The 110,342-nt window shown below is 39.1% G+C and overlaps 2 protein-coding genes across 3 annotated transcripts; both read left to right on the top strand.

Annotated features, from left to right (window-relative positions):
- The first annotated feature begins 12,353 nt into the window (after positions 1 to 12,353).
- Positions 12,354 to 71,258, top strand: MRC1 (mannose receptor C-type 1). 2 transcript variants are annotated; one of them, XM_065666513.1, is made up of 30 exons: positions 12,354 to 12,612; positions 16,359 to 16,760; positions 18,175 to 18,348; positions 25,213 to 25,377; positions 28,868 to 28,981; positions 31,323 to 31,469; positions 37,077 to 37,259; positions 40,462 to 40,619; positions 41,575 to 41,688; positions 42,979 to 43,094; positions 44,302 to 44,450; positions 45,924 to 46,123; positions 46,631 to 46,755; positions 47,909 to 47,996; positions 48,845 to 48,989; positions 50,526 to 50,567; positions 50,688 to 50,851; positions 52,656 to 52,723; positions 53,954 to 54,054; positions 54,533 to 54,675; positions 55,385 to 55,499; positions 57,401 to 57,570; positions 59,260 to 59,362; positions 60,235 to 60,464; positions 61,534 to 61,699; positions 62,639 to 62,791; positions 65,954 to 66,070; positions 67,963 to 68,130; positions 70,289 to 70,342; positions 70,677 to 71,258. In XM_065666513.1, the coding sequence occupies exons 1-30, from the start codon at positions 12,552 to 12,554 to the stop codon at positions 70,925 to 70,927; spliced, it is 4,386 nt and encodes a 1,461-aa protein (XP_065522585.1). In that variant the 5' UTR covers positions 12,354 to 12,551; the 3' UTR covers positions 70,928 to 71,258. The 2 variants fall into 2 exon arrangements, with proteins under 2 accessions (XP_065522585.1, XP_065522586.1); XM_065666514.1 differs by lacking the exon at positions 12,354 to 12,612 and having other exon boundaries at positions 16,377 to 16,473.
- Positions 71,259 to 76,189: 4,931 nt separating this feature from the next.
- LOC136007954 (macrophage mannose receptor 1-like) lies at positions 76,190 to 106,050 on the top strand. The gene is made up of 30 exons (XM_065666515.1): positions 76,190 to 76,371; positions 78,071 to 78,469; positions 79,493 to 79,666; positions 80,729 to 80,893; positions 81,210 to 81,326; positions 81,868 to 82,011; positions 83,307 to 83,489; positions 83,652 to 83,806; positions 84,655 to 84,768; positions 85,500 to 85,615; positions 86,385 to 86,533; positions 87,380 to 87,579; positions 87,962 to 88,083; positions 88,815 to 88,902; positions 89,560 to 89,704; positions 90,007 to 90,042; positions 90,131 to 90,300; positions 90,777 to 90,844; positions 92,511 to 92,611; positions 93,072 to 93,214; positions 94,387 to 94,501; positions 95,674 to 95,822; positions 96,754 to 96,856; positions 97,547 to 97,779; positions 99,359 to 99,524; positions 100,441 to 100,593; positions 100,852 to 100,968; positions 102,237 to 102,404; positions 104,269 to 104,310; positions 104,725 to 106,050. Exons 1-30 carry the CDS (start codon positions 76,311 to 76,313, stop codon positions 104,967 to 104,969), a joined length of 4,341 nt encoding a protein of 1,446 aa, XP_065522587.1. The 5' UTR covers positions 76,190 to 76,310; the 3' UTR covers positions 104,970 to 106,050.
- Positions 106,051 to 110,342: the final 4,292 nt, after the last annotated feature.

Genomic DNA, 110,342 nt, shown 5'->3' on the forward strand with positions numbered 1-110,342 from the left:
GACCTCCTACATGTCCAATTGTAAATTTCAAATGTTCCCCTACTTCCCTAAGGACTATGACCTCCTGCTTCATTACTGCCAGACTGGTTTTTATCAGCAGCCCTGCTGCACGTTCCACAACAGTAAGTCCTGTAGGCTGAAGACTCTTTGTTATCAAGAAAGTCTGCGAAAAAGTCTCTTTCTCATGATTCCCTCCTAAGCCTTGGGATCCTACAGGATAGCTGTAGCAATGTCCACAGAGTATTTAAGCCTGCATAAGATCTATATCAGCAGTTTAAGCCTAAAGAGTTTGTATTTCATTTGAGAAGGGTGGTAATGGAGGGTCGTTAGCTTAAGAGCAGATATTGATAAAGATGTCACTTCTAACATATGCTTTGCATGGATGGCAATCTTTGCTTCACTGATTCTTTGAGTGTTCATTGATTGTGACTCCCAGGGCAAAACTGTAAAGGATGTTGTGCCATAAAATGGATCTTCACTGCACATCCAACCTGTCATGTTTACCCAGAAATGCTTTGAGTTTCTCAGCCAAAGCAGACTTGTTATCCATAGGTCACTACAGGTATATGGGCTATTTCATTTTTTATTTTTAATACTTGTTTGTGTTACAGAACAGTATGGGCCGCTGTGGTAAACCACAAAATATGGTAGTGAATCTTTCTGAGTAATGTTGTCCTTTGGAACACCAATGACAAGCAAGAGACCGTGATGAAATTAATTTAATCTCTTTTCTTAGCACTTCACTGCCAAACTCATCAAGTGTTGGCTTCACTCGAGTTGGGTATGACATGTGGGGTAGGGTCTCAAGGACTTAAAGAGTGGTGGAGAGAATGAAGGAAAAAAGCAAATTAACACTCAAGGTGGATGGTGCAACCAGGAGAGACGAAGAAGGAAGACGACTTTGCACAAATAAATGAATCTGCAATAATAAAGCTTTATTTCTAGAAGGACAGGCATACTTTCTATAAGGAGGATTCACCCACAGAAACCCTCAGTTGTCTGTAAACCAAGCAGTATTTTAAGTCTGTATAAAAAGTAACCTCTTTGGTTTATAAGAGGTGTGAAGTAAGCCAGTGAAATCTGAATTACGGCGTTTGCTGTAATGTCAAGAGACTTTCAGACGTTTCCTGATTTGCGTGCAGCAGTTAAGTACCTCACCCAGGAGAACTATTAAAACAAACAAAAATTAAGGAGATGTATAGGCAAGTCTCTTTGGACAGTGTTCCGACTCCTATGGCATGCAATGTCCTGAGCACTTCAGTGTTCATCTTCATTGCTTACGTCTCACTGAGTAGTTTGCAGGGAAAATCAGTGTTTATGATTTATGAAGCCCGTCAGCTTTCTTTCCCCACTACACCTACATTTGCTGTTTGCCACTTGAGTCTCAGCTTTAAGAACGTAAAGGAAGCATGGGATGAATATATATGGAGCATGGTTTGCTATATCCTGCTTTGCTGCCTGTGTGATATTTGCTGATTTGGTTTCCTGTAAAAACTGATACATCAGCTCACTTCTGGTCATAGATAACGGGCAGGAAGAGCTGCCAGGACTCCCATGATGAATAGCCTGTATAAATCCTCCATGCAGCACAGGGGTGAAGTGAGTATTTTTATTTTAGGAAGAAACAGCAAATAGCACGTTTTGAACCTGCAGAAGGAAGCTGTACTCAGAAAATACAGATATTTTAAGTTGCTGATGATTTCAAACCCAGTGCTCTACAGAAAGCTTAGATAAGATGACAATGTCAGCATGAAATTAGAGGGAATGAAGGGGCCGTATCGTTGCTGTCTTGATTGCTTGGCAGGCTGTCACAACAGGCCTGCCTGAGCAGTTACGTGCTGTACAGGCTGAAATAACAAATGGCACAGTTGCTGTGTGCCTTCAGAAACAGGCTGTGAGCACCTCTTGTGCTGACTGAATGCTGCAGAGATCTAATTTCTGGAATTGCAAGCGGAGGTAAAACAAGTGGTTTAAATGCAGATAGCACAGCAACTACCAGGCAGTAAAAGGGCAGTATGTTTTACCTAAGGACTCTCAACAGTGCTTGAAATGACAGAAGTGCTTTGAAATATTAAGAAGTTTCTTCTGTGAAATGGTGGAGATGGCAAATCACAGAAAAGACAATGGTCTTAACAAAAAGAGTGTCCAAAAAAGGGGAGACCCTAATCTACCACAAAACAATCCTTAACCTATCACTGTAACTGTTTCCATCTGAATTTGTCTGATTTAACTACCATTTAATCAGTTCTGAGACTTCACACTAATGACTAAATAACAGCAGGCATTAACATTTTCAAAGTAATTTGGATGCTTAGCTCCCACTGAAATAGGGCATCAAAATAATCCAGCCACAACTGTGGCTGATCTCTTGCTTGTAACCAGGGCGGCAGGAAAGACAAATAACTAATCCTAAACCCTCTCTGCATTTGGATTGTTCTGTCTTTCCTCTAAGCATCTTGACTGGATGTTCTTCACCACGTGTGGTTTGGGGATTTTGTTTAGTTTTGGTTTTGATTTACATAAGGAATGTCTTGTCCATCTATGGAAATACCTACAGAAGTTGGAGTCCAGGTCACCCATAAATAACCTGTATCTGCATGAAAACAGGAGGTAACAGCAGCTGGTAACAGCACCATTGCTGTCTGGCCAGGGAGGAGGCACAGGACTATTTTGCAGGAGAGAAAGGGAGAGTGCATGAGGCTCCTTAGCCCTATGGTGCTGACAATGTCCACACGGATGAAGGCTGATGCCCACTGCTGGTGCTAGAAAGGATTTAGTAATCACAGAAAATAGTCCTGTACTCGGAATTGTTTTGAGGGGAAGGACATTTTTCAGGAAGGGCCTCGACTGGCTGCTGTCATTTGGTCTTTTGGTCTTTTCAGAACCATGTAGGAATTTGGCTTCCTGCTGTTCTGAGGAAAGCTTTCATGGCTGTACTTTATTGTTCATTCTGCAACAAGTTTTATTATGAGGAACACTACAATCTTGCTTATGAGTGGTCATCGTCTTAGAAGTATTGATCAACCTACATGTCAGCATACCTTAACCTGGTAAAATGAGAAACATGCTGAAAACTGGTAGCTGAGGCTAAATTCCACGAGTCTGGGTTTTAGCCCTGTTTGCACATCGTGAGAGTGCTGCTTCCCTGGATTCAAAATCTCTTGGCAGAGATCCCGGAAATCTGGACTACTTCCCTTTCAGATTTGACAAAGTCAATATTCATAAATATTCTCAAGGAAATGCCTGTTGAATCTGTTACACAGTGGTACGAGACATTTCACTTAAATCTCAAGATTTTTAAATATAATGGGAAACCAGCTGCACAAGTAACAGTGAAACTGGCTGTTTTCCTTTTGTGTACAACAGGTACAGCTTGGCTTTGAGGCACTGTGAGATTTTCTGACTCTTTGTAACTCTTCCCAGCAGGACAGAAAGAGGTGGTTCAGTCTCTCTGCTTTTTCATGCCAGGGTATTTCTGCTGATAATGCTACCCAGGGAAGAGCTGAAGCGATGCCTTACTTGAGGACGCTTCTGGCCAGAGTCGATGATTTCACTCCTGGTTCACTGAGCAGTTTTCACTGAGCAGGTGAAAGTGCTGCCCAACAGCACTTGGGGCAGTCTAGTGCTGTTTGTGATGTAACACGTTGCTACAGTTCTCTGGAGCTCTTGCTAAACTTCTCAAAACTCAAGACAAGGCTGTTGAATTTTGCAGAAACGGTGATTTGCAGACGTAGGCACACCCCTCAAGTTACCAAAACTCTGTAAGAAGAAGAGGGCAGCTTACGCTTCCGTCTTCTCTTTATCTTTCTCCCCCTAATACCCAGTGCAGGAGACATTGCATTGAGAGGAGGTGGTAAGGTGTTTATCTCTTGCAGCAGTGCTGCTCCGAAGTTCAGCTGTGGAGGAGCAGACAGATAAAAGTGGGGTTGGTTACTGCAACTCCAGCAGCCTTCTGAGATCCAGGTAAAAATTAAGCCCCGAAATCTCTTTTACACCAGTCCCAGCCTCTTGTTTCAGCATGCGATTTCTCACAGCAGCAGCCAGCATCATCCTTACCCCTATTCACCCCCTGGCAGGTGTGCTCCCTCCATCACAGCTACTCCAGCTACCAGCCTGCCTCCCTCCCTCTATCCCTGTCTTGCAGGTCATCCTCCTTCACACCTCTTCAGACCACAATCTAAAAACTTGTTACACGGGTTTTATTTCATTGGAAATAGGGTGGAAAGCAAAATAGCTTTGAGACTGCCTCAGCCACTTTCTGTATCATAAATTCCATCATATTCAATACTCAATGTACACATCGCTACATTTGCTCCTCTGTTAAGTCGAGGGAAGTAGTAAGTATCTCATTGTAAAGGCAAGGGAGTGAAGGCAGGAATAAAGTGAAACACGGGATCACTAAATTAGGTGCTTGGGAGCGGCTTGATGCAGAACCGTGTGTTCATTAGGACTGCAGTGTTCCTGGACGATGCTGCAGTTACAGGACATGTGCTGTACAGATCTGAAATCCACTGTGGGAGGCATCCGTCGCTGTACACGTGCCCAGATCTAACGCACCCTGCTGCGGTCTAATGAGTCACCCTGTCTTGTGAATCCAGCATGACAATCACTTTTCAAGCAAACTTGGCGAGCCTGAATGAGCAAATAGTTTTGGACTAATCAAAATGACATTATTTGGTGACTAAACAATGTCAAGTGAAAACATCATTATCAAACTTGGTCATTCTCAGGGAGGACAAACCCAGCTGATTAATGAGCAAAACACAAGGAGGCAGAGGGTCACCTTACGGTTCTGGTGCTGGTCTGAAGGGAAGACACTGGGAGAGAAGCTTGGTCTGCTCTGGCAAAGACGAAACTGAGGCGTGGAAATTTTATTCTGTTCTGCAGGAAATATTACCAAAAAAAACCCCAAAATCTTGTTGTTGAAATTAGAATGAAATTGAATGATTTGTGAAATAAAATTTCATCTTTCCCCCTACTACACTGAAAATGCAATCATATGTACTCAGTGACTGCTTAGCTTACATAATAATATTTCAATTTCACTGGGTTCATTTGCTGGTGAAAAAAAGATATTTAAATTCTACAAAAATGGTGAAAGAAATCCCAGCCAGCACAGGCTTAAGGACTGCACTGAATAAGACAGGAGGTTTGAACACGATATCGTAGATGTGACTGCAACTCTCAGTGCATTTGGTGAAATCAGGTATATTTTCTTCCAAAAATCTAATATTCTGCCCATGGAGAAACCCTATACCATGGATAACACTTCTGAAACTTGAGGTCAGCATATGCTTAAACTCCTGTAATAATAATCTGACTAATATTAGGGGTAGTATCGATTTTTTATAAAAATATGTGCCTTTCTTTTTACTCGTGTTTCTGCTTCATTTCATAGTTCTTTGGGAAATTTAACTGAAAACTGTTTCCCTTTTTCAAATACAACTCCTCTGTCACATCTGTGCAGTACTTTGCTTCTGTAGCCATCACGGACTAATACTCATGATGGCACAGACTTACTGTGATACTGATCATAGATGTAGACTTTTACTTATAATAAAGAATACTGCTGTGTTGCTCAACTACTATCCAACAGAAGAGTTGCCAAAAGAATAGTACCCTCCTTAATACTTGTAGGAATGCCATAGTATTCCTGTTCCTGTGAGACAGGGTCAAAGCTGTGGTTAAGGAGTTAAGGAGTGTGGCCTATAATTTCAGCCAAAATTATATTATTTGAAGTAAAGTTAAAACAAAGAAACCCCAAAATAACCCTCTTCTCTGCTTTTGCCTTTCATTCCTAAAACCCCTTATTTCCTGGTAAGAAAATACCTTAATTCCTTATTAAACACTATTTCACCTGTGAACTGCCACATTTCTGCTGTGTCTCTTTTTAACTATGACAAATAACTAGAACTGAGTATACAGCTCAAGGGTAGTAACAGTTATCCATATGTTATGGCATTACCTTAATTCCAAGGTGTGCTCTGCTCAGCTCCCACTGAGTTACAAATTCTGCTGACCTTGGACTCTGCAACAATATCCACACAGTTGGTTATTATTACACATGAAGAAAACTTAAGAGATCGCTGGTGTACTTCTAAAGTTATGAGGGGGATTAAGCCGTGTATTCATTTTGTTAATTGAGAAGTAGACTTACAGTCCCTGGAAACAGCAGCCCAGAGCTTTAGAATCATTTGTGGTGCAGATAACAGCATCATGGGTCGCACTGCTCTGGTTGTGTACAGCTCCTTGCCATGCAGAGCATTGTAATTACAACAAAATTCCTGCAATTATCACTTAGGAGTGCTTTGATATTACAAAATGGGAGTGAAAGCTGAATAGACTGTGAAGAGCAACCGACGATTACTCCAGTGGCATTCCTTTTCTGCATCCTGGCTGGAGGGGAATTGTAACATGGATTTCATGTTTGAGAACAATTCTGTTCTGGGAGTGAACTGAGGTACTTGCCTCCCAAATCAGTGGTGAGCAATTTTCTTCCTGTACTACACATACCTGACATAGCTTGTAGGCAGATGACAGAAAAATTAAGTTAATCACATTTGCTTTATGCTGGACAACTGAAGGGTAAAGAAGCAATTAAAAAAAAAGTTTTATTTTTTTAAGAAGAAAAGCATGTAGGGCTTCACGACAAAGGCTTGAGCTGCTGCCTTGAGAAAACCAAAATGGCTATTCACATTTAGTATTTATTTAATTGCTTTTCTTAGCATAATGATATATGTATCCCAGTGACTACTGCAGTCCCACGCTCAAGTTAGGTAAGAAGGGACATCGGAAAGTATGAGATCCAAATTGTTCTCTATTTCTCTCCACTGACAGCGAAGGGAGGGTAGGATGATTAAGAGTTTTGTAGGTGAGCTGAACACATTTAGGTATTTAGAGGAGATTTTTTGGTGGGATTTAAAGCAAACGTTTTTGGTAGTGCTCTAGGTTGTGTGGTTTTTTCCCTCACCAGTGGTCAAAATTTCTTGATTGTGGTGGTATTGTGATGCTGGTGTTGTAAAACCAGTTTTGAACTGGATTCTTACGCACTGCTCAGTTCACTCTTCCTATTGTCATTTCTGTGTGCCTGCAGAAGTCAACAGGATGAGCTTAAGCCTTGCAAAGCAAGAGAGGAGATGAAAAAGTGCTGAAAGTTTTCATAACCCTTCTCCACACAGCTCCTGTATGGAGGAAAGATGCCTGTTTCAGCCTTAGCTACATTTGAAATCAGGTCTGGTGACTGTTGGTCAGTACCCATAGGCTTGTGTCTTGCTTTTTTTTAGTTCATACACAACAGCACTATAATTTTTCCTCAGTTTTATAGTTACATTTAGTTAGTATGACATTGAAAATTTCTTGGAGAAGATTCATGATTTCTGTGTTTTTTCCTCTTAGCCTTTAATTCTTTTTGATCCCTGAAAGATTATGGTTTAAATAAAGCTAAATTCTCCAATTCCTATATACTAGTTAGAATGTATAGAATAGTAAAGTTCTTGAAATGATCATCATAAATAATGTTTTAGCCTATGTCGTGGTTTAACCCCAGCCAACTGCAAAGCCCCATGCAGCTGCTTACTCACTTCCCTGCAGCGAGATGGGGGAGAGAATCAGAACAATAAAAGTAAGAAAGTTTGTGGATTGAGATAAAGACAGTTAAATAGGTAAAGCAAAAAGCTGCATGTGCAAGGAAAGCAAAATAAGGACTTAATTAACTACTTCCCACCAAAAGGAAGGTGTTCAGCTGCTTCCCAAGGTAAGCAGGGCCTTGGGAAGACAGACACCATAACTTCAAACATCACCTCTCACTCCTCCTTTCCTCAGCCTTTATTGCTGAGCATGACACCATAAAGTGTGGAACAGCCCTTTGGAACAGCCTTGTGTTATCAACACAGGGATGTTTCATGTAGTAGGTTTTGGTCCTAAATCCAAAACATAGACCCATCTGAGCTGCCAGGAAGTAAATTAACAGCATCCCAGCCAAAACCAGTACAGTGTCTAACTTTAATTATTTCTTTACAACAATACAATCTTCTAGAAAGCTAACTCTCCAAAATCATGCAACAGTGTGACAATGTTGTTTAAATACTCTAGGATCTAATGAAACACTGTAATGTTTATAGGCTTCCATTATGGGTAACTCATTCCAGCATCAAAACTCCCTTGCTTGTTGCATATAAACTACCTCAGTGTTCACAGAATAAGAGTGTAATATCTATATCAAGACAGAAAGCATTTACAACTTGACATCTCACAAGCAGTTTGGGATGTCAAGCATCAAGGAGAAGTCCTTTCATTCAAAGAAAGTAAGTCTTGGCTGTGTTCACCAAGTAGCCCCTAACAAAATATGCTGATTTAAAATGTGAATACCTTATAATTAAGGACTTTTGTATGCATTCTATATGGAACAGTCCCCACCCCACAATCCAATACCTAGCTGTATTTCTGAAACATGATGTAGTAGAATACCATGGAAAAATCAAATTAGAACTGATAAAAGGCAAGTGACAGGATATGTATAGGCACACTGGGTGTTCTACAGCCACAATCTTCTATCCTTTGCCATTTGAGTCTCCTCTATCGTACAGAAAGCAGAAATGTAGAATTTCTTTATTTGTCCTGAGCACCTGAAAACTTTGGGCTATATTTACCATGGCTTTAACTATGCAGGTGACACTCATTGTAGCTGTAAGCAACGAGAAATGCAAGGGTGTGGACATTTTTCTTTATTTTCACAGTGTAGTTTGAGCATGAGCTGAACTTGAAATGTTAGAAATTATGTACGTATATGTGCATTCCAATAGCTATGTATAGTCATGAAGCAGTTACAGTATATGCAAGGACCAAAAACGTACTTGCTTTGTAATAAAGGCAGAATGCTGGAATTTAATTTTTTTTTAATTATTATTATTTTTATTTAAAGCACAAATTGAAGACTGCATTAGTTGGATTTAAAGTGAATATTGTGCGTGATATTAATGGTATCCTCAAGGGACTTTGGCTAGGTAAAGGTTTTCTGGTGACAGATATTGAAGCCTTGCTTGATTTCCTTCCTAAAACATTCCATTATATTTGGTTTTTAGAAATTAGAAACTTCGAAATATTTCTTGAATAACATTTCACAGGAATCTGATTTGCATAAAAAGGAAATACTCACTTTGCCAATTCCCCAATTCATTTTTTTCCCTGCTCAGTGTCTTGTTTACGGAGCTTCTTAACAGTATAGGTATTGTGATAATAGTGAGGATGCAAACGATGCACATTTTGTTCTTGAGTCTGTGTTTATAATGTATGACCATGCAAGCATTACAAATGTATAGAAAACTCTAGAATGCCTTCTGAAAGATACAGGTTCCCATAGAAAAACACCAAAACCCATCTTCAATGCAAATGTGAAAGAACCAATCCAGTTGTTTTACTTCAACACAAACAAGTCAGGCATATTACGTTTCAGGCTGGGATATGATTTCATTTAGACAGAGCTTTGCATCCTTCTGTTCACTATCAAAGTCAAGGGCCACTGTGACTTCAGGATTTCAGGGTATTTTGCTAGGAAGAGTCACCACTTGCAAGTACTGGATGTGCCAGAAGCAGAGAGGGTCTGACCTGTTTCAAAGGAATTTAGGCCTTCCTGTCCCAAAAGTAAATGGCAGTTGGCTTGCTATCCAGGGAGAGATGAAAACATATGTCTAAATAGGGCATGTATCCTGCCATTAGTTATTTAGCTAATTGGACTTATGGTAACTATTTGCCTACAATTCTCTGTAGCCTGAGAATTTGCTGCACCCTTTTGTCTCAAAAGAGCAAAAATCTGTTGGACTGGATCAGATCAGAATTAGATTCATGTATTTGTGTGATGATTCCCAAACAGCAAGCTAGATCCAGGCACAATTGTTGAGGAGTATGCTGCAGATGAGATGTGAAGGATATGGGAACAAGCTTATCGATACCTGTGCTGCTTTAGGCAGGTGTGCACATATCAAAATGGTTTTGAAGAGCCAGTATCTCTAGTATGTGCGAAGGACAACGCAAAAATGGCAGTTTTCAGATCAGGAAGGGAGCTAATTTGAGGAGGCACAGATCCCAAGAAAGGCTGGAATGCTTGCCTTGGATGTAGCTCCTCTGATGTCTCATTTTTGTTGAAAGGCACCTCTGGAAGTCATCTAGTATGGCCCCCTCCCCAAAGCAGGGCTAACCTGAAATTTAGATCAGGTTGCTCAGCTCCTTGTCCAGTTCAGTTTTGAGACTCTCCAAGAATGGCCTAATACAGCTGCTTCTGTTACTTCAGAGTATGGTTCATTCCTGGTACAGCCACTGACTGCCAAATAGGTATAACTACTCATCTACTTTCTTCTGTTTCTCTGCCTATTTGTGTGACATGCATATGCACTTAAGTTACGTGCAGCCCTCTTTGCCTTTTGAATCATCTGGGTTTAATCTAAAGACTTTTGTAGCAATTGTACTTACATTCAGACTGAACTTCATACAGTGTCTCCCTTCTGTTTATCTTGGGTCAAAAGAATACCATGAATTCCCAAACTTTCAGTGACCATCTTTCTTACAAACAGAAGTATTCTGTTGGGAGAGCAAAATTATTCTCTATCTATCTTCTGACTTGCTCCTTACAGCAGTAGATGCTTTCCTGAGCTTCCAGCTGTTAACTGCTAGTAAAATAAATATGTAAACAAATATTAAGGTGACTTAGGAAAATACTTTTTTCTTCCACGTCTAAAACCACTTTTCATACACGATTTGAATGCCAGAATCTTTTGAAGGGGGTAGTGCTAGGATATGGAGGAATTCTTAATTTCTGAATTGTACAATGACTGTTAGCTGTAATTACCCCAGTGTGGGTGCTTGGATCTTTTAGTTGTTCAGCATAAGGGCCATTGCAAATAGTGAATAATAAATATCTACCATATCCTGCAGCAAGAGGTAAAGTTTCCCAGATGAGAATTCATCAACATAACTATACAGAACATTGCCGATTGTGGCTGAAATACTTCCCACCTCCTGTCCCCGGGCCAGGCTGTTCCTGACCTTTACATGGGTCCACAGATGTCAGGAGAAATTACGAAGCACTTCCTCTTCACTCCCTGCACGTAGGCTACAGGAGGGCCTAGCACAGCTGAAGTGCCTGGCTGGAATCCCTTCTGATGTTAATGTGACTCTCATAATTGACTTCAAACAAGCTTGGACTTTATCAGTTCTTCTCCTGTAATAATAAATACTGTTGAAGTACCTTCTCAATCCTTCCATACTAATCTCACCTAGGTGTTTCCCTGGATGTGTTCTACTTTTCCACGCAGAACTTCCAGCAGGGAGGCTTTTGGAGATTATTAACACTTACCAGAGATTTCTGAGTGCATGACAGTACAGGGAGAGCTGCTGTTATGACACGCTTTATTGTTTATTTATTATTACAAATGGTAAGTTTGATGCTTTGCATATTCAGGTATGGTGTATCACTATGCTCAAGTCCCATATATTACAAAAGCCTCTATAGGTAAAACAGCAGTACGACGGACGATTTAAATCCATCTGGGACTCTTTGGACTGTATATTGGTAACAGCCTCTAAGCAGTAAGTTACTGCTCCCCACAAAAAAAGCACACAGGAAGGTCCCCTACCCAGCACAGCAAAAAGCTGCAAAAAACTCACGGCAGATTGTGCTCTGCAGGCACCTTTTCATAAAGATTATTTAATCCCACCCACCTAGGTGCCTCAGTTTGTGAAGACCCAGCGAGCAAGCAAGGTTCTGCTTGTTCTCACACCGATTCACAAGCAAGATTTGTATCCTGTTAACAGCAGATACAGCTACCACAGCCGCGAGAATAAATCATAAATAAATAAAAAAAAAATCCGTTTGATTTCGTTTATTTGAGCTCAGAAAACGCCTCGTTAAGAGATTTCAAGCCCGTGCATTCCCCCCCACCCCGGCTCTCGCTTAGCCCCGCTGCCCCGAGCACAGGCTGCGACCCCCGCGCTCCCTCCCGGCCCCGGCCGCCTCCGTGTTCTGGAGCCACCTGCTCGCCAGTGTGGTGGGGGAGCTGATGGAGGAAGCAAAGTCCCGGGTTCCCAAAAGTAGGTCTCTGCTACTTCTGCAGCCCTCGCCCTCGGGAGAAACCCGGTCGTTCGAGCAGGGGTTCCGTTTGAGACTTGGCTTCCCCTCAGGAGGAAAGGAGGGAGATGTCCTGCTCACTTGGCACGGGTTCTTGGAAAACAAACCACTGACCCACGTGAAACGCTGGCAGGGTCGCAAAGGGGATAGAAAACCCCAAACCACCAACGGCAACAACGAGAAAAACAGCCCTCCTCACAGCTATCACCACTTTATCACCTGCATGTTCCTGGAAGGAGGCTCTTCCCTCCGCTGAGGGGGGAAAAAATCAGCTTAGGAAAGCAAAGTTTGAACAGCGAATTCCTGTTATTTCAAAACACCCCATGTGACAGGATATTTCCTTATCATTTCGAGCCCAGAGCTTTCCCCTGATCCACCAGCCCTTCACAAGTGCGGAGGACCTGCCCGGCGGGAAGCCCTCTGCTCAGCGGCGATGGCTGCCTCCCTGCTCCTGCTTCTCCTCGCACTTCTCCCCCGGGTTTTTCCGCTGCTGGGTAAGTGCCCGCAGGGGCTGTGCGGGAGGAGACGTGCCGAGAACAGAACGGGGTCGCGGCAGGCACTTAGCCCAGCCTGACCTGGGGGATGAGGGTGGTGGAAGGGGAAGAGTCCGTGCAGGTGGAGAAGCCGCGGCCATTTTAACCCCCTCGGTGCTGCATGAGGGGAGCCTCCCCTCGAGCCCTCCCTAAGTTGCCTGCCTCTCTTCCCCTGCACCCTGAGGTGCCCGGTGAGCAAAGGTGCCCAAGGAGGTGGCCATTTGGGTGCCCATGGCATTGTGATCGCCAAACAGGGCTGTCACTAGCAGTGCCTCAATTTACCCCACTGCTCTGGGGTCTCAGTCCCTGAGCAACTTAACACCATCACCTAGCTTTCCCCCAGGTAGTTTCTCACCACTGAGGTTGTGGAAGGGCTTGGTGTTGGGAATTCCCTTTCCTCCAGTCCTCTGGTCCTCTGTGGGTGTGGGGACCTCGTTTTGGCAGATGGCTTTCCTGAGGTGATGTTAAGGTAGCTGAGGAACTGGTATATTTAGAGCTGTGAAGACAGGTGAAAGCTGTGTTTCTTGGTGAAACCTGGAGCTTGTGCTTGCTCGCTCTGCAATTGCCATCATTTCCAGCACACAGCTATTTTTTCAGTGGAAGTTTTGCATTTACCCTTACAAAAACTCTCACTCAAAACATCATCCACTCCCCAGTTTGAGATCTACTGAAACAAAACTTCATGACACTGCCTTCCTTGCTTTGTGTAATTAGCAGCAATTGTTGTAGGCCATTCTCCATTTCTCCATGGAGAAGACACTCAACCTACCTGCTTGCTGCCTTATTGCTCCCCCCCTCTCTTGTTTCTGGCTTTTGGTGTGCTCTTCTGGTGCTCTCCATTAGTGTTTAACACTGATAATGCTTCAGCCGCGTCATGAGTTACTGCTTGATTTACACTTACACAATCTGTGATAGTTTGCACATGTTGCAGGATGTGAAGCTACCTTGGCATACTGAAAATATATGGGAAAGATACTTGGCCAGACAGATTTTACAGTACTTGGCACAATTCTTCAGATATAAGATGGGGCCAAAGACATGCGAATAGTCACATTGTGGTGGGTGGAGAATAGTGAAAGCCTGCGAGAAAAATTCTCACAAGACCTGCTTGGGACACTTGAGGGAAGAGATTCTAGATGTCCCTGAATGGCTTATAATGGTGAGGTAAATTGGCTCCTATGCCTGGCATGTGCCTTTGCATTTTAAAGAACCTCCTTACCAGGGTAGGTTTCACTGATCACGCTGTGGTGGACCTTTGAGTGTACCACTTACAGCTCATCTGCAGAGAGGAATGACGCCTTGCTATGGGAGTTCTATGAAAAATGCTGCTACATAACAGTGAAACACAGTCGATGGTTATATGAGTAATTCTGCTCAGCCTGTTTTACAGATACAGCTCATCATGTTGACAGGAGTGATAGATATTTACAGAGAAGAGATGGCAGGGCATAGGAAGTGTTGCACAAATACCTGGCTTGTTTCATATTCTTCTAGACTACCTAGTAACTCACACAGAAAGTGTTGTATGGGAGTCCCCTTTTGTGTCCAAGCAGGCAAAGCAAACATGGAAATGAAGCTCTAAACAGGAGGAATAGAGGACCATGCTACAAGTCTGCTGTATGGTCATGGATGAGACAGGAGTAACTCTGAGGGGAAGGAAATCCTGCAATTATATTCTCAGCCACAGCTGCTCCTGCAGCCTGCTGCCTCCTGTTCTGTTATGTTTTAGTGCCAACTTACTCTCAATGCCTGCTTGGCTATGTTGCCCCTTTAGCTGCTTACCTTTATAGTAGTGCCTGTCAGAGCCCTGTGTGTGCTGAGGCCCTTGTATAAGAATCCATGTTGTGTTTCCACGTTGCTAACACTTAGTAAACAGGCAGTCACAGTAGCAGAGGGCTAAAGGTTCGTCTTCACCCCACACCTGCAGTGACTTTTTTTTTCCCCACCTTTCTAATCTTGTTTCTGAAGCCAAAACTCTACTCCTTTTCAGGCTTGAGTGTAGCAATCCAGGCTTTTGACTTTGGGTTACCTTTCTCACATGCATAGCATCCTCTCCTTAACACTATAAGCTGCATAAAATAAGGAATGTTATTTTAGGCGACAAATACAATTTTAGGAGTTTGAAAGATCAGGCAGTGTTTTCTACACACGCCTGATGTCTCTTTTACCCAGGAACTTTAAATAAGATTTCAGGAAAAGGAGAATTGCAAGCATTGCATATATCAGTTCACAGCAACATTGTGCTCAATGCTAGTAGAAAAGAGGAATAAAAAAAATATCACCAGGAATAATGATTATACATTTCCTTTTATTGTCTGTGAGTAAAGCAGATTGGCAAAAGGAAGCAATTTCTGTCCCCGGTGCTCATCAGTTTTGCACTACCTCCCAGTGGGTTGGAAGCCAAAGGACAGGAGAAGGAAACTGAACCATGGATGAGATAAGTCTAGGTCAGCTCATTCTGTGAGAGAGAGGTTATTTATTCCCAGGTGGTTGTTCTTCTGCATAAAAGTATGATTATTTCCACACTGGAGCCTCAGCAGAGAACATTTTCTATGGTTAACCTGTTTTCTCTTTACATATTTCACTATTATATAATTTGTTTAATTTGGTAATCATACACCAAAATATTTCTTCATTAACTTCAATCCCCCGAGTCATATAAACTAGTATTCCTCTTTCCTAGCTTGTAGCCCAGTTAAAATATAGTTTTAAGACCTTGGGCATCCTGTGACATCCTGCGAACCAGTATCAGAGAGAACTGTTAAGTTAGTGTGCTAAAATGTGTCTCAGGGGGATCAGAGAGTAGAAATTCTCAGTCTTTGGGCAAGGCCAGCTCAGAAATGTTGCACTCCATAGCACATCCAAGTGTAACAGATGCTGAAAATTTTTCTAATGTTTACAATTTTGAAATAAACCTTGAATACATGAAAATGTGTGCTGTGAAGCATGGGGGGAGGAACAACCTTGGAAGCTATGAAGAGCCTTGGAGATTTTTGTAAGTTATTAAGAGGCATACCTGATAATGGCAAATCCCATTATTGTCAATTGTTTCATTCAAACTGGAGAAATGGAAGAAAGGAAAAAGAAATCACTGGCAACTGCAGCAGAGTGAAAAATGAATATGCTGTTCTAGCCCTACAGGTAGCTTGTGTATAAGGTTTAAAAAATTATCCTTCCCGTCAGTTAAGACTTCGAGGATTTTAGCAGAACGCATGGGAACAGAACTCCTCAAGGTGAGGAAATGGAGCCTGGAGAGAACTTAGTGGCTGCTGTCATCTCCTCATGTCTGGGAGCCAGGAACAAGGAGCCAGGGCTGCTTGGAGTGCTCATAGTCAGTATCTGCAGTGCATGGTGTATGCACTCCCCTGTTTCAGTAACTCCCATGGGTACAGCTTGGAATAATACCATGAGTGCATTTTTTCTCTTCACTTTAAGCTGTGCTTTAGTGCTACTGGAGGCACTAGATCTGCATCTCTGCTGCCTTGCACTTTTGAGTGTGGATACTTCCACTGAAGCAAAGTATTTGAAATGGCCTCACATCTGAGCTAGGTGCATTCTATGGTTAATTTAAAAGGTGTAGGCCACAGGGCTACCATATCTCCTTTTGCTGAATGGATTTTAACCCCATGAGTAATGTCCAGGTTCATATTTCATTTAGATAGTAGGCAAGATTACTTCAAATGATTTCTGTGGTTTTTGTCTTGCAGATACTAGCATCTTTCTAATATATAACGAAGAACACAAGCGCTGTGTACTAGCTCTAAGTTCTAATTCAGTGACTACTGCTCCTTGCGTTCAAGAAAATGAGTCACAAAAATTCAGGTGGGTCTCAGATCACCAGCTTATGAGCATAGCATTCAAATTGTGCTTGGGAGTGCCTTCGAAGAAAGACTGGGTTCCGGTCACTCTGTATCCCTGTGACAAGGCTAGTGAACTTCAGCGATGGGAATGCAGAAATGAGACTCTCTTTGCAATCCAAGGGGAAGATTTGTTTTTCAACTATGGAAACAGACAGGAAAGGAATATTATGCTGTACAAGGGATCTGGTTTATGGAGTAGGTGGAAAGTCTACGGAACCACAGACGATCTGTGTTCTCGAGGCTATGAAGGTAAAGTTCTGTGAATTAATTTCTGTATTTCAAACTTATTTCTCTGTGTATCTATTTAAAAATATCTAGAAGTGTAGGGGAATTTGCTTCATCTCATTAATGATCAGTGAATGTGTCTTCTGGTGAAATCAGCAATACCTGAGTGTGTGTGAGGGGTTCATTTTGCTTTCTTGTCGAAGTTCTCCAAGGTCCGATAGATAATTAACCATTCATGGTAGTTATTCACTTGGAGAGGGTAAAAAAGTCTGTGGTTATTTAGAACATGCGTATTTATTATTTTATGGCACAACAGTTAATGATAGCTTTTAATACTCATGTACAGAAAGATGTAGTGTAAGTGTATAGTCTGTGATTATGGTATTTTTTCCTTGGGGAGCAAATATTAATAATGCTGTGAGGATTCAGTTAACTCTTGGCATCTTCAGCTCCAGCATATAAAAGATGCCTTCCTAAGTGAGTCTCAGAGTTGGTGCTGAAATGTTAAAGGGATCATATACTTTAAGTAGTTAAATTTGAAAAAGTTATGTGTGAGATACATACATATATACATATATTCATGATAAGTATGTGGGAATACATTTGGCTTCACATTTATTATTCTTTGATAAACAGAAATGGTCACAGGGGGATGAATGGATTGGATGCATTTTCTGTGGTTTACACAATGGCTGATTACAGTACTATCCTTGGTCTAAATCCAGAATAAAAGAACCATAGCCAAGCAAACCATGTGAAAGGAGGCAGGGGGGGATGGAGTGATGGTCTGCCATTCCTTCCTCCTTTGTTTTCCAGCAGGTCTGTGAGGCACTGACCTTGATATGTCACCTTTCTAGTAGTCCCTGTCAAGTAGTGTTCTCTGTATGTTCTCTCATGAATGCGTGTACATATGTGCACACACAGAAAACTGCTTTAGTTACTTTGATAAGTTTCATCAAGTCATATTTCTGCCAAAGCAAAAAATTGACATTTTATTTGGGTATAGTATAGCGCTTAGTGGTATGTATCTTTCAAGTTTATGTGTATGTGCTCTTCCCTGTCTACAGTGGCCAGCAACTGAGGCAGTTATTAATAAAAATATTAGCAGTTGTTTGTGCTCAAAAAGAAAATTGCTTAACTGTGTGGATTTTATACTTTTGATTGTTATGCATACAAAATTTAGCATGGGAATGTACTTGGCTCACTCAGTTCCAGTCCAGTTCAGGTTTCCTTAAGCAGTAAAAAGTTGTCTCATTGTGGACATGGGTATCGACTTAAACCTAGAGAGTATAGTTGTCAAAGTCCCATTTCTAGTACAGTTTGTATACTAAGCTAGCAAGCTCTGCTTGCTATGATATGCTATGATCATAAAGCTGAACTGATATATGTCATATGCTTATTACTGCTCATACATTTTTAAATTGCTATGTCTCCTTAGATACCTACACAGTGAAAGGAAATGCCAACGGAGCACCTTGTGTATTCCCTTTTAAATTTGGTGATAAATGGTATGCTGACTGCACAAATGCTGGCAGATCAGATGGCTGGTTCTGGTGTGGAACCACTTCAGACTTTGATATTGACAAGATGTATGGATTTTGCCCATTGAAATGTAAGTTTTGCATGTTCATAATTTTGCTGTGCTGTTATTCATTGGTGTTCTTATGTGCTTTAGTGTACAAAATAAATACAGTTTGAAATGGTGCAGTTTTCTGTCTCCTGTCAGCCTGTTATCCTATTAGGAACTACTTAAATATGCAAATACAGGGCTCAGCATAAAAGGAATAACCAAATACATCTCTGTGTGTGTTAACTGTATGCTGGAATCTGTAATTACACCATTTACTTAAATAGTTAATTAGATGTAAAGATGTGACATTAGCATAGGCAAAAGCAATGCAGAAATTTGTGCAGCAGTATTGGAAGCTAGAACATAGCTTAACTGAAAATGAAGACTACTTTGTGAAATAACTTGCCTTTTAAACACGAAGGAGCTTACATGAATTTTTTTCTTATCGCAGTTTTTCCCAAATCTCTGTGCTTCATTGTAGTTCTGTATTTAAAATCAATGAGAAGTATTTATATTCTAAATTGCCAGGTTTGAATATAAAATACAGTTTCTCTGAACTTCTGTAAGATACGCACTAAGCATTTTGCCTGCAAGCTGATGCTTCTTCTGTCATGCTGTGAGAGGTAGCACTTCTCCCTCCCTTCTTTCTTATTACTATGTTTTGCGGTAAAGCTCCAGCTGACCAAAGTCAGAGCTAAGGAGAAAAATATGTCTGTCCTTTGATGTGAGGAAAACAGTTCATGTTGATCTTAACTGGTTTGATGATGAAGGATTAGTGTCCTGATTTCCATGGATGTTGCATTTTTTTATTTTACACAAATAAAAACTGCATGGCTGGGTTTGGGTTTTTTTGTTTGTTTGTTTTGTTTTTTGTTTTTAATCTGCTAGTATTACTTTCAAGATATTAAACTCATGTTGGGAGTACCGATCCCATTTATAGAACACATGCAAGATTAACTTAAGCATGCTACCTGTCTGGTGTTCGTTGAGTATAGCAAATAGGAGGCATAATTAAAATGTTGTTTAATTCTTTGGCATAATTCAAGGAAATCCATTCAGATGGCTGTGATTGTTTTTGGAAAAAGCTGCTTTATGCTGATTGTCTGCATGTTTCCTTCCTGATTCTTCAGTACTGGCTATAAAATATTCAGGTTTGAGTCATATATTTTAATGAGAGACAGGCTGTGGTAACAGAAATTTTAGTCAGCCCTATGAAAGAAGAGTACACTGCATTTTGTGGTCAATGGCGCAGAATCTAGCTGGAGGTCTGTGACTAGTGGAGTTCCTCAGGGGTCGGTGCTGGGACCGGTGCTGTTTAATATTTTCATCAATGACCTGGATGAGGGAACTGAGTGCACCCTCAGCAAGTTTGCTGATGACACAAAACTGGGAGGAGTGGCTGACACACCAGAGGACTGTGCTGCCATTCAGCGAGACCTGGACAGGCTGGAGAGTTGGGCGGGGAGAAACTTGATGAAATTTAACAAGGGCAAGTGTAGAGTCTTGCATCTGGGGAAGAACAACCCCATGTACCAGTACAGGTTGGGGGTTGACCTGCTGGAAAGTAGCGAAGGGGAAAGGGACCTGGGGGTCCTGGTGGATAGGAGGATGACCATGAGCCAGCAATGTGCTCTTGTGGCCAAGAAGGCAAATGGCATCTTAGGGTGCATTAGAAAGGGAGTGGTTAGTAAGTCAAGAGAGGTTCTCCTCCCCCTCTACTCAGCCTTGGTGAGGCCGCATCTGGAATATTGCGTCCAGTTCTGGGCCCCTCTGTTCAAGAAGGACAGGGAATTGCTTGAAGGAGTCCAGCGCAGAGCCACAAAGATGATTAAGGGAGTGGAACATCTCCCTTATGAGGAGAGGCTGAGGGAGCTGGGTCTCTTTAGCTTGGAGAAGAGGAGACTGAGGGGTGACCTCATCAATGTTTACAAATATGTAAAGGGTAGGTGTCAGGATGATGGAGCTAGGCTTTTTTCAGTGATATCCAGTGATAGGACAAGGGGCAATGGGTGTAAACTGGAGCATAGGAAGTTCCACGTTAACATCAGGAAGAACTTCTTTACTGTAAGAGTGACAGAGCACTGGAACAGGTTGCCCAGGGGGGTTGTGGAGTCTCCTACACTGGAGATATTCAAGGCCCGCCTGGACAAGTTCCTGTGTGATGTACTGTAGGTTACCCTGCTCTTGCAGGGGGGTTGGACTAGATGATCTTTTGAGGTCCCTTCCAACCCTTGGGATTCTGTGATTCTGTGATTCATGAGAGAGTGATAAATTAATAAACCTTAACAGCACCTTTAAACATAGAATGCTTAAGTCTTTGTATGTAAGGTTCCTTAATAAGATTGAAGTTTTTGCTGTTTCTTAAACTGTCTAGGGGAGCAAAGGTGCTGATATGAAAATCATCTATGTGTTGCAAGGTGTTCATCCCAGAGCCTGGACATACAGTGAAATTATCATAATTGAACCAGTTGCTTTTTTTTTTTTTCATTCTCAAATGTTTTCTGAAATAAAGAATCATAGAATTATAGAATCATAGAATAGTTAGGGTTGGAAAGGACCTCAAGATCATCTAGTTCCAACGCCCCCACCATGGGCAGGGACACCTCACACTAAACCATGTCACCCAAGGCTTCGTCCAACCTGGCCTTGAACACTGACAGGGATGGAGCACTCACAGCCTCCCTGGGCAACCGATTCCAGGGCCTCACCACCCTAACAGGAAAGAATTTCCTCCTTATATCCAATCTAAACTTCCCCTGTTTAAGTTTTAACCCATTACCCCTTGTCCTGTCACTACAGTCCCTGATGAAGAGGCCCCCTTCAGGTACTGGAAGGCTGCTATGAGGTCTCCACGCAGCCTTCTCTTCTCCAGGCTGAACACCCCCAACTTTCTCAGCCTATCTTCACACAGGAGGTGCTCCAGTCCCCTGATCATCCTCGTGGCCCTCCTCTGGACTTGTTCCAACAGTTCCATGTCCTTTTTATGTTGAGGACACCAGAACTGTGCACAATACTCCAAGTGAGGTCTCACAAGAGCAGAGTAGAGGGGCAGGATCACCTCCTTTGACCTGCTGGTCACGCTCCTTTTGATGCAGCCCAGGATACGGTTGGCTTTCTGGGCTGCGAGCGCACACTGAAGCCGGCTCATGTTCATTTTCTCATCAACCAGCACCCCCAAGTCCTTCTCTGCAGGGCCGCTCTGAATCTCTTCTTTGCCCAATCTGTAGCTGTGCCTGGGATTGCTCCGACCCAGGTGTAGGACCTTGCACTTGTCACAGTGAAACTTCATGAGGTTGGCATCAGCCCACCTCACAAGAGTGTCGAGGTCCCTCTGGATGGCATCCCTTCCTTCCAGGGTATTAACCGGACCACACAGCTTGGTGTCATCAGCAAACTTGCTGAGGGTGCACTCAATCCCACTGTCCATGTCAGCGATGAAGATGTTAAGCAAGACCGGTCCCGACACTGATCCCTGAGGGACACCACTCGTTACTGGTCTAAGAAGGCATAAGACTATACTTACAACAGTTATTATACTCAGTAGAGGTGAAGAAATCTGAACAGTGGAGGTAACATAATCGTGAGTCTGATCTTTTATTCAGTGCTTTAAAAAGAGATGCTGACACAATGACAGTAGAAACGTAAATCCCACTGGAACAAACTGAGAAATGTTGCTACATCAGACAATTTTTAGTAGCCTAGGAAGTACTTTTTTTTTGCAGGTTACACTGTCTCTTTTTGAGCTGTATGTTGCACTGCAGTACCAAACAGGGTGATGCAGAAGAAAACAGGTTGCACATTGTAATACCTTCAGGAGTGTGAGTGTGCCTATAGATGTATTCAAGTGGGCAAAAGGCCATTAAGGCCTTTTTCTTGACAAATGAAAGAGCTAGAATTTCTGTGAAGAATTTAGAAAGCCTTATAAGTTATGCATAAATCTTGCATAAAACTAGGAAGGAAAAAAGAAGTGCAGAGAATGTGGAAATATTTAAATAGTCTTAGCCTGGTATGTTAATTATTGTAAAAATCTACATACAATCATAGAATCATAGATTGTTTAGATTGGAAAGGACCTTAAGATCACCTAGTCCCAGCCCCCTTGCAAAGGGCAGGGACACCTCACCCTAGACCATGTTGCCCAAGGCTCTGTCCAGCCTGGCCTTGAACACTGCCAGGGACGGAGCATTTACCACTTACATCTTTGTATTAATTCAAAAACACTGAATTTATTTGTTTATGACAGGATTTTCCCCCATGCTTCTGTTTCAAGATGTTTTTAAGGGGTTTTTGTGTGGTTTTATGTCTGGTTCTAATGCCTGGTGAACTGATCAACTAAGTTATATGGGGTTAATTTTGTTCATTTCTTCTGATTTGTCTGGAGCGCATAACCTGACTTTGGATGTCACAAACTTTTCTAGGAAAAATAAAGGAGCACTTTGAGAAAAGATATCGAAGTGAAAATAAGCATGTGAAGGAAATTTAGTATAATTTGGGCTTTTTTACCATTGGCAGCATTATATACAGTTGTAAAGACTGTATATAATAAACTGTAATGTGTCTATAATGAGATTCCTTCCGTACTGTATGCTCAAAGAGGAAGCAATGGCAGTTATTGTATACACTACTTAACAAGATTTAGATTCAGTTTTTGTTTGCCATGATTCTATTCATGCAGTTTCTGAGGATATTGGACTGGGAGTCCAGCTTGCGTTGGATGGATAACTAAACAAACAAGAACACTTTATTGTCACTGCTAGTCAAAGGCCAGATTTCAGCTTGTGTTTTTGAAATGAAAATCTCTCAAGAACTTTCCATTTGCCAATTCAGGAGAAATAATATATTTTTATATGATAATCATGTTGTCATTATAATTTGAAAAATTATAAATGTCAGAAATATCTGTATTGGTCAGCACTTTGTGCTTTTCCTGTAAGCTTGAACTTGTCTGTCAAGGGCTATACCTGAAATTCAAAGCATTTTTGCCTTGCTTTGCTTTAAAGATGGAGAAGTTTCAAAGACATGGGTGAATTTTTTTAATTTACTATGTTTACTTCTGGGATTTTGATAGTAATTGTAGTGGAAATAGCTAGTTCTCACTAATTTGAGTGACTACAAAGAATGTGTACTGAATTCATCTGTGTAAGGATAAAGTTCAGCTTTTATTTCTATCTCCAGTCATGTACTAAGGACAGGTGTAGTTTAACATTAATTTAGATACTAAAATATATTGTTCCAGAAAAGTGATTTATCTTCTGGCTTCATTTGGGATACTAAGTTTTAAACAATATAATATAGGTTTTCCAAAATCCTGCCCCGTGAAGGCATTTGATCTCATAAAACTCAAATATCTTTAAACCAAATTTTCCAAGGTTTAGAAAGACCAAATTTCTACAGGAGAGCACCATATGCAAGTCAGCTGTAAATTATGAGACTGGGGGAGTGAGGTGGAAGGTTGGATGAATGCCTGAGACTTGTATTAACATACAAGATTTCTAAAACCCTTTATTTCAAGTCAGAAGCAGTTTTCTTTATTGAATTATAGATTGTACTATTTTTGCAATCTCCTTTTCATCCCAGGCTGTGCTTGTCTACAGGAATTTATGGTCTTATAGAACATAGAGTAGCAAAGAAATTTTGCCTTCTGATAGTCATAAAACATTTTGGACAGAAGTTGGTTTGTGGATAATGATAATGGGATGAAAGTACCCATTTTTAGTCAAATGTCATTATTACAGTAGGTTATATTTGATTTTTTTGTCATAGGAGTAATTAGAAAAGAAGCACTGCATATTATCTATACACTATCAGAATTAATACAGGAAAAAGTGGAACTGGTCACTGACCTGCTGACATTTAACATGCATCATCCTTTGTCTTGAGTTTTGTTTATTATAGTGTTTTCCTCTTATTTGCACACTCAAGTTTTCTGAGCTCTCTGAATTCGGAAAAGGAAAAGACCTCTTTCTCTCAATTTTTTCACAGCTTGCAACTTGAAAAACTCTGATACAGGCTGCAGGAATTTGTTGTTTTCCTATTGTCAGCAGACATACAGTGACCTCTGCTATATTCTGCTTTTGTCATGCAACTTTAATCTCTTTATATGATATTTAGCTCACTCCTGGGGCCTCCTGTAGGTTCCATATTTGGCAGAGCAAGGTCACACTGTTTTCTGCTGCTTGTTGTGGGGATTCAATTGAGATGAGCCAGGAGAGGTTACAGCAAGTGTAAAGGAGTGTGGTATCTTCTGAAGCTGCTTCTAATGCTGCATAATGTTTCCACTGGTTTGGCATTGCCTAAATGTGCTAAGGTCAGGTAATCCTGGAGATCACTCTTAGGTCCTTAGGTCACATGGCAGAGAAGAAAGCATGATGTTATGGCAGATACATGCATAAGACAAATTGGGAACTGCATGAAAGTGTGAGATGGATGCTGATAATGCAAGTGTTGCATTCCGTGCCTGGGTCTGATTACCTCTAGTAAGAAGATCTATAACCACTTTAAATAGTACCTCAAATCAGTAAAAAAACTGGGGGAAAAAAGAAAAGTTGTTTGCTTGATCTATATCTTAGCTGGCATGAGTCTTGAAGTTTTTAGTCTTTTTCTCCACAGGGACAAATCAACTTTTTTAGTGTGACTTTAGCTGCTTATCTTCTACCTTAAACAGCAGCTTTGTTACACGAGAGAAAACGGTGACCTTGTTTCATTACCTTTGTACTGTCCAACAGGGCTGTCATGGTTTAGCTCTGCCCTGCATTTACTAATATATTAGAGAGCCTCAGGGCTCCTTTCAAACCAGTTGTCTATAGCAGTGTTTAGGTTTTGTATATTTTTGCTATGCAATTCATTCTATATTTTTTCTGGCTCCATCTTCATGATCACTTACAGCATTTCTTTTTCTCTCTACAGTTAACAGTGTTGATTTATTGTGGAATACAGATCCTTTAACAAATGTCCAGTACCAGATAAACTCTGAGGCAGCTCTGAAATGGCACCAGGCAAGAAAAAGTTGTCAACAACAGAAGGCGGAGTTATTAAGCATCACAGAGTTGCATGAACAAACATACCTGACAGGTAGGGTAATATGACCCATCATTTTTTTGTTTTAAAGAAGTGCATTCATGTAAAAGTGACACTTATATGACATGTTCCATCTTGAAAATTGATATTTATTCAGTTCTGGTAATACGTAGATTTAAGTTGTTATCTTGAATGATTCAGCTATGAAAATTGGACAGATAATGATTATTTTATCCTGATTATGTACTGCCAGAAAGTTACAGTTACACAACCCGCACAGCAATTAAGTAATGTAAGAATAAAAAATGCATGTTGGAATGCAGGAAAATGCAGAAGTTTGTAAACCAAAAATGCAGATACCAAGATTTTGCTCTACATATTTTGTGTACTAGTCAGCATATTTGGCCCACCGCATTAAAACCATTGTATCATCGGTATGTGCTATAATATGAAAGGAAAGAAAAAGAACTAATAGACAAAAGGACTCACAAATAGCTTTTCTTCTCTTCAGTCTCTGTCAGTGTTTTTTTAAGTGATTTCCAAACTTCTCCTCAGAGGAAATTCTTTCCTGAATTTGTACTTGAATAAAACTAGATTCTACAATGAGGTGGTCCCCTCTTCAGCACCTTCTTAATCTGTGTACAGATGAAATAGTCCACTAATTCGTCTATTAAACAGATTAGAAAATGTTTTGGATATGATATACCAGTTGGACGATGTAATGTGTTCAATTCAAAACTGTTTATGTCATAAGCTATATGATGTACATTGTAAGTTCATAGAATCGGAGAATTAGAGGATGGTTTGAGTTGGAAGGGACATTTAAAGATTATCTAATCCACCCTCCCTGCCATAAGGAGGGACATCTTGCACTAGAACAGATGACTCAAAGCCCGTTCCAGCTTGGCCTTCAGCACTTCCAGTGGTGGGAATCCACAACCTCTCTGAGTAACTTGTTCCAGTGTCTCACCACCCTCACAGGAAAGAATTTATTCCGTATGTCCAATCTAAATCTACCCTCCTTCAGTTTAAAATCGTTGCCCCTTGTCCTGTCACTACAGGCATTGCTAAAAAGTCTTAAAGTCTTTTTGTAAGTCCCCTGTAGATACTGAAAGGCCATGATAACATTTTGATGGAGCCATTTCTTCTCCAGCTGAACAACCCCAACTCTCTCAGCCATTCTTCACAGGAGGGATGTTCTAGCCCTCTGATGATATTTTTCTTTCCCCTCCTCTGGACCTGCTTTAACAGGTCTGTATCTTTCTTGTACTGGGAACCTCAGGACTGGACACAGTACTACAGGTGAGGTCTCCAAAGTGGAGTAAAGGGGGAGAATTGGGAAGTTTAGATTGGATGTAAGGAGGAAGTTCTTTACTGTAAGGGTGGTGAGGCACTGGAATGGGTTGCCCGGGGCAGTTGTGAATGCTCCGTCCCTGGCGGTGTTCAAGGCCAGGTTGGACAGAGCCTTGGGTGACATGGTTTAGTGTGAGGTGTTCATGCCCATGGCAGGGGAGCTGGAACTAAATGATCTTAAGGTCCTTTCCAACTCTAACTGGTCTATGATTCCAGTACCTTCCTTTGGTCTGCTCGTCAGGCTTCTTCCATGCAGTCCATGCTACTATGCCTGTCTTTCAGGACTATAGGCACACATTGATGGCTCATGTTCAGCTTTTCATCCACCAGTACCCCGAGGTCATGAGCTGCAGGGCTGCTCTCAATCTATTCATCCCCCAGTCCATATTGATATTGGGGATTGCCTGGGCCATGTGCAGGACCTTGCACTTGGCCTTGTTGAATTTCATAAGGTTGACATGTGTCCACATCTAAAGTCTGTTAAAAGACCCTCTGAATGCCATCCCTTGCCTCAAGCGAATCAATCACAGAATCATAGAATAGTTAGGGTTGGAAAGGACCTTAAGATCATCCAGTTCCAATCCCCCTGCCATGGGCAGGGACGCCTCCCACTAAACCATGTCACCCAAGGCTCTGTCCAGCCCGGCCTTGATCACTGCCAGGGATGGAGCAAACCATCAGCTCAGTGTCATCTGCAAACTTGCCGAGGGTGCACTCCATCCCACTATGTCAATGATTAAGATATTTAATACTATCAGCTCCAATACGGGACCCTAGAGTTATACAACTAGTTTCCATTTGGACACTGAGCCGTTGGTTGTGACTCTTTGGATGATGCAGACATCCAGCCAATTCCTTATCCATCTAGTAGTCCATCCATCAAATCCATATTTCTTCAATTTAGATGAACTATAAATGAATTTTTAATGCTATGAACAGTCTGTTATGTCTAAACTTTTGTTTTCAATTTAAGGATTTGGTCAAAGCATTTTACTGAGTGTGATAAAATTATTGGTGAAATTAATGCTCAAGGAAGAAATCTGGCACTAACATATAGAAGTGAGGTATTAATAGGTGTGTTTTAATTGAAAACTATTAGATATAGCTGCCAAATGCATGTGAAAATCAGTTTTTCATTCTACAGCTACCCTGGCAGTACCAAGATTTCTTGTCATGCTCAGTTTTTGATTGTCTTAACCACAACTTGTTTGTATGGAAGAAGTACTGGAACACATTCATGTTTTGGGGCCAAATCAGGCTCCGGTATGACATTCCAGTCCTTTGCGGTGCTTAACTACCTTTCTTTTAGCCTTTGTATCCTTCAAGTACTGTTTATTAACATGGTGCCAAACTAAAATATATAGAGCAAAACGACATACTGGTATGATGTCATCAGTAGAAGCAGAAATAAATGATACACATTGCGCAGTGATTTTCTTTGAGCTATGCAGAAATACATTCAATTAAAAAAAATCAGCAGTCAGGCAGCTGGGCTTCCAAGTCTTAAACGAAAGGCAGAGATAGACAATGGGTTAATAATGACTAGAGGTAGTGCAGCAGGACCATACATAAGCATGGTATTTCTAGGTGCTTTTCATAATTAGAGCATTAAGTTGGAACTGGTTTTGGAAGCCTGACTTATCATTGGCTGAAGAAGTGAAATCCTGAGTCTGAAAAATGTACAAGATGTGTTTGGTGTTTGGAATTATTACATTTTATTGTAGTTTGGTAAAATGCGAACAGTTTTTTTACTTTGTTCTATGTAAAGTTGAAACTCACTTGTTAATTTTATTGGAAGAGAAAATACACAATAGGAAACTTTTCATGCTTCATATTATAAAGCTGATTTTTGTTTTTGAGACCTTTGTTCAACTTTATCTATTTTATAAGTATGGAAGAAAAATATTTGTTTTGTATCTATGATCACTAGTTTAGAAAGAGTATGCAGAAATGTTTGGTTTTGATTGTAACAAAATTCTCTATACCTAAAAACATGAAAACTGTAAAGCTAGAGTGACCCATGTAAAATGATGTGCTTTGCAGGTTTAGCGTAGCCACCTTAACTAAAAGGCTAAAACCTGTACTAGGAAAAAAGGAGAAGCAGACGGTTTAGGCAGAATTCAGCTCTCAAGTTTGAAGAAGGTGTTTGCTCTTGCTGTGTTCTTGCAGTATCTTTTTTTGTCTCTGTTAGGTTTGACTGGCAGACTGAGTTCCGCTCTCTGGTTTGGTCTTAACAGTTTGAATTTCAACAGTGGATGGCAATGGGTTGGTGGTGCCCCTTTCCGATACTTAAATTGGGTTCCAGGTAAGGTTAAATATGTTGCTACTCAGTTTAAAAGACAAAGATTTGGTCATTGGGTAGCATATTTCTTTTCTAGTACTGTATTCTCCTGCAATTATCAAGTTTGTCTTGAAGTTTAAAGATTCTGAGTGTGGCTGTTACCACTGTGAGTAACAGTGCCCTTATGCTGAGGATACACACTAGGGTTAATTTATTATTCACAATGCAAATTGTAGCCTCAAAATGCAGAGGAAAGTCTTAGAAGTCATCTATTTACACTTCATTTGTATATCTTAATTTATTTCTATATGAATAAATCTGATGCTGTAGGTGTCTTGATCTGTGAGATTATCTTTTTTTTCAATTGCTTTCCCATTTGTTTTGATTATTTGCTTAAAGGTTATATTTTCATTTTAATTTGGGATTTACCTAGCCATGGCAATATCATATATCAAACTGAACATGTTAGGCTAGTCTACTTCGAAGCAAGCCCACACACAGCACACCTGTAGTCGCAGTGTTGCACTCTGGTGCCATTTTTTAAAAGCTAGTCTCTATGCCATCTGTGTACACAGTAAAGAGCTGTTTTTCTGGTTTACTATTCAGAGTACCTGTGATAAGGTGTCTTTTTGCAGGACCTTTGTTCCCTTGCGTTTGCTATTCAGGAAACCTTTGGATACTAGTTTACGGTAGACTTCTGAAGTTGTGCAACGTAACTACTCTTGTTTCTCTTCATTGAGCATGCCACATGTATTTAATATGCAATAACTATAAATATATGCTTCATCGTATCTCCCAGTGGCTTCCTTGTGTAGATAAGGACAAAAGCGTGCTTTAGGTGGACAAACTTCTTGAACAGGTAAGCTCTGAAGAGTGAATCAAGCTACTGTATAAATAGCTCTCCAATGGAGTGAGCACATGAAGCAAATGGGCTGAACTGCAAGTTGCTGTGAAGGTATTTGTAGGTCTGTCATACAATTGCACTGATAGGGATCTGCATCTAATAAAGAGCAGGGGAAAACTGTGAGGTGAAGTGAAAGTAGTAAGGGGAGCTCTTAATGGTTGTTAAAACTGCAGACAGCTCTCTGTTGTCCTGTAAAGAATTAGATGGGCTTTGATGTAACTAAGATGGGCTCCATTTATCTTTAACTCCTCATGTTCCTTAATTTCGTTCAAAGGTAATATACTTATAACCCTGTAACCTATTTTCTATTTGTGCTATCTCCTTCATGACTATTTTTGTCAGCCTACCTCTATCTCATTCTCATTACCCTGGATGTTCAAGAGCTGGCTGATCTTCTACTAGTATATTTTAAAAGAATTTGTGGAAGCTTCATATTCTTCCATCTCATTAGCCCCAGATAAATAGCAGAAAAACATGGGAATTAAGCTTTCAACATTTAAACTAAAATTATGCTGGTTAGGCATTTTGGATAGCTAACTCCTAACAGTTTAACATTTGTTGTGCATTAAAACAATTTAAATCTCTATTTTTGAAGTAAGCATAGCTTTTTCTCCTATGGGAAGAAGATATGACTGCAAATATAGGACTAACTAATCATAATGTAATCATAATGAAATGGTACCGATACAAGATGATTTTCAGTGAACAATCTTGCACACTATAAAAGATACTGTTTTGCTGTGTTTATTGCTGAGCTTCCATATTGCTTACTCCATAATGCTGGTTACAGAGTAAAGTGTGGCGCATGTTGAGAAATGAAAGAAAATCCGTGTTAAGTTCAGTCACGTTAGACCAGATCTTGAAATGTTCATCCACTTTATTGCAGGAATATATTCTGCTCTACAGCTTCTTCTACATTTCTTCTAGATGTTTCTTTAGTTCTAATGCTAATCTTCAACTGTAAATATCCAAATATCCTGTCATGCTACTGTCATATTGTTTAAACAAGTGGATGAGACATTCATATTAGCAAAATAATTATTTTTCTGCCTTTACTGTCTTATTGCGTACAGAATTTTATGAGCTTACTGAACAGCTTTTTCACCTAAAGACTGTGCTCTGGAGTTTAGGCAGTCTTCTTTTAATGAGGAAACCAAACAAAGCAAAGTAAATAGGTGCACTGTAACACCGTCCATCAAGACTTTGAATCTGTGAAGAGGCTGTTAAACTGTGAGCCTGAAAAATATCTCAACTTATGGAAAAGTATCTCTTAAGGGAATGAACTGCACTGTTCAGTCTAGGGGACTGTGGCGAATCACAGTTACCTATATGTTAATGTATGTTAAAACTAAAGCATGGAACAGATTAGAGAGTAATTAGGAGGATAACTGTGATGTGCTTACACTTTGTTGTTGTGGAAGCTTTGCTTGTTTTGTTTGTTTTTTTTTTTTCTTTTTTAAGGACATCCTTCTCCAGAACCTGGAAAAATTTGTGCAGCACTAAATCCTGGCAAAGGCGCTAAGTGGGAGAATCGGGAATGTGATCAGAAGCTTGGCTATATTTGTAAACGAGGAAATGCTACTTTAGAATCTTTCATAATTCCTACAGGTAGGTTTGGTAATAAATCCCCACCAAATGATGAATGACCAGTGGTTTTTATTTATAATTCTAATAAGTTTTTGTTCTTATATGTGGTAAAACTAACTAAAGGTCTCTGTAGACTATGGCTTGACTAAAGTTCCTTGTAAAAGTGAGCATTGTATACTTCCTTTTTGTTCTGGCCTCCCTACTTCCTGTGTATCAGTCTTTCTTCAGTAGCTTTGAGTTCTAAGTTGCAGAAATGGTGGAGTTCTCATTTCCAAAAACAAGTATATCTTTTAGACTTTGTATGTAAAATCAAAAGAGCAATAATTTAATGTTTTCTATAAATAAAGTGTAATTATCTAAAGCCCCATGTACTCAGTGAAACTGATCTGTTTCTTCTTTCTGTCATTTTTACTGCTTATGAAATAGAGAAAGTTTGCCAGTGCAAGTTGGTAGTGATTAGGAGAATTAAAAAAAATTCTTTTGAGAGCTAATAATGTTATACATCTATTTTACAAATAGACGTATTTATATGGAGATACATAAAATTATTTATTTGTATATATAAAAAACTAATTTATGAAATTATTTAAATTATATATATATGCAGACTTTTTCAGAAGAAATATAATTCTGCACTTGCCTAATATAAATAGGAAAGACAAAACAGGGATAAGTTTTTATAGTTTTATTTAGACCTGCATCCTTGTTATCTCTCTGTGTACTATAAAAACCTTGTAACTTATTCTTTTGTTTCATCACCTCTTCTTTTTCTTCTTTCCGAGCTTCTTTTTCTTGCCAGGACATAAAAGTATCTTTTAAATTCACTGACATTATTTTCTATAGGTTTTGGAAGCAGAAAAATAAACTATTGCTGGATTTCTAGTTCAAATACTAATATGCATTATTTGCAAACCAACTATTTTGGAAACTCAGTGTTCAACATTGGCTTGAAAAACATGTTTTCTAATCTTTTCTCTGCTTTTGCCAGTATGTAACCAATCCAATCAAAAACATTTAGGACAGAGACTTCTGCGTATTTCATTTTGCTAACAGAAAAAAAAAGTCCCAAACAAAACCAAACCACACAAGAACGTGCTATTATACCATTAATTAAATATTTGAATAAATATTTAAAAATCAAATTAAGACTTTACTCTTGGAATCAAGCGTATTTGTTGCCTAGCTGAGAAGGACTTTAAAGCATATTCTAATTATTTCCTAAATTAAGATGTAAACTTTTATTAGTATCTCCATACAGTTGACAACAACCAGATACTTTAATTTATATAGGTAGTTTTAGATTGTTCAGTTTGCTAAAGCTCAGCTTTTCAGGTATCAAACATCAGTTCTTAGACACTGGTGCCTATAAATATGCTATCGATTCAATACTAGCTGCTGTCTTATTTGGATTTAATTTCAACTTGGTTCTTTCATTTGCAGCACGCTTTTTATTCTCTCCCCTTTCTCCACTCCCCAGTTTACCAGTAATTTGGAGGACAAACAGAAACGAAACAAAAGTTTTCAATTATACAGAAATTGCTGAGTAATCATGGTGACAGATTAACCAGAGTTTGGAAGTGATTCACTTCATAAAATATTTTCCAAAATGTCCCATGGGGGGAAGTCATAAAAGGAATAAGCATGTGATCACACAAGGTGTTAAGTGCCCTCAGCTTCTAATGATGTAAAGGAAACTCATGGCAGATGATGTTTTCCTGACTAGGGCTCCTGAGTCAAGAAATAAATTAATCACAAATCCATATGTGCACTTAGTTGTGCACTTAACATTGAACACGGAGGCAATCCTTTGAAATTGTAACCCTGGAAGTTACAATTTAGTGTAACATGGCAGTAAGTATGTGAGGGCTGTGAGACAGGAATGTGTATTTTACGATAGAATATAATCGTGGTTGTGTCCAAAACAAAGTAGACAAAAATCTCTACAGGATATTTATTTCTGTTGCAGTTGAAGATTTCCACAAAGCCAGCAGCTGTACAGGGTTTTCTCTTAGTAGCAGAAGTGCTTTTTCCAGCAGGGGGCCACATCATTGTACACATCCAAGTGATGTGGAGCCACAGGGCTTCAAAGCATTGGCCCTGCAATACATCAGGGTGGATTAATAGGAGCCTGTTATTTTAACCTGCAAAACTAGCTTATTTTTTAGCTTAATTTTCTAAGGAAAGGCTGTCTGTCGTTATACCTCCACCAAGTCACTACCAAAATAGATTTCATCCCAGTCCAACCAGGTGTAGTGATCTCAAAGTATTGTTTCAAAACACTTCATAAAACATTCAATTAGAAGAAGTAAGTGCTCTTAGTGTCACTGCTGTGACTCCTGTGTGAGCTCTCATGAGACCACAAAGGGTGGGTATGAGAGAGAGAAGTCTGAATGGCAATCCAAATGCCTGAATCATGATGAAAACTTCAACTAGTGCTTTCACCCATTTAGACACCCAAGTCAATCACTGTGAGATCTTCAGTATTCAGGAAGCCATGCTTATAGTTTACAAAAGTATTTGCTTGCTATTTGAAGAATAACCATTTTATGCTTCCAAATTTCATTTCTGTATCTTGATCTATTCCACAGTAAATTCATCAGCTTGACATTTGGGATAAATGTTTTTGCACATTAATATGATTTTGTTTGTTACATCTTATTTTTTGTAATTCATATTGATTCTTTTGCTTAAGGCAAATGAAGCTCAGGGAATAGTACTCGTTTCCATTAGGATAAAAGAGATAGATTGTATATATGGCTTTGTGTTATCAAATATTTTCTTTAAAAGGCAAATGGGTAAGCACAGAGTTAATTCTTTGCTGAGTACTGGAAACGAAGAGCTGAAGACTTTCTCTTACTGAGAAATCACCAGCTATGTTGTTTGGTAAGACCTGCACCAAAGAAACTAGGCTGTCAACTGCTTTTCTTGCTAGCCTGCAACAAACTCCCTGGTGTTAGTGGACTTAGCAAAAGATTCTCCAGCCCTGCCATAGCTGCTTTAGTGTTTACAGTAGTAGTCTTACAGTCTCCTTTGGTCCAAAAAAGTCTCATGGACTCCCTGGGGAATAAATACCTCTGGGGAATAAATACCTCTGTGACTGTCTTTGTAGCAATGTCTGCACTGCTGATGTCTGTTCTGTTCAGTGTCTACAGTCTGCAGAAGGGTGAACTATGTGTATTGGAGGTGCAGATATGCCTAGCTCTGAGCATATGCATGTTCAGAGCTGAGACCAGTCACAGGACGAGTTAGGCAGGTGGCTGAAACATTGGACTAACCTCTAACAGCATTTGCCACCTCTGCCCTCTCCTGTTTCTCTCAATACCTCTACATACATTCGGATTGTTTTTCTGGGATTCCCCCACTCTCTATTCCAGTTCTTACTCTCCTGTGGCAAGAGTAATATGGCTCTGACAAGGCTCTGAGCCCCCTTATCCTGGGGAAGTAAAGTTCAGTTTTACTTAATCTTTTGTGACAACATGCTAGCACTTTTTTGAGGCAGGTCTGCAGGCAACAGACGCTGTTTACAGCTGTGCCAGGAATCTGTATCGTGACACTAAGTAACTACTAATCATAGAATAGTTAGGGTTGGAAAGGACCCTAAGATCATCTAGTTCCAGCCCCTCTGCGGTGGGCAGGGGCATCTCACACTAAACCCTGTCACCCAAGGCTCTGTCCAACCTGGCCTTGAACTCCGCCAGGGATGGAGCATTCACAACTTCCCTGGGCAGCCCATTCCAGTGCCTCACCACCGTTACAGTAAAGAACTGCCTCCTTATATCCAATCTAAACTTCCCCTGTTTAAGTTTTAACCCATGACCCCTTGTCCTATCACTACAGTCCTTAATGAAGAGTCTCTCCCCAGCATCCTTATAGGCCCCCTTCAGGTACTGGAAGCCTGCTATGAGGTCTCCACGCAGCCTTCTCGTCTCCAGGCTGAACAGCCCCATCTTTCTCAGCCTGTCTTCATACGGGAGGTGCTCCAGTCCCCTGATGATCCTCATGGCCCTCCTCTGGACTTGTTCCAACAGTTCCATGTCCTTTTTATGTTGAGGACACCAGAACTGTGCACAATACTCCAGGTGAGGTCTCATGAGAGCAGAATAGAGGGGCATCATCAGCATACTTCAGCTGAAAGAGGATATGTGCTTGCAACCTGGGCCTGACTGATCGTAGCTTTGGATTCATACTTAATTATTTCTACAGGATATATCCCACTGTTATGCACAAATGCATTGCTTCTCTTTCCCTGCCATACACAAGTACTTTTGCCAAAGGACTTTTTAGCAAACCTGCTACCCTGTTCTACTCTGTATACTGGTGTTTGCTAAACCCATTGCTGATTTTAAATAAAGTGCTGCAAGAATCATAATTTGTTTCTACACCAGCAATATTCTGTTTATCATCTATTCTGGTGGCACTCCTCCCAAAGCTGAATTGTTTGCTGAACAGCAGTGTGGTGTGGTTGCTGGCAGTATACTGGTGCTGTTCTGTTGAACTTTTAAAAGTGAGTTTTAAGCATAAATCATTTACTTAGTATAATTTTCTCAATGAAACTTTTAAAAATGATTCTTAAAAGCAGTATTCTAACTTGTATTCCCCCATAATTCTGTAGAACCATTTATTTTTATTTTGCTAGTCTAGTAAATGGGGCTAATCCATAAAATGCCCAAGGTTTGGGGGAAAAAATACCCTCAGAAATATGTTTTGTAAGTCCAGGTTCTTAACATACAGCTGTACAGCAAGAAAGAAGAAGAGAAATGCTAACATGAGTGGAGGAAAATGGTAAAGCACTGCTCTGCAAACTACATTTTAGCATTTATGTATGCATCTAAAGGTCAAACCTGTGTTTTAAGGTAATTTTTAATTCTGACTTTTCACAAAGTCGTCCTGGGTTAAGCAGTAGCAGTCATTTTTCTCCTTCTTAGTAGCTGGTGCAGTGCTCTGTTTTTTGACTTTTGGCCTGGGAGCAGCGCTGATAACACCGATGTTTTTAATTCTTGCTAAGTAATGTTTAGTCTGATCAAGGACTTTGAGTCTCATGCTCTGCCAGGGAGGAGGGGAAGCCGGGAGGAAGCAGAGACAGGGCACCTGACCCAAACTGACCAAAGAGGTATTCCATACCACAGCATGTTGTGCCCAGGATGTAGAACTGGGGGCAGTTACCCAGAAGGGCTAGATCACTGCTCGGTCAGGCTGGGTATTGGTCAGTGGGTGGTGGTGTATTCTCTTCCCTTGTTATTTCCCTTATCATTATTATTATTGGTGGCAGCAGCAGTGGTTTGTGTTATACCTTAGTTACTGTACCATTCTTCTCTCAACCCGTGGAGTTGCATTCTTTCGATTCTCCTCCCCATCCCTCCGTGAGTGGGGGGTGGGGAAATGGGGGGGAGTGAGACAGAGACTGCGGGGTCTGATTTACGGCTTGGCTTAAACCATGACAAAGGTGCAAGCATTTGCTACTGTAGTGTGTAAAAGAAATCTGTAAGTTTCACAAGTTTTACTTATGCAATCAGATTATTATCCCTGTATGTATTTTTCAGCTATGCTGCTAAATCTTTCCTTATGTGGTTTTAAGTCTTTAGTTAAGAATAGAATTCTGAAACTCTTAATGGTAATTTTTCTTTTCAGAGACTAATGTGCCTATTAGATGTCCTGATCAATGGATATCATATGCTGGTCACTGTTACATAATTCACAGGGACCCCAAAATATGGAAAGATGCCTTAACATCTTGCAGGAAAGAGGATGGGGATCTGGCAAGCATCCATAATGTTGAAGAGTACAGCTTTGTTATTTCGCAGCTTGGGTACCGTGAGTATTTTGTTACAATAACATATGTATGTTTACACTGAGAAAATAAAGAGTTTTCAATGTATTTTGCCTTTTAATAAAAGGAAGAGACTGTTAAAAAATATATAAAAAAAGGTGTCCTGATCACTGATTGCAGGAGAAGTTAAATTTTAAATTAAAAAGAATCTTTGAAAGAAAAAACATACAATAAGATCACAAAAACTGAGCAAACTCTACTGACACAGAAAATCTGTGGTCACTGTTGTGAATTGCATCAAACCCAATCTTCTATTTTTTAGGGATTTAAAACAATTTTCAACTTTTTCAGAAGCTTGGGGGATTTTTACTATTGGTCTGCAGAGATAGATGAGGGGAAGAAAAGTCTGTTGGTCAAAGACAGTTTGGGAAGATCTAGGTCCTATTACCAGCACTGCCATGCCCTTATTCTCCAAGTCACACTGCTTGTGTTTCTTCTGAAAAAGGAAGCCATCTGTCGCAGTATGTGGATTCAGATGTGCCACAAATTAAATATGGTATTTAGGTGTTTAGATTCTGAGCACATGATCCAGTTTTTGCAAGGCAAGTTAGGCTGTGGATACTGTGTGTTCATTCCAGGAGGTGAAACCATGCTGACACTGAGACAGTTTTGTGGTTGCTATTGCTGTACATGAACCTGATTTTGCATGCAGGATCAGTTCCTGCTTTTTGATGCGAGCAGCATGTTCGCACCTATGTATTCATCTTTGCGGTAACTGATCTTATATATGTGCTTTTAGTGCCAGGTAAGTGTGATTTAGAGAAAGAAGCTGCTTTGAGCTTCAGTGTTAACAGCAGTCTTGGCATGGAAAACATAAAATAGCTGATATGTTTTAGTTTTGTATCCTAGCCAACTCCACAGCAACTTGTGCTTGTCTTCACATTCCTGAAAGAGTGATTTGTTGTTTTTTCATGAACATGAAACTTTTACTCTTTCAAAGGAGATTGTTAAGAACGGTGAGACCTCCTGATGAGATAGTAGGACATTTGAAAAAAGTTAGGCTCTTCCTTCATTTTGTAAAGGAAATAAGTTGCATTTTCGCCTTAGTTCTTGGAAACAGATTTTTTCATAAATTCCTTCTCCAAAGACCTTTTCTGAGCTGACTGTGCTGCACTGTTTTCGTAAAAGTGAATGTTTCTGAAGCACAAATAGTCCTGAAGGAAACCAGGCTTCTCACATATGGAATACTCACCGCAATGGCCTATTTTGAAAGCATTCTTTTCTGAGGAGTAAAACTGGAACAACTAAAGGAGCCTTTTAAGGCAGTTTATGACAGTATCAGATTACCCTTTTTCACCACTGAGATGAGAACACCATGTATTGCAGTGCCTAGAAAATCTTGTTTGCATCAGAACTCTTCCTTACAGAAGAAACAAAAGCCTATCTTTGTGCCAAACATTTCACAGTCCCATGATAAAACAATGGAAGAAGGGGTACAATGAGATGAGTATTGTCATAGTAGTCGAACTTTCATTGTTGTTACCCACAAAGGAGAACTTTAGAGAGGAACATGAAGAAGAATAAAGAAGTGCATTCTGGATGTTTACACAGAAGTCCAGCATGTGATATGGCACAATTGTGGCTCATAGCATGTCTGAGAGAGTAAAAACAGCTTATTTACAAGTGGCTGGGGGAAAAAAATTCTTAGTGTTTAGTATTAGTATTTAGTCTCAGCTTTAGAGGTGACTGCAAAATGCCATTACAGCATTTCTTCTTTAGGGAGATAATGTTATGTAGGAAGGGGCTTCACAGAGCCAGAAATGGCTCTTGGCCATTTCTGATTTGCATGGATTATGTGGAAGACTTTGATGTAATAACCTTGTTGAAGAAAGCTGTTTATTGCTCATATTACCATGGTGTGAGCCCATTAAAGTAGGTTCTGGCTATGGATGAGGCCTTTGCTTTGTTAAGTGCTCAATAAACACAGACAGCAAGATATTAACATATCAAATAAACAAAAAAAAAACCAACAACAAAAAAAAAAGAAAATAGCATGGATGGAGGTAGCTAAGGAAGGAATGAGAGCATGGTGGGCAGTGGAACTGGAACAGGTTTCAATTTTGCTTGCAGAGGAGATTTTAAAGGGGGGGTACTGAGATGTGATGTTGCGGGACTTCTGAGCATGAAGAGCAGTCTGGAGGAAGAGATGAAGGTGTCTGTTTGAAAATGGAGCTTGGTGTCCTGTGAATCTGAGCTCTTCTTATTAAGGGAGAGATGGTAGGAACAGTATGTATGAGCTATGAGGGCTGATCATACTTAGGTATAGTAAAGATGGGAGAGAAGGAAAGGAAAGAGGAGAGAGAGTTGACTCCCTTAAAGTGTCGGGTTGGCAGGGTGATTTTTGCAGCAGCTTGGTTGGTCAAAATGGGAAGCCTCCATATTCCTGTAACTAGCAGATGGGAGAAATGTCACAGGAGAGTTTGAAGTTATGGGGGTATCTAGGAAAACTTATCTGAAATGTGGTAATCAGAAAGGATTGCCTCAGGGTTATGTCTTTTAAGTCTTTTACAAGCACTTCTGTTGCTCGTCACAACAGCAACGGAAGATAAGATGTTCCAGTTCCGTTAAGAGACCCATTCCTGCGCCTGAAGTTTTTTGGGTGGGCTCACAATCCTATTTTTCATTTCCGTGAGTGATTTCATTGTCAGGTTGACTGTGGTCAGTCTGGATAGAGGATGTTAGAGGAAGACTTACAGAAGAAGGCAAGAACTATGATAATAAGCCGAACAGGAAAAAGCTCTGAGTGCTGTAGATGGGTTGTAAAAATGCAAGGTAGTAAGCATTGGAAAAAGCCCTCTTAGAAAGTAGTTTCCTTGTCAGTGAAAAATAATCATAATGAGTAAATTCTATTAACCAAACAGTTCATACTCTGCTTGGATAGACTGCTGTCTAAGGAAAGGACTGTGCATGTAGCTGGTCAGTGTGATCTAAGTCATAGTGCAGTGGACAAAAGGAAACACCTGCTGCCTTTACAATAGGCTGGATAGCAGACTAGAAATAAATAATTTATAATACTGACTGGAGTGTGTATATGAGGAATGATCTGCCCTCTTTTTGAAACGGGGAGCCTTAATTTCCTGACTGCCTTTTAAACTTCCTGAGAATAAATTATTTTGTGTTCTATAAAGATAAAAATTCACATTGTGTAAAACAACTGCTGTCAGCCTTGTTGACTGTACATCTTAGAGCCATCTGATGAGCTGTGGATTGGGCTGAATGACCTAAAGGTTCAGATGTACTTTGAATGGAGCGATGGGACACCTGTCACCTATACCAAGTGGCTTCGTGGAGAACCCACTCATGCAAACAACAGGCAAGAGGACTGTGTTGTTATGAAAGGAAAGGTAAAGTCATGTAGTTATTGAATTAATTACCTTATAATTCTGTTTATCAGTTGGGCTTTTTTCTATGCAAGAGCAACAAAATAGGGGATATTACTGTTTGAAGCAGCCTATTTTAGAGTCTTATAGGTTATTTTTTTGAGGAAGGATCTCCATTGTTTTTGTTGTCTTCCCTGGGAAGCAGGCAAGTGGTGGCTTTCCTTGCCCCCCACTACCCATATTTCTGGATTTCAGTTTGTGCATGTGGGCATTTTTGAAAAGACTTTTAATTTCATTGTTAAGTACATGGACATGCAAATGCTTTTCTTCAGTAAGCTACCGAGGCATTTTGGGTATGTTTGAATTTTTTCTGCTGTGACTGAATATGAGGTATACACCTAGCTTTAAAAATTGCACTAATAGTTTTTAATGTGTTGGAGAGAGATAATCATGTTTATATTATCTTTAGAAGAAAACAGAAGCCTTAATTTTCTTTTTCTAGGCAAAGTTATAAATCTCAGGTCTAGGTGGATTAGATGTTGTGCTTGAATTTGCACTGCTCATGCAAAGCTCTGAGAAAATTAGTTGGCAGTGGCATCAGTAGAAGCCTTTACTGAGTGACTGTATGCCTACAATTAAAAGGCTGCTTTGAAAAGACTGCCTTTTGGAATGTGGCAATGATTGCTGACCAGGTGTACTACAGAAACTGAGATAATAGCGGGTGTGAAAGTAAGTCTGTGTGTGATGTTGCAAAATGCTATTTTTCCTCTTTGTGATAACTAAAAATATCAAAGGTGTAAGTCATTGGCAAATCAGCCAGTAAAAACAGGTTGGAATGAAGTTGGAATTAAGTACTGAACTTCGATGTAGGTTTTGCTTCTTTTAAAGCTAGCAAAAAAATCATTAAATACTTAAAAGCATAAAGCACCTTTTTTGAAGATTAGATCCCACTTGACTAATGTTCTGTTCTTATGTTCAGGATGGATTTTGGGCAGACCATTCTTGCGAAAAGAGAATTGGCTACATCTGTAAAAGGAAACCCATGTCAGAAGGTCCTGCAGAAGAGGAAATTATTGACATGGGCTGCCAGAGGGTAAGTGAAGAAAAAGTAGCCTGATCTGAATAGGCTGCTAGGAATGGTTAAGAGGTGAAAATGACACCTACGTCACAGATTAAACAGGAAAAATGGTTCTGTGTTATTATCAGAACATCTGGCCTACTAATTTCTAGGGCAGGTGGGATAGGCATTCATTAATGTGAATAAATCTAGCCTGTGACTGTAATTTGGCTCTTGTTGCTCCCTTACTTTTTTCAAAACTTAAGCCAAAACTCAAACCTGTAGCTGGCCATTTTTGCTTGGCTGACACTCAAGCCTTCCTATGGAATTGACCTGTACCAGCAGTTGCTCTTCAGCTCTGCCTACAATTTTATTTAGAATTATTCGTAGCAGGAAGGGTGTGCTTGCCTACATACTATTCTCTAGACTTTGCTGTGGTCTCTGGCAGTGCTCTGTACTTTGAAGAATTTGTTATGAGTGCCTGAACAAAATTAATCCATTGTGCTCCTTCTAAACTGCCAGTGGATCTATTGTTTTTTTCAGTAATGTTTGCCTTCTGGTAACATAACACTCAGTAATTCCGAAAAACCTACTGTAATTTCTTATGTCATAGGGAATCTTACTGGCTTTTTGTCTTCCATGAAGAAATTTCCTTTTCTCCCAAGTCTGCTTTACACAGCTGCAGAGGAAGTCTTTGATATTTATTCCTAGTATTTGTAAGAGTATCTGGGAAGCTTGCAAATATTCAACTGCTGAAAAAGATAGAGAGCTCCTAATGCTTTTGGATGCTATCGTTGCCTGGAGAACTAAGTACATGCTCATAGACAAAAGTCTCTCATAGGTGAGAAATTGAAAACCATAAGAAGGCAATTTGTGTGAATTGTGGCTGGTCACAGCAAACTTCAGAGCATATTTCAGAATTAATGACATTTGAATGACAAAATATTAGAAGAGTGTTTTAATGTTAGTTAGTAATAAACAAACTTGTTTGAGGTGTCATTCCCTTTCTGAAAAGCAAAGCTGAAATTTGCTTCTCGAGACTATTCTCATGATTGCACAATGCCTATGTGCTAGTTATAATCCTATACTGAGCACCAAAGGTACAAGCAAAGCCTCTTCTGCCTTTGTAAATGGAATGCACTGATTAAAGATCATAATATGTGAAAAATAATATGTTAAAAAGCTTTGATCCTGCTTGTTTCCAGTCTGTCTGTTTCAGTTGTTCCTTTGTCTGATTGTTAGCTGACAGTGGCGTATTTTACTTTTTATTTCAAGAAGTTTAGGAAAGCTGCAACTTATGTGATCATTTAATGTTGATTTTGACAGGGTTGGAAAAGACATGGTTTTTATTGTTACTTCATTGGAAATACATTTGTATCATTTTCTCAAGCGAATCAAACTTGTGGGAGGCATCAGGCTTTTTTAGCAACTATTGAAGACAGGTATGTAAAAGGCTACTTGCATTAGGGGATCACATGAGGATTTAACATCTGACATCATCTGAATATCGTACTCTGATCTGGACAAACATCTCGCTTGAAAGGACAGCTATCTGTAGATACAGAGCTTCTAACAGTTTTTGCATGTAATTCAAATCCAGGAATTCAGTTTATAGTAAAAATAGGTGATGACTGTGAAATCAGTATTGGTGTAGATGGTTATGTGAAGGGAAAAGATAGAATTATATTTCCTATTTTGTTAATTGTAGTGGCTTGAAGATAGGTTTTAGTTGAGTGAGAGATGCAGAATTCAATTTTGATTATTATATTAAGAGATATGGCTCTGAATTCCTTTCAAAAGGTACCCGAAAATCCATCATAATTCGGCCAGGGTTCTGTGTGTGCTAAATCCACTGGTTCACATGGAGTGTTGAGAAAATGAAAGGGATAAGAACAGCTTATTTTGCTTGCAGTTAGCTCAGTGCTTTTCCATTTCTCTAATTTTTTTCTATGTAATCAAAATAGATATTTTTGACTTTGAAAACTCTAGCTGTCAGGAATGGTAGCTCTCTAAATATGGCTAGCAATGCAGCTGTCATAAAAATGGTTTAACATTAATGTGGTCTTCAGACTATACATTGTTAAGGGGAGACTTATTTTGATTTCTTAAGAGCTGCTTGTTTAAACACCATAATGAACTGTGACAGGTGTTACCTCTACGTAGGTTTGTTTCCTAAACATAACTTTTCTTGAATGATCATTGGATCTAATTTGTAGTGATCCTTAGTTTGATAATTTAGTATTATACTACTCTAGCCTCAGTTATTGTATATTTCAACAATAATGCGGAGATTCCTTTTCCAGTTTTGGATTTGGCTGTAGCAAGAAGTTGGTAAAACACAAGGCTACTAGAAAATCTCAAAAAAAATACAGTGATATAACACATAGGTCATGTCAGGTTTCTTCTTTCCCACCAATTTCATTTCAATCTGATTATGTCACTTTCTTTACTGGACATCTGAAGAGAAGGCAAAATACTCTGTTATTGAGGCTTACAAAATATCTGTTATATAATGTTTTGTTATGTGCTTTATTGAAGTAAATCCATCCAAGCTGTGCTTGGTACAGCAGTAGTCCTGTGAAAATAACAAGCCTTTAGCAATTTTAAAAATTAATTTAACAGTATTAACAGCTGTGTTCTGTGGAACAGGTATGAACAAGCCTATCTGACTAGCCTGGTTGGGCTGAGAACAGAAAGATACTTTTGGATTGGACTTTCAGATGTAGAAGAAAAGGGAACTTTCAAGTGGGCTAATGGTGAATCTGTTTTATTTACACACTGGAATTCTGAAATGCCAGGTAGGTATGGTTCTGTACTGTTTAATGAGTTCAGTGCCCAAAATACACTGCTCACTACTTGAAATTTTTTACTTCATTCCGTAGTTCTCACTTGGTGGTATAATGACTAATTGTTCTCAAATATACCTGGCTGCTTTCTCAAGCATGAAGTCCTGTCACTGACTTCGTGTTTAGTGCTGAAATTAGTTTTTAACATGAGCCTGGGAAGAAACCTTAAACTGAGACAAAGTTTCTGATTTGTTTCTGTTCTGGGAAAGTTTGTGTCTGTACTACTCCGGAAGTGCAATCTCTGCTGGCATACGGCACCCTGCTTGCAAGTGCTGCCTATTCAGTCATATTTCATAGTGCACTTGATCACTGCATGGTCTGAGGTGTGTGAGATCACAGCATGCATGAAGCATCTAGTTTCTGGTCCTAGAGAAAATGGGATTGTGGGGAAGGATAAGAGGGCCAAGACAAGATTTGTGCTTAATTATTTTTTTAAATTAATATCTTTGCTAGATTGATTCTAATTTCTTTCTTTACTGAGTTTTGTTGATGAAAACATTGCTTTATCTTTTTCTGTTCTAAGGTAAGGCTATGTAGACCACCAAGCCATTAATAAGCTAATATATAGCAAGTTCAGTTTTTGAAAACCCTAGTCAGATTAGACAAATTTGAGAAACTAGCTCTAACTGCATCTTCAGTTTTAGGGGAGGATTTGTTGGATCGAAGGTTATGATGTTGCTGGAGTCAGCCACTGGAGATGATTTTTTGTGAGGCACAATTCAGTATCTCAAATGTGGATGAACCCCAGAACTGTTTTGGTTTTGGTTTTTTTTTTTTTTTTTTTTTTAATACTGGGTTTTGTTTTGGTTTTTTTTTTTCTTTCTTTATGAATTGGAATCATAAAATCACAGAATGTTTTGGGTTGGAAGAAGCATGTAAAGGTCTAGTGTTCATTCCCAAACCACCATGGGCAGGGACATCTTGAACTAGATCAGATGGCTCAAAGTCCTGTCCAACCTGACCTTGAGCATTTCTGATGATGAGACATCCAAAGCTTCTCTGGGCAACCTGTTCCAGTGTCTCACCATACTCATAGTAAAAAAAAATTTCTTCCTTATGTCTGATTGAAACCTTCTGTCTTTTATTTTAAAACCATTGCCCTTTGTTCTGTCACTACAGGTCCTGCCAAAAAGTCTTTCTCTGTCTTCCTTGTAAGCCCCCATTATATATTGAATAGCCATGGTAATGTCTCACCAGAGCTTTCTCTTCTCCAGGCTAAACAACCCCATGCGCTCAGCTTTCTTTACAGGAGAGGTGTTACAGCCCTCTGATGATTTTTATGGCTCTCTTCTGGACATGCTCTAACATTAGCAACATTTTTGACACTACAAAGACTTAATTTCTGTCAGGATAGAATATGAAGTTTTCTAAATTCTTAAGTCTCCCTAAAATATGTTGCTTTTGTGCATTCCTGTTTACAACCAGGCAGAAAGCCAGGTTGTGTTGCCATGAGGACTGGAATTGCAGGTGGATTATGGGATGTAATAAAATGTGAAGAAAAGGCAAAGTTCCTGTGCAAAGTGTGGGCAGAGGGAGTGACACTTCCACCTGTTCCTACAACAACTCCTGTTCCCAGGTGTCCAGAAGGTTGGGACTCAAACAGTCGTATTAGCTTCTGTTTCAAAGTAAGTATATTGCTTATTTCTGCACTAAGGTAGTTTCTATTTGCTGCACATACATGCAATAAAAATTGATATACGTGTATCTGATTGCTTCCTAAGCTTATTTACGGATTATACGTAAAAGTCTTTTTCCCTTCTAATAAAATTCACATGGTTTTGCTTATTAAGTTAAAATCTGATCTTCGGGTTTGATCTTCTGGTATTAATTTCCCATCCTTTGAAGACTGAATTTCCCATTCTTTTAAGAGTCAAAGGGCCTTTCTCGTAGCTGTTGTCTTGCAGCAGATACTTGTGTCAGCAATGCTAACTTGTGTCAGTTTGCTAACTTGGCTTAAACATACTCATACTAAATGAGTGTTTCACAGATGTGAATGCTTATAAACCCTGTATTCAGTTTCTCTAATCCCCACAGGACAAGTTAACTGTAAATGAATTGCTTTTGGGTAGCTGATGTTTCTTGATCTTGTGATCTGTATGGTCTATTTTGTCTGATTCCAAAATGCTCTCTAGTCTTTTTCAAGACCAGAGGAAAAGAAAACATGGCTTGAATCTCAAGAGTTTTGTCGAGCTGTAGGAGGAGACCTAGCCTCCATTAACGGTAAAGAAGAACAGTATGTGATATGGCGTTCTATTGCGTAAGTACCTGCAGTCCATTCACTTTAATTAGCCTTTTGATCTTTCTGGAATATTTAGCGTTAGGTGTGTTTTCTTCAGTATAAGCCAGTCTGGATACATTATCTGCATTGTATAAACACATCAAAAAACCAGAGCTGGTGAAATAGCAAGAGTTGTATGACTAGCAACAATCATCCCAGAAGCTAATGCTAAAATGAGACTGTTGAGATATCTAGTTGAGGCAACATTTATCATCTGATGTAAAATTACTTACTGTGGATCTGGGCATACTGTAAAATTACCACAGATACTAGTTTCACATAGCAAGTGCACAAACAGGTGTGATATAATTTTGGTCAATACGTTGATTGTCTGTCACTTTTATGAACTCACCAGAAAGCAAAAAGAGCAACTTCAGATTCACTTTTTCCTACACAGGGAATATAAATAAGGTTAGTAAGTCCCTGAACTGTAAAAAGCAGGCATGAGATTTCTGAATGAGATCAAATACTTTTTAAAAGGTAACACTTGGAATATGGTCTGAATAGACTGGGCTCAATGAACCTCTACATCCCTGTCTTAACTAGGAAGCAAGACTGAAATATAGCAGCCTTGCAAAATGCTACAACCATACTAGAATCCCATATAAGCTCCATACTTATAGCAAGGAAGAAGTCTCAGATGCTGCATTATCACAAAGTGACTTAATAATTTCAGATAAATCAGTAAAATGTGTCTGCTTGCAGACAAGAATTAGTTTAAGGTGCTATTTTTTTAATGTGATTCAACTGCAGCAAGTAACTGTGTTTGGAAACTGTGAGTGCCTGTACAGAGAAAATGGAGAGTTGATAAATGGAGCCACAGTAGCTAGTGTACCATTATACAACAATGTTAGGCCACATTATTTTCAGGAGTTGGATTAGATCAGGATATTTTCTTGGTCAGTATTTCAATCTGTTTGAATTAACATATACTGATAACAGCTAGAAGTGGTTCATTTTAATTAATTTCTATCCTGATTCTTATTGTTTCTAACAGCTTTAGGCATTATTACAGTTACTGTTATGAATGATAGATTATGAAAAATATTGCAATGCCTTTATTAATTTGGGGTTTATGTTTAAACTTATAACAAATGGGACATTTGTCATTACTTTTTGTGGTTATTTTTAGGAACAATGGCTATTACCACCAGCATTTCTGGATGGGTTTACATTACTTGAATCCTGATGATGGCTTTGTTTGGAGTGATGGATCTCCAGTGAGTGATTTAATTTTCCATAGCTGTTATTTTGAATTCCATGTGCTCCTCCAATGTGTGTGGTATATGTGTTCCTTGTAATTTTCTGCTTAATCATAACCCTGCACTGCATCATGCAGTCTTTAGGAAAGTTTATGAGCAACAGTTTCTTGGCTTGATTTTTTTTTCTTGCTAAAACATACTATTTTTTTCTAAGAAAATATACATTGAATTGACAAGAAATTAAATCCATGTAGGCCAAAAGGATGTTCTTGTAAATACAAGGATTTTTTTTGGACTGAAGTAGTCTTATCTTTAGTATTTCTCTTCTTTGCTAATTAGATCTTTATCTGAAATGGCCTGCATTCCATAGAGCTGAAGGCAGTTGTTTTATGCCAGTGTGATTTGACTATAGACTAAGATACAAAACTGTAGAAGCAAAGGAGGTTTTGGAGATGTGGGTGTATTTCATGAAAGGCTGGACAAAATATATTGATGGAAGTTTATCATACAGAAAACTGAAATTTGAATTAAATTAGAAAAATTAGAATAGCAGCAATATTTTTCTGAGAAAAATGCTAACATTTATGTTGTCTTAATTATGTACTACTCTGACTCATAGAATATTTATTTAATTTAATATCAACATGTGGCATGCCCCATCATTGTTAAACTGCAGTCCAGTTGTAATCTGAGAAAAAGTCTGAAATGTCAGCATTTGCATGGGGAGATTCTGGTTTCCTCTTATCTAGGTTTTTAAACTGACAGTAGGAACAACCTGAAGATCTGTGGTTTGATGCTGTGTCCTCTCTCCGTCCATTATTTTCTTCCTATATAACAGAATCTTCACAAAACCTTTTCTGTCATAGGTGAGGTATGAAAACTGGGGCTTTGGAGAGCCCAATAATTATCAAGGAATTGAACTCTGTGCGGAGATCAGTGGTGATTCCAGCATGCTATGGAATGACAGGCACTGTGATTATCTATATGGATGGATTTGCCAGATAAGAAAAGGTATGGATATATGTGTTAGTATGATAAGAAAAGATTCTCAGTGATTTTTTCCTTAACTTTAAGAAATAAAAAATCTGAAAACCTGTTTATCATCTGAATGTTTTCCTGTGGAATGTGAAATATGAAAGCGGAATAAAGATTTCTGTGTCTTCAGTGCATTTAAAGATACACAGCCTTTGGTGACCTGCTGGGGCTTCTCACTGACCCTTCTCTATGAATTCAGAAGAGGAAATGTGCTATTTGAAAGCTAGGAAATATTACTTTGAATATTCACATTCACTTTTGACATTTCATTTTCCAGCAAATCCTGTTATGGAGGTTTTTTTTCTTTTCTGCATTGAGTTTCAAATTATTAGAAAATAGTTTGCAAATCAGTTCACATACCTGAATTTTTATGTGTGGAAACTCCCTCCTTCACCTGGTTCAGGTGCTGTCAGCTGTTGTCAGCTAATTGTATCTGTAGTTGCAAGATGGAGCCTGGTTTCGAGATACTTTGCTTTGATCGGGTTTATATTCACATGTTGTTTTCTTGCTAAATTCTCTTGAGATCTGAGTTTGGATGCTTTTCTTTTCTAAAGACATCAACATAAAGTTTATAATTTAGGGAAATCTTGGGTTCCACAAGCAGTGCATCTACCTAAGTTTGAGTAATTTATAAAGTGCTCATTTAAGCATTTCGCCACATTCTTACATTGGGAGGGGAGCAAAGTAAAAATGGTGCATTAGGTAGTTGACAATGAAGTACCACTTCTGCTTTACACTGGTAACAGAATTTCTTAGGCAGAGAATTCCTCATTAAATGCCAGTAGCTGTGAGATAATATTTTAGCACAAAATAAATTGGTAAACCTATAAAGAGAGATCTCCTGTATTAGAAATTATTTTCCTGAGATGCTAATGATGCCATCCAGGATGCCATCTTCATGGTGCCATAGCAAAAACAAACAGGGGAATCCTTTAGCCTGAAGTCTTCAGAAATGACCAGTTAATTTCTTGGGATCTTTTTCAGCGAGTTTTTACCTAGAAAAATATTTAAGATCCAGATACAAGTTCTTCTCAACCAGAGAAAGATAAAAAGAACTTCCCTCTGTGGTAGCTATGGCACCATGGAAGAAGCCTGCATTCCTGCTGCCTCTGGTTTAAGCCAGAATTCATGTAGAAATGACCTGGGGAAAGGAAGGAGAAGGAGATACAGGACTGTCTTAATAGAGTTAGTGCATTGGGATATAAGATTTTCTGCATCCAGTGAATACCAAAATTAATTATTTAATTTGGGTAAATTTCAAGGTATTTTATAATACATAACACATAAAGTACAGGGAACATAATTATACAGGGAACAAAAACATATATTTAAAATCAAATAGTGTACCAAACATAGGACATTTAGGCTAGTTAGTTTATTCTACTTTTTGATGTTAAATCCATTGCTAACCATAACATTCAATGTTAGTGCAAAACATGCCTATCAATCACAGTAAATATTTTCTCTTACAGCAGAAAGTTTACAATTGTAATAAATATCTTGTTCTTCCAGGAGCAAGTATAAAGCCTGAACCAACAGAATCTCCTGCACCCAGTAAGTGTTACTGCTGTTTACTATTTATGTGTTTATGTTTAAAAGCAGTTTTTATAATTTTACTAATAAGAGTGTCAGTATCTCAGGAACAGTATATTTGGATTACAATGTATTTTACAGAATACAAGACTACAGAGGATGGATGGATTATACATGAAGACAAACAATATTATTTCAGCACGGAGAGTGTTCCTATGGAAAAAGGTCGGGAATTCTGCAAAAGGAATTTCGGAGACCTTGCTGTCATTGAGAGTGAAAGTGAAAGAAAGTTCCTCTGGCGATATGTAAGAAAAATCATTAATACTATGGAATAAATCATCCAAAACAAGTGAGCATGGGCACAAATCCTTTTCACCCTGGTGTTCTCCCTACAAGATGTACGATAGTGAAATTGCAGTAGCATTAAGCCAGATTAAAATGAAGAACAAACTCAAGTCTTTTTTCAGATTGTTTCATAGCTGAGATGAGGACAGGTTTAGTTTGGTATTTTGTATAGATATAAGCACAGTAAGCATTAAACATCATTATCTGCTTTTCCTCATCATTATCTGCTTTTCCTGTTCAGTATGGCAGTTACACCACTTTATATCTATCTGCAATTTGTAGTGTGCTAAGGAAAATCTTAATGCTTACTTTCAACTGATCCATGGCTTCATTTTAGCAAGAGGTATTGTAATTGTGAGCTATGATTCTGTAGGTGGGATGAGTTAACTGAAAATAAAGTTTATCAACAGATGAACTCAAGATACCTTCAGTAGTGGATCAAAACATATAGTGGCTTATGTGTAATACTTAGAATATTGGTTTTTGATCTTGTCAGTGTATTTGGGATGTAGTTTACCTAGCAGCCTATTTTTGGTTCTTATGTGTGCTCCTTCACCTCCTTCTTCTGGTGGTGAAAATATAATTATGCAGGAAGAACAACCTGAGGCATGGATTATGCCATAAGAGCTTTTAAATAATATTTCCTAGGTGGCTGGAGTTGATTGCCTGTTTAAATTGTCTAGAAACCAACTTCTTTTTATCAGGAACGTGCTTAAAAAGTGCATTTGAACTACATAGAACTTTTCCTGAGCTGGCTGGAGAATGGCAGTGAGACAACACAAGGGCCTGTATCAGTTTATCTCCAAATTGTAGGAATGTTTGGCACTTATAAGAAACTTGTCAATGATACCCACTGCAGAGACTGTGCAAGAGGTGCTGATTTCAGTGACTTTCAAGTAAGACTGCGAAGTGTTGGTGTAGTGACCACACACCTTTTGGCCAGCAGTGAAGTTTGACTGTGGACTGTCATCTGTGAGCTGCTTTAACTTAAATGTTGTAGTTAGAGAATATAGCTGTTCATATCCTTTGTCTGTTAGACGTATATTACTCACTATTGACGTAATAGTTAATATTTCTTAACATAATATTTAATATTAACATAACAGTTACATGATAATTATATTAGCATAATGATTTAACATAATACTAGGAGAACAATATTTAATATTAATAATTATCATAATATGAGACCCCACTTGGAGTACTGTGTGCAGTTCTGGTGTCTTGAGCATAAGAAGGATGTGAAACTGTTGGAGCAAGTTCAGAGGAGGGCCATGAGGATGATCAGGGGGCTTGAGCACCTTCCATACAATGACAGGCTGAGAAAACTGAGGCTGTTCAGCCTGGAGAAGAGCAGCTGCATGGAGACCTCATAGCAGCCTTCCAGTATCTGATGGGGGTCTACAAGGTTTCCAGAGAAGGACTCTTCATTAGGGACTGTAGCGATAGGACAAGGGGTAATGGGTTTAAACAGGGGAAGTTCAGGTTAGATTTAAGGAAGATGGTTTTTACTGTGAGGGTGGTGAGGCACTGGAACAGGTTGCTCAAAGAAGTGGCAAATGCTCCGTCCCTGGCAGTGTTCAAGGCCAGGTTGGACAGAGTCTTGGGTAACATAGTCTAGTGGGAAGTGTCCCTGCCTGTGGCAGGGGGGGTGGAACTTGATGATCTTAAGGTCCTTTCCAACCCAAACCATTCTATGATTCTGTGATTCTATTTCTATGATAAAAAGAGGACATTTATACAGTTTTAATCTCTACATTCTAGATCTTAAAAAATGGCAAAGAGGATGCATATTTCATTGGTTTGCAACTCAGTGTTGACCAGCGGACAAGGTAGGCCAACTAGAACCGGTAAGCTTGTATTGTGCTTTAAAATAAAGAAATCTATTGAGTGGAGCAAAAATAATGAAGTCCTTAAAAAATTACACTACAGAGCATGTATTTTGAATATTTATTCATGAATTCTAGTTTCCTTTTTTCTATGATTTATATTAAAGAGATGCCCAACTCAAAATTGTAGGTAAAAGCATTCTTATTCCCCATCCTTAACTGTTGGGAAGAGACTGTAATAAACAAAAAAATGCAACTTATTTTCTTTTTGTAGAATAAAGATAGCTGTTGCCATTGTAACTTCAGGTGTACTGGTTTTCTTCAAGCCTTTTTGGATGTCAGTATCCAGCACCATTTTGATTTTTACATGTGATGTTAATTTAGGCCTGGATTCAGTTCAGTCTGGGTCTTGAAGTGTCTGAATAGATGCCTAGTAGTTCTTGGTTCTCCTTATAGTCCACAGTGGTAATGAGGAACCTGCAGATTATAATTAGGATGTTAAGCGAGCCATATCACCTTCTGAAAATGAGGTGTCTCTGCTATTCCATTGGCTTTATAAGGACACTAAGATGAATATGCTTTTAAGTGAAGTACCTTCTGTATGTGCTTGGAGGGTGAGCCTGAGCTCCTCTGTCACTTGCAGCCCAATAGGAATATGTCTCCTAATAAGTATTTGGTTACCTGGTTATGACTTAATTCTTTTGCTTTAATCTGTGTGGATGTACAACTTTTTTAAGGTTTGTATGGAAAGGCACATTGTCACAGGAATTTCCTTGTGGGTACTTTGACAAGCCATTTTCCTCTGCACGATGGAAAGAGGAAAAAGATGGAAAAAGATGATGCATTTTACCAGTGCTATGAATAAAATTGCTTATCTCTGCAATAGAAACAAGGAATGTATAACTTGGGGGAAATGCTGAGCATTTGGGCTGTCTCATCCTGAAATGATGTCTGGCTTTCACACTGGTTATTTTGAGTATTGTCATATCAGTTGCAAAAGCGTCAGCGTACTGCTTAAATGAAGAGTAAACACAACTTGAACATACACACACCTATGTCTTTGTGCAGAGAGTAAGTTTAGTGCAATTAAGAAAGAGGCAAACTGACCAAAAACCCTGTACACCTTAAACTATGAACTGCTATTTTAAATGTATTGCAAAATTACCTTGTGTAACATGGAATCAATTCTATTTGTATGTTAAAGAAGTGTTTTGTTGGATTGTTTTTCTTAAGCTGGATGGATGGCACTCCAGTGAATTATTTGGCATGGGCACCACATGAACCTAACTTTGCAAATAATGATGAAAACTGTGTAGTTATGTATAAGAATTTAGGTGAGTTTTGTATGTTTGTTCCTGAATTTCATTATTTGTGTTTGTGTCACAGATTTCTTATGAGAGGCACCTCTTTCCCCCCTTCTTTTTGCTCTTTTGTAAAATGTTACAGTAGACCACAGTATTATTTTCAGGACCTAATATTTTTGTTCTCCTAAGTTTACCTGAAGCCTAGCATGGGGAAGCTCTGATGGAGGTTTGTGGTTGTGTTGTTATACAACTGCTTTGTATTTTTTTCTTAAAATTGGCCTAATGTTTTACTATAACAGTGGTATTTCTAGTACTTGGTTCTATGGTACTTTTAACAGTTTGTAATCACGGTGTGTATAAAGTGTATTTAACGTAAATGCTGAGATAGAATAATAATAAACTGAGAGACTGAGTATTTGGCACTTTGTGTAAGAATGAATGAAACTGATTCCTGTTTAACCAGTTCTGGATGTGGTGTCATACAGTTCCCCATTTATCTTACATTCAGGATTTTGGAACGATATAAACTGCGGTTATCCAAATCCCTACATATGTGAAAGGCACAACAGCTCCATTAATTCAACTGTTCCTCCAACAACATTTTCAACTCCAAGAGGATGTCATCCAGCTTGGCTTTCTTTTCATAACAAGGTACCATACCAAATACAGTGCATGTTGGATGCTTGGCAAAGCATTAAACATGAAACAAGGCAATTATTTAATAATATTTTTTCTTTATTAGAATATGATTTTTTTTTTTTTTTGTGGGGAGCTGGTTTGCTTGCCCATCCACTGTTTTGCAGGAAAGGTGCTTTTTTGATGCTTCTAATTGAGCATATTCAGTTGCAGCAGACAAGTTATACTCTAGTTATCTCTTCAAAAGTTTTGATATGCGTTTTTTAAAGAGTTTAGACAGAGTTCCTGAAGTACTGATGCTTTGATCTTGATGTTTTTTTAACCAATCATAATTCTTTCTCTGTACTGAATGTATTTTGTCTTCCTTAACTTTACTAACATGGTATGCTTCATAGAGTCAAATAAACAGGCAGACTATCAGTCATGCATAACTTACTACTGTTAGCTGGCTGTCTATAAAAGCTCAGGTTTTGCTTATTTTCTAGGGATTTCAGACCAAATGTAGTATGTGTCTTGTTGAGCAAAACACTTTCTTGAGACATTTAATTTTATACAAAACAAGGACCAGTACAAAAATCTCATTTTAAGCTAAATGCGTTTTTTTTCAGATAAATGTATTATTTTATTGCCTTTTCTCCATCCTGCTTTGCTGAAAGCAGTGGTTTTCAGTCTGTGAGGGATATTGGAGGAAAGTTAATACATAGAGAATCTGTTCATGTTTTAGTGCTATAAAATATTTGGATCTACGGAAGATGAACGTGTCACTTGGCATGCCGCAAGAACAGCTTGCATGAATTTAGGAGGAAACCTGGCCACTATCCCTAATGACCAAGTGCAAGGTACTGTATGTAATTTTGTAGCAATTAGTTGGGATGACATTTCATTTTTACAGGGTGGCTGTTGTGTGAATATGGACAGGGTTTGAATAATGATTGTGCATCAGATTTTCCTTCCAAAATGTCAAATTTTTAGAAATTTACAATGAAGTTTTCACCTGAATCTATCAAATTTTAATGTTGTCTTAGATATACATATACATGTATATTGTCCTGGCAGCCAAAGTACTGCTTTTTCTGCTTACATTTGATGCCAGCCAGACCCAGCAAGTTTCATTCCAAATGATGCAGTTTCACTAGGTGGCATTAACTTGCTGCATAGCTTTTCTATTAACTCAAGGAGAACACTAGGGTCAGAACTGTCTGTCTTTGGGCAGCTTAGGGCAGAGGTTTGACTGCATGTACATCTACCCGCAACTCACCACTTAGATGTACCATTCTTTTCATTAGATGCGCTTATTTTAGTGAACCTAAGAGCTGCATTCATGGCTATGTGGGATGAGCAGAGGGAAATTACCTCATGCATGAATAAACATGGCACAAATTCAAATTAAAAATTAGGGAAGATTTTGATGGATGTTGATAACACCCTAATTTTAGAAATATTGTTATATACTACAGTGTTGAGAAACCAGTGTTGCACAACACATACTGTTTATGAACTCAAAAGAGCATACTGAAAAATCAGCCATTGTAAAACAGGTCTGTGTTGTAGTCTGAGCAGTTAAGTAGTTTAAATTTAGATTGCTGACATGAACTTATGTTTTCCACATGTGAATAAATGAAGAATCAAACTTTCACTTTTGAAACAGTTAAATTCTCATCCAGCATCATTTCTGCAGTGTGGATTTCATGTGGTTGGTTCATGCACAGGGCTTGAATTCCAGCTAAAAGAGAAATGAGTAATAAAGCTATTAGCACAAAACTGTTGTTACTGCTGGCAATGTAGGTATAAAGGCTTGAGTGCCTGCTACAGTCTATGGTGGAACAGCAGTGCTGAAATTTGGCAAACAAATCCACAGGTTTCCTGAAGTGTAAATTGCATTCATTTTAAAAGACTAAAGAAGGTGAACGATTGATAAAGCATCCAGAAATTAATCTTTTTGTAGGGAAAAGTAAGCTCATCACAATGATTGCAGCAGTTGGCAAAAGCCGTGGTGCATTCATTTTATCATAGTGTTTGATGTATTGTGGATTAGTGGGTTGATGAATGCCAGCTGACCTAGCCTGCTCTGTCTGTGGGATAGCCATGCTAGCTAAGGAACATACACACCTTCCTGAACCGTGCAAATCTGTGGTAATTGATTTGCTTGTGCTGAACAGTTCTGTTGAGACTCATTTTAAGCAATCTGCTTGTGCCTTCTGCTTCTTGCTAAGACAGTGCAGGCTATTGACAGGTGTTACAGGGAGAGAGGAAACACTCTTGCAGTTCTGTAACAGCACTGTTTGTGCACAGGCACAAGTGGTAGGTGCTCAGTGGTGTTGTCTGATGCCATTGCGGGCTAACCACTCTGGTAGGATTATCAAAAATGTATGTGATCTACATGGCTGTGTATTTCTAAGTCAATGATTTTGTGAGACTAGAATTCAAAAATGTCCTAAGACATTATAAAAAGCATTTCTATCATGCTTTTGGGACTCATCCCAGTACCGGATTAGGTACTTAGCTGAAGTATTTTGCCCAAAGCCAGTTATACATCTACTTCCCAGTTCATTAAACTCAAAAGATAGATACCCCCTTTTCACCTTACCTGCTTGTGTTCTCAAAAAGGAAGTGTTCTGTATTTCAGAAAAAAATATTTAGTATCACCAAGCTTGGTGAGGTCAGACATTTCATCTGTCCTTCACTAAAAGTATTTCTCTTTTTCTTTGCCCTTTTTTTTTTTTTTTTTTTTTGACTCTAGCTTTCCTCACCTTCCATATGAAAGATTTTGTTACTGATACATGGATTGGATTAAATGATATAAATCATGAAATGAAGTTCCTCTGGACAGATGGAACAGGAGTTTACTTTACAAACTGGGCCAAAGGCTTCCCATCAGGACATATGGATTTATACTCATATGATGGCCAGGTAAATAGAAGTCACAAATTTTTCACTGAAATTTGACTTTAGATTGCATTTACACATTTGCTGGGATTTGAGACGTGTTACTGCTTCACTTCTTACTTTCATACTTTTATACATATCATATATAAATCCAAACAGAGTGAATGGTTTTGAGCCATTGGGCAGTTGCTGTATTAGCTGGTGACAGGATCTGCGGAGTGTTCATAGAAAGATTGGTTTCAGATTTTAGTTCTCTGTGCCTGTAAAAGCTACAATGCTTCTGTGTTCACCCTGCATTCTCTCAGAGGCTGTGGCAAAGAGGACAGTAGGATTCTTGCCTCATTGCATTTGCCCCAAAAGCACACTGAATGAGCGCATCCTCCTAGTCCTCTGACCACAGCTGTGCCTGAACTTAGCAGGTTTCTCAGTTGTATGTAGCTTGCCATGTACACTTAAAACATTCCCCTCTGTGTCTTACACTGAAGGAAATTCTGTCAGTCACAGCTGTGGAAGGGACATGAAAAGAGAGCCATTCAGTTTTTACAGGAAAAAAAATAAAAGGAAAATCACTTCCCCTATTTCTCTGTCGAACGAACTGATCTGCTAGGTCACAGAGTTCTGCAGAGCTCTGATCTTACGTGTTACATTGTTCCGTGGTATGGAACTACAGCACATTATAGGACTAGTTATGTTTCTCTTGAATGCCATTTTTGGTGTAGATATCTTATTTTCCTGTATAATGTCCTTTTTCCTGTTTTTGAAAGTAGCACCTCTGAGCTTATCTCTTGTGGAAGGAGAAAACCTGGGAGAATTCAGAGTTTAAAAGAGAAAGCATCTTTAAAATGTTGCTTCTGAGAGGAATATATATTTTTATCTTTTTATGAAAAGTAGTAGGTTTTCTATGAAGTTGTCTGTGAAAACTTATAAAGTCCTTATTTTATAGATTTGAGATTTATTTTTAAGTTTATTTGATTTTAGGAAAATATAAGTTATCGTATAGGTTAATACAAATACCATGCAACTGTTCAGTTTGAAAGATTTAAATCTTAATGTATTTCACTCACAAAGAAATTGTTTCTCTCTGCATCTCCCCCAAAATGGGTATATAGAATAGAATAAAATAAATACGGATGCTTCACTGTGCAAACCCGTTTGTTCCCATGCAGCTTTTTGCATTCATCATTGTTTGTTCAATATGTGCCAACATAGGTTCTAGCTATCGTGTCCATGTCAGAGAAATTGAAATGTGAGTGGTACTGACAGATCAATGGCTGACTCTGGGCAGGACCAGTTCTAATTTTGTTGTGTGCACTATTGCAATTTGCAACAATAAGAGACTGATATGTCAGAAATGTTGCATTGCTCATTGAAGGTCCAGGGTTTTTTCTGGTGCAAAGTTAACTGGTCTTTTCTACAGTAGTTGCTATCACTTATCTTTGTCTGTGGCTTTCCTTCTCTCCATGCTGTATGCCTGGAAGTATAAGAATACCAGAATTGCTCTGGTCTGCTTATCCACCCTAGTGTTGTGCAAAAGAGGAACATTAAGTAATCTGTGCAAGAGGTACAGAACCTCCACATCATAAAACTCATGCTCTGAAATGTTACAAGAGTATGAGAGTAAACTACAACATACTTGTATCTGAAGGGGTACAAAAGTTTTTTCTTTGCTTCTTCTAGCTATTTGTAACTGATCTTATATCTTTTTGCCTCGAGGCTGATTGTGTTGTCATGAGAAACAATCCTGTTAAGGAAGCAGGGAAGTGGGCTGATGAGAGTTGTGATAACAACAGAGGATATATATGCCAAATTAATGCAGGTACTCGTCTTTTCAGTTCAATCAAACTTTACTTTTTCTCAGGGAATGGCTTGAGTGTGTGGATTTCAGCATTATTTTGCTTCCAATAAAGATACCTCCACAAATTGTTATTCAGGCAGGAACACAAAGTTATGTGTGTCAGAGGTCTGGTTAGAGTCACTACTCTTAGCTCTTCCCAGTAATGGCCATGTTCTTACCTTCCTGAGGTGGAATTTGCATCTACATCTTTGTCTGTACTATGACCCTTGACATGATATTTGTACTATGATTTTGTCTGTTACTCTCTGAACACGTTGGCTTTCAAAATATGTTCTGGAAAGTACTGGCTTGTAAACATAGCATGAAATGTCTGGAGAGTGACTATAACTCACCCACACCAAACTTGAGCTAATTCACCTCCAAAAAGGAAATTAAAAAGCAGTGAAAACCTGGATTTAATTGTCTGATTGAAGGACTGATCTGTTGTGGAGTTCTTCTTTTCTCTGACCAAAAAAACCCAACCCAAAATCCTTGGAAAACAACACAGTCTCTGCAAAACATTTCTTTTGATGAAAAGATATTTTATTAAAGAACTTGTGACCTAATCTAACCCTAATTCATTTCAGTAATACTACTGGAGGATTATACAAAATGCTTCTTTACTCCTTGTCAAAGGTTGCTTTAAGATGCTCTTTGCCTTTCTACAGATTTGCAATTGACTTTTACTAGTGATGCTGGCTTAAATAATAGTGTATCTAACTCATGCTGATTAAAGATTAGAGAACATGGAATCAAGAAAAAAGGCTTTTTGTTAACTCTATTTGCAACCACAGTGAAATCACAATCTGATTTTGAACAACTATACGAGTCTTTTTTTATCTTTTATTTTACAGATGCTGAGTTTCTGCCTTCTACAACTTCATCCCCATCCAGCATTATGCGTTATGACAACAGTAGTTATTTGTTCATCCATACCAAAATGAACTGGGAGGATGCACGGGAAACCTGCAAACGTGAACAGTTTGACCTTTCCAGCATCTTAGACCCCTACAGTCATTCATTCCTGTGGCTAAAGATGTTAAAGTACGGGGTGCCTATGTGGATTGGTCTTAACAGTAATGTGGTAAGAATATCAAACTAATTGAACATGATGCTGCTTCTCTTACTGAGAAATCAGGAGCTGAAAAGTCTTATTATATCTCATTACTTTAGCTTATTATGTCTTGTCATAAATATTTTAGTGTACTGTCAGATTTACAGGTAGGAATCTGACCTTTCGATTACTCTGATTAAATTGTATATATTACACATATTTTTACACTTTTTCTGTGATATTACACTCTGTGCACTTCCAAACAAGATATTTTAGGCTAGCATCTTGAGCTAGCTCTTTATATATATAGTGTATTTGAGAGAAAATTCACATATTTTAAGAGGTACAGTAGAAACTATTTATTCTAAATAACAAATAATTTTCAGAAACAGAATAAGGTGCTGTTGCTATGACTCTCACAACATTTTTGAGGATAGTTAGCCAAATAATTTACTTGTTTACCTCATTTCATTTTATTTGTCTCCCCTTTCCCAATTCTTTGATATTTTGATACTTTCTGGATGCTAAAATATACTACCCTTTCTCCTTGACACAGACACTTGTCCCTCATTCACTCCATTTGGCTGACCATATGACAGAAATACAAATGAGTGAACGTAACACACCACTTCCTAAACCCCAAAAGATTCCCCTAATCTAATCAACACTACAATTCACTGAGTTCACCAGCTTTGATGTGAAATGATTAAGCTTTTGAATATACTGCAAGTTAAAATAATATACATTACTTGAAATTTTTGGGGAAATAGTACAAGAAGTAATCAGACTTTTGGTCCTACAAATTATTTTAAATGAAATTTTTATTAGTCCAAAATTAACATTTTGTTACATTCAGAATTAATTCAATGTCACTTACTCTGCATTTCCTTTTGCTGAAAAGTATTTTTTTCACTGCTGTATTTTTGGATGAGTAGTTGCTTGTCACAACAAGAGTTGAAAAGTTACAGCCATTTGTATTTGTTATTGATTTCTTAAAAAAACCTTCTAGCACAAGGTGCTGCATAGACAGACATTTGACCAGTGAAGGAATGGTTAATGCTTACATTTAATAATTTCTGCTGGTTTGTTTTGTTCTCAGACCAATGGGCGTTATGAATGGATTGATAACTGGAGAATGAAGTATACTAAATGGGCTGAAGGGGAGCCAAAACAGAAGATAGGCTGTGTCTATCTAGACATTGCTGGAACCTGGAAGACAGGATCATGCAATGAAAGTTACTTCTCTGTTTGCAAAAAAGCTGATGGTAAGAACTTGAATTTAGCCATTGTAATTGCAATGATTATCTCAATAGAGTTCGTTGTGCTGTGTTATATTTCTTCTGATATAAACTTAGATGCTGGGTTTTAGGTCTAGAGCTAAATTAATAAAATCATTAAAATTTATTTGAGTCAAATGGGGGTGTTTTAAAATGAGGGCAAACACATACTAAGAAAGAGCTGAGATGACTGAATGGCCATCACTTTGCATCAATAATCTCTGATGTATTTTGCAAGGCTTAGACTCACATTACTCTGCTATTTATTTTGATATTGAGCAAGCATGCAAGACCAAAACCTTTAGAAATCAAAAGGCAGTGAATGCTAGGTAGTAGTCACACAAGTACAATGTTGAAAGGAGAAGAGCTTAATGACCAAGCCGTAAGTTGACACAAGCAGTATTTACCTATAACAGCTTTTCAGCTTTTCCTTTTATAATTGAGGACAAACTAGAGGTGGTATCGAAATCTTTAAGGATACTTCTTCAGGATGCCTTCTCTTTTGTTTTTGACCTCAAACTTCTGTTAATATCATCTGATAATGCCTTCTGCATTCCCTGATATTAGGTCACAGCCCATATGGCCAAGTTCATATGGGCCTTAATTCAGCATGAAAATATATTTGTGAGTAAAGAGTTGAGCTGAGTTTAATCATGTTAAAAGATCAAAGTATGCTGGAATTCTAAGCTAGATTAGATTTTTTAAGACTACAGTTGCAGTACTTTTTATTCATAGATTTAGGATTTTCACGTTATTGTCTTATAGTAAGCAGTATGGACTACAAAGATTACTTTTTTTTTTTTTTAAGACCTGAGTGAGTTTTCACACATTCAGTTAGAATAATCTGTTAATGATAGAAGATGCATAAGAAGCTGTTTCTTTAAATTTTGTGCTTTCTTCTTTCTAAAAAATATATTTTTTAAACAGTTCAAGCTCCCACTGAGCCCCCTCAGCTTCCAGGAAAGTGCCCTGAATCAGAAGCACACAAGTCTTGGATACCTTTCCGAGGTCATTGCTACTACATTGAATCTTCATCTACAAGAAATTGGGCCCAGGCTTCTTTAGAATGCCTTCGACTTGGTAAGTATTCCCCTTAACCAAAGAACACATCTTTCTGAATTGTTTTTCCTCTCTATGAAAAGCTGAACTTATGCCATGTATTTTTGTGATTTCAAGGATGGTCCAAGTGTTGGATAGGATAGCTGCATCCAGTTATTGCCTTAATCTGGGAGGATATGGAAAATAGCTGGCTACCTATTGACACACACTGTCTTTCATGTGTGTGGGACCAGGCATTAAAGGAGCTCTGTGGCCTGGAGCAGAGGTCATAAAAGTGGAAACTTTGTCCTTTGACAGGACAGGAGGTAGTCAGCCTCATCCACAGCAGGCACTAAATCTTATTTTAATATAATTTTATACATTTATTCCTGATCTAATTTGCCCCTTCATTATTGTAGTTTTATAATACTGGAAAGTTACAGCTCTCTAGGCAGAATATATTAGAAAACTAGGGTTGCTGTGCTGTTTTCTTCTTGCAACTTCCTTCTCTGGGAAAGTAGCGTAAGATTTGTTATACGAGACTTCATATGTCACTAGTGTCTATAGCACTGGTAGCGATGTGACTTAGATACCTAAACTTCCATGGGAGTATGCAGAGATCTTGTTCATGCTGCCAGTGACAAGGCTGAGAATGTGTTCCCTGTAGGCACACACATGTACAATGCATCTATACATATATTCATGGCAGGCCACACAGGTCAGTACAGACAGAAACACAGAGCACTCACGTGAGCACAACCTGCACTGTTATTGTGTTCCCCTCTCTGGTTGATCAGGATGAAAGCCTGTTAGTGGGAATAGATACACAAATGCAGTGTGGATCCCTCCAGCAGCTGGACTCAGATACTTAGTTTGCCTTGTAGCTGGCCTATTGATCTCAGTGTCTTCAGTCGCTGGGAGTTGGAAGTATGAGTTGGCATGGTCACCAGCCTGTCTCTTGTTGCTGGTACACACCCATCCCCACCACACACATGCGCACTGATCCCTCCAGTAGTTAGTCTGCCATGGTCTCACCTGTAGAGACACACAGGGACACACAGACATGCAGAGCTAGCTGAAATTCCCCAGGTCTCCCAATAGCCATCCCGTCCTTGGTCTCACCCTTAGAAATGCACACACGCTAGTGACTCTCATTCTTAGAGACCAGCAGCCTTTAAGGTCACTCCAGCAGCTGGATGGGACTCCCCTGGTACCTCTGATAGCCAGCTCAGTTTGTGGTCTCACCCTTGGTGATACACAACATACACCTGGCTGACTAGGCTGACCTGATACTCCCTAATGATGACACACTAACTTGTGTACCTGCACTTGCTCCAGCTGTGGCACCATGGACACAATGGTCTCTTACTCAGGGTCTCACTCCAGCTGCTGGTACTTAGACCCCCGTGCACACACATGCACACACAGTGAACAGTTTTCACCTGTGATAGTAGTTAGAAACAGAGTTTATTCAGAAGATAGGACTGTCTGCCCAGATCAGGTTCAGGTGTGGCCAGACAACTGTACTGACAAGAAAACTGTTTACACATTATCCGTCTTTTCATCTTCTTATCCCTCTATTTTCCTGTCCTTGTTCCTCCCAGATGATCTAGGTCCATTCCTCTCCCTGCCTTTGCTTCCTCCCCTAAATATCTCATCCTAAGTCTGTGCAATCTTGAAATGCTTTTCTGCATCCCATCATGTGTCCCATAACTCCAGCCAGTAACACCCCTCAATCTGAAAGGGGCTCTGACATTGTGCTGTCCTGATGGGTCTCATGCCTGGCCACTGTGGCTGAGCATGTCCTTCAACAGCCCTGGGAGGGGCCTGAGCAGGATGTTCTGAGTTCATAATCTGTGTTCTTCCCCTGCCATTGTGCCTCTATGCTCCTCTGGGCTTGTGAAGAGTGGCCTTTGACAGGCTGATGGCTCCTGTTATGGGCGTGTGAGTAGCCAGGGAAGAAGTCCCCTGTTTGCCATTGTTTCTCTGTGCTCCCTCGTGGATGTGCAGTAAAGGTTTTTATCACACAGCATAACAGTAACCAAACATCTGATACTATTCAACAAAAGCGGAACAACTAGAAAAACATAAAGACTACACTGAAAAAAGAGGAAGGTTCCATGTTCTCTTATATTCTGCTGTCCCTGCTTGCACTCTGGGTTTTGTTTGCAGTTGGACATTTTTCAATTATATCTTACCCATAGCAGAATTCTGAACCATTGTAGAATTTACCAGTAGCTCAGCAGTGATTCAAATGACTTTTATATTTGCATTCTCTGTGTGTCTTCCTTACCTGAGAGGCAATAACTTCAAAAATTCAACAGCCAAATCAAAACAGTCAAGTGCCAAACACAGCTATTGGCTGGATGCCAGCCCCACACAAAAGACAACTGAAGATGCACTTTCTCTGGTGTTTAATGCCACTCTGTACAAAGCCATGCAGCTCATTCTGTCTGCTGGCTCCAAGCTGTGACTTCTTGATTTTGCTAGAGCATCATACAGAATGAATCACAGCAGAATGCCTGGTGTTGTGTGTGGATGAATAACAGGGTACTATGCTAACTGGGCAGCAGACGACCAAGATCATCTTTGTTTCTCTGATGGCTACAAAGAAAATATAGGAAAATAAACAAGACCTGTTTAAAGAGGTAAACTAATGACTGTGCATTATAAATTTGGCGAAGTCTGTGCTATACATGAGCTATACAAAGGCTCAGAAAATATTCAATCATTAATGTGCAATGTCATATTGTGCACAGACTGAAGTTATACATACATTTTACTAAAAACTTTAATTTTTTTTTAGTGTGAGGTTTTTTGTTTGTTTTTTTTTTTTTTTGTTCTGTTTGTGTTTGGTTTTAATAGTAACACATCAGTAGAAATTTATGCTGATTACAATGTTGGCCTGTTGTATTTTGCCTAGTATCATTGTTTAGTTATGTTGCTATTTCCCAGTGGATGAGGAAACAAACAAACTGTTAGTGTGTTGCCAAGGAAATGATAAGAAATACATCAACAACAATGCTAAAGTCCTTCATAAGATATTATCCAAAGTTAGTTTTTGTTCTGAACTTCAAACTCAGGTTGGAATTTAGCACAGATAATCAGTGGCAAAATTAGACTGACATTTGACAGGACAATGAGAATGCTTTGTGCTAGAAGACATGTCTCTAAGAGGTTATTCTTTTTCTCTGTGTCTTCCAGGTGCCTCTTTGGTATCAGTTGAAGACTCAGCTGAAGCCAACTTTCTGACATACACCATTGAACCACTTGAAGGGAAAACATCAACTTTTTGGACAGGAATGTACAGAAATGTGGATGGTAATTTCTTTACATTTGACATCATTTTGCTTGATAAATAATAGTTACAAGCTGTTTGACCTGGGAGTTGAAAACTTCACATTATACTTCTGTAACTCATAAAAAGTGAAATCAGGAAATTTACTGTATTATCATCAGAGAGGAAGCTTGTGAATGGTAATCAAGCAATAAACAGTAATTTATAACAGAAAGACCAGGTATGGAACTTTCATCTTAAAGCAAGAAAAATCTTACAACAAAGTAAAGTGCAAATGTGCATATAACATAGTACAGGCAGGACTGTGTTTGGAGTTGAGATGAAGTTTGGCCCTTCTCAGATGTGAAAGGGGCCCTAGCTTGATGTACTTGTCATTGAGATGCTTCAATTTTTGAGCTGGAGGGCAATGTGTCTAATATCACCTCTAGTCTTTGGAATGACCATCCTGGAATGACCAGTGACCCATCTTTAGTTACAGCAGGCCCTCAGAGCGGCTTCACATTTAAGGTGGACTTGTTTGTGTCTTTGGAATTGTTTATCACAAGTTTTTCTATTTTCTGCTTCACTGTAACGAAGGTAAGGTAAGAGAGAACAGGCAATAAGCTGCTTTAATTAAATGTTAAATTTGCTGATTATTGCTTTTTTCAATAATATAATTAGTATTCAGTAAAAATCTGTATTTATGATAGACCTAAAAGTTGCTCCGGTCTTGTGCTGCTCAGACTAAAAGCTCCAATGTAAAAGGCAAGACTGCAGAATTGTTCAAATGACTTGGGATGCAGTTTTCTTGAGTTTTGGAGGGGTTTTTTTACAGCTGCCTGCTCAGCCACTTCAATGACAAACTAGTTGGGGAGAAGACAAGTATTCAAATACATTACTCGAACCTTAACCAGGAAAGGGGAGTTTTCAGCAGAAGAGGAAGAATTTGAAGAGAGCAATGATTTAGAAGCATAACCCATAAGGAAAAGCTAAGGTTTACTCACGTGGTTAATGGACACATAAAATGTGTTCTAAGGTCATGCAAGGGCAGGTGCAGAACAATACAATTCTTAGACTGATCATAAGCAAAAGAGCTGCTTCAGCAAGTAGATGCCATTATAGTATCAGATAATGATTATAATGATTTCAGCATAACTGCATAACTAAATTTCATATCTTTGGAAAAATTATTATATTCAGACACCATGTCCTCTTTTTTCTAAAAAAACAAAATGTGAAGAATCTCATGAGAAAACAAAACACTCGCGCTGAGTCTAAGAATTTGCTTGTTTGAGTACAGTTTAAGAGTCACAAAGGGTAAATTTGTTCTAAATAAATAGCACTATTAAAAGAAAGAAAGAAAAAAAGGAACAGGAAGGAAGAGACAGAAAGTCCTGGCACCACTGAACAAGTGATCACAAGATTCCTCAAGCGAATCTCTCAAAAGGAAAACTGTGTGAGTAAATTCAGTGGAAAGGAGCAGAAACTAAAAAACAAATAGAATAAAATTGTATTTAGAAAGACTTCAGTGCAGGCTTTGAAAAGAGTAATACAAAACCTCCCTGCAAATTACTGAAATAAAGGGCTTTCTTGTGAAGATAAATTATGTTTTAACATCAGTTACTTTTATAAACTGAGTAAATAATTGACACTGCACCATTGCAATATATTGTTGGAGATACTTCTTTAAACTATCTTGCCTTTGTAACATTATAATCCAGATTGGCCTGCCATTTTCCAGAAACTGTTGTTATATCATTTGGATAAAAATGGAAGGGCAGTGTGATGTGTCAGACCAAAAATTCAAATAGTCTAGTGACCTGTCTCCAAGAGAGGCCACATGCAGATTTCTCAGGAAGGCAATAAATGTGGAGTGGATGTCAAGATGGAAATAAATACTATCTTGGTTTTACATATCCAATGTTTTTCCAATTAGGGGAATGGCTGTGGCTAGACAACACTGCAGTGAATTTTGTCAACTGGAATGCAGGAGAGCCTTCCCCTCAACAAAACGAGCACTGTGTTGAAATGTACGCAAACTCTGGGTACTGGAATAATTTCTATTGTTCTTCCTACAGAGGCTATGTTTGTAAAAAGCCTAAAAGTAAGTGCTACATTTATGAATTTGTTTTATGCATGGAGTATGCTCCTTGTGTGCTAGCATTGGTAGATGGCTGATGCACTCAGTGCATTTTAGCTGGGTGTTTTGAGGTTTTATAAATGCTGAGGGATGCATGCCAACAAAAAGACAGAGTAAGTAACTCTTTGAAAGTACAAGTTCTGACCAGTGCTTAACCCCCTTCAGAACTGGCTTAAAAGATTGTGTTCCTATCTTAACCGTACCTAGTGTATACACTTACTAAGTTTGCCTGTTCTATATTGATAATTGTTGAGTAATCACAATGTTAGTACTGTGCCTTGCACACAAATTTGTCTCATCTATTTGAAAATACATTCCGTAGGGTATACCCTCAGCTCAGCCCTTTGCTTATTTCCCTTTAGCAGTCTCATGTGCCTGCATTTTCTGAGTGCGAAGTAGTTTCTTTGAATTGAGTATTTTTAAATTGTAAGTTAATGAACAGTTTTGAACCTTTTGTCTCTATGTTCTCCTTTTTTGAGAAGATAAATGAATGAAAAGCAGAGCATATGCTAAACCGAAAGTGTCCTGAAATAATACAGTGTGCAAATTTGACAGTAAGGACGTCTAGTGCATATGAGTTCCTAATAATTTCTTCCAGCATGTATTGCATTATCAAAACCTCTTACTAATATTTACTGAGAAGAGTGAAATGCTGTAGTAGCTGAAATACGCCCACTTCCTCTACATACCAGAAATGAAATTCTGCTTTTCTTTCTATAAATTTGTTGTCCTGCAAAATTATTCTTCCTTACCCAGATGCTTGTAATGATGACTGTACCTTCTACGGGAAAGACTGCAGAAGTGTCAGACATAGCCATCTGTATGATTCAGAGTCTAGTTGCCTGTGTTTTGCGATTAACAAACAAGAAGGCACTTTATTTTCATTCTCTATCCAGAAAACTTTTCTCTCATTCAGTTAATATATTTTTCAGGATTAGCTTCAGCCAGTCTAACCTCCTGAGCTGGAACACCATGGAGTCAGCCAAATACCAGTGTCAATGCAAGGACTAGACTGTTGCTTACTCAAGAGCAGGGCACAGTTGAGTCCTATACTGTTGTAGAAATGCATCTTGGCTTGACACAGTTTTGTAAAGCTGCAATAATGCTCCATTTGCAGAATTGAAGAAAAAAAAAACCAAAACACCAAACTAAATGGCTATAGGCTAATAAATTAGGTGTTAAAAACATAATTTTACTTAGTTGCACTTACCATGGCTTTTATTTCTTGTTTTCTGAAGAGGCTGTAAATGCAAAACTGTGATTGAAGCCTTCCAATAGAATAGATGTAATCTTGTGTTCTATTTATTGAGGTAATTTTTAAGACAGTAATCTGAAATTCCGTAGCTGGTCTCTTTCATAAATACTCTAACTTTGTTCTGTAAGTAAGGAGGTACTCCAAAGAGCTGTTCAGTAGTTCAACAGATGCTAGTTGGCTGTGCTAGAGATAGTAACTAGGTATATTCTGAGGGGAGAGGAACCTCAGTCCATTGCAGTTCATCAGTTTGATGCGACTGTTAGCAGTCGCTGCCCAGAGCCTGGAGAGGGATCTTGGGTTCTTCCAGCAAGCCAGATCTCATGGTCCAGATATTAAAATTTAAGTGAGAGACAAACATTTTAGTTTGGATGTGATATGTGCTAAGACACTTTGGAGTCTGTGAGTGATTTCAATTGCCTGTGTAGGTATGCCATGAAAGCTGCTTGGCAAACAAGATTTATTTTACTTGCTACGTTTTTATGAGATAACAAGTACTGCATTTGTAATTATACTGAGGATTATGTTTGATCGTCATTGTCCTGAAGATGCTGTGTAGATTTTCTTGTGGTTTTATAGTGATGTCCATCTCCATGGAACAATTTGATGATTCTTCTTTTCTGCTAGTGTATATAAATAACTGCATAGGAGACCAGAATACAGTAGACTATGGTGCTGTGCCTTTTGATAGGCCAGATATAGCTCTGCTTGGACTAAAACTAGATGTTTTCAGTATGTAAGGGTGTGTATTATATATTTATCTGAATATGATGTTCAGTATTTTCCAAATGTAGAAATAAAAAATAATATAGAAATAAAAAACAGAATAACATAATAACATAATTCTTTTCCAATGTTTCAAAATGCCAGCAATTGAAATGCCACCAGAAGCTGAAGTACCACCAGCTGAAATGCCTACGAAGGGTAAGAATATTGTCTTTCAAGTAGCAAAAATCTCATGTAAGATCATAAACAGAACAAATAATTTTCTGTATTATGTCTCTGACATTTTCTGATATATCTGTTTCCTAAGAGCATAGGATAAAATACCCTCCATTCAGTGCCCAAACACAGATTTAAAAATAATAATTTGTGATGTATGCAGTGTTAAGACTAAAAATCAATTAATTTGCCTTTCATTATTTTGAAACAAATGGAATGCTTTTGATTAAAGGATCATGCTTTGTAAAGAAATTGTTTCCAGTAATCAGATAAAGAGTATGTGGTGTCCTCTTGATTTCTTTGTATTTGTTTTCAGCAATGACAAAGGACAAGAAGACTCCTGCTTTGAACCACGGTAAAACAGGAATTGTAGTTATTGTTGTCATCCTCATCCTAGTTGGAAGTGGCCTTGCAGGTTATCTCTTCTACAAAAGAAGGAAGAATCGCTTGTCAACAAATGACAGCTTTGAGAACAATTTGTATTTTAATAGTGATGCTGTTCCTGGAACTAGTGACACGAAGGATCTTGTGACCAACATAGAACGGAATGAACATGCGACACTTTAATATAATGAAATGAAACACAGTGTAATATGTAATGTAAAATGTAATGTAATAAAACGTGCCTTGTTTTAATAAAATTATGCAACTAGATTTAAGCCAAAGCCATTTTCTCATGTGCAAATATCGTATTAGCCAGTTGCGGTGTGTGCATAATGTTATTTACAGCAGTTACTTTATTTTGTAACCATTGTGTAATGTGTAAGATTTCAGATATCCTGATTTGATGGGCCACACTGGTGAGTGTGGGTCTTAAGGAAAGAGATAATATTGACTAGCTATTAAATGGAACAATAGAAATGTATGAAATAAAGGAAGTAAAATGTAGACAGATCCACTTGAGAAGGCTCTCAAGATTTGAAGTTTCTGCAGCAGATTTATTTCCAACCATGCTAATGCACAGATTCTCCATGCTATTCAAGAAACATCTCTAATTCTACCATATTTCAGGCATTGCTAGGGACTCAACTACAGAGGTAGTTACTGGATGGCAGTTTGTGTTTAGGCACATCCTCTTTGAACCACATAGAGAAAAAATCCTTTTCTGATTTCATTTCAGTTCCCACAATTACACACATCACAGAGAACCAAGTAGGTAGTTCTTGTAGTTTCTTTATTCTAGAATTTAATCAGGTAAAATCTGGGGACAGGCTGCTGGAGTGGAAAGTGTGGTTGACGTTAACTGCCAGTGTTCCGGCTGCCAGCAAGTCGATTGATTGGTCTGCAGGAGGTAATGAAGGTGATAACAAAACTTCCTTCTTTACAGGACAGTTACTGAGGAGAGGGAGGAACGTTACCTCTATGTGTTCAGAACTTTTACAGGAGTGCTGGGCAGCTGTTAGGGTGATCACACATTGGTACTGTTCTCTTGCAGCCTCTCAATACACAGCATAAGTTTGTGGGGTGTGTGCTGAAGTCAAGCATAACTTATCTTTACCAGTCTATTAGTTACTACTGATTTTATTTCCTTTCTAAAATGGCTGGATCAGTTACCAGTTATGGAAATCTTAGGCTCCCCAGGGTGGAGTTAATATGCATCTTTGTAAATCTTACAAGATGCAAATAATGCATGACTCCTCACTTGCATACAAAGGTTTACAAGGTTTGTTTTAATGGTTTCAGATTTTGTTCTGTGAAATAAATGGTAACTAGCTTTGACTTTTTAAACTTTTTTTTTTTCATTATAGTCTTGTCTATATGACTGTAACACAATAAAATTAAAAAGGAGATGTTACAACTGGGGAGATTTTCCATCTGAAGTTGTGATTAAGTAACATATTGATCATATTTTCCTGAATCAGTCCCAGGATTGGCTGTTTAAAAGCAAGACAAAAATGTCAGCTCAGTGATTTACTAAAAATCTCCAATTACGTGTACATGTGGGTAAGATGGGGCAATTTGTGCTGGAACTACTTTTCCCTGGCTCTGCTCCCTTTCACCCAGTTACTCCCTTGCCTCTGTCCTTCCCACCGTTTCCATTTTTAATGCATAGTTGTTTGAGCATGTCTTTTCAAGGAGTAGCAGCTGTAATGGTTCTTCATGCCACCGGATGTGGCTCACGTGCCAGAAACCACCAAACTGGCTGGTTAACGTGAGGACGATGTTGTTTCAGTTACACGGAGAAGTGGTGCTGCCTAGCAAGGTATGTGAAAGGGATTCTGGAAGGTCAGGAGGCCCTGGCTGGAATCCCAGCCTCGTTGTGCAAACAGCAAAGAGATGCAGTCTCTATCTGAAGGAAGTTCAGTCCTGTTATGGGGCCATGCACAATCTTGAGGCAGTATCTGCCTCAGATACTGTCTGGTACATCTGTATAGCTAAACAGTATCACGGAGAATCCAGCTACTGGAGCCTGGATAGTTCTGAACTTATTCACCCAGTTACACTGTCTGAAAGCCAACATCATCCTTGAGTTGAAGAGAATTAAAATGTGGTGCTAATTACTAGCTGGCAGTAGGGGTAGCTGCTTCTGTGAAATCCCATGCCTGTTCTGCTCTCCTGTACGAATGGGTATGGAAAAAACAGAGGAGGTACCAAATCAGAAGGTCTGCTCTGATCTGCTTGGCCTGCTTATTATAGAAAAAGAGTGTGAGTGAATAAGACTTGAAAGATTTTCAGAAGAGGAGGAAAGTTAAGCTGCATGGTTTACTGCCCCCCTACTACAATACAATGGAATTTCACTGAAATGAGCAAACATGGCAGAGATGGCACTTAGAGCACAGGAAATCCTTACAGTTCTGTGTAGCGAGCTGAAGATGAAGACTGATTGAAGGCAGAGAAATGAACAAGCTTGAACACTTCAAATAATACCTAATTTTAATATAAGATTAAATCAAAGGCTTTTACCTAGGGACTTATACAGGATTTTTTAAGTTTTTTGTTTTGTTTTGTCAGTGATGGCAACTCATTTATTAGACTGTCTGAACGCAGGGTCCGGTCCCAGGTTTTTATATCATCATTCCTTTGGTCATGCTTGTGACAAAACTGATCATGTAATTGCAAGAAAAATTGAGAGAGTACTTTCTGAAATGGTATTCTCTTTCTGTGCTATCATGTTATTTCCATCTTTCCTGGACTGAGTTCTTGCGTGATTGTTTTACCAAACATCATTTGGTGATCTGACATTATGTTCTCTTTTCGTGCTGCTAAGCTGCAATGTTACTGACAAGTGAATGAGTACATCAAGAATGTTTTGAAGACTGGGCTGGGGAAATCATTCCTGTTTGACTGAAAAAGAACAGTGTGTCTTCTTGGAAATGATTCCTATTCATATGGATGAAACATAATTTGTTATTTAATGTATTCTGATCCTTCACCAATTCTTTCAGCCATTTTCTACTACTGCTATTCCTGTAGGGATAGGTCAGCTACCTTAGAACCATTTTCTTGGTCTTATGGCCTCTTGCTTTGTCTCCCGAGCAGATGCTGCTACTTAGAGGAGGTGTCAGGCTGCATGTTGCATAAATATATATTCACAGAGGAACTGGGATCTTGCTTTTTTTAAATATTCTTGCTGTAAGAACAAGGTAAACAATTTCTTGATAAATAGTGTGAAACATCCATGGTGGATAGAAAAGCAAAGGTAATTTTTAACTGTCCACTAATATTTCATACCCATAATCCTCTGATTCTGCCAAGATTTCTTATGTTTGATCTTGGCAGTTTAGACAGTAAAGAATGTCTTCCTAATATCTAATCTTCATCTGCCCTCTTTCAGTTTAGAGCCATGTCCTGTTACTACTTTCTCTTATATATTTAACTTCTCTAGGGAAGCATCTGGTTGAACCTGGATGAACTCACCCATGCGTTGCTGTGGGCAGCTGAGGAATGACTTGATGGTAATATTTGATAGTGCGTAAAGGTTTGTATCTTTGCACATTTGTACATTTCTGGGTACCCTTGTGTTTAATTTTCATTTCCCCTTTTCTCCAGAAGAGCTCAAGCTTCAGAGGAAAGGTGGTGAATCTGCATGCTGTGAGTGTTAACTTCCTGCCTGGGAGCAGAGATTGCTAAAGGAACAATGCTGACTAAACACAAAATCTGGCAGCCTTTCTTCCTTGCCACTTGTAAAATGTCAGGCTGTGCCTTGCCAAGTGGAGGTGCTGGAGTGCATCTTTCCAACCTTCTGATTTTCTTTCCCACTCTTTGGGCTGTGATGGGGTCTGCTCAGGCAAGCATACAAACACTGAGGTGAAGCTGCTTTACTGTTTGTCAGCCTGTTTCAGCAGATTGTCACTCACAGTCCTTCACCAAACACTGATCTTTCTTCAGAATAGAACTGGTTTCCTTTTCCCCGTTGTAATTCCACTTGTTACATCATGGTAGGTTTGGAGATGCTGAGATTTGTACAGCAGAACCACAAGACATTACATTTCTCCTGCCTAAATAATAAATAAGAATACTTTTTCCATCTGCACATCTGGAGCTCATGAACAAAGAAGCAAGGACAGTTGGGAAGTTGAGGTTGCAGATCTAAGCATTCCCATGCTGGTGAGTACCAGAATGCTTTACTTCAGACTCAGTGCAGCCATCTTCGCATATGCGTGATAATTTACTGAGTAATTGGCCATCGGGTGCCTTGTGGAGGCAGCTTTCTCTCTTCTCTCACTTCCTTCAGGTGTCAGTGTCCTTTTCAGGCTCTCATTCTTTCCTCATTTTTGGTCTAGCTGTACCTGCTGGCCCTCAGGTCCCACTATTTTCTCTCACTGTTGTAATTCTTGTTCTTCTCTAATTCCTTGTTTACCTTTTCAGAGTCATCTGCATCTCAGCCAGAACAATAGAAGCAGGATGCCACACTTTCAAGTAGGTGTCCAAGGCTTTCATTGCCTGGAACAGCAGCAGTTCTCAGGGAAAGACCCTATAAATTACTTGCTGCAAATACAATATTGGGGAAATTACTCTGAACTAGCCTCTCCTAAAGATACAGGAACAGAAATTTTTCAAAGGCCACAAGCAAAAAGGGATGCAAACATTCCACAGGAGTGCCTTTTCTCTTCCCTACCCTCTGTGTTTGCCTAATTGTTTTACCTGTCATGAAGGAGAGAGCTTTTCCAAACTCACTGTTCTAATTCTGTCAGAATGCCTGACGGGTGTGCACTTTAAGGGTGCAAACTTTCACAGACCAGTGGGGTGAAAAGGGTGGCAGCATTCCGCATTGCTCTCTAGTAATAGTTGAAAATCTACTATTTTCCAGTTACGTGTTCTCTTCTTCCTAGAACTGTGTGGTTTCTTTTTGTAGTTTCTTCAGTTGTTGCTGTCAGTTTGGGTTCAGTGCTCCTGCAGGAATGGAGCAAAAGAAGGGAGAGGTTCCTCCTGAAGAACACAGGGCCTATCTTCTACAGCTTTTCTCTTTTCTGTGGAACTGCAGACATGGGAAATCCTGGTTCTCTCTGATTCCAAGCAACAGGTACTTGATTTGCATGGTGTCACAGCCAAGTTTTCACAGTACTGCATTGCACTGTGGCTTTTTTCATCATTTATTGCTACAGACAAACCTTCCTCTTCTTTTTTCCTTTTCCCTTTATTTCTGGTGAAGAGGCATTCATGTCACCTTTTTGTAAAAATAATGATCCTGAATTGTAAGGTGCGTCTCCAAAAATCCTCACTAAAATGTCTTCTCTTAGATCTCGTATTTTCATGGAAGACAAAAATTTTATACAATAGAGAAACTAGTTTAGAAAGCAAAGTTTATTCATCAATGTATTATTTCAAAATTACTCATGTGACATGATACAGTTCCTTATTTCCTTATTTGCAGCTCAGAACTTCCCTGCATCTGTTGGGTCTTAAAAACAAGAAAGGGTGATTCACTGCATGAGGGTTTTCTTGCGAGGCAGAGTTGGTCTTAGCATCAGTTTGATGTGAAGGGGAAAAGGGAGTCAAACGTTTGGCCATGGCTGTCTACCTGCTCGTGACATTTCTCTTTTCCTTTAGTACAGCTCTTCAAATGTCCGGTAAGTGTTTCTCCTCTGCTGAATATGAAGGTTTGCAAGTTTTTTCTCATGCTTTCCTGATGTCCCTGCTCTGTGAACAGTGAGTTTAGATCTAGTTACAGCGCGTAATTTGAAACAGTTTTACTTAACTCTTAAATTTAGCGGTATCTGTATTGGCATTCTGTTTCCTTAAACCAGCTTTCAAGGTAGCGCACAAATGCAAGAAATAAGCCAAGAGATGTGGGCATAATCTAGACAGTACTGATCCCTGAAAACCAACCAGCTGAGTGCAGACAAAAGCTGATCTGGAATTACTCCACTGGGGGTTAGAAGAGCTCAGAAGTACAGGGGGGCATCCCCTCAGCATGCACAGAAACGCTGGCTGATGAGTGCTTTGAGTTTTTTAGTTCGTATAGACTATGGCATACTGATTGTTGTATATTGGAATCCAATTTTTCCAAGCTGATGGCTTTAGGGTGAACCTTAAAAGCTTCAGTCTGTTGTATTTCCTGCTGCTGAGAGGAAAACAAATGATGGTGTGTCTGCAGCTCTTTCCCGCAGGAAGCTCCCAGCTAGAGAAATGGGGAAGTCCAGTGCTATTGCCTGAATGGCAGCAGAGACTTGCCAACACTGATCTAATCTACTACAGGAGAATTTCTTTGCATATTTTTGGGTCAGACAAGGCTGGCTCTAACCCATCCTCTGCTAACCTTGTCAAGAACCACTGCAGCAGGACAGCTGTGCCAGGGCAAATGCCATCTGCCTTGTTCAGGTCTGCAGCCTCTCAGACAAACACCACCAAGGCTGTTCAACTACTCCCTGGCAGCTTGGGCATATGAGGGGGGTGGTTATGAAGGCCCATGTAACTATTCCATCCCTGACAAGAAAGCTTGGGTGGCAGTAAAGCTCAATGGCATAGGGGAGGGAGTTGGATGATGTTGCTGTCACTTGTATGTTGCTAAGGTGAGCTGCAAAAATGGTCAGGGCTCAGAACTGGCTAAAGTTGTGTCCCTTTTTTGAAGCTGTTCTTAAGAAACAAAATGCTGTTGTGCAGTGTCTCACATTTCTATTTACAAATGTAGCTATTAATGGCACTTGGGGTACTTAGCTTAACTGTGCTCAGAGCTGAACTGATGATGCTGCAAGTTGTAGCTTCCCTCCTGAGAAACTCGCAAGTTGAACTTTGTGAAGAAACAACTTTTTGCACAGTTGCCAAAAATTTCACAAGTAATTAACCAAAACCAAAGAATACACCACTTGCTTGATGAGCTGAAAGCCACAAAGTCATTCTGGACCAAATATTCTGGGGTGAATTTCGAGCATGTAAATGATTTCTAATAGCTCTAAAAAAAAAAAAAAAAAAATAAAAGGTCCATTTACTTGCAGAATTAAAGCCGGTTTAATGTGCTCTGTGGTGGTGGAAGAACTCATTAAATTTAATAAAGGCCATTTTTGAATGGTGTTTTAAGAACAGTGTGCTCTAAGGAGGGATGTGAAGAAGAGTGATTTCTATTGAAAGAAATGTATTTTCACCGTCTGCATTGCTTCCATCTTAAGAACATATTGATGAATATCCTTCATACTGATTGATTAACCTCCTTGATTTATTTCTCTGTGGACTTTATATATTAATTCTTTTGTTGTAGCAGACTGTCAAATAGCAAGTAACTGATCTACAAAATCTTTCTTCAGATGTTTGCTTTCTCATTTTATTTTATAGGTAGTGGGATATTTTCATTCTATAATGAAGACAGCAAGCTCTGTGCCCAAGCTCAAAACTCTAGCTCGGTCATAACTACTACTTGTGATGAGCACAACGAGTTTCAACAGTTCAGGTGGATCTCTGCCAAGCAGCTGCTGAGCGTGGGGCTCAAGCTGTGCCTGGGAGTGCTCTCCAAGGATGAAGAGGCTGCCATCACGTTGGAATCCTGCAACAGGACGAATGAGCTCCAGTGGTGGGAATGTAGAAATCAGATGCTTGCAACCTATGGCAAGGATTTATTTTTCAACTATGGCAAAGGGAAAGGGAAGAAAATTAGGTTGTCCAAAGGATTAGGCAAAGGGAGCATGTGGAAAATCTATGCAACTGCAGACAGCATGTGCTCTCAGCGCTATGAGGGTGAGTACTGAAAATTAATCTCTATTCCTAGTTAACTTGACTGCCCCTATTTGCAAAGCTTTCCACCTCCCGCTTGCCATGCAGCAACCCTTTTCTTACAGCAAAGCACCAGCAGCAAAGCTAGCTACAAATAGATTGCAGAAAAGCAGGCAAATACGACTGTATTTATTTCTGCATAATTTGGAAAATGCAATTCTTCCAAGTGATAGAATAAAAAGATGAAGGCCTATAATATAATCATAATGGAGAATGGGAAATCTACTGTACAGCAAAAGCAGGAGAAAACCTATGACTATTTCAAAATATGTCTGATTGATTTGTCATACACTTAAATATTTATTTTTTCTATTACTTGGATTTCCTTTCCATGCATTATTATCCCTCTGGGGGTGTTCAGAGTGTGCCTCCAGGCCCGAGTATTCAACTTCTTTTCTGCTGTGACACTGGTAGGATGTGAAGTTAAATAACAAGGGCTGAAAATTTGGCTGTGCCCTACAACGGTTCCAGCTGGAATGAAGTTTGTCATGATTTTGTTAGCAGGAAATTACACTGCATAGAGATGGGAGGGTTTCTCCCCAGCAAGGACACTTGCAAATTTAAGATATAGCTTCCTTTCATGACAAATAATAAAAATATCTCCTTTCAAGCCTCTTCAATCATACAGGGGGAAAAAAATGAAACAAAAGAGCCTAAATATCATCCAAGGACAGAAGTATGTATGCAATGGGAGAAGCTGAGTCTAGAGCACCTCTGACACTGTAGTCCAGATAGCAATGAAAAACAAAAGTTAGATAGAAATTGGTCTGAGGACAAATTAAGAGTTGTTTGAGAGTCTTAATTCTGAGTATCTTTACATAATCACACCTAATTGGCACTGCAGCTTGGGAAGGCTTTGTGGTAATGAGCTCATGAGCTGAGCTCTTGTACAACTCAGCTGTGTCCATGGAGAGCTGCCTATGAGCAGACACTGTGCTGTATGTCTGACACCAACTGACTACCATTGATCTATTGTTCTTTCTGTAGATATCTATACACTGGGGGGAAATGCCTTTGGCGCACCTTGCATGTTCCCTTTTAAGCTCCATGGTAAATGGTACACTGAGTGCATCCCCCGGAGTGACGATGCAGGCTCTCTCTGGTGTGCAACTTCTTCAGACTTTGATAAAGACCATTTGTTTGGAAACTGTCCACTAAAAGGTAATTTATTTATAAAGATTTCAGGAAAGTTATTAAGCAAAGTTTTCATCCACTCTCATGGTCAAAATCTCCTTGGGATGTGGAATCTGGACAGGGCCTTGGGTGACGTGGTTTAGTGTGAGGTGTCCCTGGCCATGGCAGGGGGGTTAGAACCTGATGATCTTAAGATCCTTTCCAACCCTAACTATGCTATGGTTCTATGATTAGCATTGGACAGTGAGCTAGATTCTGCTAGCCTCGTTCACTGGTGAGTTACGCAATAATAAAATGAGGTATGTGTTTTTCACTCTCACTGTTTCTCCAGCAGAGATGAGGGGTGGTCCTACAGTGTTTCTGAGACTGGTACATATAGGGAATATTCTGAGGGTGGTGACTGGGACTGATGGAAAAAGGAAGAGAATGTGCTAGGACTAGGGAGAAGAAAGAGCAAATGAAAGGCAGAAAGAGGAGCAACGGATGGGGAAGGTGAGATATATTGAAGCAGAAGACAGTGGTGTATTGTAGGATGGAAAACAGGAGTGCTGAAGTGAATGGAAGGGTACAGGATATGGGCAGTGGCCTTTACCTGCTTCCAGCACTCCAGTGCTCCTTATGCCTACAAATCATCCAACAAAGCTTTCCAATATTCCCAGCACAAGCTCCTTAGCCCTCACCCCCATTTAAATCTGATTGGAAATGATCATTTCTGTCATGTTGGGAAGTTTTGAAGAGCATAAGAGGGGTCCCAAGGTCAGAAATGGGTTTGGAGATTTTCTGCATGTGTACAGTCAGAATACATCAGTGAGTGGGTTAATGTGGACTGAACTGTGAGACAAATAGATGAGTTATATACATTAAAAAAAGCAGTGTTAAGAAAAATTAGGTTTGTAAGGACGAAGAATTCCTTATGTGATTAATGTATTATTAATATTGAATAGACAAAGTATATTTAAGTGGGGCAAACTATATGTCAAACATTAGCAAATCATAAAGTTATGTAGTTTTAGTCTGCAATGAAGATTTTATTTTCTAAGTTAGCAAGTATGATCATCTTTGTCAAACAGCTGTTATCATGTTTTGCAGACACCATCCACAACAACCTTTGGAAAACAAATCCTGTGACAGGAACTCACTATCAGATAAACTCAGAGTCACTTTTGACATGGTACCAAGCAAGAAAAAGCTGCCAGCAGCAGAATGCAGAATTATTAAGTATCACAGACGTTCGTGAAGAAATGTATTTATTAGGTAAAGTAAAAACCCCAGAACATCATCAAACAAGCAAGTTAATACATATGTATAAAATGTAGATCATCTCCAAGAGCCTGAACATGGATACTTATATTTACCTTGTGAAAATAAGCCTTAAAAAAGCTTGTCCCTTTCTCACAAAAAAATGGATTAAAATAGTGGAAAAATGTAACCTATAGTAAAGAAAAAAAGATATCTACAATGGCACATTTTGGTTTTTCATGCTTTAAGATTTTATTTCAAGTTTTAGTGAATAACTTACAAAATCAGAGGCATTTAATAACTTTACTGTTTGTTTCTTTTGGCCATTTAGGGCTCACTAGTGACCTGAGTGTCAATGCAAAGCTCTGGACTGGTCTTTTCAGTGCACTTGACAGTGGCTGGCAATGGACGGGGGGCAGTCCTTTCAGATACCTAAACTGGGCTCCAGGTAAGTGCGCTTTCCTGAAAAGATGATCAGCGTCTGGGTTGAAATTCTCTTCTCTTCCCCATATCATATTCTTAAGATCTAAGTCACCATCTCACATGTTGCCATGTTATGTATTTTCATAATAGTTGCTGTGACTACAAGGAAATCCAAAAGTTGATCACTCCTGTGGAACTAGAAAACACATTCGTGTCCCGTGTTCCACTGTAAAAGATGCTGAGTTGCTTGCTATACTATCACCCCATAAGTAATCGTGTCTTAGGTGAACTTTGATAAAGCTCTTTCTGTCTGCTGCCATGCTTCAAATACACTGAATTTATTCTTCAATAGTGCATGGGAGAAGAGTGGCCAGTCTTATGTTTGAAATGCCAACCCTCTCAGCCATCCCATTGGTGTTCCATTGTCACCTCTCCAGTGAATTATCACTCTAATGATAGAGTGGCCAGTAGTGGCTTTGCAACTGCAAAAGACTTGTGTGTTCCCTCCTGTGATAAGGAGAAAATTTTCAGTGTTAACAGAGGAATTCTGTGCCTCTTTCCTAAAGGAAATCCCACTGTGGAATCTGGAAAAATATGTGGGACCTTCCAAGGCAGGAACGGCAAATGGGAAAACCAGGTGTGTGAGCGGAAACTGGGATATATCTGCCAAAAGAGAAACTCCTCCTTGGATTCCTCCACTGTTTCCTCAGGTATGTTTATCAAAAAACAAGGCTATTTTTGCAGTCACTGAGAAATACTGGGGAGATGCCATGTATGCAGTGACAATATATTGTCAAAACAAAAGGATTACACTTGTTGACCTGGGTCAAACACTGAGAAGACTTTAATTTTCTTATTTTGAAGATGATATCTAGATATAGTGCATCGTTTTGAAAGGATCTAAGGGAACTAAAGAAGGCAGTGTTATATGTTTAGTCATGTTGTCCAGACCACAAGATACTAATGAATATCCGGTACTCTGAAAAATACAGTAATGATGTGTCCTGCTAAAAGATGTGAGCCAGAGTTCACACTCCCCCTGCTCTCTCTGACCCATTTTTTTTTCTATTCTGAAAGGAAATATTCAGAATATGGGGCTGGCACCTTTTCTTGGTTGAGTTCCCTCTCCACCTGAGGCAGACTAGGTCTTATCTGTATGAAGAAAGGTGTGCAGTTACTTCACCTGGGAATTCCCAGACTGTAACTATGCAGTAACTCAACTACAAGTATGCTAATATATAAGGGTATGAATGGCACATCAAACTGGTGTCCTGTACATTCTGGTTGCATCCAGAGAGCTCACTGGCAATGGTTTCTGTCCCATGGTAACCTCCAAACCATGCCTGAATATGTTTCAGGGCAATGCAAGTTCGTGCAGGTCAAAACGGTGTCCATGCTGCACTCTTCAATTTACTATGTAGGTGCAGATCATGTGGACCTTCAAAGCTATGGAACATGGTTGGCCACTCTAATTTCACACCAAGAAATAACCTCTGAATGAAGCGTGTGGCATTCCTGTGCAGCTGGGATTTCTGATATGTCTAGTATAACATACCAGTCTGGGGCCTCTGATATATGGCTTGGGCTGTGCAGGAGCTCCAACTGTCTCCTGAGCACCTGGTGTTTCCAGAAAGTAATATACAAAATCTCCCAAATTCAATAAGATAAATTCCCTATGTAGGAAAAGGCACCCTCTGCTGTAAAACATGGCTGTACCCAGAGCCACACAGAGGGGGATTTAGCAGGGAGTTGTGTCCTGAAAGTTTGCATGCCAAATTACTTAGCATTTATTTAATCCTGGAAAAGTGTTTTTCATTAGCTTCCAGCACAATTGGGGTGGAAAAGCCTGTTTTGTATTCTTTATGATTCTCAGACTTCTGCTTCTTTCTTCTGCCAGTATGTGCTCCAATATTTCAAATTCAAGTCAGTACAAGTGATTTTCTTTCGGATTAAAAGGAAACACTTAACAGAACTGCTCATTAATTGTTTGAAATAATATTTTTAGGTGACTTAAAGCCTTTTAAGTGCCCTAGAGACTGGGTGGCCTATGCTGGTCATTGCTATAGAATTTACAGAACACCCAAAATATGGAAAGAAGCCCAGTCTTCCTGTAGAAAAGAAGATGGAGAGCTGGCGAGTATTCATAATATTGAGGAGTACAGTTTTACAGTGTCTCAGCTTGGGTACAGTAAGTATTTTATCTGGAATTACACTGTTACTGTTATTCATTTGATCATTGTAACCATTGTTTATTGTGTTTTTTAAAATATCCTTGGTCAAAAGTGGGCATGAGATGTGATTGTTCCATTTTAAGATCTGCCCATGCCTACAATTACCTTTGTGTTCCCAGAGCCGGAGGATGAGCTGTGGATTGGTCTAAATGACATCAGGGTTCAAATGTATTTTGAATGGAGTGATGGGACACCTGTGACTTATACCAAATGGCATCATGGAGAGCCGACCCACACACTGAATGAGGCAGACTGCATCGTTATGAAGGGAGAGGTAAAAATCTCTCTCCCATTTTCATGCTTTCTTCTGTCCTTTGTGCCCTCTCAAAGGAAAACATGACAAAAAATTTGGAAAAAAGGTAAAAAGGACAGGGGTTTGGAAGCTTTTTATGAACTTGATTTAATTCAGGATACTTTAGGATGGAGGGAGACTGAAGACCAGGTGGGGGAAGGTGTATGGTGAAGCACCAGAAGCAGTGCACAGCTTTGAGACTCAGTCTGCTCTACAATAAATCTCCCGTCTGAAATTGGGTGAAGTTACTCATCATCCACATTCAACATGGCTGATCATAGCTGCATAGTATGGTTCTTGGAGCAAGGACTTCCTTGTTTCCCCTAAGACACCTAAAATACAGGTTTATTAGGGCTACTTCAGAGTCTCATTACTGGAGGCACAAAAAATTAGGTACAAAAAAAATTTATCTTGCTTTGTACTCAGCATAAAATGACATATATACTATAGAAAAAGACTCAAACACTGCATTTTATGTATTTCATGCTTAGTTGAGCCAGCATTTCCTTTCTATTGTCATCTGGTTATATGAATATAATAAATAGCATGATGGTGAGAACAGAGTGGAACAGCATGTTTCCCTCCTGTTCACATTGGCCACTGAATCTTTACTGCATGTAACCCTCATTCTCACACCTCTGAGAAAACATAGCCCTTGCTGTCTTTATTGTGTTCTTTGGAGTTTTGGAGAACAAGGCAAGGAAGATAGCTGAAATGGCCTCAGCCATTCAAAGAGAGAGGGGTTCATTTTGAGGATGGTGATTATTTTTGTTGGATCTGTATTTCTCTAAATTTCACTTCTCTTTGTATTTTCTTCTTACCATGCTCAGGATGGATCCTGGGCTGACAGTGCTTGTGAAAAGAAACTCGGCTATGTCTGTAAAAGAAAACCTTTGGCAGAACAAGCAGGAGAAGATGAGGTTACTTACCCAGGTTGCCAGAAAGTAAGTGTAAAACAAAAGCAGTGAAACGTTGTTGCTTCTTACTTTCACTCCCATGATGGTATCAGGAAGTCAACTATTTTGACTGTTCTTGGTGGAGCCCTAGAAAACTGCTGATTTCTTTTGTACTGATACTTCTTAGACTAATGGGGAAAATTTGTCTTAATTTAATAAAAAAGTAGATTGATTTTTTTTTTCCATTCCCTTACATGAGCACTCCCCTCAGCTCTCTCCTAGTGCAGAAGTGGTCACTTCATCCATAAAAGCCCCTCTCTGCAGATCATGTCAGTATTTTTTCATGCTATAGCCCACTGGTCTTGGGTTGCATGCTGCATTCTTTGGTTCAACCGATCAGGAATAGGGCAGGAATATGTGGGCTGACTTTTGTTGCAGATTGTTTGTAGCCTCCAGCAACTTGCACTCTTCACACTTGCACAGTGAGAAGGCAGAGCAGGCTTTACACAAGAGGCTGCAAAGCAGCTGTGACCATGCCTGCCATCTCCTAGTCAAAACCATGGCTCACTGCTCACAAAGACCCCTTGTGTGTCCTCTATCAAGGGACAAGACATAAAGTTGTGGAGACAAAAGCTATGTTTGATTATCCTCTGTTTCTTCTCATGGCTTCTGAGGTTATTTTTTGACCTGAGGTGTAGTATTAATGTGGCTTTTGGAAGTGTACAGTGGCATGCCATCTGACAGCCGCTCTTGTGCATCTCTGCTGTTGACACTGGCAGGGCTGGATGAAGCACGGCTTCTACTGTTACTCCGTGGGTCAGCTGCCAGCAACATTTTCGGAAGCAAAACAAATATGTGAAGAAAACAAAGGTTACCTGGTTACTGTGAGAGACAGGTATGGAAACATAATTCTTGTCCCTTCCTAGGTGTAACCAGGCTGGAAGGACCAAACAGAAATCTCTTCTTTGCAGTTGTTCAGTGTCTGGTGTGGTACCACTCCTTTGCAGGAAATTTATGTTAGAACGGAAGAAGCATTACAAAATAAAGCAGGGTCTTTTATGTCATCAATATAAGCTTTCAAGCCGTTGCTATTACACGCCTAAGTTGTTGTTGACTCTGGGATTTTTAATCAAGAACCCCAGATTGCCAGATTGTTTAAAACTGATTGAACTAAAAATAAATAAACCTGCAACTCTTTATTTCTTCTGAATATGAGCTTTTCAGCTTTTTCTTTGCAATAGGAAGATCCAGAGGCACACCCTTTTAAAGAATAATTTAAGCATCTAGATGTTATCATAAAGCTCAGTAAAACACTGTAGCACTTATTTATACAGAATGAATAATATTATGCACATTAATACTGGTACTGTTTCGCTTATGTTCAGTGTGCATTACAAAATGACAATAGAATCACTCTAAATTCTAAACATAATTCACATTACCAAAATGGAAAATAAAAATTAATTTACATGACATTGAAATATAAATTAAAAAAAATACATTATGATTACATGACAATTAGAAAGTCTTCAATCCATACTGATCTTTCCCCACATATTAATAAGTCACTATAACTTTATCAGATTTGCTACAGTGAACGGTTTGGAGAAATGAACAAATTATGATAAAATGTGATACATCTGATTGGTACTTATTCTTCACAGGTATGAACAAGCTTTTCTGACTTCTGTAATTGGATTAAATCCAGCAAAGTATTTCTGGATTGGCCTCTCAGACACAGAGGAGCAGGGCACGTTCAAGTGGGCTAGTGGGGATGTGGTCACCTTCACACACTGGAATGCAGGAATGCCCGGTACGTGGCCACCAAGTTTCCACTTTGGGGATCCAAGCAATGTGTGCTTGAAAGCTAAATAGCAGTTTAGAAACTATTCTGGCATAAAGTCACAGAAACACCAGTGCAACTTTCCGCTTGTGCTAAAGTGATTAAATCCGGGGTCATGGTAACTCCTTCCAGTAGACTACCTGGGACTGCATGCCTCTATTAGGATCATTCACTCTTTGTTGTTTGATAGTGTTGATCAGTGATTCATAGTATAACGTAAATATATAATGTATTTATAATGTAAAAATGATAAAGTTTCTTTTTATGATTTAATTGAAATGCATGCGAGTAACTGTGAGCAATTGGCATCTAAACACAGTGGGGACAGGTTACTCTTGAGTAAGTAACATATGCTTTGAAAAGATGCAGACATAGAATCATAGAATCATAGAATAGTTAGGGTTGGAAAGGACCTTAAGATCATCTAGTTCCAACCCCCCTGCCACAGGCAGGGACACCTCACACTAAACCATCCCACACAAGGCTTCATCCAACCTGGCCTTGAACACTGCCAGGGATGGAGCACCCACAACTTCCCTGGGCAACCCATTCCAGTGCCTCACCACCCTAACAGTAAAGAACTTCCTCCTTATATCCAATCTAAACTTCCCCTGTTTAAGTTTTAACCCGTTACCCCTTGTCCTGTCACTACAGTCCCTGATGAAGAGTCCCTCCCCAGCATCCCTACAGGCCCCCTTCAGGTACTGGAAGGCTGCTATGAGGTCTCCACGCAGCCTTCTCTTCTCCAGGCTGAACAGCCCCAACTTTCTCAGCCTATCTTTTATCAATAAGATCTGAAAATTTTGTTTCATAAAGGAAGCGAGCCAGGCTGTGTGGCCATGATGACAGGAACTTCAGCTGGATTATGGGATGTTTTGAACTGTGAAGAAAACAACATGTTTCTCTGCAAGCAGCTGGTAGAGGGAGTGACACCCCCTCCTCCTCCAACGACAACCCCTCTCCCATCATGCCCAGAGGGATGGCAGTCTGTTCCTCAGAGCAGCTCCTGCTTCAAAGTAGGTGTTTAATTTCTGAATGCAAACATTTGTAATTTCAAATGAGAATATATTTATGTACTCATAGAAGGGGGATTTTACCCTGCCTACCTGATAGGCAGTCTGTGGTAACATATCTCCAGTATCATCACCAAGTAGTGTGGCTGGGAAGTGCTATGAAGTGCTATATATACGTTGAACTGAAGTTTGGAGTCTGAGATGATAGGAAAAGCAAAGTTGCCATAATCAGATTTGCTAGATGACCACAAGCTTATGGTTGCACAATTAAACAGTAAGTGATAAAACTAGAGACCAGGAGACCAGAAGAAAGATAGAAGCCCAGAATTCTGTTTCTAAAGTTCAGTAATATGCAGCACAGGATTTAGTGGTCCACTTTTTATAGATTTTTCAGGAAGGAAGGGAGAAAATGCAAACATGGTTTGGTGCAAGAGATTTTTGCAGAGCCATTGGAGGAGATCTGGCATGTATCCACAGTGAAGAAGAACAAAACCTAATAGCTGGCTTGTGAGTATCTGCATAGTCCATTGTTTAAATATAGCGAAAAAAATAATTAATCACCTTTCTGAAAGGCAGAAATGCTCAATTTCTACTTTGCAAGATTGTGTATATCTTTGTGAAGTGGCAGAATGAAATGGGTAAGAGGTAACCGAAAGGATTTCTTGGTAGGCCCCTCGGAAGCTGGTGTTGTGCATTGAAGTAGCCTGAACATAACACAAAAATGCAAGAAGGATCATCAAAATTGGTTTCAACTGAGTTTAGTTCAAAGAGATCAAACTGATCTTTTTAGCTTATTTGTATTTGATCGGTAGATGAAATACTCTTGAATAAAGGAAGAGTTTGTGCTGTTTACCTTCCTTAATTAGGCAGGAAAATTGGGAGACTGAACCTGACCTATCGATGTGCATATACAAATGTTTACATCAAGCCTACGTGTACAGACGGGGCTGAATTTGGATGTTTAAGCTACTTCGTGGAACCGAGACCTTAAAATGTATTTGCATTTAACTTAGTATTTCTGGACTCATGACACCTGTGATCTTTCCCATGAAGCTCTGTGTTTCACTGCCACATGCAGTGCCAGGGCATTTTTTGTCACATAACAATTGAATGATTACTTTATGTGAATGTCTCAAATAATACTTCAAGCATCAAAACATGTTAAACATTAGAATAATGTAATGATATACCTCCTCCTCTATTTTGCACTTTGATTGTCTATATTCGTAATCATTCAGAAAGAGGGATTATCTTCACTTATCTTACTGGATGGGTTTAAGTGCTTTGGACTCCGACAGTGGATTTACATGGAGTGATGGCTCACCAGTGAGTAAATAATTTATTTTTCCAGCTTTTTGTCTAATTTCCACTGGATGTCTTGTCAAACAGCTCTCTCAACCCCTCCTGTTTTTATCTTTTGATAGTTCATAGTTTTAGATAACAGTATGACATTTAGAATAATGAAATAACACCAAAGGTGATGGAGTATCTCTCTTATCTAAGCAAATCTGGTTGTACTAATCTCTATATTCCCATTTGTCATTTTCTGTTAAAAATAAGTTTGTATGTCTAGACAAGCTAGGCTTTGTTTCTTTCGCTGTCTTAAGTAGGTGAGGTCTGCAGGGCCCAAGTCCCTAAGACAGCACTGATAAATTATCTTAGTTTGAAACATCTGAGCAGGATAAGCAACCCAGGGGTCAGAGGGCACTACTTCGATGCTTCTTTCTAAAGCTTGACAGAAGAGCTTCATGTCTCCTGATAACAAAGAAGTCAACAGCTTCTTGGCTGACTAACAGGGCTTTATAAATACACTGACAAATCATGCTATGCAAAGGTCATGTCCTTCTTGTTGCAAGGTCTGGCATCAAAGCACAAGACAGACCATGAGATCAAATGAAGTACATTCTTCTTTAACAGGATGATATATAAGACAATTGTTTCACTTTAAAAGGAGACAGTAACAAGGCTGTGTTTCCACTATAGGTAAATTTTGAAAAATGGGCACATGGAGAACCGAACAATTATGATGGAAATGAAAAATGTGGCGTGTTTAATGGCTACAGTTACATGAATTGGAATGATTTATTTTGTGAACATATGCAAGGCTATGTTTGTCAAATAAAAAAAGGTAAGATAACTTTCTTCCTTAAACAACTTTTAAAGGCATATAGGAATATCCTTTCCGGGTCAGATTGCACTATCTGCATGTATTAGAGCCAGCTGTGCTATCAAACACAATGAAATACTTGATGCATTTTAATTTGAGTAAAAGCAGTTTAAAACAATGACTTCATCCATGAGATATGCATTTAAGTTTGGGATGTATATGAGGCAGGTTAAGGAAGTGAGATACAGAAGCCTAAATTTGTATAAATATAATACATTGAGAGATGTCTAAGATGCATACTCAGTTGTTGATTTAAATTGCAGGAGCACCACTGAAACCAGAGCCTGCTTCTACATTCAGTAAGTCTTGTAGTTCCAATAACAGAAATTAATTAACATATAATGATGTTAATTTCTATGACAGACTACTTGACATTTTACCTTGCAGATTATGAATATGTTGTTGGTGAAGATGACTGGATAATATATAATCACAAGGAATACTACTTCAGCAGGGAACAAATGCCTATGGAAAAAGCCAGGGACTTTTGCAAGAAGAATGGTGGTGATCTTGCTGTGATTGAGGGTGAAAGTGAAAAGAATTTTCTCTGGAAATATGTAAGAAACATGTTTTATTTAGCAAAATGCACCATTTTGTCCTGCACTGAGGCAACTTTTTCACTGACTGGTGAAATACTAAAAAATGTTCCCCATCATAAAAAAATCAATGCCACCTTTCACAGGCTTAGGAGCTTGGCCGTAATAATTATTTTGCTAAATTGCTACATGTAGACAAATCCTCAGCTTCTTTACAAGGACACTCTCAGGGTGCAGCCTTCAAAAATGTTGCCCTATTTCTTTTTCATTTCATTCTGCTTTTAAAAAAAACCTTAAATACTGGAATTTTGAGGAAAATTCTGCATTTTGCAGTTCAGGCACAGAATTCCACATCTGCATACTATGCAACTGTACAACTGAAACCAAAGCATTTTATTGAGAGCTTGCTTATTTTGTTTGAAATCTGTTTTCTCACAGCTCATTAAAGTTCTTTTTTGTTTGTTTGGTTGGTTTGGTTTGTTTGTTTTTTGTTTCAGGCTTTCTATAAAGACTGGGGAAATAGTTTTTATATTGGCTTAAGTGTGAGCCTTGACAAGACATTTGGGTAAGTAAAAAACAGTTAAGTTTGTCAGACTCATAATGTGAATATTTGGCATGGATGTCTCTAAGAGACTGTTGAAGCTCAATGACAGCCACAACCTGTCTACAGACGTGTTTTGGCGTAAAGTTTTAAAATATGATCCTGGTCCTCAGGGAAGCACTTCTCACATAATATTTTCACTGTCCATTTCCTCTTCTTTTGGTTCTATACTCTGCTTTTGTATTGCAAGGCCGAGATGTTCACTCACAGCCAGTGCAGGGGCACCCCCTCTTCTTTGTTAGATGGAAGACAAAATTGACATTACAGAATATTCAAATATCAAAGAAAAACACCCCTCAAAACCTGCAGTAAGAGTCATCATGGTGTTTTTTAGAGATGAAATTTCAGTACTGGAGAACATTTGCCTGGAAGGTAATTTCCAAATTGTTGTACTGTCAGAGCCCAGGGCATGAGAGCTTCAAGCTACATGGTGTTGTCATTGTTCTTCTACAAATGTCTCGGGAAACAAAGCATCCTGGGAATGTCCTGAATCTCCTCTGGAGCCTTAGATGAGTTACAGACACATATCTCCTGTGGCATTTTTCTACCCTCCCCACTCTCTGTCTCTTTTTATAGAGACTACTCTTGGGATCTGAAGCTTGGTTGTATGAGTCTCAGCATATTCATTTCAATCTTTCTTGTGTTGCCTCAGGATGTCTTTCTTGGCCACAAGCCATAGAGACTGGACAGTCTCATCTCCTGGGGCTCCTGCTTTCTACATTACACCCATTGCTCAAAACCCATTGTTGTTTGTCCAGTTCTCTGTTGCTCCCTCACTAGTTTCATCCTCCTCCCTGCTGGATGGTGGTGCTGCTATTTGTCTTTATAATATTTCTCTTGGTTTATTGTGTACTGTTTTTTTCTGTTTAGCTTGGGAGGTTTGCAAGTGGAAGAGCCAGGCATCCTGCTGAATTCCTTGTTTGTAGTTCACTTCCAAAAACACACATACAGTTGCTTAGTCTCCAAAACAGAAAAACCACTAAATTGCCTTGGAGCTGATGTCTGATGGCTCTTGGTCTTGGCAGATTACCCACCTGACTTTCCTCCTTCCAGCACACTGAGGCTTTTTCACTTTTTCTTGGCTACTTTTTGAGAATAAATTTGTGAATCACCAAACTAGGAAACGATTTTTGCACAACTGAAAGCAATAGCTGTATAATAGTAAAGACTTCCTTTGTTTAACAAAATGGTTCCAAGTGGTCCCTAGTATGTTTAAAGCTCTCTCTTACCCTACAAGATCTTGTAGTATTGCTTTTGGACCAAAGAATTTGCTAAAACAGGCACAGATTTCTGTTTCTGTGCTCCACAGAAAGCCAGGTCCAGTGCCACACTGCTGTGTTTCCTGCAGGCTATCAATGCTCAGAGACCAAGAAAGGCTAGGACCACCAGCTGAGATGGTTAGCTCACACCTGGTCCAGGTCAACAGAATAGGCAGTTGATATAGTGATTTTTTTACTAATTCAAAAGTGGAAGGTCTTGGGGTTTTTTTTACCAGAGAACAACATGTTCATAAGCTAGGATGATAGGAAACTTAAAATACAAATCTCAACTATGTCCTTTACAAAGAAATGTTAATTCATTTTAGTAATTCTACTAAGAATTATAAATTCCCCTAAATTACTTCTTTCAGGTGGATGGACGGATCTCCAGTGAACTATGTTGCCTGGGCTCCAAATGAACCCAATTTTGCAAATAATGATGAAAACTGTGTGGTCATGTATACCCAGACAGGTGGGTGCTGTACCATTCAGTCTGCAGGTGTATCAGGCTTGGGAGGGCTGTGTGTGCATTTCTGTGTATTTAATCCATTGGATTATATCTGCAATTTCATTCTTAGCTTTGTCAGAAAATTTTAACGTGAACAAATCAGTTAAGCATCAGACCATCTGCAGATAGAATCAGTATTGTTTCTCCTTTAACCTCTGCCCATTTTATGACTATCTTTCAAGGACATCAGCTGTCTAATACCATTTGTGGAGTTCCTAATAATGATATGGGTTTGCAATATTGAAATATTTCTGTTCTCAGACAAAATATTCGTATGATGAATTTTGCTGGAAACCTGACTATTTCTGAGGAACACATTTAAAGATTACTTATTCTTTCTGGGGGAGAGAAATACTAGGAAGGGACACTTTTTATCCCAGTCTCAGTTGCACTTTGTTTTTGTTTTATTCTAATTTGCTTTCAGGTACATGGAATGATCTCAACTGTGGCAGCGTTGAGTTATTCATCTGTGAAAGGCTTAACTCCACTGTTCGTCCAACTGTTGCTCCCACTGCACCACCACCAAAGGGTGGGTGTCCAGAAGACTGGCTCCTCCTTGACAACAAGGTACAGTATGAAGTGTTAGTATGTTGTATTTTGAAAATAACAGAATGAAAACAATCTGATTGAGTAGTTCACTGTATCAGTGAAAACCCTGTACCAGGGTTTTCAGTTATCACAAAATAAATTCTGATTGTATCTGAAGACTCTAAAACTATGATTCCTGAAATAGAAATTATAGCTTCTATTGGGATCACAGCAGTTATTAAGGAGGTTATGAGATGTACCAGAAGAAAGCTTCATGTCTTATATTTGCTAGTGTTTTGTGTTGCCAAGGGTGGCTGAACAACTTTACTTGTGTGGAGCTGTTGTATATTCTCATATATTGCACTGAGCTTGTCTGCCTGTCACAGGTTCCCTGGACACTTATTAGTCCCTTGCCTACTATGCGTTGGCTCTTAATCCTCAAAGGCACCTTCCCTTGAGCAAATTTATCAGTCTTTTTCTATAACCAATCATCTGTTAAGGTTTTTAAATAAAAATTCAGCACATTTTATTATGTAAGATCACTCTTAGCCTTCTCAAAAGACAAAAGTTCAGGATAAGAGCCTGTATGTATTTTAAATCCATAGATTATCATCAATGAAGCTATAAAAGCTAATTGCTCCCAAATTGCCTGAATAACTTTTCAGTTGCATGCTTTAATTAGCACATTTCAGTTGCTTGACTTTGACAAAGCTGTCTAATGACATCTTGGTTAAATCATATTACAAGAAATGGTAAATTTGTGGTTTTCTTTGTAATGTCAGAATCATTCTCTTTCTGTGATTGATTATCCTGAGAGAACAAAACTTGGTTTGTCAAACAGGGCAACAGAAGCTGAGATGTTCAGCATCAGTAATATATCTTAAACTTATTTGCTTTCTGAGGTCTTCTTAGGTTTTCCTCCCACAGGCACATCTCGGAAGTGTGCTCAGAAGCTTTAACGGAAGTTTTACTAAAACATTAGACTGATATATTCCAACTGTATGCTAAAATATTGGGTTTTATATTCATTTTCTACTATAGAACTTCTCTTTCATAAAGACCTAAAGACAAGTCATATATTACTGTTGAGGCAGCTAATTCCCCTTTTTGCTTAAAATGTCCAGCTTATCTTTTTTGTTACAAACAGAGAAGCTTTCACCAGAAATTATAATGCCATCCATTTACAGATTTGGCACACTTCTCTTTTTCAGTGTTTCAAAGTATTTGGCTTTAATGAAAATGATACGTTGACATGGCACGCTGCACGGAACAATTGTATTGATTTTGGAGGAAACCTGGCGACTATATCAAGAAAGGAAATGCAAGGTATAAAGTACCAATGTTTTGATACTGGATGACACATAAAGTAATTCCTGATAAACAGATCAAAACAGGTGTTATAGCTTCTAAAATATACTGTTATTTATGCCATATTAATGTAAAATTATGTTGAAAGAGAAATTACACCTTTGGAAAACTGCTTGCATAGGTTTTAGTGTCTTGACTAGTTTTAAACTCATAGCTTTGGGATTAATATAGGACATATAAAAGAACTCAAATATTAAGATTTTTTATTAGGGGCTTCTCATATAATAAAATTCCCCCCCCCTTTTTTTTTTCTTTTTAAGTGTGCTCATGAAAATAGCACACAAAGGGTGTAATATCCCAATCAAATCACTATGCACCTAGCTGCTGAGGCAAACGTTCTGGGTGTCAGTGGAGGACACATCCTCAGGCAGCAGAAAGCTCCAGTACTGGAGTCCTCACTTCACCCTGTTCCCCTTGGTCTGCTGGACCTCAGCCTCCTGCCCTTGCTGCTTAGCATGTTACAGGATTTTAATGAGGCTTCGTGTTTGCTCTGGAAATGTAATGCCTCAGGTCCTGAGGCCTGCACGTGGACCATCTCTTAGCTCACCTCATCAGTGCCTGTGGTTTATATCTTTCTCTATTGCAAAGGAAGGACATTCTTCTAGTGGAAAGTCAGTCTAGGCAGTAGCTAAGGGCAACAGCATCTGACCTTCCAAAAAGATGAGATGCCAGTACATACATGTCTGGATATTAAGTAGTTTTATTTGTGTTATGGCTATTTAGAAATGAAGTTATCAAGTCTGGTTACAAAGAAGTTATCAAAGAAAAAAAGGGAGTGCATAGTCTGTAGACTCATTTTCTATGTTCCAAGATTTAGTGTACCCATGTTAATTTCTGTAATGCCATTAACACGTTTTCCCTGCTTCCTCAGATGATGAACAACATGGGAGAGTGTACACATAAATTCATATTTTCTTGAAAATTTGCCCATCTTTGAATTTAGAAACACTTTTTCTGGCTTTAACATCAGATGACTAGGTATTATTTTTATTTTTGATTGTAAGATTGCCACCTTATTGAAAAAGAGAAAACAAAACTCATCATCCTGGTTCCACGCACTCTAAACTCTGCACTGTTGGGAAAGGTGCATTCCGTTTCACTCCTTGTACAATTTTTCTGTTTTCCTTCAGCTTCCCTCATGTCCCTCTTAAAAAATGCTGCAACTGACGCTTGGATCGGACTGAATGACATAAATCAGGAGCATACATACTTGTGGACAGATGGAAGCCCAGTTTACTATACGAACTGGGCAAAAGGTTCCCGAAGTTATTATAGTAAGGTAAACATTAATATTTGTTTATGACTTAAACTTTATAACTTTGGTAGATGAATAAAATGTCATGCATTTTCACGTAATGTAGCTACAACTGTATTTTCTGTAAAGTTTCCTTAATGAAGATTTTTAGTAATCCTGTTGCTTTTTAAAACCAGAGGAATTATGTGGGAGATCTGCCTTCACACATTTTTTTCTAACTTCTGTGTTTTGTTGTGATTCTGTATGAATACAGCAGAGGTTTGGAAGCATTACTCAAAACTGAGACATGAGAAATTTCCCTCACTTTACTATGACTGATCAGGGATTCAAATAAGCCATAGCATAGCAGTAACAGTATAATTTTGAGATATGGTGAGTGTTATTTAGGCTTGATGAAAATACCCAGATGACTGTGAGTATGTACATTTCTTGGCACTGAGCTTATTAAGATGAATTCATTGAACAAAATCCTCAAACGAATGAGACTGGGTCTTCCTTTCTTAGTTTTATCTTCTACCTTTAATCTTCCTTCTGAAAGTTCTTTTCTCCATGCTGTGAAATTTTCAGCACTGCTATATATTTTCAATTGCAAGGCAAAACTGAGTGCTATTCAAAAATTATAAACCGGCTAGTGTATAATACTGCTCGATAGTGCTATTTCTGTACTCCTGTACTAGCTTTACCAAGCTTCTCTCTTTTTCATGACAGAATTTCTCTGAGTTCAGCTAAAATGGGAAAAAGGTCTGTGAGGTCCAACCTCTGCTGCCATCCAGGATAAATGCTTATTGTCATATTACTGCTCCTGACCATTGCTTGTTTGAGTTCGTATAGATGACCTTCATATAATTCATCTGTGTGGGTCTGCGTGTGATTGCTGTGTCTGTATGGCCAGAAGGAGCATGAGCGTTTCTTACCTATCTGCATCTTTTTCTTGTGAATCTCATTTACCCTGTAGGAAGACTGTGTCTTTATGACGAAGAACCCTATTGAACAGGCAGGAAAATGGAAAGATGAAGACTGTAAAACAAGCAAAAGCTACATATGCCAAAAAAAATCAGGTGAGTTTTCTTTCAACGCTTCCTAGTACAGCTGAATTTTGTGATTATGCCAGACTGGTATTGAAAATGTCTTTCCTGTATTCAATCCTATTTTAACTGAAATTAATCTGACACTGTTACAGGCACTGCAGGCTATTTTAACAGAATGAACACAAATTTAATTTTTTTGGAGAAAAGCTCTTATTTTTTTCCTATTTTAAGGACTAGACCAATGAATTAATAAAATTAAAAACCCATGGATCATCATGTATTTTATTATTTGTAGTGATCAGATCAGGGAGAGAGAGAGAACACTACTTTGTCCTAATAGAGATAAATTCTTCAAAAACTGTTCCTTATGAAAAATGAAACAAATGCTAATATACCATGGAAAAAGCGAAGGAATTGTTCCCTTTAATGCCCTACATCGTTGCAGTATGCTTTGGGAAGGTCTGGAGCTTACAAGATATGTTCCTAGAGGTGATACAGTTATTTATGTCAAAAGGTCATTCTGACAAGAACTAAAAAGTTTTGCCGCAGAAGATGAAAACATGGCTTTCATCACTGCAGTGATAGTTGGGACACATATTAATTTGTTATTCCAGCCTCCCTTAATTACTTGACTATTCCAGTACACTAGATCTTCTCTCAGGTTTATGTATAGCCAGGATAAAGCATTTGACTTTCATTTTGTCTGTTTGCTTATTACAGATCCCAAACTGCAAAGCTCCCAACCTGTAGTTCCAATGTTTGGCTATAACAAATATGGTGATGACCGTTATGCAGTTATCAACTACAAAATGAGCTGGGAAGAAGCAGAGAAGAACTGCAGAGACCAGTCTTCAGAACTTGCCAGTATTTTGGATCCTTATGCTGAATCTTACCTGTGGTTACAAATATTAAAGCACGGGGAGCCTGTATGGATTGGTCTTAACAGCAACACGGTGAGTTCACCAAATGCTCGTGACAATCATACCACTACCCTAGATTATCATAGATCAGCCATATTTCTTGCTCAGGGGTTGACAGGATCCACTGCTCTTTGCTTCCGTGTGAGTGCCTTTGGTCAGATCCATGAACATGTGGCAGACATCAAAACCTTGCTTGGCCATAATGTAAGGGAGAGCTGTGCTGCCACAGCCCACATTTCAAAGGCCACCAAGGATGTAGCTGCAGTAGACAGTGGCTTCAGTGGTAAAAGTGGGTGGGAGGTTTCCATTTCCTATGCTATGGTCTACCACATGCTCATGTCGGGGAGCATTACCATCTCTCAAGACACATTTTGGAGCACACCCAAGAAAAGACTGGTTAAAATTAGTTTGTTCTTTGTGTGGTTATTTCCAGTTTTGATTTGATTCACAGCCTAGCACTACAAGAGCTTATGATGGACAATAGGGAAAATGGGAAGGGGCAGTGTAGAGGCAGGAACAGACCTCTGGCAATGAGTACACCTTAGGATGGTTTTTGGAGCTGAAGCCAGCGTCTCGAGAAATACTGCCAACAAACTCAGTCCATGAAGAGTGGGAAGGTTTGAAACGGGAAACATCTATTAGCAGCATGTAAAAAGAACACACAAAAAGATGATGTAGTAAATATTTGTGGAACAGGAGTTGTAAGGAAATCAAGAAGAGAGAGGTAGAGCTGAAGCTTGGTGGGACATAGGACTAAGAAAGGACACAGGTGCTTAAGTGAGAGGAACTGGTGCCTCACTTCAGCCAGAGCAGGCACTGGAGAACTAGGATTAGACAAGTACCTGGGATGAAACGTGGCCAAGGACTTCAAAGGAAAAACAACAGGAAAGGAAGTGGCACAAAGAACTGGATGGGAGCCTGACTCCGAAGAACACAGGAAGAAGGAGTTAGGCTGCAAAGGATGTAGGTGACAGGAGCCATGGATGTGACTCATGTTGGTCATCCTCTGCAAATAGTGGTGAAATCCACCGAAAAAACCCCACATGCGTAGTTTGTTTTCAGTAGCTGGTCCTTGCAAGAACTAGAAGCCTAGAATAAGCTCTGCTAGCATGGGTGGCAGAGGTCTGTGGTGTGTGTCCCGTGAGAAATGTCATCAATGTTCTTCTCTCCAATGGAACTTCTACTTTTTGTATTTGTTTCTAAATATAGAGAGGAGGCTGTGTCAGAGGCATACTAACAGTGGTTTCTCTTCAGTCTTTATTTGATCTGTGTGTATATATATGTGGACTCCTTTGATAAAATCTTCAACTTTATATTCACATTTGTTACTGCAAGGACCTTTGTCCATTTAGTTCATGAGATGAACAGTGTATATTGCATAACATAGGTTTTGCACTAAATGAACATCTGTAGGACCACTGCCCTAGTTGCTGTGGAGAGTGGAAGCCTGGGCCAGACTGATATGTCTTCATGGCAGAGGACTAATTGTTTTTGTGCAAGAAACTGTGATTCTGATTTTTTCCTAATTTTTACATACCTTCATGTGGAATCTTAATGTTCTTTCAATCTGATTCTTGTAAGTGACATGATCTTTATTGTTGTTTGCTTTTAGACTAGTGGCCGTTACATATGGTCAGATAGAAGGAGGAGCAGGTATCATAACTGGGCCACTGGAGAACCAAATAAGAACACAGCCTGTGTGTATTTGGATATGGATGGGTTTTGGAAGACAGCATATTGCAATGAAACATTTTTATCAATCTGTAAACAATCCAACGGTAAGTTGTAAATGGAAGAAATGTGATTTGGGAGGCTAGAATTTAAATTAATATCTTTATTTGAATGCAGCTTTCCCACAAGTGCAAAGATTGTGATAGATAGTTTATGCCTTGTGATAAACTATTGCTTTCATTACAGAACTCCCAGATCCAGTCTGTCTTGAGTGATTTCCAGACATTTCAAATCATATACTAGTCAACATATGCACATCATAAAGACAACTTCAATATTTCATGCCACATGTAATAGTTTTTTCTCCACTTTGGTTGTCAAGACCTGCAAATTTAAAAATATATTTAAAAGTATCTTTCATAATTTTGGGAGATAAGAAATTTCTCTCAGGTAGCAGCTAAATTGGTTTAGAGGATAAGATCCTGGGAAGCTTCTGTTGAGATACATTAGAACTCAAATATTGCCTGTAATTTCCAAGATATTTTAAATTATATATGAAATTTACGATTTCTGCACCATAATTCAGAACAAATTTTATATTCATTCAAGCTCTGCTTGGCTTTGATCAGGCAATGCAATAGGCTACTTTTACAGTTTAGGATGTATGTATATGGGAGGGTACAGAAAGCTTCTCTGACCAACCTTGCTACAAACTGCTACACAAGCCACTGGCTTGGGACAGTATTGAGATCCTTTAGGTATACTGACTCCTTCCTCATGCTGTTTCACATGTTTTAAGGACAGCAGCTAGACTGCTGTAAGCCTTCTTTAGCAGACTGGAGAACCAGCTCCAACCAGTATAGTTTATTACCAGTTAGTTCAATCTTTTATCATTACTCGAGTCTATGGGATATTGCCTTTTCTGGAATCATTGTCAAACTGGTAGGGCTGGCGAGCAGTGAAGGAATACATGTTTACCTTGGCTTTTAAGACTCCACTGAAACCTGTGTGTCTTTTTAATAGAGTTAATCCCTAGTGAGCCACCACAGCTCCCTGGAAACTGTCCTGAACCAAAGCGTGGTAGATCATGGATTCCGTTCCGTGGTCATTGCTACTATGTTCACACCACTTCTGAGGAAAGCTGGCCTGATGCATCCATGGCGTGTATTCAAATGGGTAAGAGCCTTTTTTTTATTAGGATATTTTACAGATTGTTTGTGTGCTTGGCTTTTTAATCCAGAACGAAGAGATAATACATAGATGTGTGTGTATGTATATCAATTACAAGTTACAGCTAATTTAAATTTATTATCAAGCTTTTCTACTGTATGAAAAGGCTGATCATGAAATATGTCGTGAATGTTTTCTGAGATAATTAATTTCTAATGGAAAATCTTGCTGAAATTGGATGTAATATTTAATTGATGTTTTTAGGTGCTTCTCTGGTTTCCATAGAAGATTCTGCTGAAATGGACTTTCTCTTACTTTATTTGTCTCCACTTGCAAGTGACTTCAGAAAGTTTTGGATAGGATTGTTCAAAAATATTGATGGTAATTGTTTCACAATGCATATTGAGGTGAAAATAAACACTAAATAAACAGAGAGAATACTAAATAACACTAACATACTTAATACTAATACATTACTCTTAAATAAATAATCAGGGAGAAATCAACTATTATATGTTTAATAACTTTTCTGCTAAATTCTTAAAACAAAACCACACTTTCTGTATCTTTACTGTGATTAGAGTATATTTCTGTCTGTAAAAGTTTCTAGCTTAGCACTTCAGTTGATTAAAACATTTCCTGTTGCCTTTTTTTACTCAAATTGCTTGACATATAACCAGTGTTAGTCTTTTAAGAAAAATGTTGTCTTGTAGTTAAAAGCTGAGGCAACCTGAAAATGAAATGCATTTCTAAACCATACAGGGGACAGCAGCTCATATGAGCTGCCTGGAAACATTTCTTAATTTTTTTATTGTTTTTTAACTACAAATCTGATCCTGGTTTGTATATTACGGCAATTCTGCAATTATGGGAGAGTTTAAGGGTACATCTCCAGGGCAAGTCTAGACTGGGCTGTAGTGAGTAGCCTTGGCTGTGGCTGCCCCAGTCCCTGTCTTTCCTCACCACCAGTGGTAGGCACCTTATTGCATGGTGGGCCAGGTTCATCTGTTCTAGCTTAAAACTAACAGTACAAATGCAACGATTTGGTCCTGACCTGGCCCACTACACTGCCACCAGAGGCAAGAGGAAAGTGCAGCTGCAGACCATGGGAAAGAGGGGGTGGCATTGCAGCAGTTGCGAGTTATATCACGATATACTTCCATGAAAGCTCACACTGGGGGAACAGAGATGACAATTATTCCTATGTGATGGGCCTCAGCAGGAGATGAGCAGGGAGCTCTCCTTAGGGAGCCAATTCAGTCTGCAAAGATAATTGATTAATCCAACTCTGATAAAGCAGCTATTTGCTGGTTCTGGATACACAAATAAAATCTCTGAGCAATATGCATCCTTGAACTTGGCTCCCAGGCACAGGCTTCAGCTGAAAGTCCTTGGGTAGCATGGGCATGTCTTCCTTACATCACTGACAGCCATGGCCTTGAAGGCTACTGGAGTTAATTTTGTCTATGAGCACTTACATTTGTTACACTCCTACCTGAATATCTCTGGGTGTCAAAAGAGTGAGAAATGAGCCCTCTGTGATACTAATTTAATCAACTAATAAATTCCATATCTGATGTCATCGTGCCTGGTAGACTAGAAACGACTCCTCACTTTATTCACTCACTAGGTAATACTTTTAATTTTAGGGGAATGGTTATGGACAGACAGAAGTGCAGTAGACTTTGTCAACTGGGAGAAAGGAGAGCCTACAGTAATTTTTGATGAACACTGCGTTGACATGGATGTCTCAAGTGGAACCTGGAGGAACTGTTACTGCTCTGTTGACCAGAATTTTATTTGCAAAATCCCCAAAAGTAAGTTCTGAATTCCTGTGCACTGAGTTATTTTAGAAGTAGTGGTTATATAGATCAAGCCAAACTGCTTATGCATAGGCAAACTTTATGTATTGATGCTGGTGCATGTGCATCTGCATCAAAGCCAAGAGTAACTTCTGTTAACAACGAGAAATTATGTGGAAGAATCTGAGTCACTGTTTCCTCCGCTCGGTTTAAAAGGATTGATTTCTTGGCATTTGTTGTACCTTAGGCTAGGAGAGAACATATCACCTATTGAGAGTGTGGAAAAAAATCACAGTCATTATAGAGTTCAGGTGGCAGTAGACAAGAATAGATGACTAAACTAGTGCTGAGAAGAAAGGCAGATGCTATCCTGATAGTTAAGCTAAGGGGAAGCAATGTAAAGTCACTGAGCTCCTTCAGAAAGAGGATAGGTGTTGCTGTTGGGGTTGGTACCGGTGAAGCGTGCTGGATGACCAAGTGGAAATCATCAAGTGAGGGTGGGCAGTGGGGCCCAGTTCATTTCTCTTCTGACACAGGCACATGGACACATGACAAGACAACCAAAGAGCATAAAACATTTCATTTGTAATGATTACATGTGGCCCTGTGGCATTTGGGATATCAACCCACACAAATTCTGTACGTGTCACAGGCTGGGGTGAGTCCCCTTTGCGTGCACAGCATGAAGGATATAAATGTGCACCCATGAAGCTAGCATGAGTCACCTTATACACACACTCAGCTCTGTTTGCACACATCAATGGGGAGACAGTTTGAAACGGGCCAGATTTGCCACTGGCAAAAAGATCCACTGCACAAATATAGTAGATGCAATGTGGAACCAATTGAGTCTCCCGATTGTGAATCTCCACATGTTGGCAGGTTGGCAAATGGAGTCATCCATGAGTTTTGTAAGGCCCAACCAGCCAGGCCTGCAAGCAATTAACTGAATCATACTCCCCAAGCAATGGAGGGAGGAAAAGGAAGATGCCTAAAACTACAGCTTAGATGCTGTTAAGGACAAATGTGCCTTTGCACACCTTTGCAAGAGTAAAAATAATTAGTTCTTCAGTGTGTAGTGTGAAACCTTACACTGTGGAAGTGTAAAAACTTTAAAAATCTGTCTCCCCTACCAAAAAATGTGTTCAAAGCCACTAATAGTGAGACAACTTTTTTATTTCCTTTCTATTTTTACAAATATTTTTAATAAGAATATTCTATGGATCATTCAAGCTATAGGTAACCTGAATTGCCAGTGAAAATGTTTTCATACATTTTACATGTCCAAGTATTATGTTCATTTCTGGTGCTCCCACATAAGAAAGTCATGGACCTACTCAAGTGGATCCAGAGGAGGGCCACAAAGATGATCAGGGCCTAGAGCACCTCCCTACAGACTGAGAGAGCCGGGGCTGTTCAGCCTGGAGAAGAGAAGGCTCCAGGCAGACCTTAGAGCCTAAAGGGGCCTACAGGAAATCTGGAGAGGGACTTTTTACAAGGGCATGTAGTGACAGAACAAGGGGGAATGGCTTTAAATGGAGAGAGGGGAGATTTAGAGTAGATATTACGAACAAATTCTTCAATTGTGAGGGTGGTGAGACACTGGAACAGGTTCCCAGAGAAGCTGTGGCTGCAATGTTCAAGGTCAGGTTGGATGGGGCTTGGAGCAACCTGCTCTAGTGGGAGGTGTCCCTGCCCATGGCAGGGGGGTTGGAACTGAATGATCTTTAAGGTCCCTTCCAACCCAAACCATTCTGTGATTCTAAGTTTATTTAAAATTTGATAGGAATGCAAAGTGAAAATAATATATGCAGTATTTATTTAATCTTAGAATGATTGCTTGCAAACTATGTATAATATATATATATTAATTTTAAAGTTGCTGAAGTCGAGCCAACCCATGATTCACCCACCAATAAAGGTAAGTTGGTTTCTTATAAGCCCATTAAACAGAAATCTCAGTAAGTTTATTGGCATTTATTATTTACAAGTAAAATGGTCTTCAGAAAAGTTTTATTTAAATACCCATTTAACTTTCACAGAAAATTTTATCTGTAATCTCTTTGAAAGAACTCTTCTCTCAAACTGCATGTCTTACTGATTTTTCTTTTTGCTTTACTAATAGTATACTGTAGTACAATATAATGCTCCTTTTAAAAGGAACATACAAGAGATTGAGCCCAGTTTTGCATTGTCCATCTGGAACATGCTTCAAGTTTAACTGCTGTTATGTTTGTTCAGTACTTTGACAGTTCACTCAGTTTACTTAGATGTTTGCTAATGCAGTCACAGGCTTTGGCCGTTTCTAGTAATTGTTCTGCTTTGTCTTTCACAGCATCGAAAAAGGAAGCTGCTGCTTCATCTGGAAACAATTTAGGTGGGATGATTGTTATACTGATCTTCTTTGTGCTAGCAGGGACTGGCCTTACATTCTATTTCTTCTATAAAAAACGACGCGATAGACAAGCAATTACAACCAGTTTTGACAATGCCATATACCGTGGTGATGCTGATCCTGGAACTCATGAATCAAATTGGCTTGTGACCAATATTGAACAAAATGAGCAGGCAACAGTGTAATAAGCAGAGTAATTCTGGGCATTATTTTGAAAGGAATTAAAGTGCTGGAATACAAGAATTCTTAAGGCAAAGTGACTTTCTCTAGTTCAATTTGCACGGGATGCTTCTTGCTTTCTATACTTGCAAGATCAAGCAATCTTGCAAGGCAGATACAGAGATCTGCTCACAAACTGTTGTACCTGGGAGGACTGTTGAGCATGCACCTAGATCTGTGTGAGTGAACTCTCAGCCAGTTTCAGAGTTTCAGCGTCTGCCTGGGTCCAGCGTCACTTTAGGCACAAGAAGAACCATGCTCACCACAGGCAACTGTGTGAGAATATGCTCCTTAGCATGCCCCAAAAGGTATATCCAGATCTGTTAGTATCCTGTAAGTGTCTCCTCAATCTCCAGCAAAGACTGGCAGACTTGCTCAGGTTGAATGGGATTTCCAAGCTCAACTGAAGCATGTCCCTGCTCAAAGCAGGACCAGCTGCCAGGCAGCCTACTCCACATCTTCCTTTTGCTGCTGAGGTACCCACAGAAACCCTTCTTATTGCCTGTAATACCTGTAATATCTGAATTAACACATTTTCCTCATCTGTATAGAAAGTGTAAATTGTTTTCATTCTGCTCTGATTTTGTCACATTAGCATTGAAAGATCAACTGTAATAAGAGGTAGGAATGTATGGTGAGTAGAAATACTTTACCATTTAAATAGTAGAATAGCGACCTCAAAGGATTCTGCAGAAGGGGGGATAGGCAGGATGAATTATACTTAATTCATACCCCAAAAAAGTACATAAAATTTATTCTTGAAGTCTCCAATAGCAGTGAAGATTTCATACCTTCTTAGGCCAGTTTTTCAAAGCCTAATGAAACTTGCCATTAGGAAGTATTTTTTAGTTTCTAACCTACTTCCCCCTGTCCAAGTGCGTTTTAATTCTTTGAATATCATTCTAGACTTCCACCATGATGGAGCTGATAGCGTTGCAATCATATTCTCTAGGTTCAGAAACCCTAAAAATGTAGAGTAGGCTCACATACGGGTTTTCTTTTTCACTTTTCCAGTGTATTTTATGCCAAATGTAAACAACAAAAAAAGGCTCAAAGCTCTTAGTCTAGAGAAAGTCCTTATTTAATTTGATATTTTTGATATTTTAATTTTTTGACAGATTTTTTGTTTAAATTAAAATATTTTGTGTGTGTATGGAATACATGTAAATGAGTTTTTATTCGACATTTGTTCACTAAATAGGCATTAAAAGGCTGATTCTAAGTAAAAGTTTGTGTGTCTTCTTCAACTGAACAATTGATCAAAAAAGTGAAGATAGCAGAAAGGAGGGATGGGATTCTTAAACTTCTATACACAAACAAACATCCACTTTTCCTGGTCTAGCATGTTCTTAGGGATTTGTCTTTACCGTTCTGTGAAAGAGTGCATCTTTTTGCTTATTCATTCATGACATTTGGAAGTTTACCCTAATGAACATCTAAAGAAAGTGTACTTTAAGTCTACTTATGGCTTGTTCTGGTCTAGCATTTTCTGAGACATGTTCTTATAAATTTGATAGCTCTTGTCATGTCGCCTCTTCATATTTTCTTAAAGCAACACTAGTCCTTCCCTTTTTAATTCACTGGCTATGTCTTCTAGATCTCTAATCCTTTTTGCTGTTCCTTTCTTTATAAAGTGCCTTTCCATATAGACAAGAAGTGGAGACCTACTTCCTCAGTTGCTTGCCCTTTCTTTATATTAGGGCAATATTTTAGAGAGAATGTCCTCCCTTTTACCACTATTTTCATTATATCCTTCAACTATAACATGGCTGAAAAAGTAATTGATTCTCAACTTGCACTTACTGCAGTGTAAGAAATAATAAATGCCTTTAGGGAAGGAAAAGCTGTGGAAGATTTCACCATGATTCTATGACTCTGTGATTATAAGTTTCTGTAATGTCAGACAGTGACACAGCCATGTCAGACAGATGTACAAAAAGGAATGGAACATCCTCCTCCTCCAAAAGAATGCCAGTTTACAGAGAAACAGTTTGCTAATATCAGTACCAATAACTTGGAACAGAAAAGAAAATATTAACTGCAGTTCCCTGGCTAAAGCAGGAATCTCAAAAGAAGTTTGCTATCTGGAGTGTTCACTTCGTCATTTATGTTTCTGAAACAAGGAAACTGAAAAGGGAAGTGAAGAGTAATTTGGAACAAAATGTAAGAGAGACCTATAAATACAAACAGAATAGAGAGATAGTTGTGAAATGAATTAGTGCCTTCAGGCCATATTCCAGTGGGCAAGAGACAGATTTTCCGGGGTCAATAGGAAGGGTCTGAACTACTCCATAAGCATAAAGTTGTCCTGATGTCACTGTATCCGGACACAGGAACAGGGTTCATTTTGTTTCTTCTCAGCTGTGTCCTGATCTGACATACCATGCTTTCTTCTTTCTATGGAATTCTGCAGGGCATACCTTTCAATTCACTACCTCTTAAATAATTATTTCTAAAGCATTTTAAGCATATGGCAAGCAGTTTTAGCTCCTCTCAGAAAATATTTGCTCTCATTTCACGAAATGCACACAGTGCAACCATTATACTGCCTTTTATCTAGACTCTTGATCTAGACAGCTAGATGAAATTAATCTCACCTCCTTTTAGAAGTAGTTGACATAATCCTCCTTTATAATCAATCATTAGGAATATATATATATTTGCAGATGCTCTGTGGTTCACCAGAAAAGGCTAATGATGAGACTGAGGTTGTGGGATAATATCCAGTAACAGGAGGAACAGGGGCTCACGCAATGAGAAACATAGACTGAGAATGGTACAAAATACAGTGTGAGTTATCAAAAAAAACCCCCAGAGACAGAAGAGAAAGGCCAAAGTAGAAATAAAGTAGGTTGAATTGGTCCAGAAGTGCTGGCCATCCCTGGGAGAGCCAGGTCAGGCTAGGGCATTCAGCAGTGGCTTGGCAAAGCAGAGGTCTGGGAAATGTGGATTATGCTGACAGGAGTGCAGGGGCTTCAAGAGACAGATGGTTCCTGCAAGAGGACAGGACACGGGTATAGGGAAAAGCAATATGGGGTGGAGCATGCTTCACAGGAGAGAGCCAAGAGAAAAAGCCAGCTGAAGTGAACTGTTGTCCTAGGAGCCAAGCTGCACCATTCAGATCAGGGAAGAGTGTGCACGTGTGGACATGGAGGGGTTGGAAGGGTTTAAGATATTTGTACGTTTGTTCCTATTTGCCTGGGTACTCTGTGTTCTTCAGAAAGGCCACAGATGGGGATCAGAGAAAAAGACAGGCTGCCTTTCCACCTTGTCCTGGCTCCTGATGTCTTTCAGAGGGTAGAGATTATCTAGAGAGATGAGACGGTTTCTTCCTTGAGAGTGGCAAGCGCACACAGGGTGGGGGAATGCTTCGGAGCATTGTGCTGGAGTGCTGAGGATGAGAAGGAAACCAGAGTTTTGCTAAGAGGAACAGAAAGTGGACTTGTGGGGAAGCCTCTGGAGTGATGGACAGGAAGGGGTTTCTCCTAGAGAGCTACAGAGGAACTGTATGGTTTGTTTTGCAACCCAAGAAGCCACTGAGAGAAAGCTTACAGGCAAGCACTTTCTCTGCAAAGATATTGTGGAAGTGGAGACGTTCGTTTTTAAACAACCTGTCAGGGAACGAAACCCCCTTCAGTGTCCTGGGGTGTTCACTTTGAAGAAGAGGGGCCGATAATTCCACCTGCTGGATCTGGCTGGCTTGGGGTCCACTCGCAGTGGGGTGCTGGGAAGCAAGAAAAACAGGAAGAAAAAAGACATATCAGTTGTATGATGCTTGTGATCAGTGGTGGGAGTGAGGGAAATGAATCAGTTGTCAGGAGGCAGGTGGAAGTGTAACAAGGCTTGATCGCGTATCTCCCATCTGCATAGATTTCTCCTGCACTCCATGTTGCAAGAAAATTGTTACTTTTGGGTTTTTTTATTATTAGGCAGTGGGAACAGAAACATTTTTCCCTGGTAGTTTTAATTTCAGAGCTACCAAGTGGCATGGTGATGGTTGTTACGCTGCTATCTGCAAGTGTGCTTTTCTTAAAGGCACAGTTTGCTGTGCACGCTAACTTAATAATGTATTTAAAACCAAGCATAGTTTAGAACCTATTTGGAGTTCTGTCTGTTTACAAGTTTTTAACAGGAAATGGGAAAGCAGAATTGTGCAATCTCCACACATTGTGAAGATAACAAATGTCTGCAAAAAGAAAAGATCATTTCACTTTTTGACTGAATATTTGTCAAAGCAGCTACGTTTAATGTACATAACAGTGAAGCTGTTCATTCTTACTTGGATTAAAAATGAAAGGGGTTTGATTATGCCACTAAAAACTGGCTACATGATAATTACTTTACTGAAGATATGAAATTTAATGATATAAAAACTTTCCACAGTGACACAAAATAGGGAAGGGTTTTTAATAAATGAGGAAGCTAGAAATAAGATAAAAAGGAAGGAAATCTTAAATTTTTCATGAAAGCTATTTGCATTCAGCTAAAAAAACACAAGAGACAAGCACATTCTATGAATCGTCTTCCTTTAACTGTTTTCCTTTGTTTCGTGTGTGCTTTTGTAACTGCATTGAATACTAGAACCATTTATGTTCCAGAAGTTTAATATTTTATCACAACTCACTCCAAATATTCATAAGGTAGGGATTTTTGCTCAATTATTCATATGGAGTTTGATAGGTGAAGCAATTAAAGTGTCATTCAGAGTGCATTTTGTAAACAGTTTCTGCCTGTTCTCACAGGGTACCAACATAGACAATTGTTTTCTGTATAAATGTCATTCTTGGTAGTTGAAATACTCAGAATTCAGCTGAAAAAGGCCCTGAGGAACCTTTGAAACAGTGCATAGCTTTGAGGCTTTGCTTTGAGCAAGGATTTCAACCAAATGACCCTTGAGATCTCTTCCAGTGTTAATTCTCCTATAATTTTATGAACAGTAGTAGTTTATAGGATTATGTGCTTTTGATGAGCTAAAGCTGTTAGAAAAGGTAAAGGAAGCAAGACAAAAATGTGGCAGAAGCAGGGAAGCAATTATATGACTGGTGGATGCATGGGCAGTGCTAGCACCCACATCAGGCTTCAGCTTTCCACTAACACGAAATCAAAGCACAGAAGTCTCAAGCACCCTCCATCAGTGGAATTTTTGTGGTGTCTAATCAGGTGCTAACAGCTCAAGAACTGTTTGCTTGGTTTTTGTTGTTAAAACTCAAGTATAGAATTCTATTTATTGTCAAAGCTCAGCAGTTCTATTAATTTATTTTATTTTAATTTATTTTTATTTTATTTTAATGACACTTGGGAAAAAATCAATTATCGTGAATAGATTTCTAAACTTTATA

This window comes from Lathamus discolor, chromosome 2, assembly GCF_037157495.1.
Source record: "Lathamus discolor isolate bLatDis1 chromosome 2, bLatDis1.hap1, whole genome shotgun sequence".
Classification (NCBI taxonomy): Eukaryota; Metazoa; Chordata; class Aves; order Psittaciformes; family Psittacidae; genus Lathamus; species Lathamus discolor.

Coding starts and splice junctions, on each gene's coding strand:
- MRC1 (XM_065666513.1), top strand. CDS start 12,552: ATGGCTGCCTCCCTGCTCCTGCTTCTCCTCGCACTTCTCCCCCGGGTT. Junction 12,613..16,358: donor CCGGGTTTTTCCGCTGCTGG/GTAAGTGCCCGC, acceptor TTTGTCTTGCAG/ATACTAGCATCTTTCTAATA. Junction 66,071..67,962: donor AATGTACAGAAATGTGGATG/GTAATTTCTTTA, acceptor TTTTCCAATTAG/GGGAATGGCTGTGGCTAGAC.
- LOC136007954 (XM_065666515.1), top strand. CDS start 76,311: ATGGCTGTCTACCTGCTCGTGACATTTCTCTTTTCCTTTAGTACAGCT. Junction 76,372..78,070: donor TACAGCTCTTCAAATGTCCG/GTAAGTGTTTCT, acceptor TTTATTTTATAG/GTAGTGGGATATTTTCATTC. Junction 79,667..80,728: donor TGGAAACTGTCCACTAAAAG/GTAATTTATTTA, acceptor CATGTTTTGCAG/ACACCATCCACAACAACCTT.